General features: G+C 35.7%; 11 protein-coding genes and 1 non-coding gene across 15 annotated transcripts in view; 8 read left to right on the top strand and 4 right to left on the bottom strand.

Annotated features, from left to right (window-relative positions):
• The first annotated feature begins 3,847 nt into the window (after positions 1–3,847).
• Positions 3,848–8,427, top strand: LOC110736613 (rust resistance kinase Lr10-like). The gene is made up of 10 exons (XM_021916878.1): positions 3,848–4,594; positions 4,719–4,804; positions 5,356–5,578; positions 5,687–6,391; positions 6,480–6,728; positions 6,816–6,979; positions 7,113–7,192; positions 7,297–7,444; positions 7,538–7,687; positions 7,792–8,427. The coding sequence occupies exons 1-10, from the start codon at positions 4,369–4,371 to the stop codon at positions 8,035–8,037; spliced, it is 2,277 nt and encodes a 758-aa protein (XP_021772570.1). The 5' UTR covers positions 3,848–4,368; the 3' UTR covers positions 8,038–8,427.
• A 2,755-nt stretch (positions 8,428–11,182) lies between these two features.
• Positions 11,183–14,220, top strand: LOC110736614. 2 transcript variants are annotated; one of them, XM_021916880.1, is made up of 3 exons: positions 11,183–11,509; positions 12,179–12,306; positions 13,481–14,220. In XM_021916880.1, exon 3 carries the CDS (start codon positions 13,505–13,507, stop codon positions 13,925–13,927), a length of 423 nt encoding a protein of 140 aa, XP_021772572.1. In that variant the 5' UTR covers positions 11,183–11,509; positions 12,179–12,306; positions 13,481–13,504; the 3' UTR covers positions 13,928–14,220. The 2 variants fall into 2 exon arrangements, with proteins under 2 accessions (XP_021772572.1, XP_021772571.1); XM_021916879.1 differs by having other exon boundaries at positions 11,190–11,509; positions 13,493–14,220.
• Positions 14,221–16,746: 2,526 nt separating this feature from the next.
• On the bottom strand, positions 16,747–18,129 carry LOC110735852. Its single transcript, XM_021916031.1, has one exon. It carries the CDS (start codon positions 18,127–18,129, stop codon positions 16,747–16,749), a length of 1,383 nt encoding a protein of 460 aa, XP_021771723.1.
• Positions 18,130–23,546: 5,417 nt separating this feature from the next.
• Positions 23,547–23,628, top strand: TRNAS-UGA. Its single transcript has one exon. It is a non-coding gene; the product is annotated as a tRNA-Ser (tRNA).
• An 806-nt stretch (positions 23,629–24,434) lies between these two features.
• LOC110736612 (pentatricopeptide repeat-containing protein At2g13420, mitochondrial-like) lies at positions 24,435–28,086 on the bottom strand. 2 transcript variants are annotated; one of them, XM_021916877.1, is made up of 3 exons: positions 26,053–28,086; positions 25,699–25,759; positions 24,435–25,605 (listed from the first exon to the last, which is right to left on the bottom strand). In XM_021916877.1, the coding sequence occupies exon 1, from the start codon at positions 27,651–27,653 to the stop codon at positions 26,073–26,075; it is 1,581 nt and encodes a 526-aa protein (XP_021772569.1). In that variant the 5' UTR covers positions 27,654–28,086; the 3' UTR covers positions 24,435–25,605; positions 25,699–25,759; positions 26,053–26,072. The 2 variants fall into 2 exon arrangements, with proteins under 2 accessions (XP_021772569.1, XP_021772568.1); XM_021916876.1 differs by having other exon boundaries at positions 24,436–25,605; positions 25,699–25,766; positions 26,053–28,085.
• A 409-nt stretch (positions 28,087–28,495) lies between these two features.
• LOC110736611 (protein CHROMATIN REMODELING 24-like) lies at positions 28,496–37,962 on the bottom strand. The gene is made up of 23 exons (XM_021916875.1): positions 37,758–37,962; positions 37,584–37,664; positions 37,364–37,486; positions 36,282–37,201; positions 36,047–36,177; positions 35,891–35,945; positions 35,447–35,572; positions 34,674–34,781; positions 34,511–34,566; positions 34,346–34,436; positions 33,541–33,678; positions 33,372–33,449; positions 32,329–32,538; positions 32,177–32,248; positions 31,729–31,809; positions 31,513–31,631; positions 30,588–30,699; positions 30,426–30,494; positions 30,248–30,342; positions 30,020–30,148; positions 29,740–29,808; positions 29,485–29,617; positions 28,496–29,089 (listed from the first exon to the last, which is right to left on the bottom strand). Exons 1-23 carry the CDS (start codon positions 37,852–37,854, stop codon positions 28,931–28,933), a joined length of 3,252 nt encoding a protein of 1,083 aa, XP_021772567.1. The 5' UTR covers positions 37,855–37,962; the 3' UTR covers positions 28,496–28,930.
• A 1,384-nt stretch (positions 37,963–39,346) lies between these two features.
• LOC110736610 (tRNA uridine 5-carboxymethylaminomethyl modification enzyme MnmG-like) lies at positions 39,347–48,473 on the top strand. Its single transcript, XM_021916874.1, has 13 exons — positions 39,347–39,686; positions 40,733–40,860; positions 41,607–41,698; positions 42,113–42,226; positions 42,965–43,295; positions 43,491–43,670; positions 44,448–44,528; positions 44,784–45,002; positions 45,417–45,559; positions 45,670–45,836; positions 46,384–46,601; positions 46,737–46,829; positions 47,824–48,473. Exons 1-12 carry the CDS (start codon positions 39,488–39,490, stop codon positions 46,815–46,817), a joined length of 1,953 nt encoding a protein of 650 aa, XP_021772566.1. The 5' UTR covers positions 39,347–39,487; the 3' UTR covers positions 46,818–46,829; positions 47,824–48,473.
• A 355-nt stretch (positions 48,474–48,828) lies between these two features.
• LOC110736028 lies at positions 48,829–50,850 on the top strand. Its single transcript, XM_021916186.1, has one exon. It carries the CDS (start codon positions 49,208–49,210, stop codon positions 49,835–49,837), a length of 630 nt encoding a protein of 209 aa, XP_021771878.1. The 5' UTR covers positions 48,829–49,207; the 3' UTR covers positions 49,838–50,850.
• Positions 50,851–51,418: 568 nt separating this feature from the next.
• LOC110736609 (putative methyltransferase DDB_G0268948) lies at positions 51,419–53,091 on the top strand. The gene is made up of 2 exons (XM_021916872.1): positions 51,419–51,643; positions 52,273–53,091. The coding sequence occupies exons 1-2, from the start codon at positions 51,494–51,496 to the stop codon at positions 52,903–52,905; spliced, it is 783 nt and encodes a 260-aa protein (XP_021772564.1). The 5' UTR covers positions 51,419–51,493; the 3' UTR covers positions 52,906–53,091.
• Positions 53,092–77,850: 24,759 nt separating this feature from the next.
• LOC110736605 (probable LRR receptor-like serine/threonine-protein kinase At5g63710) lies at positions 77,851–88,049 on the top strand. 2 transcript variants are annotated; one of them, XM_021916867.1, is made up of 12 exons: positions 77,851–77,891; positions 78,005–79,160; positions 79,704–79,832; positions 84,014–84,146; positions 84,256–84,327; positions 85,239–85,382; positions 85,467–85,532; positions 85,839–85,909; positions 85,989–86,132; positions 86,379–86,720; positions 86,821–87,215; positions 87,410–88,049. In XM_021916867.1, exons 2-12 carry the CDS (start codon positions 79,148–79,150, stop codon positions 87,725–87,727), a joined length of 1,827 nt encoding a protein of 608 aa, XP_021772559.1. In that variant the 5' UTR covers positions 77,851–77,891; positions 78,005–79,147; the 3' UTR covers positions 87,728–88,049. The 2 variants fall into 2 exon arrangements, with proteins under 2 accessions (XP_021772559.1, XP_021772560.1); XM_021916868.1 differs by lacking the exon at positions 84,256–84,327.
• An 8,483-nt stretch (positions 88,050–96,532) lies between these two features.
• LOC110736604 lies at positions 96,533–110,459 on the bottom strand. The gene is made up of 9 exons (XM_021916866.1): positions 109,862–110,459; positions 106,795–108,519; positions 105,501–105,618; positions 105,090–105,405; positions 100,141–100,227; positions 99,945–100,044; positions 99,417–99,606; positions 98,827–98,873; positions 96,533–97,131 (listed from the first exon to the last, which is right to left on the bottom strand). The coding sequence occupies exons 1-9, from the start codon at positions 109,898–109,900 to the stop codon at positions 96,871–96,873; spliced, it is 2,883 nt and encodes a 960-aa protein (XP_021772558.1). The 5' UTR covers positions 109,901–110,459; the 3' UTR covers positions 96,533–96,870.
• A 13,647-nt stretch (positions 110,460–124,106) lies between these two features.
• The window catches only part of LOC110735851, a 960-nt gene continuing 638 nt past the window's right edge, over positions 124,107–124,428 (top strand). The window contains exon 1 of the mRNA XM_021916030.1: positions 124,107–124,428. This exon is cut by the window's right edge and continues 638 nt beyond it. Within this exon, the coding sequence (XP_021771722.1) occupies positions 124,107–124,428 (322 nt within the window).

Here is a 124,428-nt window from a genome sequence, read left to right as displayed (position 1 = left end):
GGCTTAGCAACTAATATATAAAAATAATTATAGAATTCTTTTAGTTTGGCATTGCTGTGGTTTTCTGTTTTTTGGTTTTTGTTTTTCAAAATCATATGATATATGTAATAAAATAAATTTTAAATTAGTCAAATTTATTAAAATCCTAATTTTGAAAACCGATAACAAGGAAATAGAAACACCTTTTTCTTGTTTCCTTTTTTAGTTTTCTGTTTTAAAAAAAAAAAACTGAAAATTGAAAACAAAAAATGATGCCAAAAGTTCGACAAGCTAATTAATTAAAGTTGAATTAAATTATGATATGAGTCACACCTCGCTCTATTCTTCAGGTCGTATATGACCTACCTTAAGTAATAAAAATGAACTCTTGCTCAAAGTTAATAATTGTATAAATTAAACCATCTCAAAAGTAGTTTGTGAAGATTAATCTTAATAAGTTACTAATAATTAGTACGGAGTAGTAGGTATTATAAAAAGGCAGATGATGTGCACTTTGTAGCAACTTCTTTTTCTTCTGGAATAAATCTCTCTTATTGCGATTGACAGCGATGAATTGGATTAGTATATAATTATATTTTCATAGTCATGATGATATTAAATCCATAGTTTAATACAAAAAAAAGGTTGCTAAATATTCTGTCATTGATGAAAATGATCTTTTTGCTCCTATATTATCTATTTAATTAAGGCATATGGGGGCAAAATTGTTAATTAAATATACTTAATAAAAAAAGCTAGGGTCCAAAATATAGAATCACTTTGGCCACAAGAAAGCGACTTTTACTGCCCTTATTTTATAGGGTTCCCCCACATTCTTTACCCTTATTTGATAGTGGTCACTACAAAAGTTGGAATCCCATGTTGATTCTTTTAATCACCTCCCCTTTTTTTTTTTTTTAATTTTTTTACGGAGTACTTCAATTTGTAATTTTGAGGTATTATTTATAAGATATGAGTATAAAATATTTTCATGTTGCAAATAATATGAAATGAACGGAACTAATACGAAGTATTTAATATCAAATACTCCGTATTTCGTAGTAATTAGTTTTACAATATCTATAGCAATAGAATAGATCTATAAAATCACACATTTAGAAATGAAAATACGAAGTAATACTTTTCTACATTATCGGCACAGCTTAGTTCAAACCTGAATCCCATGTTGATACTTTTTTTTTTATTATTATTTTTTTTTTTACAGAGAGAACAAAGTTGGAATTGAATCCCATGTTGATACTAAGTTACCTTCATAATTACCTAAAGCTTTTAACTTTTTTGTTAATGACCAAATGGAAAAATGCCAAAGAGATAACCTGTAATAATTAGCTGTAACATTGATGATGATTAGCTGTGATTATGTGAATTTTACCACCATATGCTTTTCTGATCAATGGTTAGTGGCACTTAAAAAGTATTAAGTTGTCGAATCATTAGCAAATATACTAATCATATGCTTGACATGAACGCTAGGGCAATAACATAACGTGCAACTTGCACCATGAAATTATAGTCTACTCGTGTGCCATAGCTTGATCCAATGAGTGAGCTTACACTGCATATCTTTATTATGAAACTATTACATGACGTGATTGAGTCATTAGTAAAACACCTATATATATGGAGTTTATAATTCTGATTCTTTATCTGAGATTAATAGCTACTTATAAAAGTAAAAAGTTTATGTGGTTGATATAGATATTACGAGTATTAATAATATGCATTCACAAGCTAGATATGAAAAGTAGAGATATATAGCAAATCCTACATTTCTTTATTCAACAATGGATTATGACCTTCATATTCGAATAAAATCGTGTATGTTGTCACTATTTGTTTTTCATAATTAATATTCTGATATACATATATTTAATTATTGCGATTATCGGAATAATTATAAAATAAACCTTCATATAACGATACTCGTAATATGTATTCGATTGAATTTATATTAATTGTTTAAATTAAATTTACTAAATTTAGGCTCAAAAAGATTCCCATTGAGCAAATGAGCAATATAAAAGATCAACAAAAAAAAAAAAAACCAAAGTGGGGTAATAATTAAGAGTAGGGTTAACACAATAACACATGAACACAAAAACATGCTTCAAAGAATAAAATGAGAATTGAGAGACATTACATTTATTATTGAAGTGCTCAAACTCTAAAAAAGATGAAATAAAGAAGATCACATAATCTGACAAAAGGAGCATTTTATAAATGTTTAAAGGCTTAAAGCTCTTCAAACTCTGGGACAAGAATATGGAGTCCATGCTACTATTTATGTGGATGCTACGTGGTATAATCTTGACAAATCATGAAATCAATCATATTTTACTCCGTATCAAAGGTCGGAGATTTATTGAATATTTTTTCTGGTAGAATATTAAGTATGCCTCTTCCACAATTCATTGTCCTCATTATTTTATTTATTTATTTATTAATTTATTAATGACAGTAATATTTCTGAACAGAAAAATGTCTAGCACTTAATTTTATTTTATTTTTATTTTTTTTTTGACAGGAGCACTTAATTTTAGTTGAAGGCCAGGAGATTAATCATTTTTTTCCCTACATAAAAACAGTTAAAGTTTCATTTTCAAACCCTAATTGCATCAATATCATCATTCCAAAAAAAAAAAAATTGTCATTATCAATTTTATTTAGTGTCTCAAAACTTGAAAGTACTCCGTATGTTATTTACGGAGTTGTGATTTTGTAAAAGTCAATATTTGTTATATTTATTGTACGGCGTATGCACAATCATATCAATAAGGTATAATTTTAAGGATATATTAAGTCTACCTAACAAATCAAGTAAGAATTACAAAATTTATACGATCATTATTTAAAAATTAGTATTGACGATGCAATGTAGTTTGTTATTATTACAAAATTTACACGATCATTTTTATTAATATGTATTTTAAATATTTTTGCATTACGAGATAAAAGATATTCAACGATAAAAAATAGCACAAAAAACATGTATGATTATAATTTTTTTCTTATCTGATCTGATATGATATGAACTTATTACCTTCTTCATAACATATTATCTTCTCATAACGTGTTTTATTCCTCTTATCAACATATTTGTCTATTGAAATTTATTTTAGTTTCTTGTATTATAAGGTATTCTGTATCGTAAGATGTTGAATAATGAAATAATAAAGAGCTCGAAAATCAAAAAGTAAGAAATAAAATCACCATTCGAGAGCAAGATATGCATCATACTCTCAGCCTCTCCAAATATATACTCCCTCCATTTCGCATTAGTTGCAACACTTTTCATCTTCGGCCGTTTTATATTAGTTGCAACACTACTATATTTGGAAATGACTCACCATTATTTTATAATTTCTCTCTCCCACTAACCCCATTTTCACAAATATTTTATTCTTTCTCTTTCTTACCAACCCTACCCACACTACTTTTCTTATTGCCTCTATCTCTTACTAACAATACTTTATATTATAAGCCTATAAGCCTAGTCTATAATTTTCTTAAACTATGAGCCAAACCTATTGTTGCAACTAATGCAAAACGGAGGGAGTAAATACGTAGTAATCCCTTTGTCCCAGATTACATGACACAGTCAACATCGCACACATGTCAATGTATTAATTTGACTTTACTTTTATATAATTAAATAAATGAAAATTATTTTAAAAATTATATTATGAAACTTTATATTAATACCTATCTAACAACATATTTTATAATAAAACATAATTTTTATTATGTTAGTAAAAAATTATGGTCAAAGCTAATGCATAAATAATAAAAAAAGTCCAACATCTCATGTATTTTGGGACGAAGGGAGTATATATATATATATGTATATACTTGTATTTTTTAACTTAAGACAAAAACAAAAGATTATTTGATGTCATCATGCTAAGCTAAAATCTCACCTTCCATTCTCAATCTAAAATAAACTAAAATAAATATTTTCTTTAAAAAAAACTTGGGAAGTTACAAAAACAAAAAACCCCATTCTCCTGAAACCACGAAAGCAAGCATTGAACCGCGAGAGAGAAAGTAAGGAAAGAAAGAAATCAATAAAAGGCAAAATCCAAAAATTTATACTCCTACCCTTTAAAGCCATGAAACAGTAAAACCATACTCTTGCATTTTTCAGGGAGATTCCCTTAAAATTATCAACTACTACATCAAATTAAATTAAATTAAAAAAAAATCCCAAATCCTATCTGATTTCTTACAAAAAATTTATAAAAATCTTACAAAAAGTGTGTGTATGTATTTGTGAGTTCTTCCCTAAAACCAAGCTAAGATAAATTTCATTGATTTTGATAATTTTTTCCCCTTAAGATCTGGGTATAACAATTTTTATTGTTTACCCAGATGAAGTTATTAGTGAAAAAACCCCAGAAAAATGAGAATAACGGTAACAATGGGGTGGTTTCCGTCGCCGGAGAATGTTCCTCCGGCGAGAATCACGGCGGAAGAACGGTGTTAGTTGGTGTCAGATTAGACCAACAGAGTAAAGAACTTCTTACATGGGCTCTTATGAAAGTTGCTCAACCTGGAGATCTTGTTGTTGCTCTTCATGTTCTTCACTCTTCTACTGGTTTGTTTTCGTTTTTGTTAAATTTAATATCTGGGTTTGTTGAATTATTTCCTGTTGTTTAATTAAAGTGCATTTTTCTGATTTTTATTTACTTTTTTTTGTTGATTTTTGTGGGTGGGAGCAGAAGTTGAACAATCGACGCTTTTGTCATTGGTGAAGACTTTTGATTCGACGCTTGCTGTGTACGAAGGCTTCTGCAATTTAAAACAGGTTTAATTTTTTTGTTTTAATTTACTTTTTTTTTCTGGGGAATTTTTAGTGCATTATTGTTGAATTCGAGGTTAATAATTCCGTTGAATTTTGTTGAAATTGAAATGGCTCGTGTAGTTTACTGTGGAATTTGTTGTTTATTTTTTCATTTGCTCATTTAATTTTATTTTTAATTACAATGCTTAGTGTGTACAGTAGTAAATATTGTGTTGATTTTTTCTTTTTTTTTTGTTTTTTTTGAGCTTTAATGCTAAATTATTGGGTATTTTTTCAAAATTTACCCAAAATTAAAGGCTAATGATGAATGACTGTGAATTGTAAGTTTGTAATTACACATGCTTTGTAACTGTACTTGCATTTTGTAATTAATGTGAAGATTTTGGTTGGTGAAGTTAGGCTTCTTGGGTTATGATAGTTTGGTAGGTAAGGTTTGATTTGGGGTCAAGGGGTTTTGAATTTTGATTATGCTTGAGGTTTTTTTTTTGAATTATTTTATTTAATTGAAAATGCTTAATTTATGTGTATTGATTGAAATGAATTGAATTGGTCAGGTTGATTTGAAGCTAAAGGTGTGTAGAGGATCATCTTTGCGGAAGATTTTAGTTCGAGAATCCAAAGGATTTGATAGTGCTACATTAATTTTAGGAACTTGTAAAGCCCAACGCATGATTCGATCCCCGACATCAGTGGCTAAGTATTGTGCGAGGAAATTGTCGAATAATTTTTCGGTTTTTGCTGTAGATAACGGAAAGATTGTTTATCGTAGAGAAGGTGGTAAGTAATTTGTATGTGATTAGTTGGCTACTGTTTCTTGGTTTAGCTATGTAGTTGGAAGGATGTTTAGTGGCTAATAAGTTTAGCTACTTTTGCTTGGTTATGCAGGAAATTGTAAGACGTCTCATTTGGTTTCTGGATTAAAAGTTGACAATGTAGAAGTGGATGATGATGGTAGTTCTTCCATTAAAAGTATGGAATCTGGTCTGGAGACTTGTGATGGTTTCGAAAAGATTAGCTCCGTGGCTAGAAGAAGTACCTTGATAAAGAGGTATTTTGGCTGTGGACCCATCTCTGCTTGGGCAGATTATTCCTGTGATGAAATGCTGAAGGAGTCGTGTACAGTCGATAGAGAGGATAAATCAATGGCTTTGGTGCCATATCAAGCAGTTAATGCCTCTTCTGATCCAAAGTATGTTGTTAATCAAGAATTAAATGAGTTGAAACCTGGTTGGCAGTTGGTTCGACGGGTGTTTTTACCCAGGCATCATGAGACAGAAAAGGTTCCAAGCCGGAAAACATCCCTTGTTCGCCGAGTTTTGAGAATTCCCGGGAAACATTCTTCAATGGCGGTTCACCCTGATAGAAAGAGACGCGAGTTTGCTCATATGGACGATCATTCATCTGATTTGAGTGCAGAAAGTGGTGCAATTGTTCCAGTTGGTGATGCTGTAGCCTCTGTTCCTTCCTCCCCTATCAACGGATTTAAGTATCTGGTCAAAGAACTAGAAGGACTTCTTGAGAAATACTCATCCACTTGTAGATTGTTTGCATACCAAGAGCTTGTGTCAGCCACATCAAATTATGCACCTGGTATGTTCTTTCCTCCTGTTTCTTTAATTTTGTGGTCTTTTGGTAGTTGGATGTTGCTTTTCTTATCATTCTGCTGCTCATTTTGCAGAGAACATGGTTGGAAAAGGTGGTAGTAGCCAAGTTTACCGAGGGTGTCTTTCTGATGGGAAGGAGCTGGCTGTAAAAATATTGAAGCCATCAGAGGATGCGTTGCAGGAGTTCATTGCTGAAATTGAGATCATTACAACGATCAATTACAAGAACATCATATCCCTGGTTGGATTCTGCTTCGACGAAGTGAATTTAATCCTGGTCTATGATTTCTTGTCAAGAGGAAGCTTAGAAGAGAATCTTCATGGTATGCCTGAGCATTCAGTTTCCTTTTATTTGAATGTTGAATGGGCTGACTTTTGTTGCCTAACTGAGACATTATATTGAATAATAGGTAATGAGACTAAAGCTGTAGCATTTGGCTGGGAAGAGAGATACAAGGTTGCAGTAGGGGTGGCAGAGGCATTGGACTACATACACAACAGAGATTCGCAAACTGTGATTCATCGGGATGTTAAATCTTCAAATATTCTCCTTTCTGATGAATTCGAGCCCCAGGTGTGCTACAAATCAAGATTTAGTTTTGAATGCACTTTGAAGTTGTGTATATCAATTTAATAAGTAGTACCTGTTCTAGATCTTACATATCTCTGGTATAATCACTAACACTTGTCTTGATTTGGTTTTTCAGCTTGCAGATTTTGGACTTGCTACGTGGGCTTCAAGCGCATCTTCGTACTTGACTTCCTCAGATGTTGCAGGCACCTTTGGGTGGGTAACTTCATATTTCTGGTCTTCCTTCTCCCCACATTCCTTGCCTGAAATTTCTAAACATCTAAACTGAGCAATGTTCCTTGCAATTTCTCATGTGTCAGGTACCTGGCCCCAGAATACTTCATGCATGGCAAGGTGACTGACAAGATGGATGTTTATTCATTTGGTGTTGTACTTCTTGAGCTTCTTTCAGGAAGAAAGCCAATAGATAGCAGCAATCCAAAGGGCAAGGAGAGCCTCGTCATTTGGGTATGTCTCTTATCCATCACTCTAGATTGTCTCTTAGAAGCTTTATTCATGAGCGCTCCTCATTATGTGAATGCCAATCTACAATATGTGCAGGCAAACTCAAAATTAAAAGACGAGAAGATGTCTCCGTTGCTAGATTCTAGATTAGGTAGCGATTATGACCATGAGCAGATTGAAAGAATGGTCTTGGCTGCTACTCTTTGCATAAGACGTGAACCTCAAACACGACCCCGTATAGGCAATGTAAGTCATCTCTCCTGTAGTAGAAGGCCTAGAAGCTCTACATTTTGTTTGGTGCTGCCGTATTAATGCTTGTAAAATTCAACCAACTTGTGCATTATTTTCAGGTTTTGAAGTTGCTCCAAGGTGATACTGAAGTAATAAACTGGGCAAAGCAACAAGTGAGTAATTACCCTGAAGAATTTGAGGTTTTGGATGGTGAGACACCGCGTTCTGATATCCAATCCCATCTGAATGTGGCTTTACTTGATATAATCGAGGATGATGCTGCCTCTGTTAGTAGTACTGAGCCAAACATATCCCTGGAGGATTACCTGAAAGGGAGATGGAGCCGCACTTCAAGTTTTGATTAACTTATTATAATTTATGTTAGAATGTCGATCTTGACAGGGCAGGAGGAACAAATTTTCTGTTTCTGTTCAGTGTTAATTCTCTCTGTGTATAGCTGTCTTCTTTTTGTTCCCTTTGTGATGTACTAGGCTTTGGACGAGAGGATGTGTGCGCAAGTGATTTTGCCCTCCTCCTGGTCTAGTTTCCATCCCAAGTTCACATTCGAATGTTAATTAAAGCATCGAATTTAACCCCCTGAAAAAAGAAAAAGACTAACTTAATACAAGGTGCATTTGTGTGCATGCTTGTATAGGAGCTGTATAAATCTTTGTATCTAATTGCTTGCTCCACCGGATTATCTGTGGTGATTATAATCGTGACATTAAACAGATGAATGCATGATTTCTTCTCTATATCCTCCTATCTCTACTGGTTGAAAATGGTGCCTTTTGTGTGTTCGTGTGTGTGTGTTTCGTTACTCGTATTTGTTACCATAACTATTGTTTTATGTAATACACAAGAAATTATACACCCATATCCGATATGCCGATATTAACAAAACAATCTTAATATCTAGTTGTATTGCAGCCTGAGATCAAGTTTGACATAGCAAATGATATCCTGTGAATGATTATTGGACAAGATCCATTATATTGGATGTGTTTGTAAAGAAAAACAATTTAATTTATCAAGTGTCAAAATCTGAGTGACAGTATTTGACAATCTACAGTTTTTCTTTAGAAAGGGTGTTTTTCATGTTTGGCTTGTTAAACTAACTGTAGGAGTCACATGGCTTGCCATTTACCTGGAATCTGGAATTGGACAAGGTACAATGCACAGCTATGCAAGAAATGTCGTTTGTATTCATTATTCAATTATTGGGTGTCTTAAGTTTTGGTTCACCTTAACTCCATAAGTCTTTCTCACGTCTGAACCTCGTCAATACAATGATTATATATACTGCACGGATTTTGTCATCATCAGATTCAACACTAATGTACGAGTACTACCTTCGTTCCAAAATAATTGACTCGGTTAAATTAGACATATTTGTTCATATGCTAGTTTGACCTTAAGTAGAAATAATTAAATACTTCGTATGTATTATTAAAAAAAAAATACAAATGTATAATGAAACTTTGTATTAATATGACATTTGTTTTTAATTTGTTACTAATAAGGTATAGTCAAAGTTAACATATGAATAGTGAAAAAAGCCCACGCATGTCATTTGTTAGGGCGACATAAGGAGTATATACTTATATTGTATTATCCCTGAGACTCATGCCCTATAACCTCGAGATTTTTTGACACTGGGTCCCTAAACCTTTGAAATTTGCCCGATTTCATATATTAGCTTTTGGTGATGGACAATCACAAACTTTATCGGATTCAAAATGAAAAGTGTTCAGGGTTCTTCCCATAGACTTCACGACACCTCCGAAGGCGATTTTGATGGATTGAATTATCCACTTTGGTCGCATTCTACCCGTTTATAACTTGCGCCTGAGTTGATCAACCGAAGACCAATACAAACCTTTATATGTCTGACTTATGGTCATATGTGGTTCTAAACAAAAATATATGACCTCGAGACGCATCTCCTACGTACAATCCTGAATTTTCGACATCGGGTCCCTAACCTCCGAAATTGGTCCAATTTCGTGTATATTTAGTTTTGGAGAATTTTGGACTTTTGTTTGAACCTTGAACCACAATACTTAGAGAGTCCATTTAAATAGTTGGAATCACACTTTGCCTTTAAAACATCAATTACTCCCTTAATTAACTCAAGGCCAACACGTGCCTTGGTCCGAATAATGGTCACATGTGGTTCCAGACAATATTATATGACCCGAGATGCGTCCCCTATAATCTTGAGATCGAGACTCTTCCGAACTCAAAAAGAAACAAGGTCAAGACTCTTTCCAAAAACATTATAAGACCTTGGAATTGAATGCATCCTTTATGAGATTTTTTGACATCGGGTTGCAAAACCTAGAAATTGGTTCGATTTTGTGTATTAACCTTCAGTGGACAAATTTTGACTTTTTTGAACCCCTAAATTAAAGAAAAGTGGTCGGATTTTCTTTCCATGGGCCCCACGACACCTCAAGTTGTCAGTCTTTATTTGACTGAATAATGCTTGTTAATTTGGTTGTTTTTGTGTACACCTCCTTTTATCGGCTAAAAACCAACTTTTATGTGACTGATTAATGCTCGTGATACTCCATTAATTTTGATTTTTCATTATTTAAGTATAACATTGACTTAATTTTTGTTACATATACATATGAGTACAAAGTAAATGTTATTATGTAAAATTTTATCTTAATAATGTACATAATTAATTTGTTATAATCTTTACTTTTATTAATACAAAATTAGGAAGTAAATAATCCAAAGGTTTAAAGTTGTGCATTGATTAGTATGTCACTCAAGCTAGTTCATATACATTATTTAAACTTGAATAAAAACAAGTTTATCAAGCTAATTTACAATTTTGCAAATCAGTTACCTTTTTTGTTTTTTTGTAAAATAGATGAAATGACAAATGGGCTCGTTTGGCATTGCTATATTTTTCTGTTTTTTGGTTTTTTGTTTTTTAATATCATATGATATATAATGAATAAAAAATTAGTCAAATTTATTAAAATCATGATAATTTTGAAAATTAACAACAAAAAAGTGAAAACATCTTTTTCTTGTTTTCTATTTGTGGTTTTTTGTTTTGAAAACAAGCATGTGATTTTTGTTTTATTTTACAGTATTTATTATACTCAACGGTATATTTTTTGTTTTTTTTACAAGGGGTGTTCCTCTTAAAAAACCGTTGGAGGTATTTAATTGAATGACGTCCGTTAATATTAATTAGATCTGACGGTTCACAAAATTCCGCATATGAGTGCAATTAATCTTGAATTTTCAACGTTTTCATTTTTTGTTCACCTTTGAAGCTTTTCGTTTTTACGCTGCACTCAATCACTCCTCAGGGGCGGAGCCAATATGGGTTCAAGTGGGTTCATTAAACCCACTTATTTTTTAAATTTTTTTTATAAAAATACAAAAACTGGAAAACGGTTAAAAGGAATATCTGTGTAGCAAGTGTCAAGGAGTAAAGGTGCAGCTCAATGGTTTTTTTACCTCACATTGTATATGAAATTATGAGTTCGAATCCCATTACTCACTTTTTTTTTTTTTTTTTTTCTTTTTGGTTTCTACATTGCTGTTTATCACGAACAGTTTTCCACTTTTCCCCCAAATTCTAAAACCCTAACTCCCCTAAACTCCTACTCCCCTAAATCTCGCCAATCGCCGCCCGCCGGCCACCTTTTAGTCCGTGACGCATTCCGCCTTTAGTCGTCCTTCACCGTCCACCTTCGTTCAATCAATCAGTTCGTGACGCTTCAGTCCTTCAACATACCGCAATCGCATACGGCACTTCGATCAATCGGCTCACGGCGGCACGGCCTCTACCAGTCGACCTGGTGTCTGGTGAGCTTGCCTTTCCGGTTTCCTTTAATGCTTATTGCTGCCTTGCTGTGAATCTGTGATTGTGAATGCTCAATGCGAGTATGCGATAATGCTGTCTTTCTGTCTTTCATAATTTCATTGTTGTCAATTGTCGAAAACTCGAAATTGTCTAATTGTGATTTGTGAATGTTATTGAAATTGTCTAATTGTAATTTGTGAATGTTGTGATTGTTGTCGAAATTCAGAAATTGTCTAATTGACTAATTGTGACTGACTGAATGTTGTCTTTTAGTTTTAGTCTAATTGCATTTGTTGTCTTGTTGAATTGCTGCCAAGTGCCTTGCTGCCTGTGACCTTGAGTGCCTGACTAAGTGACTAGTGCCTTGCTGCCTTTATTGTCGTAGTGAGTTATTGGTAAATGATAATTGCTAATTTGATTGGGAATTTGAGATATAATGATATATAATGTAAAATTGTAGATTGTGCCATTGTGGTATAGTGATATATAATGAATTTGAGATATAGTGATATATAATGAATTTGAGATATACTCGAAAAATGCTTCTGTAGTTTTATTTTTTCATTTTTCTATGTGTAATCTATTTGTAATCCATAATATGAACTTATGTACTTAATTTTTAATTATTATATTTTCATCCCTTTGTTAATTATGATTCCGAACTTCTGAAGTTTCGAACCCACACTTCGCAAATCCTGGAGACGCCACTGCCTACCCCCATTTCCATTGATGCGCGAACTCTAAATTCTCCATTGAAGCAGCTTCTGAGCTTTTCTCTTCCATTGAAGCAGCTTCTAAGGTACGATTTTCTTTTGTTTATTCATTTTCAAACTATCGAATCAGTCAATTTCATAATCTAGGGTTTATCGTTCATTTCATTGTTAATAGTCAATTTAGGGTTCTAAGGTCGATCATTGAACTTTTGTTTATAACTGAAGTTTTGAATAATTATATCGACCGATTTTATTGCTAGAATTTTGCTAATTGAAGAAAAAAAAAACACTGTTGTTTAGTTTTATTTAAAACCAGCCATCACTTCATCTTCTTCTCGGAATTTTAATACTTGTAAAAATTCATCTTCATTAAATCATCATTAACCACAAAAACTTCTTAATTTTCTTCAATTTGATGCACTCCAATCTAGAATAAACATTGGCATAGAGATTCTTTCAATACTTGAACAATAATTCTCATACTGTCGTATTGATAGTTTTAATATCAAATTAATGAATACAATAATTATGTAGATACTTTTATTGCTGTTTTAATAACACTGCATACAGGAATTCTTTTTTGGAATGGATACATTGGTGTTAGATCATGCGAGTAAATTTTTGGGGTTTTGATTTGCTAGGAATGCAAACTGCTTTTGTAAATTTTATTTTTTTTTTCTTGGCTGTCAAACTAAATTAATACATGAATAGGATTTAAAATTGAAAATTGATGGTTGAGATTAAAAAGGCATCCTACGTTGATATTCGTAAGCTATAAGAATTTTATGTGATTTTTCGAGCTTAATTTGATGATAATTGAGTCAAATTACTTGCTAATGTGTTGCATTAATGGACTTTACAAGCCAAACCGAGCTCGGGCCCGATTACCAGTAGGCTCGGCTTGAAGGGTTGAAGATATTTGTAGCCTAATTTGATATTTGAATCAAATTTGGTTGCTATTGTGTTGCTGGCTGTAATGTATAACCCTTAATTGTAGGATGGAACTATGAATTGGACCTTTTTACACTGGCCGCCCCTCTTGCCCTGGCTCGGCGACACTTAGGCACTTACCTGTATCGGGCACTTCTAGCTGAGTCCGAGTAGCATAGATTGTGGCTTGTAGGATACCTGTTGCATACTTTCTTTATGTTGTAGTTGATCTGGTTTTCCATGATTGTGATTATTAATTTCAGTTTGCTATTTTTTGAACTCGAAATCATGGTCTTTGGAGTGTGCTATTTTTGAATCAAATATCGTTAGTTGTTGTTTCAGCTTTGACTGAAAATGGGTACAGAACAAAAGGCAGAAGGCACTGAACAAACCGATGGTGGCAATCCAGCAGTTGGCATTGTGAGAAAAGTCGAAGCAAAGTATCATGAGCTGAGGAAGCATGCAGAAACTTACCCTTATGTGTGGGGATCATATGCAGTTGTCTATGGTGGATTTGGGCTTTGGTTTGCATACAGATGGAGGAGGCTCCGGAAGACTGAGGATAGAGTCCGAGTCCTTCAAGAGCGTTTACGTCAACTTGCTCAAGCTGAGGAGTCTGGTAGTACCAGTTCTTCTGCATCCGCTAAAGTGGATAAACTAGTCGAGGAGTCTGCTAGTACCAGTCCTTCTACACACACTACGGTAGATAAATCAGTTAAGGAGTCTGCTGGTACGAGTTTTAGTGCATCCACTCAAGTGGATAAGCCACCCCAATAAGCATTGGGTTGCCTTATCATCTGCTAGCGGAGTAATTTTGGGGCTTGAATCTATCTCCATAGATATGCCTTGGCTGAATTAGGAGGGAAAGAAGACAATTTTTTTTTTGGATGAGTATTAGATTTATTTATGCAACTTATAGATAGTTTGTAAACACAGGTCCAAATCTCAACTTATATGACATTTTTGCCGAACACTTGGAATGTCGAATGGCTGTATAGCTCACCAATAATTTGCTCGGTGACTGCCAGGTTTGCTAGTAGTTAACACGAATGATTGGATTGATTTTGGCATTGGTGCCTTGACAAGAGTAACGAATTTATAATGTATTATGTAAGGTTGCTAGTTGGTTTTTTGGTCGCCCATGAGCTTTTAGTTTGCCAATTTGTAGAATATATAGAAGTGTTGAAGTAATGGCAATGATTAAAATTTGTCAGCTGAGTAATATGAATGCAGAGGATAAGTTAAAGTGATAGAGCATCTGTCTCGTGTTCTCTGGAGGATACTCAATCTACTTACTGCACTCTGGACGATTATAGCCAGTGTCTGAGACAGAGCCTTGACACATTTTGTTGTCCTGATTTTGTCGGCCGGTGGTAGCAATGTGCAGCAAGTGTCTGTTGGCCTGTGGTAGCAATGTGCAGCTAGCATTTGTTGCCCTGTGGTAGCAATTTGCAGCTGGTGTCCGAGAGGTAGGAGCTTATATATATTGTCGAGGACTCTGAAGCCTGAAACATCCGTTACAACCTGATGGAAAGGAAAGAAATTGTTGAAAAGCAAAGCAAATCAAACAAATGGATGGTAACACAAATGTGCAAGCAAAATGTTGCCAACTTTCCTAACTATAACTTCTCTTGAGCCCCACACTTGAAGATGGTTGGAGAGGAATTGGAGTGTGTCATATGTCAGCCCAACTTTATTGAGTGCAATCCATCACATGTAAAGAAGTTAGCAAATTATTAAAACTTCTGAAAAAAAAAAATGTTTAAACTTATCCAAAATATGAGTGTTCAATGTTGAGGGACAAATTCAAACAATAAAACAATTTACTTCTTTCACCTTCCTTTTCACACAAGTCATTAAGTCACACTATTTTCATGTGAGATTTCCTCTTATAAAAAACTCACAAGTTGTCTTGGTATGCTTATCAAGCAATTAGTCAACATTTTCTTTTATACCCTGTCATTTTACAAACGTTAGGTAGTGATAGGAAAGTAAAGAAATTTTACAAATTAACTAAAAATGTTACGAACCTATGAAATGTGAAATTGTATCAAGGCAAATTTAAAATTAATTACTAATGATTTTATAGTGATAGACACGCTTAGGTGACGATACTTATCCATTAGAGAATTAATTCTCTTATAAGTTAACGTTCAAAAAGTTTGGTGCTCACCTAAAATATCTAAAATGCCCTTATACTTTATATTGTTTAAATAGGTATATTTTCTATGTCAATAAATTAGTTCATGTGTAATAAGCACACATATGCCAATCAAATATAGTAGGCCTTAATTTGAAAAAGGATGGAGTAGTTAAACAATAAGGAAATCTAGTTGGATTGTAAATTTGTAATTAAAAGTTCTTTATCCTTCTTCTAAAACTAAAAAAAGAAAAGTTCTTCTTCCTTGATCCTTCCTTGTTCCTAATATAACTATTGACTAGACCAATAATACCAATCACCAAATACGTGGACGTTGAACAAGCTAGTCACACATTTACACATGTGATCTATATTATAGATAAAATATACAAGTAATACAAAGTTTTTATTGTTTGGGGGCAGTTGAGTAATAATACTACTATAAATAAAGTTGATGTGTTGTTAAATTATGGTTATTTAATCACCACATGCACGTAATTTCTAGGTGCCTTGTACGAGTCAAATTGGCGGCTATCTTATTATCTTATTTTTCTTCTTCACCCCTTTCCTATATATACTTGAAAATCTTACTTTTTTTGTAGAACAAATTTTCAAACTATATTTTATAAACCAAAAATTTCATTTCTATATTCGTAAGTTTATTTTTTTGAAGTTAAGGCACCAATATTTGAGATGTCTCCTATTGATATGTTGATCAATTTGGGCTTGTTTTTGGCGGTTCAAGCTTTAGTATATTTGATTCTTACAAATTCATCCAATGTTTTTTCCAAGAACAAGAATTTGAGGTCGTTTAGCTTCAAGCGAACTCGATCTAGTAGTGTTCGTAACCTTCTTTCGCTTATTTCGGACGTGCCTTCTGTGTCTACACCAAGAGACCAAGGACTACGATCGCCCATCACTCCAAGGGTTGAAGATCAATATGAGGCTCTCAATAGTCAATAGTTAGAGCATACACAATGGTTGCCCAACCCCATCTTGGTTATTGATTATTTTATTATTTTATCCATCTTCCACCTCACTTATAACCACTCTTATAACCATTTAATAACCAATGTATGCCAATAGTTAACCATAATATTTTGGTTATACATTTTCTCTCTCCTACTTTTACCCAACCCCACCACACAATTTATTACTTAAATTCTATTATTATTAAATAATGCATTTGGTAATAATCATTCAAAATTAATAATTATTTATTAGCATACATTAATTAGATAAAATCTCAAAAATTTAAAAATAATGCAATTTTGATATTAATTAGTATGTAATTAGTCGTTAATTAAGACACAAACAATAATTGTAACCCTACTACATTCCACAATAATAAAAATCATACATATATATTCTATCAAATGACAAAAGTCTTTGAAAGATAATAACGAACCGCGAACAAGTACAAACACAATGATATAATATTGCGATTACACATCTATTAATGCATATTATTGTCCCTACTTTGAACACCGAATTTGAGCCACATATGTTCAACTAAGTCTTTCTTCAATGCTTTATGCATAGCTTCATCACGAACACGTGCTCTATTAGACATGTAAGTTTCCAAACTTGCAATTCGGTTGTTGCTATTTTGGAACTGAAAAGGCTCTTCATTATTTTCATTACTTGAAGACGCATTTGTAGCTTGATCATATTCATTTGGATCGTAATACGTTTTATATGTATCTCTTTCATCCTCAACAATCATATTGTGCATAATAATACACGCTATCATTATTTTTCCTAACATTGATGCGTCACGAGCTAGCGCTGGATTCCGTATTATTGCAAAACGAGCTTGTAATACTCCAAAAGCACGCTCAACGTCCTTTCGTTTAGCTTCTTGTACTTTGGCAAATAGACCTTCTTTTTCATTTTGTGGTAGTGATATTGTAGGAATGAATGCCGCCCATTTAGGATATATACCATCAGTGAGATAATATCCCATATTGTATGTGCGACCATTCACAACATAGTTAATAGAGGGTGCACAACCTTCAAAAACATCATTAAACAATGGGGATCTATCAAGAACATTAATATCATTACGACTACCTGGTGTCCCAAAAAAGGCATGCCAGATCCAAAGATCATATGATGCCACAGCTTCCAAGATTAATGTGGGTTTACCTGGTCTTCCAGAAAACATACCTTTTAATCGAAGTGGACAGTTTTTCCACCTCCAATGCATACAATCAATAGAACCTAACATGCCAGGAAATCCACGACGTTCACCAATCCTTAGTAGTCTTACTAGATCTTCTTCATTGGGCTTTCGAAGGTATTCATCACTAAAGTAAGAGACTATTCCTTCCACAAAATGCTGAAGTGAATCTCTTGCAAGAGATGCACTAATCCGAATGTAGTCATCCACAGAATCAGCGGAGGTGCCATAAGCTATTAGTCTCATAGCCGCGGTGCATTTTTGTAATGCAGAGGCACCAAATCTTCCTGTAGCATCTTGTCTTTGCTGGAAGAAGGGATGACGTTCTTCTAAAGTTTGCTTAATTCGTTGAAATATATGTTTGTTCATGCGAAATCTCCGACGGAATAATTGTGGAGGGAACACAGGATGGTCGGTAAAGTAGTCATTCCATAAACGACTGTGTCCATCCTCACGATCCCTTGGAACGGGAACCCTTGGTGGCCTTGGCACTTGATTAAACATTTGATATACTTCAACTGGATTGGACATAAAAACTTCATCCATCATTCGATCGAACTGGCGATTGGCTTGCCTTCGTCTTTCATATCGTTGGGTTTGGCTATTTTCTGAATTGGAAGAGGAATTAGAAGAGTTGGAGCTATCGTCAGATGACATGTTTTAAAACCAAATTTGATATGAGAATGGAAGGTAGAAGTATAATAGGGGGAAATGGATGGTTGTTCAAGGGAATCCCACTCTGATGTATCCATCTTATAGAACAAGTGTGTATGATATGTAGTAATTTTTTTGTCTTATATGGTAAATTTGAAGTCTTGCATGCATGCAATGATTCATAAAGTAGTTAATAATTTTTAAAAGTAATGGAGATGCATGCCTTTGCATTGTCACTATCACCTTAACATTGTTATGTACGTCAAAGCAAGTGATGCATGCTACTATTTCCTTTTCAGTGTTAAGTACATCAGTGAACAAAATTCACTATTACCTTTTCAGTGTTAAGTACATCAATGTCTAGTATTTAATATTTGCTTTTCAGTGTTGGGTACATCAAATACTTTACAGTGTAATGTAAATCAATGTACATCTTTTGCAGTGATATATCAAAGTGAATCAATAGGTTTAGTCAGATCAATAATAATTATATGTTATTATATAAAAACTTTAATGTATTGAATAATATTATTAAGCTTATAATACGATTATAAGAAGAGACATGTAATTTAACTTAATAACTCCATAAGTATTCAAACTACAAATCAGACCTTAAGTACATAAAAAAGAACAATAAAAAAGGAATTATTTGAAATCAACCAACATTACGACAATAATCAACCATACACTAATACATTAGTCTGAGGGGAACAACTTCTTCAACAAAGTGCTCCTTAATTCTTGATCTTCCGAAGATAAGTTTGGCTTTGAATCGAGGTGTTTAAATAACTCCATATTAATTTTTCTTTGCTTCCTTGCTTCTTTCTCCCTTTCTAGTTGCAACCTTGTAAGTTCAACTTCATTTTCTGATTGCCTTAGAAGGTTCATGTTCTGGGCAGTGTCCAACCATTGTTGCCATGCTCCACTTGGCATGTTTGGCACCTTGCTCTTTCCTTTATTTTTACTAGATTCGTTGCTAGAAGGAAAGCCTGAATACCCAATATCACCACTGGTTGGTGTTTCTGGGTTTGATGAAGAGGAGTAGTTTCCAGCTTCATTGATACGAGATCTCTTTGAGTCACTTCCTTGAGTGGATGTCTTTTCCTTGCATTTTTTAACAACATCTTCACTTGGTTTCTATGCTTCATGTTGTTTTAAGATGTCCCAAACATGCTTGTCTTGAAAGGTTTTAGAGCATAATGAAGACTTTGTTTTGTCGTTAGCATATATATTATATGCTAATTTCATAACATCTTCATCATTCATACCACTTCCCTTTTTTGATTCAGCATGAGCATGTGAGCCACAAAATTTAGAACATGAAGCATTAATCCTTCTCCAACGGTTTCTAAGTTGCTCCGTACCCCTCATTTTCAACAAATCTTCTCGTGTTACCCGATCAGTACCTTCTTCGAAACACCTTTGTTTGTATAGTCTAACATTATTATACATTTCTTCAATTTTCCTCCAAAAAACATCCCCCTTTTGGTTAGTGTTAGTTTTTTTATTTTGACTAACCTCAAGCCAAGCCTTCACAAGAACCACTTCTTCAGCTTTTGACCAAAAAATTTTCCTTCCATCTTGATTGCCTCCTTCATTACCTCTTTCATTACCTTCGCCTTCTTCAACTTCTGGTTCATTTTCGTCATCTGATGCATTCGATGTGTATGAACAATCGAAACTCGGAAATGCACCATCACCTTGTGACATAGAAAAATGTTGAGACATGGGAAATGTTGAATCAATTTGAGAGATTTGAATATTTTCAAAAGATGGGATAACATTTGGAGAATTTGAATAATTAGGATTTTGTGGTGGTTGAAAAGGAAACGGAGTGAAAGTACTTGGATTTGAGAAATTGAGATTTTGTGAACCGTAATTCGGAAAATTTTGAAAATTTGTATCTAAATCTGAGTTGAGATCAATTGGAAGATTAGAATAGTAAGGTTGAGGATTTGGATTATTTTGGGGCTGTGATGAGTTATGAGATTTTGTGGATTTTTTTTTTCTGTTAGATTTTGGAATGTTCATCTTAACACAATTTGCCAATAAGAAGAGTAATTTTCACTTAAAAAAAGTTGTTTCAAAATACTTCAATATTGGGCTCATTTTATAGAGAAAAATAAAATAGAGCCGTTGGTGTATTTTTTTTTTTTTTCAGAATTGTATTTTAAAAATTATGGCCGTTACAAAAATTACAACGGTTATAAATTCAGAGCAAATCTCAACCATTGATATTTGTATTACGTGTCAAAATCTTAGCCATCCATGTCAACCAAAAAGCAAAAAAAAAATTGCATGACCAAGCTATGATAACCGGTTATTGAAATAACCAGGTTATTAATATTTTCCACCAAAATTTTCTCTCTCCTCATTATTTTATTATTTTCTCACAATCTCTCTCCTAATAACCACCCCAAGTGGTTATTTGCTGTGTCTACTCTTAGAGGCTAAAGAAGATGAAATATTATGATTTGTTGTTTAAAATTGATTTATTTATTTATTTGTTTGTTTTTATTTGGGTAATCTAGAAAATTAGGTTTGGATGGGGCCCCTTCTTTTTCATTTTGTATTAATTATGATGTATGATGTCTGATGTATGGGTACATATTCAGTATATTAATTATGAAAATTCTTATTATTTATGGATTTTTTTTTTTAATAAAAATTATAAACTTTATACCTGGTTTTTGCAATTTTTAATTCTCCTCTCATTATAGAAAGTTAATGGAGTAGAAAGTGACAAGGTCCAAATTAAAACTACTACTCGTAGTAATTAAAAGATGACTTTGCTACCTTGAGTCCCTGAGTTAAGATAAACTTTCTCTTTGTTGTGTTTGCGAAATTTGGGTATATCCGAAATTCCGAATGTGTGTTACATCAGATAAAGTATTACGGATAATTTTTTTAAATTCTAATAAATAAGAATATTCTAGTGTTATTTAATATATACGGAGTACATACTAGTTCGATTCATTACAGATTGTGCTATTTGAAATCTTTCAAGATAATGCTAATGAAATCGATCTAATACTTTAAAAACGAATATACGATTATATTTTAAAACACAATGACCCTATATCTTGTTAGATTGAGACGGTGCAAAAAACAAATTGGGCAAACAAAAAGAATTAGATTAAGTAAATCTATATAGCTAGATACTCTGTAGCATAACCGATGTCTAAAAAATTATCTTAATTCCTAATAATATTATTTTGTAGGGGATAAAAATTCTGGTTTTGTACGTACATAAAACAAACTATTATCATACCCAGTAAAGACTATATATACAGTATACACGCATGCAACATGCCAACATTAGAGTTAGAGGTTGAGTAAAATACCAATTATTGTAAAAGTTTATCTTATACGAATTAGTAGCCTAATAATATCAATTCTAGAGTCTCAAGTTTATACAAACACTTCTTTAGAATCTATATAAACCCCCTTATACCTCAGGTTTAAAATCACACAAATCAACCTTCAAACCCTTTTGTTTTATTATTATTGAGAAAACAAACCAAAACCTTAAACCCCACAAAAACATGAAGGCAATAATATTCATTGGTTTACTAGCTCTTTTCGTAGGAGGAGCTTTTGCCCAAGAAGTACAACCGGAGACGTTCCTACACCCTCACCCTCACCCTCACCCACACCCACACCCACACCCACACCCTCACCTTAAAAACAGAGAGTAATTGATATAATTTTTTATAATTAAATTAAAAAAAAAAAATACGTGCACTTGTATTATAGATGCCATGATAAAGTCAAATGGGCGGCTCTAAATGTGAATATTTTTCACTCCCTTGTCCCCTCCTATGTAAATATGGATATTTCATTTTCTAATAACAAAACATGAATAAACATCAATTATAAACCACTGTTAAACCACCAATTATATTATTAATTGTATTTTCACAAGTAAATAATTTCTCTTTGATCAATCAATTTCTTAGGCAAAATATGATGGTAGCAAGGTTTGAGATGTTTTGAATTGATAACATGTTGATAAACATGGGTGGTTTTTAGTTGTACAAGCTTTAGTTTATATGATTCTAACAAACTCATCTAATATTTTCTCCAAGAACAAGAAATTCAAGTCTTTAAGCTTCAAGCGAGCTCGATCTAGTAGTGTCCTTGATCTTCTTTCTCTTATTTCTGATAACATGCTGTTGGGGTCTACATCAAGGGGACTACAATCACCCATAACCTCAAAGGTCGAGGATTTTAATGAAGCCTTGGATGGCTAAGTTGGAAGATGAAGCAAACTTACTGGTTTGTTAATTTCATTAATTCAATTCATTTTAAGGAGTTATTTTCCTTAATTGGATGATTTTTTTTGTATAAAGAATGTAGTGTATAAACTAAATGTGGTAAGTTTTACAACACCAGTTTTCTTCTTGCTCTATAAAAATGCAAATGATTACAAAAGCATGTAATAATATACAGTAAATATAAATTTTCTATCTAATGGATAGTACTCACATATACTTTAAAAAAAATAAAAAAAAATTATCACTTTCCTAAAGTAGAATTAGATTATAATCAGACCTTCAAAATTCACAATATCTGAAAAGATATATGATTGTTACTACATTTTTTTGCATAACTTTAAGGGCTAGTGCTCCTCTCGTACACATATATTAAACAGAATGTGTAAGAAAGGCTCACTGATCTAAACTTCCAGATTATTATTTAAACAAACTCCTTACTATGGTGAAAATAGCTACCAAGCAGAATAGATGATACTGCACCGCAATTTGATCCTACAAAGGCCTTTAACCACAAGTAACAATATCGGGTTGGAAACCAAAGTTGACAATCTTATCCAACAATTGAGCAGCTTGAGGGAGCTTATCATTAAGGATATAACCATTGATTAAGGTGTTATTGATATAATCATTGGGTGGATAACCAAGTTTAAGAGATTTAGCCATGATTGAAAACCCGAAATCAATGCGGCCTAAATGGTCGAATACCCACCAATTCAAGCTGCCTGGAAAAAGAAATAATGGTGGAGTGAGGTTGAAGGCGTTTCAATTTGGAAATGGCAGTGAATAGCTGACAGAAAACTACGATAGAAGGAAGAGGACGCAAAGAAATCAATTCGTGGAAGAGAGAGATTGGAAGTTTAAGATCGGAAAACCTTAATTTGCATCGTTCTTGAACAGAATTGACAAATAAATGACGATCGTCGAAATTAGAGAAAAATCGAGGATGAAATCGAAAAGACGGAAATAAAGAAGAAATGGAGAAATGATGAAGATGAAGAAAGTTACCAGTGAGGCGATGCGCCATAGTTGAGTTCGCAAATCCCCTCTTTCTCTCTCTGTGTCACTGATCAGCTATTTGAGTATGAAAAAAATCATTAATTTCGCCGTTTTGTATTATACAAAATACGCTTTGGTAACACAAATGTCAATATGTCCGAGTGGTTAAGGAGACAGACTTGAAATCTGTTGGGCTTCGCCCGCGCAGGTTCGAACCCTGCTGTTGACGATTTTTTTCGGATTATATAATTGAAGCAGTTTAAATGTTTAATGAATAAAAACGAGAAAATAAAACATATTAAGGGGTATTTTGGACAATTTTTCCACTTTAAAAGGGGTAAAATTGTACTTTTGCCATAAATGACATATAATGCCATGTCATGAAACCCACTTAATGCTTACCTACCAAACAGAGTTACAAGTCTTACAACATAAGTCTGTTTGCTCTATTGAAGTACTTCTTCCTCCTTTCTCTTCCTTGTAATTTTTTCCCAATTTCCACGATTTTAACAACATTTTTGAAAATCAAGCCAAGAAAACTACTTCAATGGAGGACATGGTCACCCCTACCCTTTGGGGTTGACCATGCCCTTAATTTAACCCTTTATTCATAGGGTTTTCATTTAATTTGGCGGCGAAGCCCTCGATAATGGTGATGTCGTCGGTGGGTGGAGTTGAAATGGTCTTCGCAGAGGTTCATGTTTGGTTTGGGTGGTGGTGGTTCTGTGGCCGCCATTGATGAATTCAGCTTTATCACGGAGTTATTTCATTGTTGGCTCAGTTAAATGACCAACCTTGCCACGCAACAATAATTGACAGCATACTTATGAGTTGGCAATTAATACTGTTTTACTTATTTACAAAAGAACCATTTAATAAACGAAAAACGTTTATCAAATATATCGACTAGAGCATGCTCAATAAAAACTACCTACTTCGTCTGTCCCTAATTTATTTTTCGTCTAATTGACTTTTCATGGTCTTCAACTCTTCAAGAAGTATTTTAAAACGAATATATGGACCAAGATCTCCTATGAAATATAAAAGATCATTCATACATAGCATAGTCCAAGCGAACCCACTATCTCTGTTTTTGTATGCATAAAATTTATAAAACTTGATATTAATCAATTTTATAATAAGACAAATCCAACCTATCCATTATTACTATATTAGGACAGCCTAAATATTAACAACAGGGTAAAGATTTAATAACGGAGGAAGTACTTCACAAAACATTTTATCACAAGTGTATTCTATCTGTATTTTTTCCATAGACAGAAGTCAGATATATCCAAAAACAAGAGCAACAGAGCCCTCTACTGTAATTGACGGTTATTATATCTGAAGTCTTCATCAAGTGCATCTTTGGTGCAATTAGGGTCACCTGTATGTATCTTCACTTCCTCCTCCATGTTTAGAGCATTTTTTGACATCATGCTTAGAGCATAATTCACAAGGTAATGAGCCAAGAAATTTGCTTCTCTAGGCACATAGCTGAACCTAAAGTTGCCATCTCTCGAAGAATTCCCCTATATCAGCAAGAATAGCAGCTTGTTCATTGTTCCTTGTTTTCCCACATCCTCCAGAGTGTTTTTCAAAGAGCTTGCACCCAATTCTACTAATGATGTTCTTCAACCCCGAGTCAAGAGCTAACACCACTCCACCTCTAATAGCCATTACTTCAGCTTCAGCCGGGTTTCTTGCCGTGATCTTCAAATATTTTCCTAGAAACCAAGTTCCATCCTCAGCTCCTTTCGAATAACCCCAAAGTCACGTTCTGACCAGTGATCATGGATCGCCACTTTTAGTATACTTCACACTGTAGCATTGAATCAGCTCATGACTGTCATACACACATCGCTGAAGATGGTAACACATTCCATAATTTTTTCATAACAATCAATCTCCAGTTCCAGATGGTTACAACCACACATTTTGATCACAAGCCTCATAATAGACTTTATCCAACATGAATCACAGACCTCAAAATTCATCTCGAAATCTCATCTCTTGTACGGTTGAAGGTGATAATCTTCAAACTCGGACCCAAACGATATGGACTCTTCGCCGAGTTTCTTCTTATCAACCCTCGAAATAGCTCAAGAGCAACAGGTATAGTAATCAGAAGACAAACCTGCTGACTGAAGTAACATGTTTTCTCTTTATGCTCTATAGCTGTCTTGAACAAGCCACCCTTGTATATCTAAAGCACAGTTTGAGATGTCAACCCAAAATCAAACAAGGTATTCACTTGAAAACATAATGGCAAAAACAAGAAAGAAAAAGTAAAACTAACCTGCATCCTATATATTTTGTCTACCCTTTTTTCTTCAAGTGTAGCACCACATGTCATCAGTCTGTAAACTATTCCATTAACACACAAACTAATGAGAACATGTATCCCTATGTCTAGAGACAAACAATAACTAAGTGCTAATTCAGCAAAACAGATAGCCATGAATAAAAGTACTGATTCTACAATTGGCAGAGGTGCATTTGCAGTATCTAAATAGGTTATCTGAATTGACACCTCTAGTTCCAAATGGTTACACAACATGACAACACTCATTATATATAGTGATCAGACATTTTGATAACCTTAAAATAGACTTTATCAGTTTATCTAACTTGAAGTACATGAATCACACACCTCAAAATCATCTCCAAATCTCATCTCTTGTAGGGTTGAAGGTGATAATCTTCAAACTCGGACCCAAACGATATGGACTCTTCGTCAAGTTTCTTCTTCAACCTCCTCCAAGTTCTCAGCTTATCAGCTTGTATCAACCCCCGATAAAGCATCTCAAAGGTGATCTTCTGAGGAAGAAACCCTTTCTCAATCATCTGCACGAAATATTCACAAGCCTCCCTCCATTTCTCTTTCTCGACCAAACCATGAATTAATACAGTATACGAGTCTAAATCAGGTCCAGCCCCGGCTTCTTTCATATCATTCCATATCTCCTCAACGACCTCCATGTTATTCAACTTCACAAACATTTGCACGAGGATATTATACGTATGCAAGCTCGCAACACACACACCTTCTTTCTTCATCCTCCTATACAACTCCAAAGCCTTTTCGGCATCCTTTCTTCCTCTCAACTCCTTAAAGAAACAATTATATGTTACAGCACTCGGTGTAACACCACTCTCAATCATCTCATTAAGCAGCCTCTCAGCATCATCAACCCTCCCACACGAACTAAGACACTTAACAACCGACGTATAAGTAGTCACACTTGGGCAAATCCCCTTCGCCTTCATCCCCTCCAACCTATCTAAAGTCAAGTCAGGCTTATGAGCACGGCTACACACATGAAGCACAATAGAGTAGCTAGTGACATCAGGTTCAATCCCTCTCTCACGCATTTCATCAAACACCTTATCTGCAGCACGAATCGTCCTCTCAAACCGATCATCCGGGTGCAAACTCGATTTTCGACAAATCCCATTAAGCAATATATTGTAACAAACTACATTAGGTTCAATCCCTTTATCAATCATCTCTCTCAACAATCTTTCTCCTATATCAACCCTCTTCACCTTACACCACCCATCAATCAAAACAGCATAAACTTTAACACAAACCTCGAACCCGAATTTCCTTTTATTAAACAGCTCCATTGCAACCCTAACGTAACCATATTTACACAATGTATCAATCACATACACAAAATCATCTTTACAAACCTCTGTTTCAGTAAAACAGGGCATATCATCAAACCCCCGAATCGCTTGCCGGGTAAAATTAGCAGCAATCAAACGACGAATAAAGATCAAAAAAGTAGAATTCTGGGGTTTTAGGTTTAGGGTTTGCATTTGAAGAATCAACTGCCAAACGACGTCGAATTGGCGAACTTTCCCGAGGATATCGACGATTATATTGAAGGAGGTGACATCAATGGCAGAAGGGTGAGAGGAGAGAGAGTAAGAGAAGAAAGAAAGGGCGATTTTTGAGAGGTGGGAAAGACGAATTAGGGTTTGGTGAAGAAGAGACGAAGAGAGAGAAATACCGTAGAGTTGAAGGGAGGATTCCATGGCGTGAAAAGGGTTGTGATGTTCGATTAGAATGTTGGAGATTAAATCTGCGTCGTGAGATGGTTGCAGAGATGGAATTGATGGCTTTGCTGTTGAAGATGAAGATGAAGATGGGTTTGGGGAGACTGAGCAGAGAAAGCGAGAAATGGAAGGAAGATGACGATGGTGATGAGTTTGAAGGAGTAGTCTGGAAGTGAGTTGTGCCGCCATTGATGAGTTTCTGAAGAATGCTTTAGCTTCTTGTCGTTGCTCTTCACTTTCAGCCTTCTGGTTTTCAGTTTTCAGTCTTTAGTTCGTCACGGTCACTGTATATCACTGTATAGTGTATACTTAGAGAGAAAGTCAACGGGTCAACGGGCTATTGATAAGTCTTCAATTCCTCAATGAGTGGTGTCCACATGAAGAATCCAATATGTCCATGGTAGGTAACTAAAAAAACTTATTTCCTCTGTTGTTAAAATAAAAAATAAAAAATAATTAAAAAAAAATGATTATGTCAAAGTTCAATTAATGACAAATATATTTCACAAAGCTATATTTCCTCAATTTAATATACTGCCTCCGTTTCACATCATGTATAACAATTTTAGATACTATTATAAAAATTTCAATTGTTGCACATAATATGAAACGAAAGTCATAAATAGAATTCAAAGATATTCAACCGAAATATTGTCATAATTTTCTTTACAATATTTAAACAATAAGAAAGGGAACATTGTAAATTTACACTATCTTCATTGGTTAATCTTGCAATTTTGGTAACAGATCATAATTTTTCTTGCATGTATTGAATATTCATTGTAACAATTAAATTGTCGATTCTAAAATAAATTCAATATAATTAAGTTCTATAAATTACTTCAATAATCCATGCGATAAATTTTATCCAAGGACAGGGGTGGTTAACTCTCCCTAATTTTAAGGAAAATAAATTACTCCCTTTATTTGATTACTCAAAATCCAAACCAGTGAAAGTGACCAGAATTGTTACTCGTTATATGTTCCCCCCATATTTCATCAAACCCAAACATATCATAATAGGAATTGATTACACAGGATAGCAAGTTCCTACAAAATATTGTTTCTTTCGTTCAACCAAACAACCACAAGGTTGGGGACTTAATCTTGTGATGGTTCATCAGCCAAAGCTAAGCATCAAAACATTCCACTCTTCATTTAAATAATTTTAAGTAGAATAATAATAACAGAATACTGGAAATGAAGAGTCAATGACATTCAAAGCAATTCAATGTTCACTTCTGACTTTCTGAGAGCATATACAACAAAATTATGCCTCAGCAAATAAATACATTCTTTCAACTCCATTCCCAGCAAAGGGCAGCAAGCCAGTGCCCCATGTTTAAGCCAATGATTATATCAGACAAAAATAGAAAAAATCATCTGATCAGCTCCACTTATGTACCCCTTTCATTAATTACACTTCAATCCACAGTACGAGGACAAGAGTGTCCTGCACCAAGCTTTTATACATGTAACGATCTCTGAAATGAGTCCGTAATGTCATCCAAGTCAATGACCTGATTGGTCCCTTCAGGTGTTCTTAAATTTTCAAGCTCCAACGTCAGCTCTGTGATTTGACTTCGAAGTTTTTCCCCTCTGTCAGGTAATCGCGAAACAGTAGCCTGAAGCAGTTGAAAGAATGTAAATGGCAAGAATCATCAACAAGTCATTAGAGAATCAAAAGTGAAGGCTTGGAGTTGACAAAACATGATCTATAAACCAATAGTATACTTTTATAGGATGTTTAACAGTTGTATAGCTTCGTAAAAGCTCTTAAAAAAAATCCATACGAATGAATTAGTGTGTCAACTACCAGCCAATATTTGGTTTGCATATCAGCAAAAAATAGGTTGTTGGAAATATATGAGGTACATTGCTCATCTGCTCCTAAAATTAAAATGACAAACAAAGTAATCTAGAGCACAGCACAAAAGAAAAGTCTCCACGACTAAGAGTCTAGTACAAGTGCAACTAGGCATTTGAAGTTTTATGTTTGTGGTGTAATCATGATGCTGACCTTATTTGATAAAAGTTGAGAAAGTCTATTAATCCTCTCCTTGATATCTGATTCGGTAAGCTTAGTATCACGTTGTGGGGAAGCATTGATCTTGCGGAGGTTTACATCCTTCGGATTAAATGCATACTCAGACCTAGATAGGTAAAATTAAAATAAGAATAACTGCAAATCTTTACTGCATTATATCAAGAAAGCCACGAAACATTATTAAAAAAAAAAACATATTTCAGTCATAATATTTGAGAAGTATCATACCCAGCGACATAATGCTCAGTTGAAGTTGACGAAGAACCATATCTCCTATATGTTTTATTTCCTGTTCTCCTGAGAATAAAAAATGTGAAAAAGATTTACTATCTCGTTACAGATAACAAAATTCAAGGGTTTCTAGGATCACCCTACATAAGAGAAGACTCGTACAAATGCAGAAATAAAAAAACCCAGTCTCCCTTGTACTCCAGTTATAGCTGCGTAATTACAATATGGCTAATATCACAGTAAGTATTGTCTCAACAGACAGAGTGTAGTCATTCACCTCGGCTCATCTTCTTCTACCTGTGCAGCTGGTGTAGGTTCTGTTTTGGAATAGAGCAAACTGTGGTGACTGACACCTCCAATGCCTAAAGATTCCAGGAATTTGATGTGGGCTTTCAAAAAGTCACTCCTATTGACAGATATAAGACAACCATTAGCACAACATGAAATGAAAGCAAACAAATCATAAATTAGAAAAGCCCACTGGATAAGATTACAAGAAAATTACAATGAGATCTGGTCACCATGTTCAGCAACCAACTGCAACTGAGTGGGAGAAACATCAAACCCATCTTTTGGAAGGCTGAAAAGCTCTTTAAGATCCTGAAAAGAGTAATTAGCAAGGATATAACATCGTGACTGTAAGAAATAGCTCAAGAGCAACACATAGTAATCAGAAGACAAACCTGCTGACTGAAGTAACGTGTTTGCTCTTTATGCTCTGTAGCAGTCTTGAACAAGCCACCCTTGTATATCTAAAGCACAGTTCAAGATGTTAACCCAAAATAAACAAGGTATTCACTTAAAAACATAAATGGCAAAAACAAGAAAGAAAAATAAAAACTAACCTGCATCCTATATATTTTTTCTTCAATTGTAGCACATGTCATCAGTCTGTAAACTAGAACATCTTTCTTCTGGCCAATCCGATAAGCACGGTCGACACTTTGGTTATCCATACTGTAAAGATCAAATAGAAGAATTTTTTTTTACATGTTTCCAATGTTTGCATGAGACTTGGAAGTTGTATATAAACAGATAATACAAAGAGTGATAGTGTTGCTCTGGATAATCCCACTTCAAGATATACAATTGGCTATTTACTAATACCCTTATTACCCTTTACCCAAAATATCATGATCCTTCACAGTTTGCATATCAAAGTAAGTTTATGATGATTAAATCCTTCCATTAACACACAAACTAATGAGAACTTGTATCCCTATGTCAAGAGACAAACAATAACTAGGTTCTAATATTCAGCAAAACAGATAACCATAAATAAAAGTACTGATTCTACAATTGGCAGAGGTGAGGCATTTATGGCATTTAAATAGGTAATGGTGGGAGGATATCCAATCATGGATGATAAGGAATTCAAAGACAGAGCTATGGCTGAAAGTATATGGATATGGATGTTATAAAATTCAAAGAAGCTGATGGTGACATTTGGGGTTTAGAAACAGAAACCTGCTCAAAACAAGACAACTATTTATGAGCATACATAAAAATATTTTGGTTCAATATGCTGCCTCTATTCGAAAACAAAGCGCAAAGGAAATTCAAAATTCAGAAGATTCAGAACACATTAAAATTTTCTACTGTCAGAAAAAATATTGGAAGATAACAGTTGTAATCTCCTATGAGTCTGGTCAGATTAGACAATGACCAGATATCCTCTCACTTTTCCTTCCATTTCCATATTTCGCATTTGCAAGGATACAAAACCATAAATTTTTCATATCCATGAAATAGCTTACAAAAAGCACATACCTGGGATTCCATGCTGGATCAACAACAATGACACGATCAGCATTCGTGAGGGTCAAGCCAAGACCACCAACTTGAGAGGTTAACAGAAAAATAGGAGCTCCACGACCTTCTTGAAATTCCTAATAATTATACAGGAATGAAGAGATATAAATTTCAGAATTATCTCCAAAATGTATAATTATTCAACTATTAAGGAAAAAAGGATTAAGCCCTGACATTTACAATCTTCAGCCTGTCACAAGCTTTGGTCGTGCCATCAATGCGTAGGAACTCAAAACCATTAGTCACCAAAGCTTCCTGAGAATATTATAAGAGAAGTGTGAACCCGCTTATGAAGGCCAAACAGAAACAACAGGAAATCACACCAAAGGCAATAAACTTGAAATGCACGTAAAATGCCAGAGCTATATTCTTTAAGAAAAAACAACCGTGACTCACTACTTAACACACGTAAAAATCAAGCTACCAGCCTACCGCATAAGGATGCTACCACTCTACTAGCCCTTGTCAAGAAGCATAACTCACAAATTCCATGCAAAACCCTTCCCCGACAGGCTGATCTCTTCTGTATTGATAAAAACTATCATGTGCAGAGTTGCTCAATTCCTCATGTACCCAAGTACTAGAGGCAGAGTACAGGAAGATGAGAATTAATGAAACTAACCTGAATGATATTAAGCATTTTCCGTGTCTGAGAAAATATAAGAACATTATGCCCCTCAGGAATTAATTTTTCCTGCAAGAATTGCAATTTTATATTAGACATAAGAAAAAATATTAATTATTAATAAGGCTTTGGATGGGAGGTCCACAGACCAACAAAGATAGTATAAATGATATCTTGCACGAGAGATTGTCATGCTTCTCCTGAAGATCATCTTCCCCTGTCAAATTTGCTGCATGCATGGCCAATTTCTCTGCTAGACCACAGTCTTCCGGATTAAGCATTGAATCCATGCCCTCCAACACATCTTCAGCCGCTCTCTTTGTCAAAAGATAAGGGTGATCACATATCTTCTTCAAGATCTGCGTTCAATATCCCAAATAACGAAACAATCAAGAAATTATAATGGCAACCAAAGCCCACCATTAAGTATCAAGCAACAGATATGTTGTAACGAAATGCTACCACCAAGCATAGAACTTAAACAACAGACTGATTGAGGGAAGTAAGGACGCTTTTTCATTAATAAAGGGATGAACTTTCTTACAAGCAGTGGCTTGAGGCCACAAGTCTGCAAGGGTGAATTTAGGTCACTACTCCCTAATTGCCAAATACCACAAACAAGCTACCCAAGCACAGCCCTTCCTCCCCTTTTTATATATACATCATAATCAGCAAAAAGTGAACAATAAATCCTAACAACCACCCTGCCATATTTTGTCACATTCTTCTAAATTCACTGCTCCACTAACATAGCCTCCAACAGTTCCCTTTGCGCCTCCTCTCATATGTGATTATGCCGCGTGGCACTGCAGCTTGGCTTGTTGCATATGTTGAGTAATAAACTCAAATTTTATTACAGTTGAAAGTGTATCTATGTTACTACTACTATTAACAACATAAATTTATGATTACATTTTGTTCCCTCTGCTAGTCTGGTAAACAACCAAACAGGCGTCCAACAGGATGAATGTAGCTCTGTGTGTGTGTGTGTGCACGTGCGCGTGCATGTCTGTGTGCACACGTGCGCGTTCATGTGTGTGTGTGTGTGCGCGCGCGCGTTCATGTGTCTCTCTCTATATATATACACATCGCAACTCACAAAAAATAATCAGTGGTAAACCTTCAATGCCAATGCAAAACATGAAGGATGCGGAGAAAAACCAAGTTAAAGGAAAATGACAAGATACAATACCGTGATTGCTGCCAGAGGAGAGCCATCGAATGCTGAAAGGACAATCTCACTCTTCAAAAAGGCCTCATAGAGTTGACGCTGCACAAAATATGTTAGAAGAAAGAAAATATTAGACACTCTAACAGTTCAAATAAGAATCATTCAGAATGTGCCTCTACAAAAACTACACCTGGCAGCTAGTCAACCGCAACCACACTATTATTTCCTTTTTCTTGGACAGCTTAGCATTATCTGAAGTGTCATCTTCACAAAACACTTCGCTTTTCATACGTCTAAGAAAATAAGGCTGTATACGTTCCCTTAGCTCCTGCAAGCACAGAATCGAATCCAGTAAATTCGATGTTATCTAACTGTATGTGTTCCTGTTTCTCTTCTTGTAATTTACACCATCTTGTCAACATTCTCACATTTTTCTTAGCAATATTAGTTGGTACTAAACTAACAGACATATTAAACTTACATTCATCAAATAGTCACTTATAAAAGATGAGGAAATAAAAACATATAATAGTCCAAAATTAATTTTCTTTTCAAACCAAAGACATTTATCAAAGAATACCCACAAAAACACATAAAATTGAAAGATTGAATTATCGTTACATCTGTTTCCATATGAAGCCAAAGATGCAAAGACTCACTTAATTTAGACTTGAGCAATATTTTATTTAAAATGGATCACGAACTGTCTGAACTTATTATTAAGTTTGTTGTAGGCAGACAATGTGTATCAGAATAATAAAAAATAGCCTGGTAAAAATGTGTACATTTAAACCCACTGAACCCAATTACCCTGCCTAAGGAAGGAGCATCCCAAATGAAATACAAAGTTTTTATACAGTAGAAATATAGAAATACCCAAGGGAATTCAAATGCTTGCTTCATCACCCCCAAAGTATTAAAATCATCATCAACAATAACTCAATAAATCCACATTAAGCATGAAAAGGCATAGAAACATGTTGAAACACCATTACCTTTGCTACCATTGAACCAACACGCTTATCCCTTTCAGAGGCCTTTTTGTCATTGCCACGAAGAATTGGATGCTCATATCTTTCCCTGAACCTATACACCAAATCTCAAACTAAGCAATAAGAAATAATCCTCCTTCAGATGTTACATTATCGGGAAAGACTTACTCTTTCTTGTCACCCAGCAAATCAGGGCAGCAAAAGTTGAAGAGTGCCCATAACTCCTATTTCAATCAAAGGAAGCAAAAAGGATCAAGATGAAATCACACAGATACTTCTTGTACATGGCTCAACATATCAAAAAATATTTAGGAGATTGAATTGATAATACCTTTAGATTGTTTTGAATTGGTGTCCCACTAATGATAATGCGATGGGCACACGGTATTCCAAGCAAACTTTTGGCTCTTTGTGTACTTGGATTCTTTATAAGATGACCCTAAATAAATTTATAATAATAAAAATATAAAAGGGCCAAGATTTACGCAAATGGAATTAAGTAAAAGAAAGAAAATCAAAAGAGGTTTTTTTTACACAGCTACACATTCTTACTTCTCATACTTTGTTAGGTGAATTGTAATTTGTAAATGAAAGGATTTCTATAAATATCAATGTAGAAAGATACATATATAGGAAAAATGCTTCCTGCAGCATGTATAACCTCCATATATTGACAAAATGGAGGACATAAAGATGTAGAATATAATGAAACAGCTTGCGACTAACCCAAGTGCAGTCAGATTTTTTTTTTTTTTGAAAGGCCCAAGTGCAGTCAGATTAGTATAGATAAAAGTTGAAGTTTGTTGGTTGGTAACCTTCCATAACCATTAATTTAAAAATTTTAAAAAACAGTATGGAGTATTAAATTTACTTTTTTTTTTTTTTTTTTTTTTTTTTTTTACAGGTAATACATGAAGATAGTTCGTTGGAAGAATCAGAAATGTGAGCATATCCAAAAGATAGTTCGTTGGAAGAATCAGAAAATGTAGACAGAGAAAACGAGAGATAGAAGATACAAGGGCAAAAAAAAAAGTGAAAAGAAGTAAGCTTTTAGACAATCAAACATATGACGTGTAACAATAGATCTGCCTAATTGTTACTTACCTCATCCAGTATCATGTAATCCCAAAGAGGGATATCATCACCGTCATCGTCATAAAAGTCATTTCCACATAATTGTTTTGCATTAAACCGTACAATGTCGTAGGTTGTTAATAGAATACCCTTGTCCTGCAAGGAAAACAAAGAATTATTCATAAAAATCAAGAAGATAAACAAGACAAAACTAATGCCAGTGATGTATTACATTATTTACATATATAGATGTCTGAAATGACAATAAGAAAATCAAGTCATCTAGATCTTTCTAACTTCCATACATACTGTCAAATTGATTCCATGTTTGAATAACCAAATTGCAGGATAAAAAATTCACTTACATCTATAAGATACTGTGTGCGCAAAAACAAAACTAGTAAAACCCAGCTAAAAGATCTGAACACAAATCCTCTTTCTATGTCATGTAAATTTGACAAGTCAAAGCCAAACCTGAAGCACATATTGGAGTTCATACTGTCGTAGCTTAGGACACGTTCCAAAATATCTGCATAGGAGCAAAAGTTAGAAAGTCAAACTAACACGTGGTAAAAAAAAATCCCTTCCTAGACCCAAACATCCCTGTTTAACATGGTCAAGTAAGCTCACTCTTTTATCTTCTGTGAAAGACCCACAGCAGAGAGTTCTTTGATCCAGTGAGGGAGAAGTGTCTTTGGAGCCACAATCATTACCCTCTTTATCAAACGTGAGTTAAACAAACCAGCTAAAAAACCAGAAATCTGAAAGGCAGTAGAAAGGAAAAAAAAAAAACTGTTAACAATAACCAAGTACAGACAATACAAAAAAGTAGCAACTCCAAAAAATAACATAAAAAATATGTTACCTGCATTGTTTTCCCTAAGCCCATGTCATCTCCCAAAATCCCACCTTTCCCTTGACAGTGAAGAGACCAAAGCCACTTCAGTCCATCACGTTGATGAGGATAAAGCATTTTGCCGATTTTAGGAGGTAGCTTGTAAGTTGATCTTGGGCCAGTCAGAGTAATTGCATATTCATCCACTGTATTAACCTCTTTAGCATCATCTTTAGCATTATCTAAAACCTCAACAACAGTTGAATTGCTATACTCCTCATCTACTAAACCACCATGCCGCTTTTCTCTCCTAGTCCAATTGTTACCTACCACCTCTACACAATCATCATCACTCTCATCTTTCAAAGCATAAGCTGAACTCCTGTGAGTGACAACAGGCTTTTCCTCGACTGGTGTGCTCACATTCCTGGATTTCCCTTTATAATCATTCTTGCTCGGTTTAGTTTCCTCAACAAAGTTATCCCCATCAGATTCACTCAACGCCCCACTCTCAACTTCCTTGTCATCAACCCCACCCTTCACACCCGATGAAGAGCTTGACAACTCAGAAGCACTAGCAAACGACGAATCAACACTACCAAATTCAGAGTCTGCCAATTCATCATTTTGACCCACACCCTTTACTTTCTCTTCATGCAACGAAACATCCACCAAAGGAACAGCTTTTAGGTCAACTGGCCTAGGGTTTGGCTTCTTCTCAATCGACAAAAACTCCATCCTCGAATTCAAATCATTAAGAATATCCCTAATCTCATTCCCCCCACAACCCACATCCTTCACCGGTGGCGGTGAGCTATAATCAGAAATATCAAATAAATTGAGATCATCTTCCTTAACCTGTTGTTGGTTATCATCATCATTATCTTTGCATGCTACTTTGCAAAGACGTCTCCTTCCTTCAATTTTCACCTTTTCCGGCTTCGATTTTTCTGTTAATTTAGCCCCAAATTGATCAACCCAAACCACCCAAAAAAATTGACCTAATAATTCAGCTAATTTAAAGAAACCTAACCTTGACCTAGCATATACTAATATAAATAAATTCAATTCAATGTTTTGTAAAATTCAGGAAAAAAGGAAAGAAATTATACCAGTAAGAGACACAACATCATTAAACCCAGAAACCTGCGTGATACTACCACCAATTGATTCATCATCATGAACCGCAGAACCTCCATTACTATTCGCCTTCGCTTTCGAAAACTCTATAACATCTGCAATTAATTAATTCTTCAATAATCCCCCAAACAAAAACCCACACCAAAAAACTAAAAATTTACAAAATAGGGCAAAATGTTAAGAAGAACAAACCAGGAGAAGAATCAGAATCGGCGATTGAGAAATGAGGAACATCATCTTCGAATTCCTTCAACTTGGACTGATTTCCTTCACCTGTAACACCAAAAATAGAGCTTCAAATTATGAAAAATTGATCATAAAAAATGCAGAAATTAGGGTTAAATTGAAGAGAGAAAAGGAGAGTACGATGAGGAGGTTTGGATTGAGAAGCAGAGAGGACGTGAGAATAACGTTGGTTGAGACTGAGTGGTTTCTTCTTCGTTGATGTTGTGGTTTCCTCCATTGTTGTGTTTCCTCTCTCTCCTCTTCCTGTTGCTCTTGGTCGGTGGTTTTCCCGCTTTGAGTGAAATGATGTTTGAATTTGATTTTAGTAATTGGTCAATTGGATGGATTATGTTGGAAGCTTGGAATGTCGTTTGGACTTCTTTTTATAAGATGGAAATGTTTAAAAATAAATTTATATTTTATATATACATAACTCAAGCAAAATTGTGAATTTTAAAACTAGGATGTTTAGTACTCCGCAGTGAAAACATATTTTCAAAGGCATATAAAGTGTTATAATGCACATCAATCTAGTACACGTACTCATAACACTAGTGATATATTACTATATGGACGGATATAAAGTGTTATAATGTCAGTGCAGGCATAGCCCAAAATGTTTATTTACTCTGTCATGAAGCAAATTATAAGCAAAGAAATAAGAGTAGTTATTTGATGCATCATAAGATGAAGCTTGTATTCTTGGTAATGTATTCTATTGTTCGAATCTTAATATACTCATGATTTAACCTTTTTTCCAATAATCTCTTCATTCATAATTTTGTATAGACAACACTATATTAGAGTTTAAAAAAAAAGGAATACGTTTCATTATACTTTCATAAATCAAATGCATAAAATATTCACGAATTTCTCATGTTGGCCTAATTGTACGATGCTTTTTGGGTTGAGGACTTATGCATCATGAGTTCATGACGACTGGTACACCAGTTTTGTAGTTGTTAGATATCGTTGAAAATATTTTAGAGCATAAAAACCTATTAAAGCACATAATTTAAATTGAGTTTGCTACATAAAATCATCGTTTGCAAATTGCTTTCTATTGGTAGGTAAGGATATGATGTTCTATTAGACCAAAATCTCTCATAGGATTACTCAATCTGGGTTAATGAGCAAGACTCCTTGGTAGTTGACGGAAGGGTAAGATGATCTCAATCTCCAAGTTGCCTCTAGTGTTTTAAAATACAATCTCTATTAGACCAAATATTATTTGGTATAGAATTATTTTTTGCAAAATCCACCCAACAACAACTTGAAAATTGAAACACATAATTTCAGTTTTACATAAATTCCATTTAAAAAATGTGAAATGAAGTACTCCCTCCGTCTTGGGTCAAAATTTTAAAACTTTGACCATGAATTCTCGTTGATCTATAAGTGATAATATATTCATGTGGGATCTTGGTAGAATTGTCTCATGGTATAGTTTATTATTATCAAATTTTTATAATTCTCCATCCTGGGTCAAATTTTTAAAACTTTGACCATGAGTTCTTGTTGATCTATAAGTTATAATATATTCATGTGGGACCTTGTTAAAATTGTCTCATTGTATAGTTTATTAATATCAAATTATTATAATTTTTACACTTATAGAAATAGAGATATATGCGTTTGAAGACGTGTGTTGAATATCGTGAAAAGTCAAATGCAACAAAAAATAAGAGATACAAAGAGTACATAAATTACCTCAATTTGAAAGTCAATCTCTTTCTATTCCTCAAAAAAGTCAATCTCCTTCTAAAACGAAAAACGAGTCTCCTCACTCCTCAGTGTTATTAGGGCTTATCTTTTCTATGACTCTTACCATGGAAGCTCTATAGAACCAGAAAAAGCTTCATCACTCTTTAATGGCGGCAACTACTTTTACTCAATTCACTCGGATTACGCGCCATTTTCCTGCTGTATCTTCCATACCCACTTCGTTTCTATCTTCTTCACTCTTCAAACCTCGCCACCTCTCTTTTCGCTCCAAGTCACTCCGCTATTGTCCCCTTTTGTCCTTCAATTCCTCCAGGAAATTCACTGTTTCAGCGTCTAGTTATGTCGGTGAGTTGTCATTTTCTCTCTCCTCCGTTCCTCTGATATCTGAATGTTGAATTTTATTCCTTTTTGTTTGGATTTTCATTGCGGCATTTTAACAAACAGTTGGTGTTCATGCTGGGGTTGTTGAGTAGTTGTCGGAAAATTGCATTGTGGCTTGCAAATTTCGGCCTCACACATCTGGGATATTAATGGGTTTCTGAATTATGTACTTTGTTGTTTGATTTGGGCGTTTCACGAATTCTTTTGAGTTTACCCAGGATTAATGGCAAAATGGTTAAGAATTTTATGTATGAACTTAAGCTGAAATTTGATCATTATTATTGGATCTTTTTGGAAATCTGGACTATGCAACAGGTGTTTTGGACTTAGATTTCATGTTGGGAGTTCAATGGAACTTTCATGACTAGGAAGTGAATATGAGTGTTTTGGAACTTAGTTGGTAGCTTGTATTGTGATTTCTTTGTTTGTAAAATGGCACACCCCTGGTTACAATCTGCATAGTATTATAACCAAGATCATAATATACCGTGCCTGCCCAATGTTATTGCCAATATTGATGAGTAAATTGCAGGAATACCGATTTTGCACCAAATTCTAATTTCTTTTGGTGCTTATTGGATAATTTGTGCCCAGTCATTCTAAGATGTGTGCTTTCACATCTTTAGAGACGATAATACAGTGACCTTTGCTTTTGAAATCAGGTTCTGATTTGGTCTATAACTATAAGAACTATGGAGCTGGGCAAGCACTTTATCATACTCAGCTAATTTGATTATGCTACTTGTAGCTGTGGTATAATTGCTCTTTTTAGGGGATTAGATCTCATAAAATCTTATGTTAGGGGACTTCTCATCATACGATGGCATAAAAATAACATACTTTTCCTGCTTGACTTGACCATCTAATAAGAATCCCATTATGAATGCCTAATTGGGGTAAACAATGATTGAGTATTGGTTTGTTATCTTTTTTTTTTTTTTTTTTTTTTTTTTTTTTTTTTTTTATTGTTTAAATCCTGATTCCCTGACTGGAGTGTTCCTGTGAAGCAGCTCATGAAACATATGACGTCATTGTGGTTGGAGGTGGACATGCTGGATGTGAAGCTGCTCTTGCCTCTGCTCGTGTAGGGGCAAAGACTCTACTTCTCACGCTAAACATTGACAGGATTGCATGGCAGGTAAATCTTCTGACACACGTAGGATATATCTTTTACTTCTTGGTGTTATCTAACCTCTCTATGGAGAATAGGCAGTTATGAAGAAAGTAGATTTTCAATTTGTTTGCTTGTTTAGACATTTTCACCATTGACTAGTCTTTGTCTTAGTTTTTCATGATTTCATATTTGGAAATTGGAAGTAGCTAGACATTGAAGATACATGACTTTATTCCATTGTAGCATTTAAATTGAAACATGATAATCTCCATATCTTTTTGGAAAATAATTGTAAATCCATTACTCTTGCACCCCTTTTGCATTGCATGCTCTTATTCAATCAACTCGCAAAGAAGGAAAGCAATTAGTGTACTTAATTGAACATCTTGATGCAAAATGGATTTAAGAATGGTTTCAGGTGTAAATGCTACTCAATTATATTTCTTGTCATATCCTTCCTTCCCAGTACATTTGTATGTAGAAAATTTCTTCTCATAGTCAGGGAGAAACACATTGATGATGGAGATCAGTATGCCAGATTGTTATGTCTATGTTTATTTAAATTAGTGTCTTAAAGATATTTCAGTCTTTTTTCTTCAGATTGGTGCTGATCTTGACTTTGTATAACCTTTCATTGGCTCCCATTTCTTAAACGAGTGATTATTGAGAAGGCTGAGATTGCTGCTTCAGTGTTTTGTTTTCCACTCTCTGTTCACTATACTTTATCTTATTTTGGTCAGCAATAAAGTTAACCAAGAATTTGCATGCAGCCATGCAATCCGGCAGTTGGCGGGCCTGCAAAATCACAACTTGTACACGAAGTGGATGCCCTTGGTGGTGACATAGGAAAGATTGCCGATAGGTAATATTTGGTTTGAATAGAAATTTAATGGTGGTCTGAGAAATGTAGACACCATACACTTTTTGCTATTTATTGTAAAAACGAAAAACTGATGATGTGATGAAAAACAGCTTACTATTTCCATGACTGCTTTTCTTGCTAATTCCAGCCTATTTGAAATCATATAATTCTTCATATTAGAAAGAATTTTTTGTAATCACACGGTGACAGCTTGATTTTGGAGGAGCCTGTTGTGCCATCTCATTATACTTTTTTGAGAAATTTGTTGTATCTGAATTCGTGCTTCTGAAGTTTTGAGTTTTGTAGGAAACTGTTTATATGAGTTATCTATCTGTACCATTATCTTTGATGAAGATTTACGGTTTTTGCTTTACAAAGAGTTTGATGCCTCTTTTTTTTTGGTTAAAATTTTAGGTGCTATCTGCAAAAACGCGTTCTTAACACATCCAGAGGCCCGGCAGTTCGAGCACTGCGCGCACAAACTGATAAGAGGGAATATGCTATGGAGATGAGGAAGGTTGTTGAAAAGTATGCTTCTGCTACTAAGCTATTCTATAGGGACTTTTTAGAATATGGTGAATGGTGACAAACTGACAACTAACTATGTATTGCCTTTTTCTTAAAACTTCTTTTTAAAAAGCTAGTTAGGGAGTACTCTGTATTAACTTATCATTGTGTTTTATTTAAAGAAACGAAATTAACTCAACTGTCATTCCTCCGTTGGGATGTTGTCACTTTGATTTATAGAAGTCTCGCTTCTGGCAGAAGATGCAGCTTACAGAATAGTGAATCCCTCTCTAAGGCTTTTGTTAGAATAATTTGTTGTTCCGGCCAACTTATAGGATATATTGAACAAATTTTCAAAAGTGGATAGGAAATATTCCTTCCGTCTCATTTTACTTGTTACATTTACTTTTGGCAGAGTTTTTAGGAAGTGAAAATTTTGAGAGAATAAAGGGTGAATTTGTGTGGGACCTAACTTTAGATATAATGCAGATTAAAAAAGGTTGCCAAAAATGGGTATGTAGCAAGTAATTTAAGACATACCTATAAGAAATATTTAGGAAGTAATGAAGAAATATTTAGGAAGTAATGAAGAGAATAAGGTTTTTAATTGGTATCTAGTAGAACTTTGGAAGATACGTGTGTAGTTTATGGAGAACATGTAAATTTCACATGGAAAAAATTGTCTGTGTTGATGTTCAATTTAGTTGTATAATTCCTTATGGTAATTCCTTTTATCAACTAATCATTTTACCTTTGCAGTACGGACAACCTCTCGATTAGAGAGGCTATGGTGACAGAAATCATTGTTGGGAAGAATGATAATGTTGAAGGAGTCCGGACTTTCTTTGGAATGAATTTTTATGCACCTTCTGTTGTTCTTACAACTGGGACATTCATGAGTGGCAAAATATGGGTTGGAAGAACCTCCATGGATGCAGGAAGAGCTGGCGAGTCAGCCTCTGTTGGACTCACTGAAAGTCTTCAACATCTAGGATTTGAAACTGATAGGTTGAAAACAGGGACTCCTGCACGTGTAGACACTCGTACTGTAGACTTTTCCAAATTGGAGCCCCAACACGGAGATGAAGAGGTTCTGTCATTAAATCTTATGTGTACGTTTAACTGTTGAAGTTTTTGGATGGAAATATTGATCAACTTTTTGTATTTTTGGCTCGGATTTGTATGGCATTATGTATATGCAAATGTTGGTAAAGTCTACTTCTACGGTATTGTTCCACTTGGTACAGGAAGAAATTGTACTGATTCTGTAATGGTGATTGAGCAGGTCAGCTGGTTCACCTTTGACCCCGAGCTTCATATTGAAAGGGAACAGATGTGCTGTTATCTGACACGTACAACTAAAAGTACACACACGCTGATTAAGGAAAACTTGCATGAAACACCAATATATGGTGGGTGGGTTGATGCTAAAGGGCCTAGATATTGCCCTTCTATTGAGGATAAGGTAAATTTTACAACCTAACATTTTCATGCACCACCGTACTCTTTTATTATTTTACCCCTCTAAAGGAAAAAAGTTATCAAGCAAGCACAATTTTTCAGAAATGGAAGTTAGTCTATAGGTTTAATCTCTTAATCCCTAATCATGAATGTATAGATCTCCTTTATTTTCTTTCTTTATATGTGAATTGAAACTTTTTAATCTCACAAAGCTTTACGTAATGAAATAAGGGTCAGTAAGCTTGTAACTGTTGTAGTGAGATTTGCTGAGAATGCTAGAATTGAGATAGTGGCTTTGGTAGTATGCTAATGTTGACTTGAGTTAATAGTTTAGCCCTAAATAGACATTCAAGGTCATTCTAGGCAAAATATGTATTTTTTTTTTCTTTTTAGCAAAAGGTGTTATTACTTATGTGTTGTCTAGAGATATCTTAATAAGAAATACAGCAGTAAGAGGGATCTCACAACTCACAAGAACCGCCAATGAATTGGGTTGCTCTGGCACTCCATTATTTTTGATTTACTGTAGTAGGATGTTTGTAGTGTCTATGCTGCATAAAGCCATAAACCCAGTGTATTGTGCTAGTCTTCTGTTTATGGAGGGGAGATTGGTGCATGGATGAAGCTGTTGAACTCAGTCTAAACCTGCAAAGAAGTAGTTTATGTCTCTTTTGTTTTTGTTTGTTTGTTTTTTTTTTTTTTTTTGGTACTGTTTCTATGAAGATTTAACCTTATATTTATTCTCTCAGAAATCTTCTTGTATCGCTGTTTGGTGCTTCAGATTGTTAGGTTTCAAGACAAGGAGTCGCATCAAATTTTTCTCGAACCAGAGGGCCGAACTGTGCCTGAGCTTTATGTACAGGTATTACGTGTTCTGTTCATGGTTCTGTATTTATTACTTTGGGTGGTCCAAGCCTCCAACATTATCTTGCTTAGTTGATTGGTTCCTCAGCTGTCAGAAATTATTTAATGCAAGTTCTCTAATTACTTTTGTTTTAATTTTAATCTTATTTTTCTATTATGTTTTTGATCAGCCTTCTCTTCTTTTGAATGGTAATAACGTCATACCTTCTCCACTGAATTGATAGTACGACGTCAAATTAACATCTATTTTCAGGGATTCTCAACTGGTTTACCTGAGAGGCTGCAGCTACCGTTGCTGCAAACATTACCTGGACTTGAAAACTGTACGATGCTGAGGCCAGCTTATGCTGTGGAATATGATTATTTGCCTGCTTACCAGTGCTCTAGATCTCTGATGACCAAAAAGATTCAAGGTCTTTTCTTTTCTGGTCAGATTAACGGAACGACTGGCTACGAGGAAGCTGCTGCACAGGTTTAACTTCCCCACGCCCTTATCTTTTCTCTCATTCTATATTACATCAAAGAAGAGTTGAATTTATAGGAGTACATAATATACATAGGAATGGATTGTAATTCCCCGCTCATGTCAGAAAAGAGACTCCTTTAAAAGTAGCATCAGGAAAAAGCATGATGACAAAGAAGCTAAAAAAACCTTTCTGTTTTCTAGTTTACTGATTTATTTTATAGAACTTAGGTATTGTTATTTTCTGGTACAAGTATACTGAAAGGTAGCAGGGAGAATCCTTTGATAATAAGGAGTATTTAGCATGTGCAAAAATAATGTATATATAATTACTCGAAAGAAATATTACTCTCATTTAATCCCATGCACATCATGGGCCACCAATCTGGTTATCAGGATAAAACCAATTTTACCTTTCTGTAGGGCATCATTTCTGGAGTTAATGCTGCAAGGCATGCTGATGGAAAATCCCTTATTGTTCTTGAGAGAGAAAGCAGCTACATTGGCACTTTAATTGATGACTTAATCACCAAAGATCTTCGAGAACCTTATCGAGTGTTAACAAGGTACTAGCATTTTAGACTTTCATACATATTGTTTCCAGAAGTCCTAGGAAAGTAATGGGAAATGTTCCTTTTTTCTTCAAATGATTTCTTGATTTCCGTGCTCCTTTCAGTCGTTCAGAACACCGATTACTTCTTCGATCTGATAATGCTGATAGTCGTCTTACACCTCTGGGCTATGAAATTGGTTTGATTGATGATAGACGCTGGAAACTATACCAAGATAAACAAGCACGAATTGCAGAGGAGAAAAAACGGCTGAAAACTGTCAGGATTTCAGGTAAGCTATCTTCTATCTTCTTCTTCTTCTTTTTTTTTTTTTTTTTTTTTTTTTTGAGGCAGGAAGTTGTGGGTCAGAGTATTCAAAGTTATGGCAAGAGGTTTTTTTAGATGTACTTGAAATTATTGTGACTTCTCATGGCATGCTGCATTGCAGTTTCTGAAAGGACTTGTGAGTTGTGAACCTTTTTAACAGTTTGACTTGCTATGAGAAAAAGGCATATATAGTATTTTAGGAGTTTGTTAAACTGATGCTCACATTTTGAATTGGAGTGTCTTCTCATTTTTTTCGGTGCAACACTGACCAGTAGATTTGTCCTCATTTTCTGTAGTAGCGGTTGTTTTTTCTTGTTTCAAATAAAGACTCTCCTTTGTTCTATTTTTTTGAGTAACTATGTCTTACTGATTTTTATTTTGATTTAAAATGTGGAAATTCTTAATATTAAGAGAAGTGAATGTAGAAAAGGTGCTAACTTGGTTAACAGAGAGGGTGAAGTTGCCGCCTTCCTGGGTATCTCTAAGTTTCTGGTACTCTTCTACGTGTGTAGGTGGTGATCTGGCTGCTGATGTTACCCTCTTATCTAATCAACCGGTTAAGGATTCATCAACCTTGGAGAGTCTTCTTAAAAAGCCACATATAGAGTATAGAATTCTGGATAAGCATGGCTTTGGGAATCAGTGCCTAACCAAAATGGAGAAAGAATGCGTAGAAATTGATATTAAATATGAGGGATTCATCATCAGACAGCAACAGCAGCTGCAGCAGGTAAATTCTTGCGTGCTCTTGGCATGTTTGTCTTAACTCTTTATAAACCCGTGTCTTCTTTATCTTGCTCACATGTCCTCAACTATGAAATCCTTTCCATTTTCATCCTTGATTTGATCTTTGCTCTATTTGTAGATGGTTCATCAACAACACAAACCGCTTCCAGACAATTTAGATTATTACTCAATGACCACTTTGTCTCGAGAGGCACGTTAGAAACTCTCTAAGGTATATACTCTCTTACATGTATATTATCTGCAGCATCTGCGAGGGTCAATTCTTGTATTATTTAATCTCTTTGATAATTTTGTGCTTTTTGAACCCTGGAGATGCTTTTTTTCTGTACCTAGTACCAAGCTTATCTAATGGCAAATTCCTCTAGTGTTGATCAATGACCTTGTAGCTTGCAATAGAGTATGGTGTGGCATCGTTTAAACATTGATACTGTCAGTTACGTGATTAAATTATTCGCCCTGAATAATCTATTGCATATCATAACCCTCCGTCCCTCCCAATCCCTTCTCTCCTAATTCCCAAAGGGGGAAAAAAAAAATCTGTAGATGTCTTTCTCTGCAGTCTGCAATTTGTGTTTTGGCCTCACTACTCAACATTAAAAAAAAAAAAAAAAATGGTATGAGGTATGATCTCTAATGTAATTTCTATTGAGGTATATCAATTTTTATTTTCTAATAAATTTTAGCTTCCAATGATAAGACTACTAGAGTTCTTTTAAAGCTTTATTAGATACCCAAATAGCTTAATTTATTAGATCAAGTCATTGCCGCTTACCATCCCAGTGAATGTTAACCGGAGACAAGGCACCTTTTTATCATCAATTATTCATAAGATGTAACTGGAACTCCTTATCAACAATTGGCTTGGTGAACATATTAAACCTGTATTTGTTGCAGTAGCTTTTAGGTTGTAGGATACCCCTTGTGCCATACTACTTTTTGGAATTTTGAAATGAAATAATTGAATTTTGTGAAGCTTTTCCTATATCACCTTAAAGACTTGCTTTACTCATGCCATTGGGATGTCATTGCAAGCATTTGAGCTTAAAAGGGGATATCACCATCCCACATTGAGGTTAAATGAGTTTTTTGGGATCATTATGTTTTCTCATCCTGGTTTTTCATGCAGAATGTTATTTTCAGCAAGATTTGAGGCATGTGTTTGAAATGGTTTTTGGTTTTTTTTTTTTTTTTTTTTTTCCTCGCAGGTAAGGCCACAGACCATTGGCCAGGCAAGCAGAGTTGGTGGGGTAAGCCCTGCTGATATCACTGCTCTGATGATCATTCTGGAAACAAACCGAAGGCAAGTTCAGGAACAGAGGAGGCGCCAGATGATGTCTTCTGTCTTAGTTGAGTCTGAGAAGGAAGAATCTTCAGTGGTAGAGGCAATCAGCTCTTAGTATGTGATTCTATATGTTGGAAATGTAACTTGTGCTTATCATGCGGGCATAAACCCATGCCACGTTGCTTCAGCATGGTGGGTTGTATGATAAACTACTCTAATTCTTGCTTCTTGGACTGTTAGAGATACATGATGGAAGCTTTTTGGACCTTCATTTCTCTTAAGCAACTGGCTCAGATCAGAGTAATTCAACACTGGAAAGTAAGAAGAGAAGTTAAAGCACAGACAAGGTGATCGTGTCTTTTTGTCAAATCCTGAATTAGTTTTTCAATTGCCAATTTGGCAATTTTGTTATTCAACTTAGTTGTGATACACTGATACTAGTATAGTAATATTACATGTTGCTTTGAAGCTGAAGTGCTTATACAGATAGTTAAGCAATTTTTTTCCTGTTTGACAACTTATTTGTAAATACGAACTATTTATTCAGATATTTTCCAATTTTATTCTTCTGAATTGATTTTAGGCTTCTCTTTTTACATTATTGAAACTTCAGATACAAATATACAATTCAGGCTTTTATATTTTTCTCTTGTTATTTTTTTTTATATACCTTGCAATATTGACCCAACCCAGCCTTAGTCACACATATGACTAAGATTAATTTGTTTCCCACAATAATCTATTTTTTTAATAGACCTGACTTTGACGCGACCCAAATTGGCCTGCTCCCAAACCATTAGTTCCTCTTACAAATATGACTAAATACGACTCGATTGCCAACTCTAATGTTGGAAATATAGTGGATTGGGCCTAGATTGAAGCTTATCTAATTGGTGGTTGTTATCCAATTAATAAAATTTATAAATTGGGAACTGGAAACTGCTGTGCTGTGTGATGAACCCATGATGACAAATAAAATAGTTGGCAAAAACTCAAAAACTGATGTTTAATCAAGGCATAAGTCAACAAGCCTTGGTTGGATTGATTTGCTAATCTCTTAATGATCACACCAATTTCTGCCCATATCGTGTTGCCATGTACCCCCATCAACCTCCACCCCATTAAATTATTCATTTTTCCTTCTCTTTCTCCCTCTTTCCTCCCCATTTTCCCTTTGTTTCATACTCTGTACAATGACATTGTTGTTCAACAGATGGGGCATGGAATACCCAGAAATGTAGCTTTTATTTTCCACCTCCTGTCCTAAAGTCTGATTCTTTTCTTCTCGTAATCCTCGAAATCTTCCAATGGCAATATCAGAGGATTCGAAGGCCGGGATTTGTTATATATGGGTCATCTCTTCCCTTCTTTTGATCTTCACAGTCTCAGGTGCAGTCTTCTTGGTGCTGTACATGATCCAGCCTGCATACCTGGATACTTCGTTGTACCCCGTTATTGGCGGGTCTCTAGTTTGCTTCCCTTGGTTCTTTTGGTTCCTCACATTGGTTTATCGGATTGTTTCACGTGCTTGTGGGTTTAGGATGTCTTGTTTTGGTTCCTCTGGTGCTGATCACCCTGATGATGCTGTTCCTTCTGGTGTGTCGGCTAGGAATAGTAACGGGGATGGTGTTAGTCCTATTCAAATTGTAAGTACAGGTACTAGTAATGGTGTCGTCGATGGTGGAAATGGTAGCAACGTTGATTTAGAAAATGGGAGTGGGAACGAGAATGAAAACAGAGCATCTGGGGTGGTTGTACAGCCAGGAAGTCCTAGAAGGGTTCATTTTGGAGGGGTAGTAGTATTAGGTGAGGATGATGAAGGTGCCCCTGAAATCCAGGAAAGTCCTAAATCATTGTCGTCGTCATCATCTTCTTCTTCTCCATTGACGGATATCAATGAGAGCGAAAAACCTCTGAAATTATATATGGCTTCTTGATCCCAGAAGTTTAAAGAACGATAATTTCATGTTATTGACATCTGGTTGAGATCGACATACATTTTGTGAAAGAAGATGCAATACACAATCACTTGATTCACATCTTCTGAGTTGGCAAAATTTTCTAGTTAAATCAAATGAGGAAAAATTTGCTGTCATTTTCACAAAAATGGAGCATTGGATTTAGAACAATTGAGGGGCAGGAAGAACGGAAAACTTTGACTCGGAACTTACAAAATTTATACATTATTGTATACAAGATTAAATTTATACTTCATTGTATATAAGGTTTGTAAGTTGATAGTCACTTGGCTAATCAGATCCATATACTTGTTTGTGTAAGTAGATTTGTACTCCATAAGAGATTCATATACATGATTACGCGAGAGGTAGAGACGAGTTCTATATTTTGATGAGGGTAATATACGAATTATTTTGTTATTGCATTAGGTATTTGGTTTATATTATTTTCTTATAATTTTCTAGACTCATTAGCACTCTGTTTAATTTTACTGCCAAAGAAAGGAGTGGTTTTTCGAATTGAAAATTTCGCAATAATACAGAGTGATTTCCAAAGTAGAAATTATCGAAGGGTATGAAATTGAAGAATAATTTTTGAACTCAAATCTAGATTCTAGAAATCTAGCCAGCCTTCCATAGCATAAGTGCGTGTGATTTTACTTGGAATTATATTTAAGTTTGTGTTTAATACTTTAATAGAATATGAAACAACCGACACAACTTCAGACATTTTTAGGTTTATATTTTGTGAAAATTATGTTAAACTTAAACCTGGCAGTAGCTCTTGAAAAAAAAATGTACTCCGTATTATTGACTTGCAAAACATATTCGTTCCTTTTTTTTTTTTTAAATTTTTTATTATTTTTAATATCCTTATTCCATTTTTTTTTATTTGCCTCATGTATTTTAACTCTTTTTACACAATTTTCAATGCATATTGATTTGGGTAAAAATTCCCAAGCTACGTGGACCAACCAGAATGTGACACATGTAACTTGAAATGCCCAAAATGGGTCAATCAGGATAAGACACGTGACACGCTGACATTGAAGGAAAATGGCGATCCTCAATGGCCTAATTCCTGAAGCGTCATAAAACGATGCAGCCCACCAAATCTAGGTCTAAGTGACCTACGTAAGGGCACTATTCCCAATGCCTTATAAATAGGGACATTTACCCCCATTTTGGGGACACGTTCATTTATTACATCAATTACTATTCTCTTACAATGAAGAAATCACCTGATCTCGGGATTCGAGAAGATTCGCTTTACTTTCTGCACTTTACTCTATTTCGACACATATTAACTTGATCGTCGGAGGCGTAACTCCGAACAACAGGAGCTTCCGTTTGCTTGCAGGTACAGGTGACAAGGATTCAGTTTTAATGAAGTACCATAATTAGTTATTTTAGAAAATATAATCAATCCTTTCCAAAAATATAAAAATAAAAGGGTTGCCATTAATAAAAAACAAAAGATTTATTGATGTGGATAAAATCCCCACCGTTGAGATCAACTCTAGTTGATAAAGTCAACGATTTAAGCATTCCTATTTCGTATATAAGTACTTGTACTAGTTGTATACAACAGCATAATAAACTTTTAAAAACACAAAACTAAAAAAATAAATAAAAATGGCAGGGTTATTTGACAAACAAGCAGATTTATATGTAGAAGGAAGGCCCGATTACCCAAAAGAATGGTATACTTTGTTGGCTGATCGCACCTCTCACCACTCTTTGGCTTGGGATGTTGGTACTGGCAATGGCCAAGCTGCTATCTCTGTAATGTCTCTCTTTCTCTTTCTTTAACTCTTTTTTTTTTTTTTTTTTTTTTTTTTTACTTCTATAATTGGGTCTTTCCATTTCGTGTAAGATTGTACTCGTAATGGATAGGAGTCGTATAGGGTTATGATGTAGTCGGGATTTAATCTATTGTATATTACATTTTTTCTTGATTCTTAATTTCTGATGTTGTAGATCTAGGATTGTTAAAGACTATTGTTAAATTAAATAAGTAAGATAAGATACCGAGAAATTAGGCACGTCTTTTGTTGGAACATTAGCTAGTTCTCATTTGTCATGTACCTTCAGTCCTTCAATGCATATCTTAATATTTTTTTTTTTTTGAATACAATGCATGTCTAATTTCATTTTACGTGTTCTTTGCTTTAATCCAATTCCTTAATATTCATGTAATTAGTACATGTTAAGATTAAATGAAAACGGATGTACTCCGATTTTAATTGGACTACTGGAAAGGTTTGGGTGATTAAACTTCACTAGAGATACTTTGGGGTGGAACCTTAACCTTCTGACCTTGTACCCCAATTAACTTCTACAATTAGACAATTACAACTTCTTTAAGAACAGGCTTTTTAATTAAAATTTTCCTCCTTTTACCATTTGTGAAGGTTGCCGAATATTACAATCAAGTGATAGCAACAGACATAAGTGAACCCCAAATCAGTCGGGCCATCCATCATCCTCGGGTCAAGTACATCCACACACCAACCTCTTTAAGTAACAATGACCTCATCTCCTTAATTGGACCAGAGGGCTCGGTTGATTTAATCACTGTAGCCCAAGCGGTCCATTGGTTTGATCTTCCTAACTTTTACTCTATAGTGAACCGGTTACTAAAAAAACCAAGAGGAATATTCGCAGTTTGGTGTTATAATGACGTCACAGTGAGTCCCACATTTGATCCAATTATGAACCGATTTCATAAGACGACCCTACCATATTGGGACCCGAAGATACGATACGTGTTTGATGGGTATAAAACGCTGCCGTTTCCCTTTGAAGATGTTGGGCTAGGGAGTGAGGGGCGTCCTATGGAATTGGACATACCTAAAACGATGTCGTTTGAGGAGTTCTTGGGGATGTTGAAGTCTTGGTCAGCTGTTACAACGGCTAAAGAAAAAGGGGTGGATTTGTTGAATGAGAGTGTGGTTAATGACTTAATGACTGCATGGGGTGGGTCCCAGTTGGTTAAACCCGTGGTTTATAAGGCTTTTATGATTGCTGGCAAACTTCGGGGTTAATTTCATATTTGTAAATCTTATTGTGAAATCGTTGTAATGACAACTGGTACAACACTAATACGGACTCCGTATAGTGATGTAGAAAATAAGATTGCTCTTTTATAGTGTGTTATTATATATTGTACTTTCTTATGTCCTGAATCCTGATTAACTCAATCAATTAGTAGTGTATAATTGTTTTGTTTTGTTTTGGTTTTTTTAGATGGAGTTTGAAACATACCGAGTACTTGTAAATCAATTCGAAAATAGCTAGACCTATTCTTGTTCAAATAGGAAACAAGTAGTTATGGGTTATGCCAATTTTGGGCCTTTTGACGGACTGTGCTACACCTTGATCACTCAATTCCGACATGCTCAAAGGCCAAAGGAGAATCCATTAGTGCTGGGCTTGCATGCTTGGGTGGTTGGGCATGACTAAATCTGATCCACGCTTGAGCTCACTTTCTACACCGATGAGATAAACACTATGAAGTACTCCGTATTAATTAAATATTAATAATAAGATAAAAACCGAATTTTAACAAACAATAGCTTAATAAATTAACAAAGATTATATTAAAAGATGAAGACGAGAATTACGATAGTTGGGTAGCCATTACATTAAAAAAAAAAAAAAATGAGGGTATGTGACAAATTGATAGAAGATTGTTTTAAAAGTGTTTACATGCATTGCCTTGCTAAGCATGCATATTCATTCGTTCAATTATTATTTTCTGATAAGAACATATATTTTTTAATATTTATTATAAACCCTAAAATAAAATAAAGGTAAAAGACAGAAAATATCTTTCTTTTATACTTTGTATTAATGTAAAGTATTTTTATGGACCAACTAATTATGAAATTACACCTTTAAAGATAATTGAGAATAAAAAAACACGTTTAAAATAAATATGAAAGATGTTTTTAGCAAATATTATTATTATCCTATATTCTCATCAATTCTCACAATGTAAATCTTTTTATTGGATATATATATTTTTTTTAATGTGCTGTTTCATATCTATTATGTTTTTAGTAGTATTATGTTTTTTATTGGGTTACTACAAGGTAGCTTAATTGTCACGTTTATAAAATTTTCCCTATTTAAGGATAATTTTAGTAATTTTACTATGTGCTATAATTCCTTATATTACATTAATTAACCAACTTAGGTTTATTCTCTTCCTCTATAAATATGTGTTATGACCATTAAAAAAAAAAAACACTGTTGTACATCATATACATACACGTCATAACGATAATTTCTCTTGCTACCATGGCTATTACTAAACACGAGCTACTCTATCAAGATGGTTTTGACCCAAACTATTTCTCGGATTTTGAAAGGTTTGAAGAAATATCATTAATAACTAATTATTCATCTTCATCTAATTCTAATTATCTAGAAGAACCATTATGCGTCCCTAACGATTGTTTGTGGGAGTTACCATCATGTAACCCGACTAATCTAGAAAAGTCGATACCATTGCCTAGTATTCAAGATGAAAACATGTTTTTTATCGTACCCTTTACAGGAACAAATGGATCAGAACGGTGATCTATTATTCTCGCCATCGCTTAAGTCGTCTAATAGGTTTAATAACGATGAAGCTAATTATATTTGTTTCGGATGAAAACAATCGAATCTCGGAAGATCCTTTTATCTTGAGGGAACTTGGTCTCGGTCCGAACGACGCAGGAGCCGAGGGTTTCCTGCACAACAAATACACGTAAACTAGCCTCGGGGGGGACGCCGAGGAAGGCCCCTCCGATGCTTAAGTCAGTATATTAGAGAGAGAAAGCTGTGCAAGAGTTTAGTTGCTTGAGGCTTTATTGTCTTTGTCTTACCAAGAATTGACCAAATTGTTGGCTTTTATACCTTGGCTAATGAAGGAGGCGGATTGGGCCCGGAAATCAGTTGGGCTGGGCCAAGCTGATTGGGCCGTTGACTGACCTTGACATGGCTTTGAGGATGTTGAACCTTTGCCTTGGGCTTTTAATTGGATCATTCAGTGACCAGGCCCAATTGGACTAAATTGGACCCAAACAACTTGCCCCCCAGACCCGATTTGGAAGGATGACGGGTCGGGTTTGATTTAACCAGAAAAGGAGGGAAGTGAATGATTTGCTGATCCAAAAATGTGAATTTAAACCGTAATTAACCCATGATTAATGAGATAACAACAGTTAATGTGGATGATTGCGGAAGTTGGACGGGTAGTGGGCGATTTAACTGCAAGGTTGTGTGTTTAACGGCTACTTAGTGGGGTGCTTGAGAGAAATTGAAACGCAGACTCCTTGAATTCCCATTTCTGGAGATATAAATAGAGGCGCGTCTTCTCTCCCCACTCACTCATCAACACAAACCCAGAATTCTCAAGAACGCTCAAGAGCCCGCATCAAAACTTCGCAAATTCCCCGAGCATTAAGCTTAGAAGCTGAGACTTGTCACTACCAATTCGTAAATCGGCGGCTTTTGCTTCAGATCAAGGTAAATTCCTTTGATTTTATTTCATTTTTCCTCGACTTTGCACTCTTTCCCCTTTTTCGACTTTTTCCTTCGAAATTCGTCGATGGTGAGGGGAGTTAGAGGTGGAGCCCGTGCTCCAAGAAGAGCAAGGCTAATCCCCGATCCCAGGGACAGGATTGGGACCTGGAATGGACGAAGGACAGAGTCTGACCCTGCTGAAGGGGTTAGGGCGACTCCCATTTCTTCGGCTCCTCCTCAGAGGGCTGAGGGGGTGAGAGCTTCAGGACGGGATGATGAAGTTCCCGCTGTCCTTTGGGATATCCTCCCAGGGTTTTCAGAGTGGGAGGATGCCGAAGTAGCTTCGGCCATGATAAAGAACCGTCCCTACTCATGGTGGGTAGAGAACGCCGATCAATATCGATTTGCTGAGCAAATTGAGTTGTACTACGGCATTTTTGAAGCTGATGGATATTGGTGCCGAATGCCCTCAGCATCCGATAGAATCCATCGTCCACCCCCGGGGTATGTGGGGGTGTACACGAGACAGCTTCAGTATGGGCTGAGGTTCCCTTTGGACGTATTCGTCCGAGACTTGCTGATCCATTACAACATTTCCCTGTGCCAGCTGACCCCCACCAGCATCCGAAGGGTAATGACGTACTTATGGGTCTGCAAATTCTTCAGATACGTGCCGAACCTGCACTGCTTCAGAAAGCTCCATCGGCTAGTGCCAAATATTCAGAGTGGGCACGGAAGCCATGGTTCTGGGTGGTATCGGATTGAGTCTCGGCCCCCGTTCCTAACCATGTGGCCGAACGACTCTTCAGACAAGGACTGGAGAGGTCAATGGATTTGGGTTAGGGCGCCCACGGAGCCGAGCCATCCTTATGTTTTCAGCGCTCCCCGGTATCTTGCCGAGCCGGATCCTGATATGGGAAGTTTAGGTCCTCCCGAAGATAGCGGGCCAGACCCGAACCTTAATCAGCAGAACATCTTCGGCAAGCTGCCGAACCGGGGAGGCAGCGGCCGAATGCAGCATATCCCGGAGACTTGGCTCCCCGATACGCACTATGTTTTCCAAGAGAATATGCTGGCAGCTGTCGGCCTCAGCCGAAAGTTTAGGGATGGTAATCTTCTTCGGCTGGGGCCGAGGCCTTTTAATTATCTCTTTTCTTCTTTCATTTTGCTTTCTTGTGATGTGCCGAACTAACTGAATTGACTTCTCCCCTTTTCTTTTTCAGAACGGGACGAGACCAACATCGGCATTGATTACGCTCGCCTTGGCGTCAACCGAGAACGAGTCGTAACTGATCGGGCTCCCCCTATCACTGAACCAAGGCGCCGAGAGGTTCACCTAGACTCTTCCCACTTCCAAATTGAGGCTGTTGCTCTGTATCAGAGGCAGAAGCCTTGGTGGAAGAAGAGGGATCCCTTGTTTCAGCTGCTGGAAGAAGAAGCTGAAGCTGCCCGTACAGCCGAAGAGGTTGCACGGGTTATTGAAGCTTGTGAAGGAGGAGAAGGGTCCTCCAGAGCTGCTGAAGCCGAAGCTGCAGCTAGAGCAGCTGAAGAAGACGAGGCTTTGCTGAAGACCTCGGTGAGTTTTTAGACAACTTTTTTCTTTCTTTTTTTTTTTTTTTACTCACACTCTTCTTCCCCCCTGTCTGTTACAGTCTGAAGAGAGTAACAGACACAGAGAAGGCAAAGCTCCTGTTCGTCCCGAAGATCAAATACAAGAGTCTTCAGATTCAGATATGGACGAGCAGCCCCTTCTGAAAAGGCGCCGAAGGATGGCCATCATCGGCCCTCATGATTTTCAGCAGAGGCCGATGACCATCGGCGTCGCAATAAGGGAACCTGAGGAAGGCAATGGATCGCCGAGGGTTCCCCAGCCAACACCCCAATCTCCTCAAAAGACCCCTCCACCACCTCCTGAGATGGAGGTGGATCAGAGAACTCCCGGACCTAAGGGAGGGGTCCAAGAAGAAATCAAGGAGAGTGCTGCTGAGCACGGAAATAAAGATGCCGTGATGTCAAGTGCTGAAGGCTTCACGGCAGATATCGCAAGAGAGGTTGAGGCTTTCGTCCTCACCCCTGAAGAAGAGGAGGTCATAGTACTTGACTCCTCTGAGAAGGACGATGCTGAGACAACCAAAGCTAATCAAGCTCCATCGTCGTCCTTCCCTTCTTTCCAGACTCTGCATTCTGGAGAAATGGGTTTCTCGGCCCCCCGAATTCCAATCCCAGATCACATCTGGGACCTCATATGGGGTCAAAACCGAGAAGGAGCTGCAGCCTACTTCGGCAATTTTGCTGGCATGTCCGAAGTAGACAGGGCAAGGATCTGGTCGCTGAAGGCCACTGCTGGGATGGGCGAATCCAGTAGATCAGTTCCTGACCCAGCCAGGTCTAACCAACTGCTGATGATGCAGGTAATTTTCCTTGCCTTGATTTCTTTCTGAACTCAACCTTTCAGCTATTATTTTTTACTTTTTTAACTTGTGCCCCTGTTTTCAGTTCGTGCACAATCAGACTCTCACTGTAGAGCTGATAGATTCCCTACAAGATAGGGTGGACGCTGCCGAGCACGATCAAAGGGTAGCCGAGGAAGAGCTAAAGCTTGCTAAGCTGAAGCAGGCAGCAGCTGAAGAGAAGCAGCAGGAGGTTGAGGAGTACGGCAAAAAAGCTGCCGAAGCTCTGAAAACCTTCTGTGATGCTATGGAGATGGAGGTTTTTCCCCCACTGATGGAAGGGGAAAAATTCCTCCAAGAGCACCTGGGGGTGGACATCTCCAAGTTCAAGGCTGCTATCGAGAGCCGAATCCAAGGAGCTGCTGCACAGGCTGAGGTGCAGCATCAGCTAGAATCTCTTGAAGCCAGCAGAATGGCTGCTGAAGAGATGCTCCAAGCTAGGGATGTCCAACTCTCAAGGGCTGCTGCTGCTGCTGAAGCTCAAAGAGCTAAGCTACAAGAGGCTGAGGATCAGCTCACTGCCAAGAAGGAAGAAATGGTCCAAGTTCAGGCCGAGGCTTCCCAGGTTCAGCAAGAGTTTACCGAGCTGAAAGGCTCCTCCTCCAAGCTCGTCGATGAGCTGAAGAGATCCGAGGAAGACTTGGAGGAGACGAAGAAGAAGTTGGCCGATGCTGAGGCTCTACTCAAAGTCCGTATCTATACCCAAGAAGAGTATGAAATGGGTTTTAGAAACGGGTTCAGAGTGTGCCGAAGGGTCTGCCTTCATGCTGAGCCGAAGCTGGACTGGTCCAAATGTGCTGAATGGGTCCAAGATCCCGAAGACCCTCACATGAAGTATGCCACTCCAATCGAAGCTGAAATCCTTAAGGCTGAGGAAGCCGAGGAAGAAGCTGAGAGGATGGAGTTGGAGGCTGAGCAGAGGGAAAGGGAGGCTCGGCAGAGTGCAAAGCCTGCTTCTTCTGCTGCTGGAGCTGAGACCACCATTGGGCCCAATGAAGCTGATCAGTCTGATCCTCAGGCTGAAGCATAGGAACTCGGGCAGTCGTCTTCAGAATCTTGCGGTTCATCATGTGCTCAACTTTAGACTCGCCGCTTTCTGAGTTTTTTGCCTTGTTTTTTGCTTCAGCTTGCCTTGTCGTACAGCAGTTTTACTTTTTGCTTGTGTACGTATTTCGGCAGCTGTTATTTTCCGCTTGTGGGCGGCTGCCGACTATTTTTGTAATTCAACACTTTTATTTCAAAGAAGTTCACTTTCTCAGCTTTCTTGTGTATTTTTTCTTCGCTTTACCAGTCTTCGCACTTTACTGCTTTCTTTGAATGATCTTTCAAATATTTGCTAAGTGCAGAACTTCGGCTAGCGAGAATCATTTCTGCTGAGACTTCTTTTTGCCGTTTGTACTCGGATGTTTTCAACTTGTGAAAAAACTGACATAAGTATCAAACTTCGGCTGAGCTGAAGGGTATTAGATCAGTTGTGCCATTTCTCTATTTCCCTCTGCCCCCCAGAAATCTGAAGATGAGGTCTTCTGAATTCTGGAATGGCTGATAATTTTTCTCGGCTAAGCCGAGGATCTTTGAACACTTTGCTTTATTTTCTACATCTGTTTTTAAAGTACTGATTTCCCACCTGAGAGTTTTCACTCTAGAGATGGTACTCTTGTGACACTTTCTTCAATTCATCCAAGGGAACAACTATCCGAAACACCATGCCGGGGCAGCAGTTTATCTGAAGTACGAGGCATCATCATGCAATACTTCAGAGTTGCAACTACCACCCGGAACTGATTCATCCGAAGTACAAGGCATCACTATGCAATACTTCGGGGCTTTATCAGTTCCTATTTTTTAGGCTATGTTTCGGATAAGTCTATGGCCTTTTTGCCCAAAGGAACAGATTCTCCGAAGTACAAGGCATCACTATGCAATACTTCGGGCTTGTATCCTTTTTTGGCAGGTTTTACGGCTTGCCGAGGTACAAGGCATCATTATGCAATACCCCGGACAGCGCCGAATGAAACCTTGAATTTTTGAAAAACCGTAGAAAGCATAAAGAGTTAAAGAATACACGCAATCTGAATGAATACTGGCTCGATGGCCTTTTTGTAAACAAAATCAGTGTACTTACATAGATTGTACTATCCGAAGGATTTACACATAGTATTTTTTGAGCACATCGGCATTCCAATGGTTTTTCAGCTCGGTGCCATCCATTTGTTTGAGTCTGAAGGTACCGGGCTGAAGCTCTTGATAAATTTCATAAGGTCCCTCCCAAGATGCTGAGAGTTTGCCATGAATGTGACTTTTTTGAACAGCTGCAGCATTCCTCAGAACTAAATCCCCAACTCTGAGAGGTCGTTGATAGACTCTTCGGTTGTAGGACTTGCTCATTCTGAGCTTGTGTGCAGCCATCCTTTCTCGGGCTAGATCTCTAATCTCGTCAAGGAAGTCGAGGGACTCTTTCATGAGCTGCTCATTTTCCTCGGCTGAGAAGAGATTCACTCGTAGGCTTTCTGAGCCCACTTCCACTGGAAGCACTGCTTCGGATCCATACACCAGCTGAAAAGGTGAATGCCCCGTTGCCTCCTTCTCGGTTGTCCGGAGTGACCAGAGGGTTCCCGGAAGTTCCTCTACCCACTTGGACTTTTGATCCTCTACTCTTTTTCTGAGAGCGTTAAGGATCTGTTTATTTGCGGCTTCGGCTTGGCCATTACTCTGAGGGTGGCAAACCGCGGAGTAAGCCAATTTTATCCCGAATTGATCAGTGTATCGGCGCAAGGGCAGGTTGTCAAACTGTCTGCCGTGGTCGAACACAAAAACTTTTGGGATGCCGAACCGAGTTATTATGTTCTGCCAGATGAACTGTCTGACAGTTTGCTCAGATATGCTTGAAGCAGCTTCCGCTTCAATCCATTTGCTGAAATAGTCGATTCCGACTATCAGCCACTTTCTTTTGTATGGGGCCTCGGGAAAGGGTCCCAGAATATCCAACCCCCATTGCGCAAATGGAAGAGGATTAAGAATTGGCTGGAGATCTAGGCATGGCCGATGGATTACCGGTGCAAATTTTTGGCATTTCTCGCATTTTCTGACCATGTTCTTTGCATCCGAGATCATTGTAGGCCAAAAATACCCTGCCCTGAGAGCTTTGTGGGCTAAGGTTCTCCCTCCTATGTGGTTTCCGCAGATGCCGAGGTGAATCTCTCGGAGAATATAGTCGGCATCCGTTGGACCCACGCATTTCAATAATGGAGCGGAGAAGGATTTTCTGAGGAGTTGGCCGCCGAAGACGAGGAATCGTGAACTGATCCGCTTTATCTTGGAGGCCGAATTCCTATCCTCGGGGAGCTCGTCCCTGAGTTTATAAGCCAGGATGTCATCCATCCAGCTCGGCTCGAGTGCAGCGCAGCAGATTGATATTGCTTCGGCTACACTCTTTTCTCGGCGCACCTCCACATAGACAGAACGGCTTAACTCAGTCAGAGTTGAGCTTGCAAGTTTGGAGAGTGCGTCTGCTTGAGCATTTTGACCCCTTGGGATCAGCTCTACTTCGAAAGATCTCAGCTTCGCAATTGTCGATTTGATCCTTGTGAGGTAAGCTGCCATTGAAGGCTCTTTAGCCTCATACTCCCCCCGGATCTGATTGGCGACCAGCTGAGAATCTGTCTTGAGGTAGACATGCTCGGCTTCCAACGATATGCACAGGTCTAAGCCAGCAATGGCTGCTTCATATTCGGCCTCGTTGTTAGAGGCTTTGAATGAAAATTTTAGTGCATACTCGAAGGTTTTGCCTTCGGGAGAGGTAATGACGACCCCTGCCCCCGAACCGTTCACGGTGGAGGACCCATCCGTGAAGACGGTCCAGATTTTCCTCCTTGCATCCAGAGTCTCCTGATAGGAGCACTCGGCCAAGAAGTCTGCCAAGGCTTGCGCCTTGATGGCTGTTCTCGGCTGATAACCGATACTGAACTCGGTGAGCTCGAAAGCCCACTTTGCTAGTCTACCGGATTTTTCAACCTTGCCGAGGACTTTCTCTAACGGCTGATCAGTTAGAACCGCTATTTGATGAGAATCAAAATAGGGTCGCAACTTCCGAGCAGCCACCACCACTGCATAAGCCACTTTTTCTAACAATGGGTAGCGCGTCTCGGCATCCGTCAGGGTGTGGCTGACGAAATAGATCGGCTGTTGAACTTTTTCTTCTTCCCTTAGCAGCACCGCGCTTACCGTGGCTGGACTGACCGCCACGTATAAGTATAGGATGTCTCCTACAACTGGCCTTGCCAGTGTTGGGAGTTGAGCCAGGTGTTCACGGAGCTGCTGAAAGGCTGACTTTTGTTCGTCTCCCCATTCAATGCCTTTTGAATTTTGGAGCTTCAGCGCCTTGAAGAAAGGGAGCCCTTTGTCTGAGGCTCGTGAGATGAACCTGGACAAGGCAGCCATTCTCCCGGCTAGACGCTGAATATCCCTTTTTGTCTTCGGCTCGGGGAGGTCTAAAGCAGCTTGTACTTTGGCGGGGTTTGCATCAATCCCCCTCTTGCTGACCATGAAGCCGAGGAACTTGCCTGACTTCACGCCGAAGACACATTTCTTCGGATTCAGCTTCATTTTGTATTTTCTGAGGGTGGCGAAGGTTTCGGCTAGGTCCGTGACATGATCTTTTTCTTTTATGCTTTTGACGATTGAGTCGTCAACATAAACCTCCATGTTTCGGCCTTTTTGCTCGGCGAAAACCTGATCAACCAACCTCTGATATGTTGCCCCCGCATTTTTCAATCCGAAGGGCATCATTCTGTAATTGTACAACCCGGAACTTGTTATGAACGCTGTTTTAGCTCGGTCCTCGGGGTGCATGAAGATCTGATGGTATCCCGAGAATGCGTCCATGAAACTGAGCAGAGCATGCCCGCTTGTCGAGTCGACCAGTTGGTCGATCCTCGGCAGCGGATAGGAGTCCTTGGGACATGCCCTATTCAGGTCCGTGAAGTCAACGCACATCCTCCAGTTACCATTTGCCTTCTGAACCATTACAACATTGGCCAGCCACTCCGGATACTGACAGGGTTCAATGAACCCAGCATCTAGGAGCTTATCGACCTCAGCTGCGATGTTCTGGTTCTTTTCGGCGGAGTAGTTCCGCTTTTTCTGCTTAATGGGTCGACTGGAGGGGTCGACATTAAGCCTATGGGAGACGAAGTCCGGATCAATCCCGGGCATTTCTGCGGCTGAGAAGGCGAACACGTCTCCACTGGCCCGTAGGAGTTGGACGAGTGCCGCACGGGTGTCTGGCTCCAGTGACGACCCGATGCTAACACATCTGTTCGGATCTCCTACGGTCAGTTCTATTGACTCGGTCAGGTCATCCGTCTCCATGCTCTTAGAGTTGGATTCCTCGAATTCCGGCCTGCTATCAATATTAGCAGACTTTCCTGACCGCGGCTGGCCATCAGAGTCGTTCGGCTCTGAGGCGGAGTCAGCCTTTTGGCCCCCATCAGATTTCTCGTTTTCTGGGGCTTCATTAGCCGAAACGTCTGAGCCTCTCGGCTTTTTGGCGTTTCGGTCCCGGTGCTTTTCCTCCCCATCGCCACGGTCGCCTCGGCGAGACGTGGATGGCTTGAGGTGATTGCATCGGCGGGCTTCTTTTTGACTGCCCTTTATTTTCTCGGAGCGTCCCTCGTCTGAAACGTATATCATGATTTGATGATACGTGGAGACGACTCCTTGAATGCCGTGAATGAGGGGTCTCCCCATGATCACGTTGTATGCAGATGGAGCATCTACGACCAAAAATTCGGCCATGATATTCCTAGCTGCTCGGCCTTCGCCGATGGTGACAGGAAGTGTAATCTTCCCGTCAGGATACGAGGAAGAGCCGTTGAATCCAGACACCGGGTAGGGTGCGGGGTCCAGGTGCTCGGCTCCCATCCTCAGCTGGTCGAACGCTCCTCGGAAGAGGATGTTCGCCCCGCTACCGCCGTCGACGAGGGTCCGCCAGACGTTGCGGTTGGCGATGCCCAGAATGATTACTAGTGGGTCATCGTGGGGGTATACCACCCCCTCACAGTCTTCGGCTGTGAACAGGATGTTCGGCGCCGGTGACTGGGACTGCCGAAGCTCAGCCAGATGAATCTGATGGGTTAGACCCCTCAGTTGGCGTTTGGCTGTGCCTCGCGAGATTCCCCCGGAAATAACTAGGATGTCGAGGGACTCCTTGCCCTGAGGTCCCTTATCCTTCTTCCGAGCGAAGTTGAGGTCCTGCCGAGAATCTTTTTCAGCTTTTTTCTCCTCGCGCCTGTCCGCGAGGTATTGGCTCAGGTACCCCTTGCGGACCAGATCCTCAATCTGGTCCTTCAGCTGGACGCAGTCCTCGGTGCGATGTCCGGGTGAGTCATGGAACTCGCACCACTGGTCCTTTCCCCTCGTCTGATGCCAGGGAGGCAACGGACGAGGTTTTTTGAATCTCCCCTCGTCCTTCGTCGTGCTGAAAATCTTAGCACGGGGAAGGGAGAGTGGAGTGTATGAATCGTACCTTCCCGTGTAGGGAAAGTGTCTTTCCTTCTTCGGCTCGGCAGCAGAGGACGGTTCTGAGGCCTTAGCCTTCCCTTTCCTCTGCGCCGAGACTTCGGGCTGCTGCCCTTTCGGCTTGTCAATTCTCGGACGAGACTGAGACCTGGATCTGTTCCACTCCTCGGCTCGGATGAACCTATCCGATGCTTCCAAGGCTTCCTCCAGGGTCTGCGGGGGATGCATGACCATGAAGTCCAGGAACTTTCCAGCTTGGAGGCCGTTCCGTAGCGCGAACACGGCCAGGCCTTGATCCAGGCTTGTGATTCCGGATGACTCGTTGCTGAAGCGAGTCAGATAGTCGCGGAGGCTCTCGTCCTCCGCCTGCTGCAGACTCATTAGCTCTGCAGTGGTCTTCTCTCGGCGGTTGGCCGTAGAGAATTTGCTCTTGAACTTGTTGGAGAGGTCGTTCCAACCGGTTATGGAGCCTTCCTTGAGCCCTTTGGTGATCCAGGATTGGGCAACACCTTTGAGGGTCGTAGGAAAGTATTTACACCAGGTAGCCTCAGACCTCGGGTTCAGATACATGTGCCCCTCGTAAGAGGCAATGTGATCCTTAGGATCTGAGGTACCATCGTAAGTAATATGTGCCGGGATTTTGACCGTTGGCACATGCTCTTCCAGAATCCACTTCTGGAAGGGCGAGTTCGATGGAACCATGACCGCCTTCCCCTTGTACCCGGCCTTAGGGACCTCGCTCCCTCCTCTCTCAGAGGTGGAAGTGGTTTTCGTCCCCGGCTGAGACAAGGTTGGGTGGGGTCCGGTATCCTCTGGGAAGGTGAGGCGGCTATGCACACTCACCTCCCTCGAACCCAAGCGTTCGTGAACGCTTTGGCGGGCGAATTCCGGGTCCTTGGAGGGCCCCATGGAATTCTGAGCTTCGGAGTGGTCAGAGGGTTGAGGGTTCCTCCTCCTCTCCTTACTGGAGTTTCGGGTGTCCCCTCGCCACCTCTGGCCGAGCTGTCTATGTGGTGGAACTTGTCCACCATCATCCTGACCGATCCTCCTTTTCAGGTTTCTCGGCTGGTGATCATCAGGCATCTGGATTGGAGCCCCTTGAGCTTTAAGGAACTCCATGCAGATGACCACTGCTCTGGCCACTTCCTCGGTGGAGGGTCCGGAGGGAGGAGTCTCCCGCGGATGTGACCTGGATTGCACGCTATGGCGCGGCGGGGAGTTCCTCGCACCTGAGCCACTCGGTCTCGGGGATGGCCCCGGCTGCCGAGTGTGGTGCGAGGTGTTCTCCTCCTGGAGGCTAGGACCTCTTGAGGCTTCCCTTTCCGGAGAAATGGGGGCCTCCGACTCGGAAGAGGCTTGCTCCGGGGAGGGATAAACCGGCTGGCGTTCCCTCACCGTAATCCGGCCTCCTCCCTTCTTAGCCTTCTTGGAACTCTTTCCACTCTTAGTCATGGCGACTGCCGGAGTGTTTGATGACTGACGCGAAATTTAGTAGCGTTCCCCACAGACGGCGCCAAATTGTTTCGGATGAAAACAATCGAATCTCGGAAGATCCTTTTATCTTGAGGGAACTTGGTCTCGGTCCGAACGACGCAGGAGCCGAGGGTTTCCTGCACAACAAATACACGTAAACTAGCCTCGGGGGGGACGCCGAGGAAGGCCCCTCCGATGCTTAAGTCAGTATATTAGAGAGAGAAAGCTGTGCAAGAGTTTAGTTGCTTGAGGCTTTATTGTCTTTGTCTTACCAAGAATTGACCAAATTGTTGGCTTTTATACCTTGGCTAATGAAGGAGGCGGATTGGGCCCGGAAATCAGTTGGGCTGGGCCAAGCTGATTGGGCCGTTGACTGACCTTGACATGGCTTTGAGGATGTTGAACCTTTGCCTTGGGCTTTTAATTGGATCATTCAGTGACCAGGCCCAATTGGACTAAATTGGACCCAAACAATATTAATAAAAGAACTACGAGGAGAAGTGACCTTTTGTTTTTATCAAAATTTCCTAGAAAACAAAGAAGTAAAGGATGGGCGAAAAAAAGAACTTCATGGGGCGGTCTTCCCTTCTATAATATGCTCGATAAAGCTATATTAGAATTAATTATAAGCAAACAACCTCGGAGTTGCCTCCATTGTCAAGCTACGAAAACTCCACAATGGCGTGAAGGACCGTTGGGGCGAGGAACGTTGTGTAACGCTTGTGGAGTTCGGTTTAAAAAGACGGGCACGTTACTGACTGAATATCGGCCGGTTGCAAGCCCGTCTTTTAATAGGGTGCTACATTCAAATTATCACAAGAGAGTGGTTAGTATGAACACCACCAAGGAAAGTAACTTGTTGGAAGACTGTTTGGTTGAAAACTAATAGCAAACACATTCTAATTTATTCTTTTTGATTATTTTTTATGATAATAGTTGTACTGGATTTTTTTATTAGCTAATTATTGGGTAGTTATCACAAGAATTTTCTTCCTCATTTTTTTTTAATAGAAAAATTAATTCATTAATAAAAAGTCATACAACATCTACAACAATAATCGAATTTAACAAATAAATAATTTGAATTAAATAAAATTTCTTTCATAAAAACTACGATTATCGAGCAGATCTTGCAATGTGGAACATCTATCGCTGGAAAATACAGCCTGGTTGAAGAGACAATTTAACGATCCCTTGTAATCATGAGGATGATTTTCATCAGATTCATCTGTCCGTATTCGAAAAATTGATAACCTTTGCGACCCTACCTAATTTTTCACCGACGAAACAGTTTCATGACAATCGATCCATCAGATCCATTATCCTAGATTTTAAGCTTAATAAGAAATTCCTTCTTGAAAAGAGGAGGAAAACCCTGTCTTTCGAAAACTCTTTCTTTCGAGGGAGAATTCTTCCTCTTTAATTATGAAAAGAGGAAATTTTATTTTTTTTGGTGTTTAGAGAGCTTCAAGGGCAAGTGATAAGAATCGATCCCGTGATCACCGGTTCAGGGAAGCTTTAACCACTTGAGCAGTTGAGCTATCCCATGATCACCTGCTATCGATCCCTATTTTATTTTCTTCCTCTTTAATTATGAAGTGACGAATTTATGAAACTAACTTTATTTATTTTTGTTGAAAATTAATGAAATTTTGTTGTTGATTGTCAATTAATTAGTAGTGAGAAATTAATTTCGTATTAGATTTGTCTCGATTATTTGGAGTATTTTCGGGATATAGGGCATTTTTGAAAGGTTCAACTTTTGCAATCGACGGATAAAATTGAAGCAGTTTCAATAGGGATATTGAAGCTTATGAGTCATGAGCTTCTTAAATATGGAGGAGGACAAAAAATTGTTGTTCGCGGTAGTTTCCGTTGAAGCGGCTTTGAGATCTCTATCCTCCAATGAATTTGTTTTTATATTAGATTTGCCCTTGTTAATTAGCAAATATTTATTTAATGAGATGACCGAAATTTATGCAATTACATGATAAATTCGTTTGGTTGACATGTGAGGTATTAATTTATGGGATTTTATTTCCTTATGAAGTTGTAATTTATGGGATTTTATTGAATTTTCTTAAATTGTTTGGTTTTGAGTTTTTGACAATGCATGGGTGGTTTTTGAAATTTATATGAATTTTTATTGACGAAGTAACCAAATAACTATGCAAGTTATAAATTCTCATGATTCTCATTTTCATTTTATGTTGTCAACCATACAAGCCTTTAATCGTTATATTTTCTTCAAGAAACAATGATGATCGAGGTCTTTTTTGGCTATTTGCTATAAAAATAAAATCAAAGTATGTTGATCGAGGTTTTTGTGGCTCTTTGCCATAAAAATAAAACCAAAGTATGTTGATCGAGGTTTTTTTTAGAATAGAGTTAGCATTTTCTAACTGGAGCTGCCTGAGCGCGGGGAAATTATGTCGTTGACTAACCTCCTCACGGCCAAACAAAATTTATTATAATCCTAAACTAACCCCTAAACAAGTCTAGTGGTAAGTTCGGAGTCGAACCACAAGGAACGGTAATGTTGGATTGTTCTCGATCTAATGCTTAAGCTACGCCGAAGTCGGTTTATGGATAGTGGACACTACAACTACACTAACACACATATAAAGATCAAGATATTACAAAGTCTACTAGGGGCAAAGATCCATTTTGAACAATTAACAAGTTAATGGGAATTGATTTGATAATCAATCATGCAAAGAAAGAATTAAAATGGGAATTAATTACTATCAAGAGCAATCTCTCAAATTCCTAGCCTAGATCCCTCATTGACTAGGTGCATAGAAGAAATTTACCCAAAATGCAATCAAATATATAAATTCTAATTCACAATCCCTTGTCAAACTAGAACTAACATGCAATTAAGTTTGCTATCTTGGGAGATCAATCCAATCTAAAACAAACAACATGCCATCATCAATTCAATCAATTTAATCACACAATTATCATCAAATTTATCTCAAATAACTCAATTAATCATAACAAAGCTTCACTCAACACCTAGTAGAAGGAAATCTACTCAAACATGATTAACAAAGCAATTAATAAAGCATAAAGAGAGAAGAGAGTAAGAAATGCTCATTGATATAAAATGGAGATCTTCAAATCATCAAATTCCTCCTTTGATTATCCAAAATCCATGAAAACCATTGTTTCTCTCACTTTCTCTCTCCAAAATTTGAGAGTTTCTCTCTCTAAAAACCTAAAACTGCTGAAAATATGAATTCTCCCCTAAAATGAGCAAAAAATCTATTTATACCCCTTACTAAATTGCCTAGGAAGCTCCGCAAAAAGTCGAGCAGCGTGCAGAGGAGCGGGCACTCCAATTTCGTGCACGGGCGCTCCTAGCTGCAGCAAAATATGGCAGAATCGTTCCAGAAAGTTTAGAGCGGGCGCTCCTCATAGGATGCGCGCCCGCTCCTATCGGACAGGGCAAACCGCTCAGCTTCAAATGAGCATATCTCCCACGTTTTACAACGGAATTGGGCATATGACCTGCCTTTGGAAATCTCTCAAGATAAGCTTTCATCTCCAATTGGAATTGCCCCAAAATGTTTTGTAGATCAAAAGATATAGGCGTTTGAAGTTCGATCATTGAAAATCAAGTGCACATTTCTTCATTACTTGTTCTTTTATGTTTTATATTTCTTCAATTTTGAGCAATGAACTTATCCAAGTGTTCCTAAACATAAGAATAAACCAATAAAGTTTAATCTAATGCCATAAGCAACTAAAATATGCAAGAAAAGCCAAAATTGAGCAATAACGACATTTCACACGCAATCATGACAAATGTAATAAAATGTTATTAAAACCAAGTAAAAAGATATAAAAACTATGAAAAAATAACTAGAAAACTCTTAAAAATAGCGACATAAATGACACTTATCACTGCCCCTATTTATAAGCTATATAAAGTATATATCATCCGGTGGAGAATCTAACATTTTTAAATAGTGGGTTCAATCAACCTGAAACAAGTTATATAAGTATTTATATATTAACAAATTACGTGAAGCTATATATATACATTATATTGACACGTATGCATAATAATGTGTATTGATATAATACACATAATTTTCATATTGTCTTTCTCATGTTTTATAATTCAATAATGTTAAATAAATCATATTAATTCATCTTTTCAATATTTGTAACAAGAATTTTTAAAAGGGTCAATTGACCCCTGTTATGGACTGACTAGACACAACCAATAACAGAGAAGAAAGCTATAGAACCATCTACTTCCTTATCTAACATTACAACTTTACCTAAATGCTAATCCACCAACTTTTCTATTTCTTCAATTTCTTTTTGTTTTTTGCTCCAGCATGAATTGCTTCTCTTTTTCTTTCATTAAAGCAGCTACATCATCTGTATATTTCTTCTCAAACTTTCTCCTTTCAGGCTGAGCATTCAAAATAATGTGCTTCGTAGTAGAAAAAGAAATGCAATCATCCGCACTTTCTTGCGCCAAAAATTTTCTTCTCTATTCATCATATGAAAAGCGATATTGCATCTATAAATCTTCCTATTTTGCTTCTGCAAATTTATAAAATAACACATAAATAAGAACAGTAAAAAATAATTAGTAGAAGTCAAAAAATTTAAGAGAAAAAAAAAAACTTACAAGTTTCAAATCAACAATTCCAGCATCTAATCCATTGTACTATTGCATACAAACTAACGCAAAAACACCACAATCATTACTTTTAGTGGTTGTTCTCCATGAAAAGTGAGGAATATTCCAAGGCAGACCCGTAATAATATCAGTTTTCGGATGACCTTGCTTGCCCAAAAACAAACTAGCAGTTTTAACCTAAAAAAATATAAATATATAAGCATCTAAATGTATAATTTTCTATAAGAGAACTAAAACTATTATTTTCAAAATTCTTACCAATTATTTATCAATTTTGTCGTACCAATCAAAACTCTCACAAAGATCATCACTTCTATTATTTATCCAATCTATACAAGAATGAATTCAAAACCATCAGAGTATAATGATCACGATAACAAATAGGAAAAAAAATCTGCAAAATAAAATAGAAAATGAGTTAAAAACTATTACCATACAAAATAATAATAATAATAATAATAATAATAATAATATGTGAAATTAAAATAATAACTGACTAAAAGAAAATAATATTTAACTAAAAGAAGTTAATACCTTACTATAAAACGATAATATCTGATTAAAAAGAAATAATAGTTGACTAAAACAAACTATTATCTTACTAGAATGAATTATTACCTGAATATAAGAAGCTAATACCTGACTAAAAGAAGCTAATACCTGACTATAATTTGCTAATACCTGACTATAACAAGCTAATACCTGACTATAAAAATATAATACCTGACTAACAGAAGCTAATACTTGACTAAAAGAAGCTAATACCTGACTATAAAAATATATTACCTGAGTGAAAGAAGATAATAGTTGACTATAAAAATATATTACTAGAGTAATAGAAGATAATAGCTGACTAATAGAAACTAATACCTGACTATAATAAGCTAAAACCTGACTATAAAATTCTAATATAACAAATGAAGTTAAAAACTTACCAACTCTGCTTTAGCTATATTGAGCAAAGGAGCAAACTCAACCCATTGCTTTATATAATTGTAAACATCAATAGAATTATGTCTTTTCAGCTTCAACACAAGCTCCTTATTTTTCAAATCTTCCTTAAACTTTTTAAATTGTTCTGGATCATCTTTCAAAGTCTCCAAAACTTTCTCTTGTTCTTTAATGAATTTAACTTCTTCCAGGTACAATTTTCTCATTCTTAAGTATCTCTCAACAGATTCCTACAAAACATAATGAAAAAAAATCATAAATAAAAAAATATTATGTTATATTAATAAAAATTCCAAAAAGAAATATGTAAAGAAAAAGAAAAAACTTACAGAAACTCCAGTATGAAAACAAAATCTTTTGTATTGAAAAATGCCTCTGTCAGTTATTTTTCTTTCTTCATCATTTAGTACATAAGCCCAAGCATCAATAACACCACTATTAACGAACCCAGACAGAAGGACGCAGTGAAGTAAACTCCTCTTTAACCAAAATAATATCAATTTTTAACTTATCATCGCTACCAAACTCACAGACCACATACTCAGTATCTTCATTGTACAGATGTCTGTTACGCTCCTTAATTACCTCATCTGAATCAGTAGGATCTAACTCCTTCTCATCATCATATCTCATATAAAAGAGAAAATCACACATATATCTTTGCTGCTCACCCAAATTTCTCAGATTTAAAGGCTTATTTTCTTGCAAACTCCTAGAGACAAGAACCTGTCGATTTCGAATAGGAATCTTATCAATAGGGGGTTCTACCCAATCAGGATCACCAGCTGTTTCCAAATTAGCTTGCAATGTCAACTGCTTCTTATCTTTTAAATGTTGCAATCTCTCATCCCTTTTTTCAGAATACATATCAGCAAGAATAAAACTGATTTCAGGGGAAACAGGAACATTAGGAGCCTTAGGAGTTTTATCTATATCAATTAACTCAATATGTGTTTTTGGAGTCTGATCTCTAAATACCATAAGATCATCTTAAGACAAATCAGCAAGAGATTCCTTTGCAAGAGATTCCTTTGAACATCTTTATTCCTCAATAAATTTAAAACTTGACTTGTATGTATGTCTAGGCTCAGCTTCTACTTCCTACAAGAAAATAAAAATTTCACATCAAACAAAAGTAATCTAATTCATGACAAAAGTATAGTAATTCTTGACTAAAATAATCTAATTCCTGACTAAAATAAACTAATTTCTGACAAAAATAATCTAATTTCTGACAAAAATAACCTAATTCTTGACAAAAATAAACTAATTCCTGACAAAAATAATCTAATTCCTGACTAAAATATACAAATTCCTGACTAAAAAATTTTAAATCCTAACTAAAATATTTAAATTCCTGACTAAAATATTTAAATTCCTGAACAAAATAATCTATTATCAAACAAAAATATTGTACTAAATAACATAGAAAAATACCTGATGAGCCTGACCAACAGCTACATGATGTTCTTCAGTATCTTTAGATTGAATTAATTCATTAGATTTAGTAGCAACCTAAAAACACACACACACACACACACACACACACACAAACATATAACGGGTACTTGGTGACACGACCCAGTAAAAACGGGTACCCGATAAGCAGGTACCCGGTTTTACCGGGTTGGGTAATGGGCCGCCTGTTTCACTACCCGCATATCTGGGTACCCGCACTTCCGGATATGCGAAAACCCGAGTACCCGATTATGAACACCCCTAATAACAACATCTACTTGTAATCTCTCTCTCTTTTTTTTTTTTTTTTTTTTTTTTTTTTTGGGGGGGGGGGGGAGGGGATAGGGATTGACAACTAGACAAGTATAGAAAAATCTTTCTTTTTTTTTTAACTTCCAACAAATAAATGATATATATATGTATATATATATATAGGTTAATAAAAAAAAGAAATACAAACATAAAGAAAAGATATATTAATTTATATGATATATCAAATTTAAATACATGTATTATTTTAAAAAATTAGTAAAATAAAATACAAATATTAGACCTTAGATTTGTTGTCATCATCCTTAGGATTGATGATATCCTTGTTTTCATTCTCTTTCTCAAAAACTACTAGAGTTACTTTAGGGGAACTTTGTACAGGGGAAATTGTAACTATTGGTGATTCTTCTTGAGATGGTTGAGGAGTAGGAGTAATTAACTGAAACTTAGGAATTGAAAGATCTCTCTTTAAAAAACTCTTCCCTTTTTGCACAATTATTGCCTGATTCTCATTCAAACTAGCTGAATAATAATCATTGAGTCTCTTAGCTTTCTTTGGTGTTCTTTGAGGTGATGTTGAAGTTTCAAATGATCCTGTGACAGGTTCAAAATCAAGAACATCTTCTCCAACAACTGAACCACCAACTGATTGATTCAAACCTTGATCAATATCAGTTTCATCCTCCACGGTGACTTCATTGGCTCCATCTTTATTCTCCTCTCCTATCCCTTCAATCTTAGAATCTACAAGCATATTAGTTTCATCCTCTACATTGACTACATTGCCTTGATCTTTATTCTCTAAATTACCTTCATTGTCTTCAGTTTGGTCTTTTTTATAAGTTAACTTGTTGATCAAGATCGAAAATAACATTATTCACCTATATAAAATCAAGATTAATATCAGATACAAATCTTAAATAAATTTAAGATATAAAATAATAATAAAGATAATAAAACTTACAATATCATCAGGCTTAAGCTTATTATCAAATTGATCCAAATCAGAAGCTAACTTTTTGCTCTGCATAACAACTTCCACTATTTGATCAATTTTTGCAAAGCATTCAGGATTAGAATATATATCATCTTCTCCTTGAGATTGAGACTCTTGTGAAAATGTCCTTGTTTCATCCTTCAAATCAATAGCAAAGTGAATTTGGTTCTCTAATACAATCTTCAAGTCACGACCAAATTTCATCATTTTCTTCTTCACAGACTAGTAAAAAATAGAACAAAAAGTGAATAAGTAACATATAATAAAATAAAACTATGTTAATATTTGACCAAAGTAAAAAAGATTGTAATATCTTATAAAAAATATCTAATTCCTAACAATTATAATCTAATTCCTGACAAAAATATTCTAATTCCTGATAAAAATAAACTAATTCCTGACAAAAATAACCTAATTCCTAACTGACATAATACAAATCCGGACTGAAATAATCTAATTCCTGACTGAAATATTCTAATTCCTGACTGAAATAATCTTATTCCTGACTGATATAATTTAATTCTCGACAAAAATAACTTAATTCCTGACCAAAGTAATCTAATTCCTGACCAAAATTAATCTAATTCCTGACCAAAGTAAAAAAGATTGTAATATATGATAAAAAAGATCTAATTCCTGACAATTATAATCAAATTCTTGGTAAAAATAAACTAATTCCTGACAAAACAATCTAATTCCTAACTGACATAATATAAATCCTGACTGAAATAATCTAATTCCTGACTAAAATATTCTAATTCCTAACTGACATAATATAAATCCTGACTGAAATAATCTAATTCCTGACTAAAATATTCTAATTTCTGACTGAAATATTCTAATTCCTGACAAAAATAATCTAATTTCTGACTGAAATAATCTTATTCTCGACTGATATAATTTAATTCCTGACAAAAATAACTTAATTCCTGACCAAAATAATCTAATTCCTAACTGAAATAATATATTTCTTGACTAAATTAATCTATTATCAAACAAAAAATTTAAAATCTGAGTAATAAACTTAAATTAATCAAAAGAAAAGATTTTAAACTTACATCAATAATATCCATCTTGTCAATTTCATCATCAGTTGGAAAATCTTGAGGAATCCTGTACATAACATATCTAGCTTTTTCATCTTCAACTTTGAAACTAAGGCTAGCAGGCTGTACAGCAGGACCTTCCTTCTTTAAATCCAAATCTTCTTCATCACTCTCTTCAAGCTTAAACTCCATGCTCTCAAGCTGAAAGCTTTTAAAACAACCTCATCACTTTTACCAGCATACTGTTTTGGAACTTCAAAAGTACCATAGTCCATATTTTCTGGAACAACCTTAATCCTTTCATTCAGACTTTCACAAGTCCAATTCATTATAAATGGCTTCCTATCTAAGGTGGTCCCAAAATCAAACTCTTGCAAAAAGGCAATAACAAAAGCAACAAGACAACTATTTATTTGTTTTGATGTAGCTTTCCTTCCCTCATCTGCCTTCCTCTTAAGAGCAAAAGCTTGAAATTCTGATATTGATTCACATAGAGAATCCATCACATAACCAGCCCAGTTGTAAGTCTTTATAAAACGAACATCTTCCAAAGACTTAATAATGTTAAAGTTTGAAGACTTATCACCCATTGGAACCAAAAAATGTGATACAACAAAAAGAACAAAAAGTCTCTTGAATTGATAACCCCCATCTCTATATTTCTGAAACAACTCAAAATAAGTGTTAAAATTGACATGTCTTTTTTTTAGTCTCTCCAGTTTTCCTTTTCTTACTTTCACCAACTTTTTCAGATTCAACAACATTCTAAACCCAAAAATTGCCTCCACTCTGACTTCAAAGCATCATCAGGATTAAATCCTTTCTTAATTTTGGATATTTCTTTCACAGGTTTATCAGTATAAGGAATACCTAACACATCAGCAATATCACAACTATGTATATGAATGGCAAGTTCCTTTTTACCAACAATCAGATTTCTAGCCTTAGGATTATAATGGGTAACTACATAGTTGTATAATTGATGGCTAATGTTATCCTTCAAATTAAGATGCAACAAACCGCCAAAACCAATCTGTATAACTGCCTTCTTTTGCTGCTCACTAAGATCTTCTAGAATTTGACAAAGTTGATTACAAGTAGATTTAGTACCAACTGTTATGTTTGTAATATCATCTTCAGTAATAGCACTGAAAAATTGAAAAGTAAAAGTAACATTAAAATCATAACTTAGAGAGATATTATATAATTCTTGACAAACATATTCTATTATCAAACTAAAATAATCTAATTCCAGACAAGGATAATCTAATTCCTGATAGCAATAATATAATACCTGACAAAATTAATGTAAACCCTGACAAAAATAATCTATTATCAAACAAAAACAATGTAATATCACACAATATGAAGTATATATCATCCGGTGGCGAATCTAGGATTTTTAAATAGTGGGTTCAATCAACATGAAACAAATTATACAAGTATTTATATATTAACAAACTATACATATATACATTATATTGACACGTATGTATAATAATGTGTATTGATATAATACTCATAATTTTCATATTGTCTTTCTCATGTTTTATAATTCAATTATGTTAAATAAATCATTATTAATTCATCTTTTCAATATTTGTAACAAGAATTTTTAAAAGGGTCAATTGACCCCTGTTATGGATTGACCAGACACAACCAATAACAGAGAAGAAAGCTATAGAATGGTAAAATAGAGAAGAAAGAATAAGGCTTTAATTGACATAAATAACGGTTAACACAATCGATAGGTTTAGCCTATCAAGCTCTATAATGAGTTTAGCTCTCAACTCTCTAACGAGTGACTCCAAAATTCTGCCTACCTTCTTCCTTCTACCTTCCCTCTATTTATACTAAAACCTAATAATAATACTAGACTTCCGAAAGTACCCCTCCTAAAGCCAATCTATTAAAACCCCATTACCTTGAACTTAGATCCGCCCCTAATATCACCAAGTGGCATTCTTGCAATATTATTCACTTTTTTATGTTTTTTTTTTAATCAAAATCTCAGATTCCCCGTTACCACTACCATCTTCGTCTTCCCGTTTTCATATCAGCCACCACCACATCATATCAAACACCATCTCTCCGCGTGTCTTTGCGCCGATAAACCACCAACGCATATCCTATTCTTTTTCCCGTTTTCCTCTTCTTGTTCTTCTTACCGTTGAGGTAATGAAAAGACCCTATCAACAAAGAGTGTAAATTAAGGCCATACTAATTGATAATCTAGGGAAATCATCTACTTCACGATGACATCTAATTAATAATCGCTTTGGCTATGAGATTGTGATGGAGAACGGAGGATACAAAAAAAAAAAAAGATGAAATTACAAAGATGTCCCCAACTAAATAATTAAGATGACCAACATACCCTTGATTTACACACAAAGTTTATACTCGTAGAACGTGTTTTCTGTGCGGCCGGCCACTCCGTATGGCCGACTGACACGCACCAAAACACTGACCGGGTAATCCTTGACCTATTAACCCCTGATCGACCGAGTAACCACTGATCGAATAACCTTTGACTCCTCTGACCGATCGAGTAACCCTTGACCAAGTAATCTTTGACCAAATTATTGAAATAACCCATGTCACACGGGCACACGGTACATCTGAAACTTTGTGTAATTATTATTGCTGTGCAGCTCTGCTCTATTGAAATCCGTTGGCACTTCCTCTGGTCAGTTACATGGACTTATTAACTTCTATTTCTTCTTTTCTCAACTCTGATTTTATACTTGTTCATCAACCCACATAAAAGAGCTAACAGTCAACTTTGTTTTACATTTGCAGAGTAATTTCATAAACATATTTCCCAGAAATCCAGATTACAGTGTAAACCCACAAAATCAGTGCAGATTGTTTCGACTCCCACAATAGTTCGGACACCAAATGGGACTCAGCTAAGTTGGCACTATTTTTATCTAAAGATTTGATCCTATTGTTATATAAATCCAATAATCCATGTGGGTATAGAATAAATGTTTTATCGTTATAATCTTGGTGATGTTTGAAGCATGCCCAGATATTCAGTTTTGGAATTTAGCTAGAAAATGGCTGTTGATTTGGTATGCCCACCACCTGTTTGATCTTATTCCTCAGTGAATCTTCATACATTTGCTCAATTGCCATGAAATAATAAATCAACTAATGGTGTTGCTGGAAATCCAGTAAAGGAGTATGTATGATTATGGGGAAATACGTCTACGTTAATATTCGATATTAATCAATCTCAAATACATGAACAATAAAACTTAAATAGATAGTGGTTTTGAGTTTGTTGGTTTTTGTTTATCTGTGATATTCATGAGATTGATCAGTATCGGATATTATCTTAGACTTTCCTCATGTCTCGTATGATCACATCAAGTTATCAACAAGGTGAAGCTTGTTTTTGCTTAAATGTTCTTGTGGTGATCACAGCATCATCATCAGTGCTAAAACTTTTTAAAGGCAAAACTTTTATATAGAGGGAAAAAAGAAGATGTGTAAAGAAGAAGCTCAATTAAAATGCACTAGCTAAGGAATTGAATAAGACTAGTACTAATAAATAAATTAAAAGTAAAGAGAGCATTTTTTATGAGTGGGTTTCATATTCATATTCTTGGCCACCAATAACTCAATTAGTCTTCTAGTGAGTGAGTGCTGCCATATCATATGCCTTTGTGATTTCTTTCTCTCTTTATTAGGGTGACTTTACAGTCTCCTAGATTGGTACATAACACAAACACTTGCCTAATTTAATCTTTTTCATACAAACTTTTGTTTAAATAAAAGATTTCTTGCTTTGATTTTGGTATGATATGTGGGTCCCTTGCACTATCCCATAATCATTTTTTCATCATCATCATCATTCTCTTATAGTCATATTCACTTATTGTTGATCATGGTTGCCTATTTCTGCTTCTGTTTTTTTGGTGAGAGGTTTCAAGAGTCATGGCTGGACCAAGTAAGTTAATCCTTTTTTCTATTACGTTATAATCATATGTTTTGTCTACGTCATTGCCCTTTGTAGCTCGTTGTATACCAACAAATCTATATGTTTCTTCAGAATTTTGTTGTACTTGGGCCTCTGACTCATACTGTAATAGTGGGTTCTGCTTGTTCTGGGAAGATATCAGTGTGTTTATTATAGTGTCTGTCTTTCAATTCATTAAACAGTTGTATTTTATGTAGTCCCCCCAAACTTCAACTAATTGCTATATATAGAAGAAGATATTTATGCACTTTTTCTACTTTGGACAAGTTGCCTTATGCTGATCAAACTGTTATTAAATTGCAGTTCTAGTAGCAGACAAGAATATAGTCTTAACATTTGTTCATAATTCTTTTAGTTTAATATATATCTCATCTATGTATGCTCCTGTTCTATAACTGATAGTGTAGTTCCGCATAATAGCTGTTTGAGTCTTTTGTTGGTGGTATAAATGATTCCACCTTGTACTCTCTGGCCTACTGAACTTGAAGAAACTCTGTTTGATTGTTTTTTCAGACAAACGAGGGAGTTGTAGATTCAATATACATGTCTCTAAGCACATTTTGACAACGATTGTACTTAACTGGTTCTTCTTCGTTTTGCTGCTAAGAAATGGTTCTCCAACTTCAGCTCCTGATATTGAAGGTATGTGTCTACAACTTTTCCTTGTATTTATTCTATGTGCAACTTGGGGATTGAGAATAGTCGTATTATTGGCTTCTTCACTAAACCATTCAAAGAATATTTGGAGCTATCAATTTATTGCTCCATAAGACCAGAAAAATTTGACAATCATTACCGGTAATAATCTTTGGTATTAATCGTTTCCCCACATCAACGAAAAATGCACTTGTTTACTAAGTCTATGCCCCTTGTTTGTCTGAACTTTAGAAACAGTAAGTCAGTAACACATCTTTAAAAAGTTAACTAAAATCCTTTTTCTCAAACCAGCTTTTTTTTGTAAGATTCCATATTGACTGCTTAGTGATCCTTTATATTTCAGTGGTTGACAAGTTGGCAATACAGATCACTATCCTCTTGTATATTGTTATTGCTTATTTAGTTATGTGTCTTCCTATTACTCACCAAATGGAAAAGGTATGCTTAAAGATAGGAGGAATTCATTCTCTATGATATGCTGCTTCAAAATCCTTTGGATACTGTTCATTGTCAATAACTAATTTTACTATAATTAAGTTATTTAGATGAAAAAACTAAGCAAGGTGAATTTTAGTATGGAACATGCTTGTACTTTTTGCAGAATTATAAGAAACTTAAAGCAAGTAGAAAAATGATGGATGCAAGAGAGACATTACCAGGAAACCTCCTAGATATAAGATAGAAGGTGAAAAACCTCGATAGGGGGTTTTGATTTACAAAACTCACTAGGCTAACAACTCTATTACAATTTATAACACTATGTTTGGATAGTGAGATATAGAGGGAAAAAGAAAAGAACAGAAAAGAAGGGATGCATCATCCTTTGTTTGGATAACCAGGGGAGGGAATTGGAAGGATCCATTTTCCTTCCTCTTTTAATAAACCAAATCCCTCAAATTATTGGAGAAATATGGAAGGAAATTGGAAAGTCACCTTCTCCCTCCCCTCATCTCCCTTCCCCTTCCCTCTTTTTCCTTCCCCACCTTTTTCCTTCACTATTTTTATCCAAACGTAGTGTAAGTAACTTGAGCCTTTATTGATTTTCTATATCAACTCATGTTTCCAACAACTACTCCCTCTTATATTTGCAGCTAGCGAAGCTTATCATACACATAGGAACTTACTCATATTCTTGCCTATATTCGTCAAACCCTTACAAATTCTCCCTGACAAGAGTTCACTCGAATCCCTGAACAACTGTCAAATCATAAAATCTAATATGTTTAACAGATGAAACCAGTAAGGAACTTAGGGGGTGTTTGGTTTGGCCTTTTGGAATGGATTGGAATGGAGTAAAATCCATTCCAATGTTTGGTTGAGTTCTTTTTTTGCTATGTATTCTCATACTAATGGTATCTAACTACAGTCCAACCCCCTACAATCTCATACCCACCTCCACCCTTAAGATTCTAATTAAATGCTATCAATATCACACCATACAAGTTTGGCAAAGTATGGGGTTCCCAATCCATACCACCATGGTATGGTTTCCCAATCCATTTCATTCCAATGGCACACCCTAAGATTCTAAATCCATTCCAATATGACACCAAACAAGTTCGGCAAAATATGGGGTTCCCTATCCGTACCACCATGGTATGGGTTCTCGATCCATTCCATTCCAATTTGTTGAACCAAACGACCCATTAGAACCCAAAGGAATTGACTAAAAAAGTGTAGAGTAAAGTTATACGCCTTTGGAGTGAATGAAAATGTTTCTTTTATTGTGCTTCAAAGACAAACACACTTGCCCCATAATTTCTATACACAAGTAGCTAGGCATGATCTCCATGAGCTACATAAATGCAAGCAACAATGCAAGACATGCATTGAAGCAAAAAATAAATCATGATCTCATAACTTTTCTCCATTACAACAATGTATTACAAATTAAATGTGCAAAACTTTTTTGTAAAACCAAAAATAAAGATATTAAAATCCTAAGAGCAACTCAAATGGTTGCTATTGGGGAGTTGCTTGCAATTTTTATAACTTTCATGCTAATAACCAAACTAGTGGAGGGCAATTCAGTAACTAGCTTGGCCAAACAAATTAGCTTGTAAATATATTGTTCCTAATCATAAAATAAATGAATTTAACTTTTTTTTAAAAAGAAATTAAATGAAAACTAGCTAACCGATGAGCAAAACTTAGCTAGAAAAATTATAGATAAATAATATGATGCGGAATTCAAAATAAAAGATAAAAGATAAAATAGCTAACCATAGAAATTGATAATTCAAAATAGATTTGACCTCGTATGATGCACAATTTTTTTATATATCATTTTTGTTATTTGTTGTAATCTTTTAACATATTTTATTCTATGCTAATTTTTTTTTTTTTTTTTTTTTACATAAATTTAACATAAATTAGGTAAAAAAAATCTTAGACTACATAGGTTAACTATCTCATTTAAAATTAAAATAAATTGTGAAAATAATATACCATTCATCGGATATTTAGATGAAACTATTAATATCAAAAGATAATTTTTAATTTTTTAAATAATTTAAATCCTAGTATCAAAAGATAAATTTTATTTTTTTGAATAATTGAAATCCTAATCTCAAAAGATAATTTTATTTTTGTAAATAAATTTAATTTTATCATCAAAATATAATATTTAGTTTATTAAATAATTTAAATGCTAAATCAATTCATTGTTTTTTAAATATTTGACGATTAAATTTGAATTCTTAAATCGCATTTGTTACTTTTTCTTAGGTAACGATTGATAATTCTAAAATAAAACATAATAATACCTTTTCTTATGTGGTGTGTCGAATGCTCTAAAATAATACCTGCTTTATTTATATATATATATATATTTTTTGAATAAAAGATTTTTACCATTCAAAACTAAAAATAGATATTTTGTAAAAAGTCTTATCTTAACATATTAACCCACTATAAATAATTCAAGTAACTACTCGTAAATAAAAAAATAAATAAATAAATAAATAAACCGAAAATAAGCTATCTTTTTTTTTAAAGAAAATTGGATTCCATTCTAAAAAATTATCTTTTATGAAACAAAACCTAAAAAGATAATTACCATTAGTCAAACTAACTCAGTAAACACATATAATTCAATCAATACTAACGTGGAAAATTAACCCGTGTTCCTCTTAGACAAGGAATTCTAAAAAATAACCGTGTTCCATTCTGGAAATAGTTCCTTGTGCTTATTGTAAACCAATTTTCTTGTCCAAATTATTTACTTATAAAAATATATGCTCTCTGTTTTTTAAGTATCTCAATTTGACTTTTGCACTATCTACATATACCATTTTGACCAATATATTAGGCTTTATCCATAAAATTAAATATTTAAGCTTCCTCTTTTTTTATTTAATTGACGCGTTCAATTTTGGTATAAAGAGAGGAGAGAGAATGATAAAGCAAGTGGGGTAGACTAGTTAATGCAAGGTAGAAAACTTACCCAAAAAAGAAACGTGTCAACTAAATATAAACTTCCTAAAAAGGAATACGTGTCAACTAAAAAAAACAGAGGTAAGTATGTATGAGTAATTGTTAGAATTGTCCCTAACTTTTTATAACTTATACGTATTGATAAACTAAAATATTATAATAGCAAATGTACTTCAAACTTTGGCACTTAAATAGCTAGTTATCTGCGTGCTCCTCTTAAAAGCTTCTATTGACCATTGTCAATGTTATTACTCTCAAAATTTGCATATAAATGCTATAATATTTGTACAATTCGCATTATTCGATGTATAGGAATAATTCTCAAATAATGATTTAAAACATACTCAATATTTTTTATGGCAATCGTTCATGCACATCTCAACACACAAGTTAGATAATAATCCCTTATACATAATCATCAAAACTTACCATACGATTGTTTATCTGTTTTTTTTTTTTTTTTTCAAATGCTTGACCAGTATAGATTGTATTGGGATTGATCATCATCAACCATTACACTAATTTTAAAATCATAATGATTATATGATCAGCAAAAGTACATGTTTTTTTTTTTTTTTTTTTTTTCTATAATCATCTCAATTCCTTGTGTTTCAAGTGTTATTTATCATTATCGGTACGACATTATATACTGCAAATTAAATAAAGAGTTGATATTAAAAATTGCTATAATTTTTTTTAATGTTATGTTACTTATTTGTCATATTTTTTAGGTGAAGCTTTGATTGATCTCTTGAAGGTTTTGAATAACTCCAATCATAAGATTACAGATTGGAATGACTTTTATGTAACTCCTTGCTCAGGCTGGTCTCATGTCACTTGCTTGAGTGGACATGTCACATTTTTGTAAGTTTTTAAATACCTTTTATTTAATCGGTAATATAAACCCAAACTTATCGTGTTGTAGCTTTCCATCGGTAACCTATAGAAGTCTGTTTGCTTGATTTTCATGCAGGAGCCTTAGTTCAAATGGATTTTCTGGAACTCTATCCCCTGATATATGTAAACTGAAGTTCTTAGATAGCTTGTAAGGGAATTTTGCTCATTTTATATCTCTATTTACATTCAAATTAATCTACTATTGTCGATCAAATTTATCATTTACACAACTTACACCAATAAAATCATGTCCGTAACCAATATTTATAGTTGAAGAATGAGGTTGAAAGAAATGGTTAGAAGATCCTAGAACTCCCTTCATCATTCTTGTAGCCATAATATTCTAGAATTTTCATGAACCATATCTTCTAGTTACTTTCAATTTCAAGAATGATCCTAGAACTCCCTTCATCATTTTTATAGCCATAATATTCTAGAATTTTTATGAACCATATCTCCTAGTTACTTTCAATTTCAAGAATTCTCTAGAGTGTTATGGCTATAAGTTGGTAGAAAAATCTAGATAAGTCATAAGTAAGTACTAAACTTGCTTGATTTTTCTGTAACCTTCTAGAATACGCACAAATACTCCACCATGACAATAGCCCCAAAAAATATTTGGGCCACACCCAACAAGAGTAATTTAAAAGAGACTTTTATTTTAGAAATAGTGTCAAGATTCTAAATGTGAAGAACAAAAGGAACAGAGGGAGTATTAGACAGTAGCATTTCCACGATTAAATTCATCTTGAATTTAATTCTTAATATACTACGAAGGTTGAGACTTTGAGGACCGACACAACAAAAACTTGTAATGACTTTATCAGATTGGCTATGTGTACTTACTTTGTTCTGTGTTGCTTCCTGGGCCTTGGTTGTATGATGGATTCTGTTTTCTGTTTTCTGTTTTCCCTTAATTACTTATGTTTGGTCCTAACACTTTTATATTTATCCTGTCGACTGCTTTTTCCCAACTGTTTTAACGACAATACAGTGGTTCATGATTGCATGAACGGATGCTGGACATTGTTTCTCATATAATAGCGTTTGCCTCTACAGGGAGTTGCAGGATAATAGCCTGTCAGGTGAATTACCTGGTTGTTTGAGCAGCTTGATGAACTTGCAGACTCTGGATCTCTCCCACAATAGGTTTTCTGGTACTATACCAAGTAGCTGGGCACAGCTCAAGAATCTTAAGCATCTGTAATCCCCGGCTCATTTTTTTAATTATAACTGCTCTTCTTATAGCCTATAAGACAAACTTCCTCACTGTTGGCTTTCTGACAGGGATCTTTCAGAAAATGATTTAAGTGGCACAATCCCATTGCAACTCTATTCAGCTCGAACATTCAAGTAAATACTTAGATGAAATATAGAGAGATGAGTATTTATTTGTTTATTCAATTTGTTAATTCTTTTCAGCAGTTTGACACTAAGAAACTATTGAGTCTGAATTCTGTAGGCAGCTAATTGCTCCCATTTTTAACATCTGTCACTGCCTGAGGAATTCTCTTATTTTTCAAGTTTCTTCTTTCTCCAGTTCTTTCAGGAATTTGTTGTACTTTAAGGCACGTTGCATGGGTGTTATTATTCTAGGTTTGGGCTACTCAGAGCTAAATGCTCTACACCAAGTCACTAACTTCCATTCTATATATTCAGCTTTACAGGAACGAACCTTGAATGTGGTACCAGATTTCAGAAACCTTGTGATTCAGGCTCTTCTCTAAAAGGTATAATCTTGTAAGCAAGCATTCGTTCCCTTATAGTTGCTTGTTTATGCATGTATCTAACGTTAGTATGTATCTCCAGTTGCAACCAGAAAATCAAAAGTTGAACTTGTCATGATTGCTGCTAGCTGTGGTGCATTCTTCCTTTTGTTATTGGGGGCGGCCTTCACATATCGACGACAGCAACATCTTAAATTCAAAAATGAAGTATTTGTAGATGTTGCAGGTATATCACTCTACTTTTCCATATGCTATCATGCATCAATCTGATATTCTTCCATGTATCCTTAGCCGCCTTCATTAATCCAAATCTCTGAATGTATGTTATATGGGCTTAATGACTGGAAAACAATTGTCATTATAAACTTTAGCAGCCTATAAATTTAAGTTCGCCATTCCTTGGTTGATAAGGGCTATGCCTCTTCTGCTTGAATGTAATATTAAGATAATTATCTCTTTCTATAACTTCTAGGTGAAGATGAGGGTAAATTCTCCTTTGGCCAAGTGAAAAGGTTTTCATGGCGCGAGATTCAAATTGCATCCGACAATTTTAATGAAAGTAACATCATTGGCCAAGGAGGCTTTGGGAAGGTTTACAAAGGCAAATTGATGGATAACACTCAGGTGGCTGTGAAACGCCTTACAGACTATCATAATCCAGGTGGAGAGGCTGCATTTCTGAGGGAGGTCCAGTTAATAAGTGTTGCTGTTCATAAGAATCTCTTGCGGTTGATTGGATTTTGTACAACAGCATCGGAGAGAATCCTTGTTTACCCATACATGAAAAATCTCAGTGTTGCTTATCGATTAAGAGGTGGTAATCTTTTTCTGCAAGTACTATGTTCTTTACTGTTTGTTTATTATTTCCGGCTTTACTTTAAAGCTTAAATGAAAATATTTTTTTTTCCTGGTAGACTTGAAGCCCGGTGAGGAAGGCTTAGATTGGCCAAGGAGAAAAAAGATAGCTTTTGGGACAGCTCATGGCCTGGAATATCTGCATGAGCATTGCAATCCTAAGATCATTCACCGTGACCTCAAGGCTGCAAATATTCTTTTAGATGATAATTTTGAAGCCGTACTTGGGGATTTTGGGCTTGCTAAATTAGTGGATGCAAAACTAACTCATGTTACTACTCAAGTACGAGGAACTATGGGTCACATTGCTCCTGAATATCTATCCACCGGGAAATCCTCAGAAAAGACCGATGTATTTGGATATGGTATAACCCTTTTAGAACTCATGACAGGCCAGCGTGCCATAGACTTATCCCGCCTTGAAGAAGAAGAAGATGTGATATTGGTTGATCATGTAAGTTCTTTTCCTTGTTTACTTTTTGGGAACACTCTGATCCCAGATATGATCATTGCCAATGACGATGGGTTGACAGCTTTCTGTTAAATTTTTTTTCTTGCCCTTGTCTGAATTCCATAGCTGTATTTCTTTTCTTAAACAATAAATGTTCAGTCTATAACTCGTAATTGGTTTGGTCAAATGCTCTTTAGATCAAGAAGTTATTAAGGGAAAAGAGGCTCCATGATATAGTGGACAGCAACTTGACAGCCTATGATCCTAATGAAGTTGAAAGGATAGTCAAGGTAGCATTGCTCTGCACTCAAAATGCACCAGAGGATCGTCCGAGGATGGCAGAAGTGGTGAAGATGTTGCAAGGAGTAGGCTTAGATGAGAGGTGGGCCGAGTGGGAGATGCTTGAAGAAGTGAGAAGTCAAGAGTTGCAGTTAACTCTCATGAAGCATCGGCTTGCTTGGATGGGCGAGTCGATGGATGAGCAGGAAGCCATGCAATTATCAGCAGCAAGATAAATATAAGCCCTTGAAATTTCCTGTTGCAGGATTTATAATGATTTTCCAAACTGTATTTTCCTTGATCTTTTTACCACTGAGAAATGCTTAACTAGGCAATAGTACATAGCCATGCTTAATACGTAGTTTTTAGTGTGTAGTGTATGAAATATGCATATAGAAATAGAAACTATAAGTGTGCCATACTACTACTATATGAGTGAAACTTTCACAATTATAGGATAACTAATTATATTGTATTTTGTACAGTATTATTATTCTAAGTTTGTATGAACAATGTATCTTCTTGATACTTTGTAAGAGTTTTCTAGATTGTATGTGGCATGCGTATCTGGATTTTTTTTTCTCTCTTTTGGTGCAAATATTATTTGTCTGAGATCAACTAAATATGTGCTAGCTATTAAAGTCGACTTAATCAGACTTTTTACAAACATTAAAAATGAAACTTAATACACACTGCGGGTTAAAGGGTGTTATTGTAAATCCCAACAAATTATTCAAGTTAAGAATTTTTAAACAAAAACCATTATTAATTTAATACATATGGCAACGTTTTTGGACATTTGAATTTAATATAAATTCTTCATTATATCACTTTAGTTCCTAAGAAATTGAAATCTTAACAACATATTTAGTTAGGGTTAGGGTTTCGTGGGTCCTTGCGCTGGAGGCTAGGCCTAATGTCGCCGTCAAGAGTGTTTCGTGACGGAAACGGTGAAGTTAGGGTTAGGGTTTTGAGGTTCTTTGCTTTTATGGTTTCGGATTTAAGGTCCGAATGGGGCTCTCTGATTTGGTTGTTGATTTTAAGTATGTACATTTTTATTGCTATTCAGAGTTTGCTTTATTTTTTAAAGTCATGTATGGTTTATTAGAGTCTTTCTTGGTTGTTGTCCTGGTTTTCTGGTTGTTTTGGCTATAGTTTATTGGATGGTTGTGTGAGAAGGGAGTTTGGATACCTTGTCAAGGGATTTGGTGTTGTTGTGTTGAGAGAGGTAACTTGGGTTACCGTTGTATGGGGGACGAATGAGAAGTTGGTCATGGCTAGAGTGTGGTGTGTTTTATGGTGGAATGATCATGGTTGTCATTCTGCTCTTTTCATTGGAGTGATCATTGTGATCATTACTCTTGATGTTTTCTATCCGAAGCAGGCGCCCAAACTTTGTTTTGGGGTTTCACGAGTCTTGGCGTTGTTAAAGCTTTCTTGCAAACAAGAACAGGTTAGGAATGATAGGTCACATGTCCATGTGATCGATTTGAAGACCTTACGTGGTGATAAGTTGATCCCACTAGGTTTAGTTAAACTAGCCATGATCAAACAGTTTCGATACTCTGTGCTCTTGTTGGGTTTTGAAGTAGGTATCCGCTCTTTGGCCTATAAAGAGGTCTTGAATTGCAACTTTTCCGGCCAACTCCAGTTATATTACTTGGTTTTTAGTGTTGAAAGTTAGAATGGCTTAAATGTTAAAAGCCATATACTAAGGTTTAAGTTTTATTTCGTATATTGTAAACTCTGATTTTATTAATATCATTTGCTTTTGTAAAAAAAAAAAAAAAAAAAAAAAAAAAAAAAAAAAAAAAAAAAAAAAAAAACATATTTAGTTATGCTAGTGCTGTCTCCACCACAAATTCTCTATTTTGTTGGTTAGTTTAAAAAACAGTTTACATGCATGCATCTACTTTTACATTTACAAAATGAAAAAGAGAGAGAGAGAGAGAGAGTGAAATTATTGAAGAAAGAGGTGCATAAAAGATTGAAAGCTACTTCTTGGGAGCAAGTAAATTATAAAGATCAACTAGCAATTTGAGTAGATTCTTTGGTTAATTTATTGTTTGGGCATTAATAAAAGGATCATGCCCAAAGTAAAATAGATTCTTCAAAGATTTATTATGGGTAAAGTTATATTTAAGAGATTTATTCTTCAAAGATATACAAGTAGTGGAGGATAAGAACAAAGAAACTAGAGCTTATAACTAATTTGTAATCCAAATTAGGTGGATTTTAAATCCGATTTAAGGGATTAACATTGAAAAATCAATGGTGTAGGATTAAAATTGGTTAAAGATACATCTCGTTTACTTCAATATTCTTTACGACTATGTTACAGGTGCCCTCTGTATCTAGCCTCTAACTCGATCTCTTCAAAATAATGCAATGTTGTGACTATTTGGCGACCAAGCTTGTGGATGTCTTGTATCGTCCAATGGACTGAAATTTGTGTTTCTTGACCTCCCCTAAGCAATGGAACAAGTTGTTTTGAGTCAAGTACCATATAATTTAAAGCTCACATAAACCAAAGAAAGAAATTTTATATGTAATTAAAAGATGAGACAAGTAGACAACTTCACAACTATATCATTATTCCTGTATATTAAGTTATATAGCCAGCTTCTAGATAGAAATATACTACAAGTTCATTTCTTCAATAGTATAAAATTTGTAACAAATAAAACCACTACTTTATCAAATATATTTTTATAGCTAGGGTGTCTATCTAATAACTAAGGTGAATGAATATTTTCCGATGAGCAAATAGAGTAGTTGATTATCTGACAATCACTCATCCATTAAATTTACAATCGTATGCAAATTGGTAGAAGAAAATATTATACCTCGTATATAAGTTAGGTTAACACATACAGACTTAAAGAAACGTAAAATTAATCTAATGTATTGTTATAATTAATCACAAACAAACCTTCTTCATTAAGAATAAAGATTGAAACTTTGAAGATAAAGTAGTAATCTTTTCAAAAATCAGAATGTGAATGTAGAAATTATTCAAGTAGCACTGGAGAAACTAATTTTGTTGCATGGACCACCAACGATAGCTCACTTAATAACAGTATTCAACATTCAAAGTTGGAATTTTTTATCCATGAATTAACAAAATGGTCTCATATTCTAGAAAAACCAAGGACCATATCATGAACAGACAAAAAATCTGAAGACCATTGAATTTCTATTGAAAAGAAATTGTCATGCATGTCAAGGATAATGTTATTTTTCATGCCTCCTTGGTATTGATTTCTCATTAATCTTACTTTCTGATGTTTTTTTGTCTAATTTTAAAAACCTTGAGATCACTAGTTTAAGGAATCTATGTGAAAATATGAATAGTATAGTATATGAAATTAGTATTAACACAAGGGTAATAATATATGAAGCGTTAAAAACTCAACAAACAAGCATTAAACTGCATTCTTCATTTGACATTAGTTTACAAATACATGATAAAATCACGTTTAAATAAATCAGTATCCAAAGTATCTTTAAAATTGAAATTACTAATACTGTAATACATATTTTCCATTGCTATAATGCTTGAGATTTTCACCAAAATATTGCTAATTAAAGGAGAAAAGTTACAAAGTACTAGCTTAAGAGTCGAGACTAGTCAACATAGTAAGGATTGCTTTTTTTGATCCTTAATTAGAATAGGATGCTGACCACACATATTATTAATTAAAGAAGGGTAATGCTATATATAGTTCTTAGGGTTATATATAAGCATTAAAAACACTTTTAAAAATTGTATAAAATTAGTAATTTATGACAAAACCACACGTAGATCAGTGTAATTAGAGTATTTTTGTCATGATTTTCTAAATTTAAACAATTTTCAATAGTGTTTTTAATGCTTATATGTAGCCCTAAGGGCTATCTATATTTAAACAACTTTGTTTCTACTTAATTAGCTCCACATTAATTTAATTAATTATTAAGTATAAACGTGACATATAAATATATACTAATATATATTTTCTAGCTTTATTTTCATCCAAAATCAAAAACAAAAAAACTACTTAATGTAGTCAAGTGTACGTTGGAAATATAACTACCGTTAAAAACCTATTCTTATCCATTCAGAAATTAGAAGTATTAGAAGTTGGGTCTTATACAGTGAACCTAAGAATATAATTAGTCATTTATGAATTGTCATTGTCATAAAGTTGTAGTTAGTTGGAAGCTAAACGCATATAGTAAACACATATTGTAGTCAGTACTATAATTTTTAGGAAAATTTGCGATCAAGATCTTTTTAAGTGGTCGGCCTTGTGAAGAAGGTTCTTTTATGAACAAGGTGGCACAAAAGGTCCTTTTATGGCGATTGGGATGTGAGGAGGGTCCTTTGACCAAACTCCGGCGTTGACCTACATTTTCCAGCCAAAAAAAGTCACGTGACCACTTAAACCAGCTTTTTATTTTTATTTTTTTCTTTTCTTTCCTCTTCATCTTCTTCCTCCCTTTCAATTCCACACCTCCATGAATGGCATTTCCGACCAGACCTCCGCCCACCACACCTCCACCTCCGGCAACAAGGAACCCATCCTTTTCCCCTTTGAGTGTATTTGAAAGGGATAAAGAGTAGGGGAAAGGGATGGGGTTCCTTGTTGCCGGAGGTGGAGGTGTGGTGGGCAGAGGTCAGAGGAAAGAAAAAGAAAAAAAAAGGCTAATTTAAGTGGTCACGTGACTTTTTTTGGCCAGAAAATGTAGGTCAACACCAGAGTTTGGTCAAAGGACCCTTCTCACAACCCAATCGCCATAAAAAGGCCTTTTGTGTCACCTTTTTCATAAAAAGACCTTCCTTACAAGGTCGACCACTTAAAAAGACCCTCCTCACAAATTTTCGTAATTTTTAATGTCAAATTCAAGCACATGCCATAAAGTTTGGACCACTTACTTAGTGTTAGTGTTACACTTGGTGCTGATGCAAACGTATATATTTTCATTTTTATACGTGTAAAAATTATAAAAATTTGATATTAATAAGTTATGCAATGAAACAATTCTAACAAAGATCCTATATGAATATATTATCACTTATAGATTAACAAGAATTCATGGTCAAAGTTTTAAAAGTTTGACCTATATTTTTACAATGGGGCAAAAATTAAGTGACGGAGGAGTAAAATGACATTTTGTATAAAATCATCAAACCTTTGTAAAACTACTTTTATGTGCTATCTTAATTTCTCTTTACCCGTAGGCCGTAGCTCAACCCACTTAAAAAGTGGCCATATAATAGTTTGGCAGTCTTATTAAAAAAAAATTGTACAATGACAACTAAGCTACTCAATAACATACCTTAATTGTATTTCTTGATAATTAAGAGAAGTATTATGGATACCTTTGAAAGATTATACGAGTATTCTAATTGTCTTCATCTTTACAATTGGGGTGTATATATGTGATTTGAACTCGCGACCTTTTTGTCACGCTGGCTTTGTTATAATATTATCAATTCAACACCTGATTTCTGTACGGACCTAAAATAAACCATAGAGATCAATAGATAAATTTCTGTACAGACCTACAATAAACCACGGACATCAATCCTGATTCCTTCACTCCTAATTATAAACAAAATCATAATAAAGAGTATTATTAACAGGATTTTATACACTAATTAATTATATGTGACATCACCTCTCTAATTACATATGACGTCCCATAATGTCCCAAACAAAACAAGTGGGTCCTGTGGGTGCACCACTCTCTTTAGCTATAAGTTGCCTTAGCAATATTAAATCAAAAGCTATTAACACCCTTGGCCTTTTCAAAGAAAGAGAGAAAAAACTACAAGCTTAACTTATTAACTTAGTAAAATCACACTCTAAATATGAGCTCCGATAAAACTTCATCAAGCTCAAGTGGAGGAAATGGTGGCTGCAACAACCCAAGGCCAGGTGGTACTCCCTTCTCCAATCTCCCTCAGCCACGTGGCAAGACCAAGAACAGCATCATTATGGGTGCTCTTGGAGTAAGCAAGTAGCTAGATAGTTTTTTCCATGGAATTTGAATAACTTATAATGTTATGTATGTTATCTAGATGTTTAACAATCTAGCTAGCCAGCTAGGTTGTCGTCTAGGTAGAAGCCAAGAGTATCTTGAAAAGCAGAGTTCGAATCTCATCTATATATTCGTCTCGTGTGATTATTATGTGGTGTTGTGTGCAAGAAATGAGATTGAATTCGTCTGTCACTGTCTCTTGTAATTATCTTTAGTCAAAAAATATGGTATGTACTATCTAGCCAGTTTTTGCTTTGTTTACTTCATGTTTAACTTAATTACGTGCAATAATAAGATTTGTAGTATCTGGGAGATGATTGGTCAATGGTAGTTATTTGTAATTGGATAAAGAAATTACCAATTATTTTTTACCTATAAATCATGTCACGTGATAAACACTACTTTGGACTTTGGAGCATTAGTAGTAGTTTGTTCTAGAGCTAATTAACTTCCTTCTCCTGTTTTTTTTTTTTTTTTTTTTTTTTTTTTTATGAACAATGAGTTAATATAATGCATTTGATTTTGTTGTCTAATGAAAATCGAAGCAATCAAATGCTATCGCATAAATGCATATAAATTTACGGTATACTCTGCACTATGTACCATCAACTTGAATGTTTTCTTCCTCAAAAAAAAAAAAAAAAAAAAAAAAAAAAACTTGAATGTTTTCTGTCAACTTATTAAGAATGAGTAGCTATCTAAATCGTTGTTTTTATTTATCTTTTAATTCTTCGTGATATTTTGAATTAGGGTCGAACAACCCCCAATAGATCTCATCAAATTAAATCGATGAGTGATAATAATGCCTTTGAAGAAAGAAGCCAAAACTAAAACATAATTAAAAGGAGACAACATAAAAGCAAATAGTTAGTTTTATACACTTTAATACTTCTTATGAATTTTCTAACCTTTGCACCCCATCCATAGGATAAGGGTTAATGCAATTAGGGATAATGTGCCCTACCCTAAATAAAGGACAGACAAAACGTATAGTATAATAATAGGGGGAAAATTTAAGATAAATTAATTTCTGTTTGAGAATCTCCTAAAGTAAGTGCTAAGTAGGTGTGAGGATGCTAATATAATTTGCTAAAGTAGGGACAGATAAAACGTGCTATATAATTTGCTAAAATAATTGTGTAATAATGATTGTTTATCCTATGCACTAGTGCAGAATTTAGAAAATTACATCCTTTGATTACAAGTGTCTATCTACATTTGCTACAAATCGACTCCCTCTGTTTCCAATTATTTGCTCCACTAGTCTTTTTTAGGTGTTCTTAAAATATTGTCCTATACTACTTTTGGCATATTTTTCCACTTGCACTCTCTCTATCTCTCTCCTCATTGATATTTGTGTCAACCCATGTGCACCATTTTTGGCCCAAACCTTAATAAAGTGATTTTATTAGTTTGGGGCAAAAAATTGGGGACGGAGGGGGTAGTTTCTACAATATTTTTTTAAGAAAAAAAAAATTGGACAAAACAGTACACAAGAAAACAAATTACACAGCCACTAAGGGTCACACAATGACACAAACACACTCCCTAAAATACTTAATAACTTAAACATAATAATACATAATGAATAAGATAAGTTGTATGGAGTATTTTTTTACGAGAAGACTTTCTTAACTTTATACCAATGATAAGAAGGAGAATTACAATACATGTCGATCCTTTTCCGATCAACTATTAAAGGAAAAGGTCGGGACGTCTTGTGTCGACTCAAACTTCTCTTTGTTCTAATCCATTGAAATCGACACTTGTTGTTGGCCATTAGGGTAAAACAACTTCATAATAAAATTTACCTACGTTGATGAATGATAAAGAAATATTTTTACAAGGAGACAATAACATTGATAAATTAATCAATGAATATTGTTAAGACAAATGAATATTGGAACTTGTCCACTTGAGTCAAAACAACTCCAGTCTTGTCATGACAACAAAATTAATTGGTACAATGTTGAGACAAATGAATATTGTTTGCGTTTAAGATTGATTGTTTTGGGAGGTTCTCTTTGAATTTTCATTGTATTTTTGAGATTCATTTTTCTATTACTTTATCAACGTACAACCACTATAATTTTATAAGATAATTTTGTTAGAAATATTAATGATTAAAGTTGTGTATTATCACGCATGAAGATTTTAGTAATTGTATTGTAATCTATTTTGAATAGACAAAGAGGTTAAACACATGCTCGTTATAAATTTCTGGCCCACAAATTGTTCATTGGCTAGGCAAATCAAGAGATAATATATGCCTTTAACTATTCATATATCTTTGTCCCTCAAAAAAAAATCTATGTCAAAATCAATATCAATCTTCATGCATCAATCATACACTAAATTTCACAATGATCAATCAATACATTTCATCAAATAAAAGATGAAAATAGTATAATCGTATTACTATATTACTATCCTTCTAATAAAATCTATCAAAGAAATTTTTTTTTTTTTTTTTTTGGTGGAACCTTTTTGTATCGTAAGTTCTTAACTAAAAACTAACTAATTCAAATAAAGTGAAAAAGAGACCAAAGAGCCGATTAGAGATTAGACCCACAGTTAAAACTCACTAGCTTCTGCCGGCCACTAAATTATTTTATAAGGAAATGGATTTTGACGTTCAATAGTTTATCTTCACAAGAAGTTCTCATGTTTTTACTCAAAAAAAAATATTTGCAAACTGCATTACACTAAGCAAGGAAAGCGAAAATAAGCAGAGGAAGTATTTACTCTTATATATTGACTATTGTACTCATGTTTTTTTTCTATATATACTTGTGCCAAAAAAAAAAAAAAAAATAAGGTGGATCTTACGCAAAATATAAGGTGTTCTTTTGGTATAAGGTGTTAGAACTAAAAAAAGAGCTTTCAAAATACAAAGGAGAAAAACAAAGGACTGCTAATGAAGATTAGTCGTCGATGAGGACAATTTCTAGCCTTCATTAGCACCAAAAGGATAGTAGGATACGAGGGATGAGAATCATGGAGCAACAATGAAATGAATGCAACTTGGTTAGGATTTATTTTTTGCTTTACATTAAGTGTTTCAAATTAGGGTTACATACTTACATTGTGAAAATCATCTCCCACCAACCTTCTTAGTGGGATTAGATTCAGAGCTATGGTTAATTAATCTGGGTCTACTTGGGCAAAAAATAACGATGCCTAACGCATACTCTCTCTCTCTCTCTCTCTCTCTCTCTCTCTCTCTCTCTCTCTCTCTCTCTCTCTCTCTCTCAATTATCCCCCTCGCCTTCTTCTAAAAAGTTGAAGGACAAAGGCCAGCCTGCATGAGGACTAATGCCTATACTAATGTACAATTTAACTAGGGCGCCAACTATTGGCTAACAATAGAATCTTTGCTTGCCTGAATCATCTGCCGCGTGTACACGCACTTGTATGTGGATTGGTTCTTATCTGATCCATCCATCACTGTCTTACAGTCTTTGCTTGCTTGAACCCTCCGCCGCTTGTACACACACTTGAATGTGGTCTGGTTCTTGTCTGATACATCCATTTCTGTTTTCTCTTTTCCAGAAGCTTCTGGTATCCCTCTTCGCTTGTACTGTATATTGAACCTATCTTTTGGGTGAATTACCTGCAGCAAGAAAGGAAAAGGATGCATTTTAAGGCCATACAAGAACATGAAGAAGTTTATTTGCCATGGGGCTTAAGAGATGGACAAAATTCTAGATAAGAGATGGTTAAAACAGGTCTCTCAGTCCAACAACATATACAGAATAACAATGACAGATCCTACAAAAAGGGGGGGGGGGGTGGGGGGGGGGGGGTGGGGGGTGGGGTGTGGAATTGGAAATTTTGGTGTCTTAAGGAGAGAGTATTTTGCTGAGTTGAAAATACCAGCACCTGCATCACTCTCCCTCCTTGACATATTCGGCATCTGTTTGGTTTCTAAAGGAGAGAATAATACTGTTGGTGTTGATCCCTTTCTTTAGAAATATTGGGCTTTGCAGCCAATGAGCAAGTGAAACTCCCAAAAGGGTGACTGTTCCAACTTTCCTCCATCCCCCCCCCCCCTTCTTTCATTTATTTCTGTATAAGAAAACCATAAAGGTAGAAATTAATTTCTGCTTAGGCAGCCAGGGCTTTCTAAAATTACTCTATCAGAGAAATACAAAGAGATTGGCTAACTTCTAGCTCCAAGTTTCTGTCTTTTCATAAGGAGCTGACTAGCTGAGGACACCTTGTGCTTCTTGATTTACATCTACATCTACAGGTGCAGTGCTAATAAAATATCTTCATTTACGCAAAACTGAAGTTTAATACAGCTGAAATAACTTATCCAGAGAAGGAAATAACTAAATTCAAAATGCTTTCATTCAAAACAGTAACAGCAGTGTTCTCCCTAGAAGGTGTGTATGAGACATGGCTTCTAAATTGAAGTCTTAAAAAAATTATCAGAGTGCAAGTGAAATGAAATATTTTAGATCTAAGCTACATAATTTTTGAAGAAAAATTCAAGTTCTAAGCCCCATCTCAAGCTAACGAACACTTTTGTTGGAGGAACCTAAGTTCTTGATCACACTTAGGGGGCGTTTGGTTCGGATAATGGAAACGGAATGGAAAGGATAAAAAAATAAGAGGGGGGAAAGGAATCATCTAGCTATTACCTTTTCATTTGTTTGGTTTGACCACGGAGAGAAATCAGTTAAACTCTACTCCCTTTGATTGTGTTTGAGGAGGGTAAGGGTATTTGTTACCCTAAAGTTTTTGAGAGGTAACAAATGAGAGGTAACCATTACCCTTAGGTAATGGTAATCGTTATCAAGCCTTCTAACCAAACACTCGGTAACGGTATCGGTTTAATCGCATCCGTTTCCAATCCAAAAAATACACTAACCAAACATGCTCTTAAATGTGGACGGGGCAGTCATGCCATTAATATACCAAGAGAGGTAGATCAATTCTAAATTTCTAAAACAAATTAATAACAAGATATTTAAATAATTACTCCTAAAATTGTAACAAGTCACCTTGGTCTCACAAAAAATTATTTAGAGGATTGTTTCATACAACATATTTCCAAAAAAAAAAAAAAGTAAAAAGAAAAAAAGAAGAAAAAAAAAGATTAGCAGTCTAAAAATGTAATTCATTAACAGAGCCCCTTGGGGCTTGAAAGAGAGGGGGGGGGTGGAAGAGGAGATATAATTCCTGTTTTGCTTGAATGACTCTCCTTTAGTTATATAATCACATGATAACCATGAGAAATAGATAAATAAAGCTAGAGAGTTATCACAAGAAAAAGATGTATTTCCAGAGTTTGAGGAAGAACCTGTTCGGGTCCAGTCCTTTCCAGCTTTCTTGTTGCTTCCAAAGAATCTACACAGTACATACCAAACGAAGACAAGCTCAATTTCAAATGACAGAAAAAAATCCATGTAATATATTTGAACTAAGTTGGAATATAATATATGAAGATGCGCCACATATGATTGTCATGTCAATTTTCAGCTTAGGAAATATAGTGTTTGGTAAATTAATATTTTAGTGTTTTGAAGTGAAGATAATAGATAAATATAGAGTTCTCATACCAAGTAAATTAATATAGAGGTTATCATATGTAAATTAAGCCTAAAATTTTACACATAATCCGAAAATATATAGTCTTCATAGGCTCATACCAAGTAAGATACATGTATCATTCAAGTTTTTTTTTTTTTTTTTTTTTTTTTTTAAATTTTAAATCTTCATTATTTTACCTTGTGTATAGCACGAGTTTAAAACTAGTAGAGGATAAAGTGTCAAATATGATAGCAATGAAAAGCTAATGACAAAGTTGAAACATCTGACGACTTCAACTGCATTAAATCATTAATGCAATATGCTATTTGCTATGCCTTTTATTTTCAGCTAACTACTTACCTAATGGAGCCGAGCTTCTGGGAATTTTCTGAAACATAGTAGTTCCCTTAAAAAGAACAAATGGATAACCCAACAATTCTCTCCTTAAAAGTGCTGGCATCTCTGCAAAACCAAATGACGAAACCCAGGTATCACTCAGCTGAGCTATAGCTGGCAAGACCAATCTTTCAACACCCATTTCAACAAGCATCTGCAAAACAAGAGAAAGGTACTTGCATTGAACACTACATAAATTCACAAGTAATAGAAAATTAACTGATTGACACAAAAAAAACAAGAGCCACAATGATTGAGAGTAGTACTAGGGGAAGTCCTCATGTTGGTTCATGTAGCCTACCCCACTTATGGGATTAAGGCGTTCAAGCAGAAGAAGAAGAGACACAAAAAATAACAAGAGCACCAAAATTAAAAAGAAACCCAAGCCAAAGCCAAATGTCTCAAATAAGTACTCTGTAATTATTTAACCGTTAACACATTATGTAATTACTCTGTAGCAGTAAGAAAAACAATATTGTTGATAGAAACTACCTTCTCCAACTCTTCCACAAGAAGCCGGCACATACCCTTTCGACGATACTTGAAAGGTGTAGCTACAAGTGGCATCTCTGCCACTTTCTGACCATGAATTCTGAAAGCAAAACAAAGTACCAAATTCAAAATGAATGGTCGGTCATTTTATTACATATTCAGAACATAAAGACACTTAGCAATCCAAATGGGTTACCTGATAGTAGCAACACAAACAAGCTCCTCGCCATTAACCAAAGCTATTACATAAAACCCATGGAAATCCAGTCTCCTGAATTTTGACCTATCAAGAAGAAAAGTCATCAAAAAGTGAGTATATGTTCCACAGGAATCGAGAGATGTCCACATTTCGACTAAACAGACCAGGCACAAGACCTCAAAATGCTCAACCTTAAATTTCCCAATTTAAGCAATGCAGTTTAGCAATATAGCGTCATAGTGCCATCACCCACCACTGATAATACTATTGGGTCCTGCTAACCATAAAACAATATCCTCAATGTACGTGATATCCTTAACCACTAAACTTCCTATCATGCCAATTTATACATACTGTTCTATTTGGCAGTTACCTGAACAATATTATGCAAACCTAAGACAGAATAGCACAGCCAACTTTATAGATAATATGTGATCCCACAGGAAAAGTGCATCGATGATAAGAAAAAGAAGACCAAAAGAAACCCAGAAAAGTTGAGAGTTTCATAAATTTTTGCAGCACAATTCATGTATATCATCAGTGTGAAGGATTGGCTTAAGCACATTCATCAGATAAAAACAGTTTAAATGCAACAGCCTTGAACCTTGCTGTCAGTCCATGTTTTGGTATCCTGGTACTGGTTATCAATCTTGATAGAAAACTAAAGACCAACCAAAATATAGCACAAAAAAAAAAATTACTAAAATAAATAAATAAATAAATAAATAAATAAATAAAATCCTTGCTTTAACAGCTCTTACCAAACAATCATGTAAGAGAAAAACATTAGGTGCATGTTAAAAGATTTAACTATCCTTTTTTTTTTTTTTTTTTTTTTTAACAACGGTCCAAAAAGAGGCTAGCTCCCAACTCAAGACTACAAGTAAAACAAGGAGGAGTTTAGCTCTCTTAACCATACTAACACAAGAATTATAACAGGGGGAACAACTTTCATGACTTGCTATGGGATACAAATATGGGAATTGACAAGTTCCATCGTAGACTCTAGCCATAAGATGATCAGAGTTTGTTCCATATCGCTTCTTGGACCTGCAAAAACAATACCTGGAATAAAGATTACCTTTCTTGATCTTCCCCCTTGGCCTACTATGTTTCCTTGTCGTGGCAGAGAACTCGAAGGTAGTAGGTGTTGGGATGGACTGCACCTAGTCGGGTTCAAAAGCCATGGGATCATCTTCATTGGATCCAACAAATTCCACTTCAACAAGGTCAGTGGTAGGATACTGGACCTTCACTCCCATTCTCGATGGTTAAACCTTCATCGCTGTTATGAGTTAGGTCTGAAGACATAGGCTCGTCTAACTTCTCAACAACAGTAGTGTAGGTTTTCCAAACCCAACAACATGGTTGACCAATTCTGGACCAGAAGGGGGCATAACCTTTTTCTTTTTGGACTTCTTGTCGTGTCTCCTCCTACATGGACTCATCTTCTTAATAGGCATGGACAAGGAATTTGGACCTTTGGAATCCGTATCCTTGTAAATTTCTGAATGCCTATCTTAAGTAGTTTTTTCCTTCATTCGTACAGTCATCCACGAACCAGCAGATTGGTTGAAGAAACTCAAAGCCCTCCCTTGCTTAAGATTCGAATAAGACAAGGAAGAAATCTTAAGGGACTTGTTTCTTTTCATTCCATTAGAGAAACAATGGATTATTTCAGGATCCATGACTTGTCTTGATTCTTGATCGTTTAAGGGGCAGGTTGATCCAAGTTCCTCATTTTCCAAAGGAGCATACACATTGTGGGTATGGATGGGGCTCTCTACCTCCATCTTACTATCATGACATGTAGAGGACAGGCTAGTAACATCACTCCTCCAGTCATTGCTACGAGAAACTGGGCTAATAGTTGACTCTGATTTTCCAATTTTTGTTGTAGTTACACTAAGTCATGACAAAATTTTCAGCACCCCTCTTACCAACGAGCTTGCTTGCCTCATAACTTAGGCCCTTCACTTTATCCGGTTCACGGAGGATATCCTGATTTTTAGGCTCTGACCTAGCTACCTTGCCAAGGTCCTCATAAGCCTCTTTCAGAGGGATTTCTGCTAAAGCCCTTCTGTAAAGAGCTTTAGCATTGCTACCATCAAAATCAATGACTAAGGAGCAAAATTCCTTAGTTTGTTCATAATCATGAACCTTTAAGGCACAAGCTACGAAATTCAATTCCAAAGCAATATCAAGACTCCATAGCATAGCACAATCTTCCTTATTCCTTGGTAAACCAAAGCACAAAACTTCACTATACTTAGCCTGAGCACAAATAAACTCACCACGTTTATAGCACAAGTTACCCTCGTCCTTCAAACTCTTAGCTTGATTAAAGATATTTCGAGGGCAATTATTTGTAGCAAAGTTCACAATACTTTCATCATATTCGTCATTCAAGTGAGTAAACATAAGGGCGTTAAGTAAAGGCTGACAATCCATAATACACCAAAGACAAGGCTTTAAAAAAACCCACAAGAAGAGGCAAAAGCATAGTAGTAGGAGGAAAAGTATCCTTCTTAAGTTTTTTTTTTTATTTTTTTTACTTTTTTTTTTGGGTTAAAAGAAACTAAGAAAGCAGTAGAACAAGGAGAACTCAAGCAATCCCGAAAGGGGAAAACCACCACCGGCGAAAGGACTAGAAAGAAACTATCGCGATCTACCGCTTAGGGCAGTAAGAAGTAAAGGTCGCGGCTACTGGGGGTGGGAAGCAGCAAGGTAGTGCTCGATGCACCAGAACCACGAGAATCGTCCGCGAAATAGAGAGGGAACAGCTGGGTGCGGCAAGATAGTGGTTGGCGCCTTGGTGGGGCTTGACTGGAGAGGGAGTCGTCGGCAATCGAGGAGCAAACCAACCACACTAATCGCCGGCGACCCGTCGGATTCTGCGATTGGGGAAGACTGGTATATTAAACTAGGGGCTCGTTTTGGTGGTTTTGGGATTCCCAAAAAAGGCACGTGGTGGGGCGTGTTCTTTATGGGGCATGACTTTTTCTAATCTGTCGTGCAAAATATAGATTTAACTATTCAAGACATGAGGTTAAACAAAATATGAGCAGTTCTTAGCATTTTTGGTAACAGAGATTAATAACACATCCATCATGAGAAAAAAGACAAGATCAACTTTGTACAGATTGTCATCAGTAGACAGTTTGAGCTCTGGATGAACAGGTACAATGAAGCCAGACTATTCAGTATCTGCATCCGTAATCATTGTCCAGTAAGTTGCATTAGGAAGATCGATTATCTAGTATTTTGGTATATGATTTCAAGTGTTAAATAATGGAAATTTCAATTGACAAGAATGAAAACAAGTTTAACTACAGAGGACAAAGAGTCATCTTAAAACAAGGAAAATAATGGCCTAGCCACACTCAACATCAAGCAAAAAAAAAAAAAAAAAAAAAAAAGGTTCTGAAAATACCCCCATTGAGAAGAACCAACAGAAAGAAAGCTAAAGTACTCTTTCAATTTCAGACAGACACACACAATTAAAAGGAAAGACACCAATGGATAATTTGTGGATATAGCTTCCCATCATCAAGATTTTTGGTTCCTACTTATAGGCTTCTGTATAGCTGGAGTCAAGCATTAAGTTTTAGGCGATTCTTCTGTCACAATTTTCTAGTTGAATTGCTTCAGGACAGCTCAAAGCCATGAGGGTTCTTTTTCCTTGGACCTCTTTTTGTATTTGGGTGACAACACCCTGGTGTCTATCTCGTATATTTCTTTATCATTTATCAAATAATCCCTTTGTTTCTTTTTTATGGTCTTAATTTGACTATGCACGTTTGCCAGTGCATATCTTTGACCATTAATACATCTAATTATGTATTACCAAACATTATTATTTTCTAAAAAAAAAAAAATCATTAAGACAAATTAAACAAGACCTCACATAACTCTACTTATGTATTGGGAATAATTTAAGGAATTCCCTAAAATTGTGAATAGTTGCAAGATTTTAAATAAGAATATCAAAAAGAAAAGGAGGGAGCATAATTGCATAAATGTCTAGAAACATTTGGTTTTTATAAAATAGATTGTGGACTTGAGAAAAAGTCCTCCATATTCTTCAGCAACTGTTCTACGGCTTTTCATCAAGGTCCATACAGGCAACTAATAAACAAAATAGTATATACTCGTCATGATACAGCAATATACATGGAAAAATCTCCTGGTCCTCCCACAGGAGAATGGCCCTTCAATGTCTTCACTCTTCAGATTAACCATAAATGCTATTTAGTGACCATGACAAACCAATAGCAACTGGTATTGTAAGTGCTTACAATGTTAAACTTTTCACTATCTAACACTGCTTGCAGGCAATCAATTTTTTAATTAAATGTAAGTAATTACAAATAGGGCAGGTTTATGTAGGAACTCATGTACTCCTTCCTCCGTCCTTATTAACTTGACAGTTGACATACTTTGAGTTTTTGCACAACTTTGACCTTGAATTTTTTTAATTATCTATTTAGCAACAAGTTAAAAATATATATATTTTTTGACAGTATACATAAATACAAATCCAACAACATCTTACATACTAACATTTTTTTTAAAAAGTAAAAAGATGGTCAAAGTAAAGCTAAAAGTCAAAGTGTGTCAAGTAAATAGGGGCAAAAGGAGTATAAGAGGTAGGAAGGAAGGAATAAAAAAGACTATTAGGCATAAAGTTAATGGACCATGCATGAAATAATGAAGATGTTGCGCCATTTCACTAAAGCCAGCTAGAAGCAAAACACCTTAGGAGATTCATCTAAAAGCTAACGTGCCAAAAGCCTTAAATGTCAAAGCAAACAGAAAAGAAAGTATCCTAACAGACTCAACATATAATTCCAATTAAAATAAAAATAGAAAATCCTAGCAGCGTGAGAATATTAAAACTGGATAACACAGCTACTAAAGGGAAAAAAGGAATAAAGGAGCCTCACCCAGAATTGTAAACAATATCAGCAACTAGATCTCTCCCAGTATGGGGCTCAAGTATAGGTTCGAAGCACTCATGAAAAACATTTAGAACTTGAGACACCGGAACGAGAGGATGAACTCGTTCATTGTGTACGTTACAATCATTTCTTCTAGATCTTGTAATAGTCCAGGTTAAGCCTTCCATCGTTGTTGGATTTGAGATTTGCAAGAGTTCATGAAGACGAGCACATATCTCAAAACAGCTTCTGCTACAGAATTTGTCTAGGAATGAGTCATCAGAGACTGATGCTCCTGCTTTGTTAAGGCAAGCCACATGATCTACAAAGCAAACATAAACTATGGTTAAGGAACAGAAAGTTAAGCTATACAACAATATGGATGACTGAGACATTAATTCGAAGGCAGAAACAAACATTGGCGGCTGCATTGGTAACACACTTGAGTAAATAGTTGATCCCCATTGGCAGAATGTTCCAAGCCACATAAGCCACATTGACAAGATGGGCAAAATGATTCTCCGTCAGGAACTTCCTGAAATGGCCACAATAAAATGTATCTGTAAGGAAAATTCTTGATGCATTGAGTTCAAATATTGTACTCAGCTTAAGCAGTTCAGAACTTCAGAATCAAAACAACAGGAAAGCATAGAAGAAGATCACCTGTAATATCACTTTTTAACCATATAATCAGATCTAGGGAGTTGTATCAAGCAAGAAAATACAACTAATACCAGTCCTCTGCCAGAGTAGGAAATTAAAAAAAAAAAAAAACTAACAGTGGTCATGACTCTTACACAGAACATTAGTACTGATAACACATTTATTGGTACCACAAAGTGACTTGTGTCCAAATTGGACAAAAGCCACTTTTGATTTAGACAACCTCATCAAGTCAAACTCCTAACTTGCTTATTCTATACGACTGAAAATACAAAATGTTTGATGTAAAAGAGATTATTATAAAAATAAATAAATAAATAATAAAAAAATAAAATAGCTGTCAAGCTTAGGTAAATTCCACCAAAAACATGCTATCAGCCCAAGGTTGGATGAATGAAGAAGGCCTTCGAAAAAAAGAAGACACTCAACTCACAAGCTAAGAGTACCTTGAAAGGTATACATGCTGTTCTAGAGTGTAAAGAAAATTTAGCTACTAAGCCTACTTTACAATCCTTTACTATGGACCAAAAATAGAATAGGAGTTTTTTTTCCTGCTGCTGACTTACAAGCTGCTTCTTATTTAGAAAGCCATAAATTACTTAGGAAAACAGGGATAATTAAAGAAACAATTGGAATCATTGAAGCTCTAGTATTACCGCTGCATACTAGTTTTTCAATGTAATGTTTTTCTATACCTACAACTTCAGGTTATCAATTGGCTAATTGGCATAAGACTACACCTCTTCATAACATTAGAGTAACTAAGTAAGACATGCTTAAACCTAGCTTATATAGTGAAGTCTGGAACACTTTCATAACACTTTAATATTTGTAAAACTTTATCCACTTTTGCATCCTAATTTAGTTTTGCACCGCATTAAGAAAATGATTTCACGTAAATAAATAGGATAAAAGTAAAGCAAGTTATCTTTTGCGCCCACCCAAACCACAAAAGACACATAGATAGTAGTATGACATGAATCAAACAGAATAAACTGCTGAAGTCGTTCTTTAATTAGGTACATAATTCTAGAAATGGAAGCTTCACCTGAAGGTCAATGCAGGTCAAATGGTACGAAGACAAGCAATGATCACAATGAATTAATTCGCCTCCATGCTGACAGATTAAGCAAACTGAGTCACGGCATCTACCCTTCCTAACCTTCTGCTTACGAGGACTATCTAAATTTTCTTGATGTTCAGACTCTTGACAAGAAGCTGTGACAGGTTGAATCCCTTTGCTACCACTGCCCAATAGATTGGCTTCTTTTTGTTTAGATTTTGATACCTCCAGCTCCTTCTGCGATGTGGGTTTAGATATAACACTAGCCTCCTGAGTCTTCCTTGGATATAATCTTTTGATCCTCTTGGGACTTCTTTTCTTCCCAATGCTGCGCCTAGAAATTCTAATCCGTCTCTCTTTTCTATGAACGGAATATCTCGTACTAATGCCAACCTTCTTTTGCTTTAATAGCATCACTTCTCTCCTATTGTAAACGGGATTATTATCTTGAAACTGTAAGGGCACTGAATCAAGCACCTGCCTTGTTAATCTGGAGTTACAGCTTTTGTGTCGTCCTAATTTATTACCACGTAGTGGGGAAGTTGTCAGTTTCCTAGGTGTCAATTTGTCTTCAGCCAACTGCCATTTCTTTCTAAAACAAATATTTGGAGACATATTTATATTTAAATTCTTTTCAGACATGCTAGGATTTACAGAGGGAGCACCATCATTTTGAGAGGTCCTCATGAGATGAACTCCTTTATTCAGAGCTCTGGCATTTGCCAGACTACAAATCTGACTAGGAACCTGTTCAGTCTCACCATTGTCAGAAGCCTTTGAAACCTCAATATTTAAGGAAGCATCAGCAGGTGCCGGTTGACTTCGCATGCAATCACCATCAGTCATATAGCCTCTGTTGTCGGCAACAGCAATCAAGGAATCCTCCGCTTCACTCAGACACATACGCCTTGTTCTTACCCTAAGACTAAGTTCTTTATCCTTTCGTTTCTGCATTGACCTAGTTAGAACAGAAGCATCTACAAAGCTCACGTGAGACCTCTTGGTTCTGCCTTTTCTTTTCTTCACTGTGTGTATCTGAGTATTAGTAGGAAAAGAAAGACCCTTTCTTCCTTGTTTAGTAGTCATGGTATAGATAACTTCCATAAAGTATTCTTTCCACACACAATATGCACCACATGTCCACTCTGATATCATTTTCTGAAAACCATAATTTACTTTCAAGCGGGACCAAACACGCCTAACAAAATGGAATACGTGTTTGTCTATTTTGTGCTCCTTGACTAGATCCACTAGCTTCCAAACACCCCTTTCTCTCCATTGACCAGTAAATTCATCCCAATCAGAAGTGACACGCAAATCAGTCAATTTGAATGCACGTTCATCACCTTCATCAGGGAAATAAACATGTCGCTCCTGTGCACCCTCATCACAATCAAAAATCACTCCCTCCCACCATGCTTCCTTAAACATAACATCAACACAGACTCCAAAAGTTAGCTTTGCATCTGAAGCACTCATAATTCTTGGAAGAGGAGGTTTGGGTCTTATACGACCACGGTAATTAAATTTGACACAAGGACGCTGGTAAAGACCCTCAATTGCCCCGGTGACAGGTATTGACTCTATGAGCTTGGAACTTCCTGATTCGCACAGCAATTCATCATATTCAACCTTGCGACATGAGTCTAAGACACCAACAACTACTCCAGGGTGCCATGACCCCCCCAAACCTTCCTCAAGTTGCCGCACCTAACAACCACAAGAAAATAAACATTTCAAATCATCAGTTACAGATCTTAGACGTGCATTTCTAATTCAATCCACAGGCAATTATGATAAATCCACCAACAACTAAATTATTATCTGAATTCCCAAGTATAACTAAAATCAAAGACTCAAAAAATGATTCCCAGCACATAGAAAAGATAGAAGAGTAAAAAAAAAAAAAAAAAAAAATAGAGATACAACAAAAGACCATAAGAGTGCTATAAATTACTGATTATCAGAAAACTGCAAATATAAATGTGAAGATAGGTAGAAAAGGGAAGGCATAAAAGTTTCTTCCAAACTAACAGTGGAAGTACAAGATATGAAAACATTCACATACTGTAAAACTGGACTTACTGGCATTGACATACACTCCATTCACCCATATGACAATCAGGAAAATCATAGATTCAGTTCCTACTAAATGCACACTACAAGTCTCTCCAATAACACAACTGAAACTGGCTCTGTACCAATCACGTATGGAAAAGCTCAACTATCAAGGTTTACACTCATTTCCTAACGAACAAACTTTGCAAGTCCAATTTGTGAATTGCAAATTCATAGGTCCAATTCATGCTATATGAATGCAACAGGACACCATCAAATTAATCAATGACAATTGAATCAGCAGCGACGAAATATGAGGGGATAAGGATAAACTTTGGCCCCTAAACCCATAATGAGCAAAGGAAACATTTACTTTATATCTTTCATAAGATGATTGTACTATTCCCCGCCTACTTAAAAACTGTCACTAATCAACAAACACGTCCTTACTTCACTACCCTAACTCACTATATCAAACTGTGGAAGTGAAATATTCGCCTTTCAGTTACCCTAACAATCTAGCACCCCCACCCCTCCTCCAATCTTTATTTTCGCTTAAAAATTTTGTTACCAACATATCAACAATCGCGACATTTATCAAATTTCGTGTCCCAAATTGAAATTTATACACGAAATTGCTTCAAATAATGCACAGCAAACCTAATTTTTTTTTCCTTTTCTATACGTAAACCGTTTAACGGAAATTAATTGCTCGATTCGACACTAATCTACACTAAAAACCTAAATTGAATCAACATATAACATAACTTCGACTACCACCGAGCGACAATACACTACCAATTTCAATCAATTAACCAATTCCAGAACAAATTCGAACTAAAAATTTTCAAAAAATCTAAAAAACATGGCATTGTTTCGTCACTCAAATCGATCGACTGGCAGCGTTAACAGATTCAAATCACATAATTTAAAAAATTATATATATCAAAACGAAGATTGCGAAATCGGAAACTCGAGTAAATCAAACACTAACCTCAACTTTCTGGCGCAACAGCAATTTCCGCGCATTCATCTGGAGAGAGAAAATTAGGTCACGAACTCGAAAAATTGGGGGAAATTCGAAATTTGAGATTTTGGGGAAATTAAAAAATTGAGTGAAGTTCTGGAAAATTTAGTACGTTAGGGCTTCTGTTAACGAGCGTATGAATGACGTGTGCTTGAATTTTGTACTTCTTTTTTCCTTTTAAATAATTTTGGCCCTTTTAATTTCTATTTTTGCGCTCTTTATGTTTTCCAAGAATTTTGAATTGAATAAATCTGTGTTTTATTTGGGCTTATATCCACTTTTTGGTAGGTTGCTTTATTTGTTGTCCAGTGTTCTACACTTTAATGTTTGTAGAGTTAAGTATGACATTAGGTCCAAGTTTTTACTTTTTTTACCTTTTGGAACTCCATTTTTTTTTTACCGTTGAGACCTCGAGTCCACTTTCCGGCCAAAAAGTAACTAAGGTGAGTTAAAAAAACATAGTTCCTTAGTTAAAAAACATAGTCCCCTATTAAAAAACTTAGTCCCCTAAAAAGTAAAGGGTAAATTTGCATTTCCACACCTAACAACACTCCTCCAATTACTCAATTCTCCACCAATCTGAGTGATTATTTAAGACTCATTTGGACCACATCCACGTGGAAAATCTCTTGTATGATGAACTGATTTCATATCCAATAAAATCACAAAGGGTAAATTTGCATTTCCACACCCAAACCCACATCCAGGTGGAAAATCACGAGAAAGTGTAATCCTAGCATTGTGATTATTACTACTTTTACTTCCCTAATTCACATCTTCCTTTTTTCTTTTTTTTTTTTTTTTTTTTGACAAGAGCGAAAGCAAACAAAACAACATTACATCAAATTTATAAGCTTGACCCGACATTGTCTCGCAATATCGTTTGCCCTTTGAACCTGATCTCTTTGTACCTTTAGGATGGTACATCTTTGAACCTAATTTACATCTTCCATAGTTAGGTTTCCAGAGATCAAAAATAGGGGAAGAATTAAATTGCCAAATTGGGTACGATTCAAAGTAAAATGAAAGAAAAAATATGACAAATTTAGAGTTAATGGAGACAGAAACTGTTTAAAATTGAAGAATTCTGGGAAAAAAACAACGAATAACTTGAAAATTAAACTTATCGATGAAGTGGAAATATGAGGGACTAAGTTTATATTTTTATTATTGCTTCCACTTTCATTATTGCCATTATTCAATTTCAATATTTAATGATGTTCATAAGAATATGAAATAACGGTGATTATAAAGTTAATCATACCTATGCCAATTTGTTAATTTTAAATCTGGAACGAAAAAAAAATATTCATTTATTTATTTAATTTTTTTGAAAATTTTAAGGAAAATTAAACTACACAAAACGAGCTCTAATAAACTCTTTATATATACGCTGTATAAAATACTCCGTAAAAAATTCAATTTTCTAAGTTGAACACATAAAAACCAAATCTTTGAATCATATAATAAATTGAACAGCATAAAAACATACAAAAAATGTGCATAATCAACACACCCAGAAAATAAAACCAATCAAATCAAAAGAAAAAAAAAACATGAAGTTACCAAGAACATAAGTCACTTTAAACCTTGAAACGAAACCTTGTGGTGAAAAAATAAAATCCTAGTAGTGAGAACAAATTATAAGAACCTATGTTTTTGGAATTGTCATGTATTAAATGAAGGGAATAAGTTTTTTTACAAGAAATTTAATAAAAGGTACAAAAATTTAATGAACGGATTAAGTTTTGCTCCGGTAAGTTAAACTTAGGTTAGTTTGTCGGATTGTTAACTAGAGATCCCAAGAGGTGAAAAAAAAACTGAGGTCCCAAAAGGTGAAAAAACTAAAAACTTAGTCCCCATTCTTATACTTAACTCTTTGTTTGTATATGAGAAGAAAAAAAATAGATAAATAGTTTATACTTCATCCGTTCTAGTAATATTTTTTTTTTTTGGTGTTCCACCCGGTTTACCCTTTGAGCTAATCCGGATTCGGGGATCAGTTTTGGGTGGTTAGGTTTCAGTCCCCTTCCAGTTATTGTTGTGGGGGATCGAACACGGGTCCTCCCTACCAAATGTAGTCCCAATCACCACTACACCAATAGCCAATTTGTAATACCCCGTATTTTTATACGTATTTTAACTTAAATAAGTATTTCTTAAAGTATTTAAATAATTCAAAATGAATTATTTATGGTGTTTCATTAATTTAAAAAGAATTATTTAATAAAAATTTTATTTTTAATTATTTAACAATCTTGAAATATTTTATTTCGTGATTTGGAAACTTTGGGATATATTATTTTATGAAAGGAAATTTTAAAGTTAACGAGTTTTTAAGGAAAGTCAAAATACTAGTTTGAATAGGAAGGGGATCATTAAGGGCAGTAAAGAAATTTTAAGTAGGAGGGTTTTTGAGAGAAGGTATAAATACTCATCATATGAGCAAAATCAAACTTTGCCCAAGGTGAAGAATACCCAAAGGTAAACACACACACACACACATTCTCTCTCTCTCTCTCTCTCGCTTCTCTTATTTTCTTTTCCCCTTAATTTTCCCCTTCCCCTTTATTTTTATTTTGTTACATCACCACCCACACACACCACCATACGCCGGCCACCACCCACACCGTCGGCCACCACCGCAGCCACCAACGAACACCGGCGACAGCTGCGGCACCACCAGCAGGCGCGTGGCAACAGACCTGCTGTGGTGTTGTGGCTATTAATCCACCCTTAATCTAAATATTGTTTTTGGGTTTTGTGATAATTTTTATGATGTTTGATAATACATATTTTGTATATAAATTTTCAAATTTGGTTTTGAATTAAAAAGCCCCAAATTATAAACCTAGGTTTCTAAGTTTATGTATGTGGATGAAAATTGTTTATGGATGATTTAAATTATTGAAATAAGTGTTTTAAAACACAATTACTGCAATTTTAAATGATTTAATAAAGCTGGAATTTTTATTATAAGTTATAATTATATTTCTTGAAAGGATTTTTAATTACCCATTAATTGGGAATAAAAATAAGGGTTTTAAATTAAATTTTAGCTTATTTTAAGGGATTTATGAGTGATTTAAAGAGTGTATATATTGCTGGAAATTTGTGTGGAATAGGTATTAATGCCTCTTAATAATTTTGGTTTGTAGGAGGTTTCCAAGTGAGTGGTCTTATTTAGTCGTGGCAATTTTGAGATCATATTCAAGGTACGTTCGCATACTTGGTAATTATTTGAATGTGTAGAAGCATGCTAGGCTTTGTTTAATTAATTCCAAGTAGTATCATGATAGTCGTTGGTTGAAATCTGTTGATTGGATTGATGTTGGTATATGGTTTGTGATGTATGAATTATTTATGATGAATTGGTGATTGGAATTATATGTTGGCATGTTGATTATGAACCACACTTTTATTATTGGCATGACAGAGAGTATGTTTAATTAAAGTAAATGTTTAATTTGGTTTGGAATATGAAAAGGAAATTTTATTATGGTTCATATTATTTTTATTGATGCTATAAGCATGAGGAAAGAGCTATTTAAGTGTCTATGTATACGAGGATTAAATTAAATTTTGGTGCCTAAGTGCACTTAAGGTGATCTTAACACCGAGGGATAGGATTTGCGGTACTTTATGCGCTTAAGGTGTTATTTAATACCGAGGTAGTTTAAAAAGCATTCAACATTTAATTTATGTGGTCACTAATTATTCAAGAATTAAATTGGTATGTTTGATTGCTTGAATGAATTATAATGTTTGATTATGTTATGGTTTGAGAGTCATCACCAAGTATAATAATATGTAAAACAACGTAAAGTGAAAGAGATTATGCACCAAAACTTTTGGAACATATATACCTTGAGTATGAACATATGGGGGGAGTTATGCGACTTTATATCTGACCATAACTGTAATACCCCGTATTTTTGAAAGGTATTTTCTAAATTAAAGAGTATTTTAGTCTCGTATTTTTGACGTATTTTTAAATTAATTATTTTCCTAAAGAGTATTTTAGTTTTTGAACCAAAATGATATTTGAATTTTGGCGCCTAAATCATTTGTCTTATTATTTTACAAAACTAATTAAATAAAACCGAATTAACTTAATTAATTAAGATAAAATATTAAATGAATTAAAATGGATAATCTAATAAATAAAACCATTTTATATCAATGTTATAAATAGTATTTTTGATTTCTCGAAAATTAAATAAATAAACCGAAATTATATTAATTCGGTTAAAATAAATTAATTAAACTAATTTCCTAAACTAATTAAATGATATTTCGGATTTTATGTAATGAAAACCTGATTTGTTTTAATATTTTTCTAAATTAATTACTTTCATGAAATATATATTTAATTATATAATATTTTACCTAATCTATGAAATTAGCATAAGTGATCCGAAAATATTAAGTTAATAATTTGCTTAATATTTTCGGCCACCCCTAAATTTATTTAATAAATTAGACTAATTTCCTAAACTAATAAAACTAAAATTCTTCATAATATTTTCAGATATTAATAAGGAAAAATCTGATTATTAGCTTTCCAATTATTAATTTTCAAAAAATAAATTTAATTAAATTATTAAGTTTAGGCATAAAAATATTTTACAAAAATCTACGAATTAACATAGAGGGACCGAAATTATTGAGCTATATTGAGCTCAATATTTTCGGCCACTCATAGTTTTTTTTTTAAATAATTTTAATTTATTTTTATTAAAAATAAAAGTCCTATAATATTCCTTATTTCTACTCCTAAATTTAAAATTTATTTGATCTTTTTCTATACTTGCACTCCAAGCTCAAAACTTACTAAACAAAAATTTCATGACCAAACTAAAATCTAATATTCTTCCATACATTTAATTATTTCCTAAACCCTTAAAACCCTATATTCCATTCTTTGAAATTGCCATAAATTACACCCACCCTAAATTTCTATAAACTCATCACCTAAACACCTATAAATACCCCTCTTCCAAACATCCCAAGACACACATTAAAACCTTAAAAAAAAATCTCTCTCTCCCTCACGGTTTTCCTCTTCTTTTTCCTCCCTCAATTTCCGGCCACCACCATCACCGGCGACCACCTGCTGCCACCGGCGACCGCCAGTCACCACTGCCGGCCACCCTTGCTTCCTCTTTTTCCTTTGGTTTCCATCTCCATCCTTCAATTTCTCCTTTCTACTAACCTTGTTTTACATTACTAAAAATTTATAATTGAATTTCATATATATTATTTCTTGAATAAATTATAGTATAAAAACAGAAAATTATTTAAATTATAAAAACAATAAATTATTTTATTAAAATATAATGATAAATTATAATAAATTCATGCACATATAGGATAGATTGGTTAAGTTGTTGTGCTTATTTGATAGCCTTAAATTAATTAAGGTTATAATAATGTGTAGGGTGTTCGTGATTAAGTGAAGTAATTGTGTGAATCGCTCGTGTTACGATCAAGGTACGTTATGTGGTTTGATACCTTCGAAAGTTGTCTATGAAATTATGTTTTATTATGTTTCTTATGAAATTATATTTTATGATGATTTAAATTAATGATTTTGGTTAACCAAAAGAGATTTTGAATTGTGATTAAAATTATTAAAAAGGATTAGATTAAAAATGATTTACAGGTTTCTTGATATTCAAGAATAATGGATTTTAAAAGGTGCTTCTAAGCAAATCAATCGATATGGTTATGAATCCCACTTAGGGAATGGATTAGAGAAGACTATGGACTTTGCATGACCTAGTCTTTCCTCAAAAGATTGGCCTTTGTTCATAAAGTAAACCACTTGGGGGGTGTGCACACTTAGTGAGGAATTGGTTTTGGAACGTAATCGATTGAGTTTTAAACTTATCTTGAAAGAATCGAATTGGAAAAGCTCTTACATGAGTATGATTTTGGGAAGATTGTTTTAGAATTAAACTTAAATGGTTTAACTTATGTTTTACTTATCTTACACATAATCCACTTAGCATAATTTGCTAATGCGTGCTTTTGTTTGGCTTTGCCCTATTTACCATTTATGGTAAGCAGGTGAACTTTTCAGGTGGAAGTTGATTGATGCATATGGGAGTCCACGAGAATTTCACCTAGTTTAGGAAAAAGTTTGACTTTGTTTTGTGTCAAAAATAATGAACAGTTTTATTTGAAGTATTATTAATAAAGAATAAAGAACTTCCGCTGTAAAAGTATTTTGGAATATAAGCCTTGCGTTATCACGCGGCGGTAATACGCCCAAATCTATCTCTACGGTATCTATACGTAATTTTCTACATCTTCCGTAGAGGGAGATTTGGGGGTGTTACAATAACTTCTATTGGGAGTACAGGACGTTGTATGTTCCTTTTTATTATGCGCAGGAATTCTGCCACTTACGAGTGGTTTTTTTTTATACTGGCACGGTTAGCTCCCGTGTTAGTACCCCTTTATTGGGGCAAGTTAGAGGAAACCCGTTCGATGCGTAATCAAATTTAATGGACATTGGTATTTGTCTAGTTAAGTGTTGAATGTCTTGTATGCTTGTTTACAGGTGCAACAAGGTAAGTTGTGTGATGATAGGATGAAAGCATGTTAGTGTGTTTGTATTACGCTTATGTCACTAGACGAAAAAGGTAATTTGGCACCGGTTCAAACCCCCCTAAGGCACCGGTTTTGAACCGTTGGGGATTTGAGGGATGCCAAATCCCCAAAAATTTGGCACCGGTTCAAAACCGGTGCCAAATGTAAATGTGCGCTTTTTTTTTTTAATTTTAACTACAATTGGCACAGGTTAACCGGTGCCAATTATGCCTTCAAACAGTAAAAAAAAATAAAATTATTCAGCATACAATTTATTCATCAATCCAATTTCAGCATACAATCCAAAACAAGAAATTGAACAAGGCTATATTCATCAAATAAATTGTTTTTTTACAATTTATAAAAATAAAAAAAAAACAGAGAAATTGCTGAAAAATAAATTACAATCCAAAACCCAGAAACTTCGAACTTCATACTCAGCAAATTCACGACCTTCAAACCGAAAATTAAAAAATCAGAAACTTCAAACCTGCATCAATTAAAACAATAAAATCAGATAAATTCAACAAAAATCGAACAAATAAACCCACAAAATCGAAAAAAAATCAAACAAATAAACCCCAAAAAAATCGAAAATCAATAGAACAAATAAACCCAAAAAATCGAACAAAAATCGATCAAAAAAACCCCTTAAAAACGAACGATTAACCCAGATAAATTCAACAAAAAAACCCAAAAATAAATAGAACAAATAAACCCCAAAAAAAATCGAAAATAAATCGAACAAATAACCCCAAAAAATCGAACAAAAATCGAACAAGGCACTAAGATCCAACCCAGATAAATTCAACCAAAAAAACAAAATATAAATAGAACAAATAAACCCAAAAAAAATGAAAGCCAATCGAATAATTAAACCCAAAAAATCGAACACAAATTGATCAATTAAACCCCATTAAAAATGAACGATTTCGCACAAATACACCCACAAAGATTCAACCCACAAAACCCATAAACCTAGAAAAAAAAACAAAACCCAGAAACCATAAGAACACGGAAAAAACCGAGCAAAATCGTGAAAAAAACCCAGAACCCAGAAACCCGAAACCAGAAATTACCCAGATTCAAGAACCCAGAAATCGGAAAACCCATAAACTACCAAGATTTAAGGCGGCGGCGATGTTTGTTGTGGTTGACGGCGACGGCTTGGTTGTTGTGCTTGGTTGGAGAAAGAAGAATAGAGATGAGAGGGGTCAAAGAAGCAGAACGAGATGAGAGAAGAACTACAAATTAATGAAGAAGAATAGAGATGAGAGAGAAGAAGAGATCGAGATGAGAGATGAGAGATTAGGAAGGAGAGCATGCAATTATTTCAGAGGTAGAGATCAGAGAATGAAAAACGAAGAAGCTGCTAGTATAGAATGAAAGACTGAATTGAAAAACGAAGAATGAAGTATTATATATTAAGGAATTGAAACCCGGTTTTATCTCATAAATGGAACCGGTTCAAACTGGTGCTAAGAACTAAGGTTGGCACCGGTTTTAGTGGAACCGGTGCTAACTCCTCTGATTTCATTAATTTTTTTTTTGAGTTGGCACCGATTTGAACCGGTGCTAATTAAAGAAGTTGGCACCGGTTTAGGTGAGAATCGGTGCCAACTATGAATATCCCATTCCTGCCCATTAATGTTGGCACCGGTTTTCAAGAACCGGTGCTATAAGGGGGGTGCCTATTTAGTTTTTTCTACTAGTGTGTACTCAGCATTGTTGATTGTGTGTTGTATGTTTGTTTGGCTTTGTCTTTACCTTGACCCTACGACGACCCATTTCTAATGGCGAGTAGTGGGGACAAGTAGAGAGAAGGTTTTCAGGTGATGAAGCATTTTCATGATGGGCATGAGTGAAGAGCGAATCATGCTTAATTTCCATAGGAATATGATGTGTTTTATTTGCTTTGAATATTATTTATTTTATTATGCTCACGAGACTAACGTAAAGGTTTTCAGTGTTGTTTGGTTTTAAGGGCCTACAATGGTTCCAAGTTGTAGGTTGACTTTGTTTGATTTTGTTTGACTTTACCTTCGTTAGGTTTGACTTTTAAGTTGACTTGTTTTGAATGGTTTTAAAGAAAGTCTTCCGCTGTGTGTCTTTGATATTTGCCTTAGCCGTTTTCACGGTGGCAGTAATGTCTTAGATATTCCTACTTCGTGTTTTTAAAAGGGCAAAACAGGTATTTTAAAGAAAAAGAATTTCTAGATTGTTACACAATTGGTAGTAGTAATATTGCAACAAATGGATTTTTACACTATTCATCATGCTTGTTTGATCACATATTATGATTTATACATAAAGTAAAATATAGTCAGGTAGGGTCTTGTTAGATTCATCTCGTAAAATACTTTCACAATATTAACTTTTTATAATTTTTACTCTTATATAATTATAAATATTTAGCATATAAAATGTGCTTTGGGATGCATAATTTCATCTTTGTTGCAATATTTGTGGAACAGATGAAGTAGATGAAAGATTTGTAAGATTGATGGTATGTGTGGGCAATGTGCCTATGTTGATTTTTGGTATAAATACGGCTCCAAACACGTGAAATAAATTATTCCTGTATTACATTGTGCACTCAGGAGCATGATGTGCATCTAGGATTTTTTTTTGTAGTGCTCTACTAACTAGCTCTATATGCACGCAACGCATCGTGGTTGATGTATGATAGTTTAATACAGTACTAGTATTGATGTGATTTTAACCTATGAATTTATAAGACATCTACTACTACTACTACTACTACTACTAAATGTGTTTAGTTTAAAATCAATTTAAAGTTAATAACATGTGTAGGGGGAAATAAATAAATAAATAATAAAAAAGTAAAGGAGAATAAATGAATTGGGGTTATACATAATTAGACTATTTTCAACTTTTTCTCTTGTTATAGCTTTGCTTTTTAAGTTTCAATAAATCTACACAAGTAGTGTAGATGTTCGCACATCTTCTTATAGTGGAGTCAATAGATTGTTTTTGTTAGTTAGGGTTCGTTTGGTATCACTATGGTTTTCTTTTTTTGGTTTTTTGTTTATTGAATCATAAGATATATAACATATAATGAATCAAAAAATGATCAAACATATTAAAATCATGATAATTTTGAAAATTGACAACAAAAGTGGAAACATCTTTTTCTTGTTGTGGGTTTATTGTGGAAAAAAGTGGTTTCATGATGCCAAACAAGCCCTTAGTTGTTTGTTTTTCGTTAGGGTCTATATGTGTGTTAAGGCTTATCAAATAAGTATTCATCTTTTGCCATATTATCAATTCGTTGGTAAAAATTTGTTCGAGATTGCAGCAGCTGTCGAATTTTCAAATACATTCAAGCGAATCATATAATAATCATCCTTACGGTTACAACAAATCGTTAAACCGTCACTCCAAAAAGCTACGTATTTAAGTGATGTGTGTGAGAACTTGTTATTTGGTATGATTTTAAGGTAGTTCTAAACCTTGTTTTCATGATAAATCGGCATCATAGCTAATTATTTACTCTAATTTGATGCAATTTTTGTGTCCCCCATGCTTCACGGGTTTTAATTTGTTTGTGATTTGATACATTTTAGCACCTTTTGGCACCCACGAAATCTATGAATTGACTTAGGACGTAAGGACAAGGAAAGAGGCAAGCACGGGTTGGTGGAGCTATGAAAGAAACATGAAAGAATGTCTGGGAGTGAAATAAGAGCATTTGAAAGAGTTTAGGAAGAACTTTTGCGCAAAGGTCAACTTCAATTGGTACAACTTTTTTCTACTCAAAATTTTGAGGTGATTCAAATTGGAGATTAAAGTTCAACTCAAGAGCTTTCCAATGAGTGGTCACATGCCTTTTTTCAACGAGTAATGAAGAAGTTGTGACTGTCTGAAGATTCTGCTGAAGTGCTCACGCGCTAGGCGCGGCCGCGCCTGTTTTTAGAGAGGTCGCTCCTCTTAGCGCGGCCACGACCTTCCTTTGGAGAGGCCGCACCTCTCTACTGTTGAACATTCTGCCTGTCACTTGTTTTAAGATGGTGCGGCCTCTCTAGTCACTTGGAGAGGCCGCGCCTTTACTTTGCTGCGAGTTTATTACGGAGGTTTCGATGTAATTTAGGGGTGATATAAATAGACCACTTATCTTAGTTTTAAAGGGGGCAATTTTTCTGTAGTTTTTAGCTTAGGTTAGTGTTTTTAAGGAGAGAAACTCTCATTTTTTTAGTTAGAGAGAGAAAGTGAGAGAAACTTGTTGAAAGCTTGAAATATGAATAATTGAAGGAAGAAGACTTGAAGATTTGAATACTAATGAGAATTTCTTACTCTCTCTCTCTTATTTTATTGCTTTAATTACTTATTTTTGTATCTTTTCTAGTTTTATTACTTATTTATGTTAGATTAGTGTTTGATTTCATGTTCTTAGTTATTAATACTTATAGTTTGCAATCTATTATGATTTGTGAGTATTTGTTTTACTTGGGGTGGTTGAAGCCATTGATGAATATAAAAATACTTGTTTGCATGTGTTGAATTTGTTAATGTGGGGAGTTAATTAGTTGGGCTTGAGTGGTTTCATTGTTAATTTATGCAATTGGCCATTGCAAGAACTATTTATCCAAGCTTTCTCATGAAGGATCAAGAGATGAAATTGAGTTAACTCCCTTTCGCTTAATTGACTAAAAATGTCATGAGAATAGGAATTTATAGTCAAGGGAAGGTTCATATCATCATGCTAATGTTTTAACATTTGTTTCATGCTTGTAATCACGATAGTAGGTTATGACCTTGACTCAAGTAATCCCTATAACTCGAGAGAGTAGTTGGGTGTCATAGATGACTTCCCCTAATTTATCCCCATATTGCTATGTCTTGTATATTAAATTGTAGTTTGTGAATGACTTGATTAGTGGATACCTTCCTAAGATCCTTTTTATTATTGTTTGTAGTTTTTCCTTATAACTCATAAACCCAAAAAAGACTCGACTTAGCTTATCATAAATCGATATTTGTTAGTGTTCCCCTTAGTCCTTGTGGGATCGACCCTTGCTTGCCCTTTCTACCCATTAGAGAGACCAAGTTAGGTTTTTATCTTTGGCCTGGTAGGCTCGACGACGGCCTATCACTGTGTGAGGATGTATCATATTGCAAGATATATTCAACTATCGTATCTTTGATGAAGTAAAACTTAGCTTTATTTGATTTTTTTTTTGTTTTTTTTTTGTATTTGTTAGATTTCATTTGTAGATGTCATATGACTTTTTATTATTAATAAATTGTTTTGCTAAAAAAAATGTAAAATGAGAATGCATGTATTTTATACTATATTCGTTATCAATCATCATAAATTCTACTTATTCAGTCGAAAAAAAAGAAATAGTTGATCATGTAGATATATATGATAATAATTTTTTTAGACACGATTTTCTAGGGTGGTACTGATTAGGGGGATTTTCCCACCAAATCACACCTCGCCACGTGGACCAATCAGGTCCTGACAAGTGTCGCTCAGTTGGACTCATCAGGGCCTGCTACGTGGCACACTTCTATTAGTCCACCTTGGACAAATCATGCCACGCCATGTGGCCATTCTGGCTTGCCTAAGCAAATGGCATCTTGGGCCCAAATCCCAAGGAAGCCCAGTCAGTCTTAGGGTTAGCCAAAAACCCTAGGATCTGGCACGCTTCCTAATGCTATAAATACTGATATTCAATGCTCATTAATGACAAAGACTGTTCACCAGAAACACACGGATTGCACAAATCCCAAGACAATCACACACCACTCGATACCGACTGCTAGACCCGTCCTAGCATTCGGCGCCTATTTACTATCCGCATCCTTGACTCCTTCATTCACTAACTTGATCGTTAGAGGCGGAGCTCCCTACCCAAGGAGTCTCCGTTATTTTGCAAGTACAGGCGCGTGGTTCCAGCCTCGAAGTTGTAACTCTCTCGCGGGACACCAGAAAACCCGAAACATTTTGCCGCCGTTTGTGGGGAGAGTACCTTTCAGATGGTGTCGCAATCTATACCGAATAATAGTGACAAGCGTCCCGAGGGCGACTTCCTAGAGGACAACCCTCATGTCTCCTCTAATGAAGATATTGAGCCTGAAGTTGAGACTCACACGGCCCCAGACGGGTCCTTGAGGGCTCGACGCATTACACCTCGTGAAAGACAGGAACGACAAGACCAGGCTGGTCCAAGCCAAACAGTCGGACCTTCGGCCGACTCTCATCAAGCGGTCGACTGGACTGCCCCTTTCTCAAGGAATGATCTCATGACCATCATGAGAAGTTTCAAGGGTGAGATTCAAGATCTCATCAACAAAAAGACGGATGTCTCCCAAAAGGGCAGTCGAGCAAAAAGCCTTTTTATTCAGGAAAGAAGAAGTCATTGAAGGACCGTGAGGCAACCCCCCACCCTCGCCAAGAGTAGAGGCGGGTACCTCTAGTCAATTTGTCTAAGCACCGTATCCCTGCATCATCGGGAAGGAAACTAATCCGCCTGGTTCAACCAGACGGCTCAAAGAAATCCTACTCAAACGCCCGGCTGCTGATTCAGCAGAAAAGGAGCCGACAACAGTCTGAGTCGGCCTCCACTTCTGATTTTCCCGACAGTGTACAAAATACTTCCTTGAAGTGTTCAAAATCAAACTATGAGATTTGAACGGGCAGCACACCCTCTGGTTCTAGCTCTCATCAACAATAGTCGGCACCATATGTCCCTCAGCCGCCATATGTGCCACAAGCTCACTACTTTTTACCATCTCCTCCTTTCTGAGGTCAGACAACAAAGAATGTCCAGCCTTTGGACTGGCAATTACGATTGCTTCAACTCGGAGAACAGCCAACCGCCTTCTCCAGGGAAATTTTACAAGCCGCCCAGCCGGCTAAAGTAAAAAATGTGTTAGTAGGCGCCTATGATGACACCACTAACCCAGAGGATCATCTGATGGCATTCACCAATTTAATGTACCTTCAAGGGTTGGACGATGCCACATGGTGCAGATGTTTCCCAGCCACTCTGAAAGGAGTTGCCCAACAGTGGTTCGGCAACCTGTCGGCCGGTTGTGTCAACAATTTCAGGACATTGGCCTATTTGTTTGCCTCCAACTTTTCCATGAACAACCTACCAAGAAGACGACTCTTGATTTGGGATCCGTCCAGCAGGGAGAAAAGGAAGGATTGCGCTCCTATATAAAAAGATTCAATATGATGAGGATACAGATACCCAACCTGCCGGATGAGGTAGCCTACACTGATTTCTTCAAAGGATTGAAGGACGGGTCGAACCTCAAATTCGACTTAGTCAGAAAGAGAGTGGCTACCCTCCAAGAAGCGATGATGAAGGCCGAGACCTACATACAGGCGGTAGACCTCTGTCACATGGGAAAGCAAGGGGACCAGAAAAGGTCCGAGAAAAAGGAGGGTCGTCCACAGAATGCGGCCCCCAAGGAAGAGAAGAAGAGGAAAGATGTTTGGATAGCCAACACCACTGGTCAGCCGTCCAGCAAAAAAAGAAAGGAATTCAATCCATACTCCCCCAAGTATGAGTTCAACAAAGATAATCATGCTATCTTCACAAAGATTAAGGGCTGACTCTCACTTGAGAAGCCGGCACCAATGAGGGGCGACCCTAGTAAGCGCAACCAAGGCAAGCACTGCTACTTTCATGAAGACGTTGGGCATGAGACCAACGAATGTATCAGTCTTAAGCGTCTGCTAGATCAGTTGGCTGAAAAAGGTGATCTGGACTCTTATGTCAAGAAACCTAAGGGAAAACAACCCTCCAAACAGGAACAATCGGCCAAGCAAAAAAGACAGAATTCGGCTGACAGCTCCGACACTGATGAAGCTGCCATCTATACAATAGCAGGCGGCTATGCAGGAGGTGGTCCGACTGTTCGGGGAAACAAGGATAACATCAGGCAACTGGATGTTAACT

The sequence above is a fragment of the Chenopodium quinoa genome, unplaced genomic scaffold (assembly GCF_001683475.1).
Source record: "Chenopodium quinoa cultivar QQ74 unplaced genomic scaffold, ASM168347v1, whole genome shotgun sequence".
Taxonomy (NCBI): domain Eukaryota; kingdom Viridiplantae; phylum Streptophyta; class Magnoliopsida; order Caryophyllales; family Amaranthaceae; genus Chenopodium; species Chenopodium quinoa.
This window is presented reverse-complemented; position numbering and strand designations above follow the sequence as displayed.

Bases quoted from the DNA above. Each gene is read 5' to 3' on its own strand.
- LOC110736610 (XM_021916874.1), top strand. From the start codon at position 39,488: ATGGCGGCAACTACTTTTACTCAATTCACTCGGATTACGCGCCATTTT. The intron at 40,861-41,606 runs GTAAATCTTCTG...ATTTGCATGCAG, and splicing joins TTGACAGGATTGCATGGCAG to CCATGCAATCCGGCAGTTGG. The intron at 45,003-45,416 runs GTTTAACTTCCC...ACCTTTCTGTAG, and splicing joins ACGAGGAAGCTGCTGCACAG to GGCATCATTTCTGGAGTTAA.
- LOC110735852 (XM_021916031.1), bottom strand. From the start codon at position 18,129: ATGTCATCTGACGATAGCTCCAACTCTTCTAATTCCTCTTCCAATTCA.
- LOC110736605 (XM_021916867.1), top strand. The intron at 84,328-85,238 runs GTAAGGGAATTT...TTGCCTCTACAG, and splicing joins CTGAAGTTCTTAGATAGCTT to GGAGTTGCAGGATAATAGCC. The intron at 85,910-85,988 runs GTATAATCTTGT...ATGTATCTCCAG, and splicing joins TTCAGGCTCTTCTCTAAAAG to TTGCAACCAGAAAATCAAAA.
- LOC110736611 (XM_021916875.1), bottom strand. From the start codon at position 37,854: ATGGAGGAAACCACAACATCAACGAAGAAGAAACCACTCAGTCTCAAC. The intron at 37,487-37,583 runs GTTTGTTCTTCT...AATTAATTGCAG, and splicing joins CGATTCTGATTCTTCTCCTG to ATGTTATAGAGTTTTCGAAA. The intron at 35,573-35,890 runs GTTTGGCTTTGA...TTTTCCTTGCAG, and splicing joins AACTCCAATATGTGCTTCAG to GACAAGGGTATTCTATTAAC.
- LOC110736613 (XM_021916878.1), top strand. From the start codon at position 4,369: ATGAAGTTATTAGTGAAAAAACCCCAGAAAAATGAGAATAACGGTAAC. The intron at 4,805-5,355 runs GTTTAATTTTTT...TGAATTGGTCAG, and splicing joins GCTTCTGCAATTTAAAACAG to GTTGATTTGAAGCTAAAGGT. The intron at 7,193-7,296 runs GTGGGTAACTTC...CTCATGTGTCAG, and splicing joins GATGTTGCAGGCACCTTTGG to GTACCTGGCCCCAGAATACT.
- LOC110736604 (XM_021916866.1), bottom strand. From the start codon at position 109,900: ATGAATGCGCGGAAATTGCTGTTGCGCCAGAAAGTTGAG. The intron at 105,619-106,794 runs GTGAAGCTTCCA...TGGCCATTTCAG, and splicing joins TGACCTGCATTGACCTTCAG to GAAGTTCCTGACGGAGAATC. The intron at 98,874-99,416 runs GTAAGTAGTTAG...TGTACTGTGTAG, and splicing joins CAGAAGCTCGGCTCCATTAG to ATTCTTTGGAAGCAACAAGA.
- LOC110736614 (XM_021916880.1), top strand. From the start codon at position 13,505: ATGGGTACAGAACAAAAGGCAGAAGGCACTGAACAAACCGATGGTGGC.
- LOC110736609 (XM_021916872.1), top strand. From the start codon at position 51,494: ATGGCAGGGTTATTTGACAAACAAGCAGATTTATATGTAGAAGGAAGG. The intron at 51,644-52,272 runs GTAATGTCTCTC...CCATTTGTGAAG, and splicing joins ATGGCCAAGCTGCTATCTCT to GTTGCCGAATATTACAATCA.
- LOC110736612 (XM_021916877.1), bottom strand. From the start codon at position 27,653: ATGGCGGCACAACTCACTTCCAGACTACTCCTTCAAACTCATCACCAT.
- LOC110736028 (XM_021916186.1), top strand. From the start codon at position 49,208: ATGGCAATATCAGAGGATTCGAAGGCCGGGATTTGTTATATATGGGTC.